Source organism: Gavia stellata, unplaced genomic scaffold, assembly GCF_030936135.1.
Source record: "Gavia stellata isolate bGavSte3 unplaced genomic scaffold, bGavSte3.hap2 HAP2_SCAFFOLD_83, whole genome shotgun sequence".
Taxonomy (NCBI): domain Eukaryota; kingdom Metazoa; phylum Chordata; class Aves; order Gaviiformes; family Gaviidae; genus Gavia; species Gavia stellata.
Genome location: NW_026777314.1, coordinates 214,133 through 358,311, shown reverse-complemented (window position 1 = coordinate 358,311; position 144,179 = coordinate 214,133). Strand labels below are relative to the sequence as shown.

The 144,179-nt window shown below is 45.9% G+C and overlaps 2 protein-coding genes and 1 pseudogene across 2 annotated transcripts; all 3 read right to left on the bottom strand.

The window, feature by feature from the left end:
- Nucleotides 1–9,988, bottom strand: part of LOC132321901 (ATPase family AAA domain-containing protein 2-like) — a 25,914-nt pseudogene extending 15,926 nt beyond the window's left edge.
- Nucleotides 9,989–60,669: 50,681 nt separating this feature from the next.
- LOC132321900 (syntabulin-like) lies at nt 60,670–131,071 on the bottom strand. The gene is given in 7 exon segments (XM_059835278.1): nt 60,670–61,185; nt 117,404–118,520; nt 120,468–120,643; nt 121,588–121,795; nt 123,688–123,790; nt 128,044–128,328; nt 131,032–131,071. Coding segments are annotated over 7 exon segments (2,445 nt in total).
- Nucleotides 131,072–140,613: 9,542 nt separating this feature from the next.
- Nucleotides 140,614–142,229, bottom strand: LOC132321899 (proline-rich protein 22-like). Its single transcript, XM_059835277.1, has 2 exons — nt 142,071–142,229; nt 140,614–141,255 (listed from the first exon to the last, which is right to left on the bottom strand). The coding sequence occupies exons 1-2, from the start codon at nt 142,227–142,229 to the stop codon at nt 140,614–140,616; spliced, it is 801 nt and encodes a 266-aa protein (XP_059691260.1).
- Nucleotides 142,230–144,179: the final 1,950 nt, after the last annotated feature.

The following is a 144,179-nucleotide window of genomic DNA, read 5'->3' as shown; positions in this document are numbered from 1 at the left end:
TAACTTACGATGCAGCTAGAAGGTTTTTGCTTTTATAACAATGGCAAGTGAATGCAGAAAACCTTACAAATGAGCTTAAACTTCCTAAATAGTTAAATACGTGTTCAAATTGTTTTATATTTAATGTCTGTGAGTAAATAAAGGAAAAAGGTCACTGGAGGCATTAAACTGGGTTTACTTTAACAACTCTTAGCAGTTACGAATAGCCACACCAGTCAACACAGCACATACATGAATGCAAGCTTCGAACAAGTTATTCCCTATGTGGAGACCGTGAACTGACCTCGATTTGTGTGATGAAAGAACCCCCCAAAACACAGTGACATCTTTCAAAGATTTTTTGCTTCTACATTCAAAAAGTTACAGCCCAAGGGGATACTTATTTCAGTGCGGATTAACATTATAAAGGCTGCCCACCACTGCTGGTCCTTCCCAAGGACTTTGGGATGCGTGTGTCAGAAGACACACATGTCTGAAAGACACTGGGCTGAAAACCTGTTTCTTAGATTGTTATCAAAATAGTTTTTCTAGACCAATTGTTAAGTAATAAGAGCACCGTCATTTCCTCTATTTATAACATTTTCTGTTACGATGGTTTTCTTTCGGAATGAACTACTGTAAAGCACAGGAGCAGTAGTTTTACATTTAAAAATTACATAAAAGTGTTCCTCCCCCCATTCCCACCTAGAAATCAAATTGCTTATTAAAAATCAATTCTAAAAATCCAATTTTAGAGAGTCCAGTTACAGTCGTCAGTACCAAGAGATACGATTAAATATTGCCACAATTTAGAAACTATACAAGATGAAGAGGATAACAGTTCACGGTTAGACAGGTGCAAACTCCTCCCAAGTAGATTTCTCCCTCCCCTACGCTCCAATTTCATTAACCTTTTTGAATCTCTGTTACAGCTGCACTTCCTACGCCTCTCCAAATGCTCTTCGTCATCAGATGAGGAAGAGGATGTGGAATCCCTGTTGTGGACTGTGTGTCTCCGTCTGCAAACATTTAAACAAACAAGCGAAAAGAATTGAAGTACAGACTAAGTGATATCAAAATTTAAATGAATTGTATCTCAGAATTTACTTTGAGATCTATTAAGTTTCCAGATCAGTGTACTCCTTATGAATCTGATTTCAAAGTACACTACATGATTTTCCTTATGACAGCAAAATTCAATTTTTTTTAGGAAGGGAAAATGTTTAACTAATTTGCAAATAAATTTCATGAACAAATGACGCATTTTGTCCAATCTCTCTCTCTCACACACAAATAGAGTTTCACTTAGCATTATGTACCCACTCCGTGAAACATAAACCTTTTTAACTGATTTAAAAATCTGGCTTCAGAAACCCTTCCTTCCATAACTGTCTGCTTTCAGGGATGCTAAACAAAGTTCTCATATCTAGCAAGAGACAGCGTTCTCCATGCTTCAGCTGCTTACAGGACCCAAACCCCCTTTGTCATTACTCTTGCCATTTATCATCTATAATTTCATTTAGTATTTTTCTTGTTTAATGATAGTTTCATACAGAAACATTAACTGATTGCAAAGAGAAACCAGAATCAGTATTTGAGTGATTAAAAAAAATTCCACTAGAACTTCCATACAGGCTCTCCCTCTAACTAAATTATCTTCAGTTTTAAGAAAATAATTGGTCTCCTTCAAGACTGAAGAGTCTAAAATTTTCAGAGTGAGATTCTGGCTTCAATTCCAGAACAAAAGAATTTCAGTTATACAATCTCAGCCATGACCTCCATAATCACCTCATCAGTGACCACAAATACTGCATTTAAAAAAAAAATCTAATGGCTAATAAAACGTATAGTCTCCCCCCCAAGATTTGTTTTCTTTATACCCTCAGAATACCACAGCAATAATCATACTACTAATCTGTAACTACCACCAATTCAAAACCCTTGCCCCTTGAAAGCATTATTCAGTAAGGGGCCTGACAGCATTCTTGATAAATAAGAACTATCACTAACCATACACCAACCTGTTAGTTCTTTTGCAGCAAGAGCCTTGTGACTGAGCACTTCTAAATGAGTATCTCTGTCTGACAGGTGAAGACCGGCCCGAAAGATAGTTCTTACGTTGCCTTGGTTCTGTTGAAAGCAAAGAATTTAGAATAATGTTACAAACAAGTTTAAGAGAAAGCAGGATAGTGAAAGAGGCAGAAAATGTGATGTGTTTCACTGATCTCTCATTTCAGGGGAAGTTTCAAGTGATTGGGGGCGGGGTGTGTGTATTTATTTTTTTTAAATCAGCGCACAGTAGAAGTGAAAAAACACGCACCTACTTTTTAAGGAGAACTGAAAACCACAAGAGTAAGGTTATCAATTCTGTTTAATTACCATTCTCTCAAGGATACATAGGTCATTTTTTACTGAAAAACAACAGGAAGCATGCCAAATGGCAAAGAAATACAATGTGCACAGGATACATACATTTAATAAAATCTAACTGCAGAATGAAGGTAATAAATTTAAATAGGAGTTGAGTGTGTGTATACATTTTCATTAAAAGAGTAGCTCGCTTATATGCAAGAAATTAGCTCTTAAGAGAAACTGTGCATATAACCTACTTTCCAGTGGAGCTTGATAGCGCTCAACAGTTTTCCTCTGTCGAAAGTCATAACGCTTTCGAGTGTCTTCGCTTTCTTCTGATGAAACTACTGTAAATCGACATAACGTTAAACTGTTTAAGTACTGTTGTAAATGATACTAAATTCAAAATGCACTGCACAGATGCCTATAGGTTTTACTATTACCTTCATGTTAATGACACAATAGATCTGAAAACCTGCAAAACCTTAAGACCAATTTATGCAAGACACATTCCAGAAATTACAATACACAGAGGAACATACATATAGATATTGTTCTGTCCTCACTGAAACTGCTGGGTGACGTCTCATCAGTCTTAGTAACAACAATACTGTCATCTTGCTTAGCTAAGATGCAGCTCCTGTGAAAACCACTATTTCAGAAAGTAATTCCTTGTTATTTTGAGAAAGTGTTTCACAGAAATGTTTTTAATACTCTACAGTGCTAAGACTAAGCATGGTAATCTAGCTCCCAAACCCTAGCTCAGCCACATGAGCAATAATGGGCAAGCCACAGGTGTGAACCTCCCCAGTCAGAAAACAATGTCAAATGCATACAGTTTATGCCACTAGCTTCTGTAAAGTAACTTGAAGTTTCTTCATGAAAGACAATATGAATGCAAAAGACAGCGTATAATTGTCTAGCAGGTTCTTAATAATACCCTCTCACATTAATAGCTGGACACCAGGTGAGGAATGTACATGCTCTGTTCGCCTACCTGCTCACTAAAATTAAGTAAAATTTTATTCCTTGGAAAGCACTACCCATTTTTTTCTTCCCCCCAAAAGGTCTCACTGCTTTCTGAATGCAAGATAAATTACACAAGATATATAGACAGCACATGGAAAACTGAAAAATTATTTTGGCACCACTACCATCCCAAGTCCTTGGTACTCCAACGCTCCTGTCACAAAGGCATGAATTTCTCTGCTTTTCTGCTCCTCTAGTCCTTCCCCTTGCTCCACTCATCTTCTTTACACCAACACTGACACGCTTTCCTTTCCCCACTCCTTCCTGGCATGATTTTAATTATAGAAGTATATTTTAGTTTTTTCCTAATTTGAAATTCCAGAGTTTTCACTTTGATCACAAATGAATTGCCCCATACTCTTTCTTTCTCATTCAACATACGATTTGTAATTACTTTCTACAAGTCTCTCCTGCCCAGCACCCCTACATCCACACACTTGAACCAAGCCATATAGAGGAGGTCTGATCACCAAGGTGCACACCTGGGAGCCACGGGTTCAATCATGAACAGGCCACGGACTGTTCTCTGAACAAGATCACCCCAGTGCTCATTAACACCTGGACATCTAGCTTGAACCTTTTTGTAGGTCTCCATTGCCAGTGGTCAAGTCTTACACAGGCTGTGTAACATGTCCAAGATACTGCCCTCACTGCGTATTGCATAAATCATCTCTTATTCAAGCTCTGATGGTCTGATGGTCAGACAGGTGATCAGGCGCAGGGCACAGTCAGACAAGCGTACTGACCAGCCAACTATTTACACGTGACTGGCCCTTTTTATACCCTTGCCCCTCTACTTGCCCACTCTTGTTCCTCCCAGAATCACCTAAACCCCACCCTTGTCCCGCCTTTGGTTCCTGCCCTAAAGATCCCATAAGTCCTGGGTGAACTGCTTTTCCCCTGCATCCCACAGTATGTCCCACCCCTAGGCAGTAACCCCTTAGTCGGAAAGGTGATCTGGAGAGCTGCCCCCGATGACTCATCCAGATGGGTTTCACCCCTGGACGCTGGGGCGGATGGGGCGGATGGCTCCGCTGAGACAGCCCTGGGAGGGGCCCAGACAAGGTGGCTCTTCCTCCTTGACTGGAGTCCTTGGTTTGGGTCCCTGCCTGCCGTCGTGCACCCCTGTGCTCCTCTGGGCTTGTGCAGATAGGACTTTGATGGGCTGATGGCTACTCCTGGGAGTAGCCCGGCGGAGTATTATTTGGGCTCCCCCTCCTGCCACTGTCTCTCTGAGCTCCTTTGTGGGTGTGCAGAGGAGGTCTACCGCAAAACCTAACACCCATCGGCTCAACTACCGCCACATCCTTTTCTGTCCTTGAGTACAGTCTCGACCCATTCTGTTCCATCCAGAAAGCTCCTACAAGGATCGTTGGACTGACTGCCTTAATCACAACTGTCATTCTCCTTAAAACCTTAAAGTTTTTCCCCCTCACTTCAAACATAAAGTTAATATGGCCTTTTACCATTTAACCTGATTCCTCGTGTTATTTCCCGCTGAGTACCGGGATGACAGCTCCTAATTACAGGACCAGACAGCAGCTTTCACTGACTACCTGCTGAACACAAAAATGAACAACACTATCTTCTCCCCTGCTGATCTTCATCCTCCGGAGGAGCTTTCCATACACACCGGGCAGCGTCCCTTACTTCCTGAAAACTCTTGCCGTGCTGCTTAAAACCGTGAAAACTGTCCTGCTGCTGCTGTTGCATGATCACTCTTTCTCATTCTGAGTAATAACGTCCATTTCTTGTATTCCCACCTGTTTTTTTCTCTGAATATCTGTTCTGAGCTCTCTGCAGTACTGCCCTGAAGTCCGTGACTTGTAGTGTCAACAGCAATATAGATTTTTTAATAGATGAAAAATACCGAGTAGTTCAGCTCATCTCAGTTGTTTAAGACAAGGCTTTTGGCTACAGCGTAGTAAAGAAAATTTAAAACAGAACTAATCTACAGTGCCACCTTGATTATCAGCTATTTCTTCAGCAGCTCTTTGGATTTCTTTCTCTCCTTGGGAGTACATATCGAGGTTTTCCTAATTAAAAGAAACGAGAAAGATCAGTGACAAATATGCAGAAAACCCGACATAGGCATATTGCCTGCCTACAGAGTAATATTATCAAGGCACTCCAGAGACAGAAAAGATTAAATTAAGGTATGGGAAGAGAGAACTGGAACATCATTCTGGCATCCAGAATTAGTAACAAGAATTTCTTCTCTAAAATAGGGTTTAGTACATGTGATAGTTAAATACTGATCCAGATACAAAACTGAGGGTATCAGTTAATTACAGGTTAATAATCCAAGAGTGTGGCAGAGCCCAGGAAAAAGCAATCCCTAGCAAACAACATAAAATTTGTGCGGGCATTTGAGAGATGATATACAAAGTACTATGGACAATTCCGGTTTCATTAAAAAAAAGGATTTCAGATCTAAACAAAAAAACCTCTGAAAGCCGGCTATGAAGATGTTTAAAAAATGAAGTGCTTGTCATTCAACAAGACAGGAGAAGAACTTAATTTAATAGAGCAAAACTAAGACAGAGGAAATATGATTGCTGTATATAATTTTAACGTAAGTTCCTCTAAGGACAGAGGACTATTTAAGCTCACAGGCAAGGCTGGCACAAGAACACACATAGATAAAGCAGGCATCAATGAATTCAGCTTTCAGTAAGATCTGAAGTGAAAACCCAAGCCCTGAAACAGCTGTTTGTAAACAGTGTCCATTCAAAAATCATACGGCAATTCAGAAAGCATAGTATAAGACATGTATTTCAGCATATCACTGCTCTTTCATGTCTTCTGAAGAAGGTATTTTCTTCACCCTTAGAGCGTATCTGTAGCATGATCATACCAGTAAGATGTTAAATTATAATTAGAGAGCAAAAACAAATGTTATTTTAGACTACGCTATTCTTTGGAAGAACTTATTTCAGCTCAATTAAAATTACAACTACGTAATTCCCCTACGTGAAATACACTACTTATACAAAAATAGTAAAATAAATTTGTATCTACTTCTTCTGCATCGTGGAACACCCCAAGGTCTTCCATCATTCGCCGCCTACGCATTTTCTCCATGTCATCCATTTTTTGCAAGACTGCTTCTGCAGTACTAAGATAAAAAGTTAACATGTAAGAGCAAAGACAGGCAAGAACAAAAACACCCATTTAAAACAGTACACATAATCAATATGATATTTTAATACAGTATTCATAAAGCAAGAATCATTGACAGACAAGTTTTTAAACACTACTTAAAAATTAGATCAAATGTTCAAGGTTTTTATAGATTTAAGAACAAGTGTTTGAGATTTGCAAAAATACACTGTTTTCAGGTTTGTTTTCCCTCTCGGTGAGCACAGTAAAAAAAATCCATTTAAGCAAGAGAAAAATAAGAATTCTAAAGATCATAGTAAGACAACAGAAAGAAATTATGGCAGTTTTTAATAGCACTTAAGTTGTTCTGCATGATAGCATTAAGTAATTTTCAGCTCACAGCCTTCCTCAGACAACAGGCTGCTTGTTCTTCTCTTAACTGTAATCTAAGTTTTGTGCTGGTTTTCCATGACTAGACATGCTGGAAAAAACATCCCACTGCTGTTACACTTGGCAAACCTTTCCGAAAACAATGTCCATTTGGGCTTCACAAAGAGAATTAAGCCATGGACAGACAGGCAGAAACACTGGGACTACTTCACTTTGGCTTTATCCAACTTTCCTCAGTATCTTAACTCAACCAAGCATTATAAGAACATTCATAAGCATGGAAGAAAAGTTAATTAAAAATGAAGGCAGTTCTGATGCTAAGAAAATTCATTTAGAGGGCAAGTTAAATCTACTGAAAGTCACAACGTAAAGTGATCTTCTTGGTTCACAAGACAACACATAAACCCACCGAGCCCATACATAAAAGATGCTCTCGTATGAAGACCTCTCTGCAACTGGCAATCCCAAAACAGAGACACCAGTGGCAAATTTCAACATTGGCTGTGCCCAAATTCTTTACACATGAAACACCTTCCAAATACATCCTCCCGCACATGCTCTCAGACCTGGAAGTCTTAAGCAGCCACAAGCACCTATTTCCAAAAAACAGGTTAAGCAGTTTTGCTGCCAAGTACAAAGGCCCACACCTTACACAAATCAATGTATTAACAATAATTACAGGACATACCAGTGCAGGCAGAGGAAGAGGAGGAGACCCTACCTGATCAACGACCACGGAATGTTAGCGGAGGTTGCCAGTAACAACCCAGAAGTTCCAAGCTGCACCACCCTGGTGGAACTCTACTATGGAAGGCACCTGCAGCCCAGCAGTTGTCACACGGATGTACCGTATACGTAAGAGCACGTAGGGAAGTCTCAGCCTGAGCACTGAATACATTTAGCTCTTGCTGCCAGGAATAACAATACCTTTTTCTGTTGTCAAAAGAAGGAGAAAGTCCCTAGCCAATATGATGCCATAGCAGAAAGGCTTGCTAGTAAGGCTCATTTTAGTAGCTTTGTAAGATCATGAAAAAAACCCACTTACTTTGTTATAAGTTTGTCGAACAAAACAGATTGATTTGTAATGGTGTAACGACTTTGTTGACGTCTGCAGCTTCAGCGGACCTCCAAATCCCCGTTTTCTTCATGGACTTGTTGTGCAGCTTTTGCATCAGCTCTGGTCTTCAGTGTTCTGGTGACTACAATGCATTAATGTATAAAATATTTTGAGACAGAAAATACGTTAGTCCCTTTATTTCACCGTTGCTCTAGTAAAATGTAAAAAAATCTGCAGTGGCTTGATTTTTTCTTTAAATACTGAATTGGAAGTTATTGTCATCACCACAGCATTCAACTTAAATTAATTATGTTTACCTACCTAAAAGCATGACTTGTATAGCAATTTTTTAATAGACTGGGAAGCCAATCTGATGAAAACAAACACGCAACTTTTGTTCCATGCAGGAAGCAAGTTCATTCCAGTTACTTCTTTCTGGAAAAGTGAAAACAACAAATACCTCTCTCTAAGGTGTTTTTACTCCATCCATGTCAAATTGTATCGAATAGTTTTTTTAAAAAATTATTTATGTGGGAAGTCTCTTCTTAAGATGCGTGGTTTTAGTCCATTGTTTAAGCATGCATCACTCATTTTCTGCATCCTGACACAAAAGCTCTAGAAGATAAGAAACGTCTCAAGATAAACTCCCAAATAGCAAAGAACTCAAAGGCTTGCCTGCTTTAAAAACTATCTGCCCAGTATTTACCACACAGCATCCTTTGCCACGGGTCTGTTACTTGTACTATCATTAAAACAGTTAAGAGAGGTCAGTGAGGAAGTAGTGCACAATTAGAACTTGAATTACTACACACAAAGCGCATTTCAGGCCCCTTCCTGCGTTCAGCCCATCCATGGCTGGCAGGACGCTGCCTGGAAATAACGCATTTTCCCAGCTGCCAGCAAGCAGCCTCACAGCACCAAGCCTGCTTGTGTACTCAGCACAGTGATTCAGTTCCAAGGTGAATCACTGAACTTCAGTGACACCTTCCCCACATCAGCGGGTTTGTGCGCCTCATGACTGAATTACTTTTTAACTCAAATATTACCTCCTATTTGCAAGAACGATTTTCAATTAATTTGTGTCCTGCAGACTCCAGAAAATCCGTGTCACAAAGAAACCTGAGCTAAGGAACAGATTCTCAGGCACTAGTGCCTAAGAGCAGGCTGGAATTCACGCTGTGTTCTCCCCAAGCCTGACAGGAATTAATAGCATATCCTCCTATTCTCACCTACCTCTTTTCGTAAAACTCATAGGAAATTCACTATCTTTTCACTATCTATTTTCACAACTTCAGCTGCTTTGGGTTGATGCGTTCAGCAGTTTTTGTGGCCAAGTTAAATAGATGGTGTGACCAAACGCAATCCTTCTCAGAAACCAGAGTAAAAAGGAATCCTAGGGAGTTACCACTACTTACCTTCTTTATATTCTTCCTTTTTTTTGGTCTGACTTTGGCTTTGCCAACCGCCTACATTAAGAAAGAGAACAGAGGAGAGAAAGAAGAAAAGAATGATTGTATTAGAATATTGTATAGAAGTCTTGTATTGTACTGTTCCCCATCAAGACTAGGGAACCTGACCAAGTTTGTAATCCAGTGCTCCACATCATGCAAAGAAAAGCCTGTGGACCACACTGAGGATTCAGATCCCAAGTCTGCTGCGTACCATATGCAGACAGTTCGGTAAGGACGCAACTTTCCTAACCGGCTAATCTTGAAGTCTCAATAGTGCAAATAACATCTCAGTAACCAAAGCGGAGGAGAGATCTCAAAGGAGTTGGGAAAAGATGCACGTTTTTTATACAAGCAGAAGACTTTTACTAAGAAGAGTGATTCTGGTTCTAAGACACTGACACTGACATTAACATAATCATACTCCCCCGCAGATTTTTAGCTGTAGATTTATCATGATGTGACTCATTGTGCATGCTTTCACTTTTCCTTTTAATTCTATGAATTGAACAGAGATTGGACATCTAGAAATACAATACCTCGTAAAGCGTCTTCGATTGACATTTTCACTTAATATTTCCTTGCTTTTGTCAAAGCTAGAGTCTGAACAGGGCAGCATGTTTTTTCTCATTGATTTCAAACAGTGTCCACTGAAGCATTCAATTTTGCCAGAGGAAAATTCCTAGGGGAAGAAGGAAATAAGAACATATTAACCTGAACCATGTATGTTGAGCTAAGAAGGGAATTCTCCCTCCTTTAGGCAAGTTTATTCTGTAAGTCTTATGACTTGATAGTGGTGCAACTCATGGCAGGTAAGCCTTGAACCACTTCGGCACCAAGAAGTAGCCCTCAGAAAAAAACCCAACCAACCAGCTTTCAAAGCTAAAGCTCCTCTCCGCCACACTTTTCTTATGGACAACTTGAGCTTAATAGCCTTTGAAAAAATTATTGCGGCAAAACCTTTCAGATAAACTTAGTGTTTCATGAAAAAAACCCCACCTTTTATTTCAACATTGGTTCAGAGAAGCAGCCAAGCTTGACCTTGCATGTCCTGGGATTAAAATCTAGTTAGGAGAGTTTTTCTCCTCTCTCCGTTCCATTTGTGACTGCATTTGGAGGGATATTAAAAGATTTCCTTCAGGAGGATGGCATTTATCCACAGGAAGCCAAAGGGAATTCAAGATACACTTCTTTTATTACTGTTGATCTTGTTCACATTGGTATTTCTGCAAGGAGGATGAGTACTATCACTTCTACTATGTGAGGAAAGCTGTGATGACCATGAGAGGTGGCTTGTTCAATTTACAACCCAAGGTTTCATTAGGAATACCCCAAACTACATCTCACGCTGAAAAAGGCAGAAAAACGACCAGATTCTTCTACTTCTTGACACTAACTTTACCAAGAGGTACTTCCATTAGTAGTTGATGGAGATGGTGACAGAGGCGTGAAGAATGTCACTACAGGAGGGCAGTGATGCATGCGTAAGGCCCATGCAGGGCCATGCAATGAGAGCTGTGGCCACCTGCTGCTGAGGGCTCAGCCCTGAGCCACAGAGCTGGGCAATCCTGTAACTGTCTGACGGTCTTCTCCTCAGTCAACCTTGAACAAGTCATCCCCACCGTTCACCTGACAACTTCTCATGATAAGACAGACCTTTTGCACGAGGAGGATTTCCACCACCTTTCCTTCATGGCTCGTTTTAAGGAGCACCTCCCTTCCAGCAGTCCTCTGGGCTGGTGGAGCAAGGCCTCATGAGACGCCTCCCGTAACTGGCTTTTGAATTGGGGCATCTGAGATGAAACCCCTGAAGACATTTTCTGCTTCTCAGATCCAGCACAGATGGATGTAACAAGACCTAAAGCTTAACAAGAGGCAGTCGGATATGTCAGAGTCACCCTTAACATTTTTCCTCTCAAAGGTTTAAGAAAGAAATCATAACAGAAAGCCTTTCAACTATTTTTCAATTTGACAGAGCCCTAGGTTTATTTGAAGAAGGCAGGGCTTTGTGCACACTCACACACAGGAGCATATAAAGACTTAAACCAATACGTTCAGCGTTCATCACTGACACAACTAGAAAAAAAAAGCCTAGACCAAGAAATAACGATGTTCTCTTACCTGCAAACACACTCAATAGTATTCCTACAGCTGGTATGACTATGGCTTATCTATCATCCTATAAAATCTGTAGGCACGCCTGGGAACTACCTAGAATGTTAGGTGACGTGATTAAAGGCTAATCTGCACAAACAAAAAGCAGCGAAGCACTGGCGGGCAGAGGCACCCCGGTAACTCAGCGCGGGGGGAACAGCCGGGCCCCACTCCTCACAAGGCCATCGGTCAGCCCAAGGCCTGGCTCCAGGGTGAGGGACCCCCCAGGGGCGTGGGCAGGAGAGGCCTCAGGGGTCACCTCACCTTGTAACAGGTTCTGGGTGTTCACTTCCAGCAAAAGCTGGAAGTTATAGTCATTTCTGCCCTGTTTTCATGAGAACTCTATTTCAGGAATATGACAATTGACAAGTAAAGGAAGAGGTCATGTGTCAGTGGGGATGAATTTTTGCGGAGACTTTAATCTGTGTTAGTTGTGGTGTAAGTTGTGAAAAATCACGACCACTAAATACTACAACTGTATTTTGACATAGAATGTTTATTTTCCATAAAAATATGAAATTGAGCATCATATAAAATATTGCAATTAAATATTACATAATATAATTAACAGACATTGAACTGAAGTCTACATGCAGTGCTTGCGCAGTATTTTGCTTCTGTTTCTGACTGCCCATTTTATATTTTATTATTGCCTATGACATTATTCATCTACTCATTTATGCGTTCTAAAAGCAGAATCAGTATGATGATCTAAAGGAGTGAAATATTCAGCTAAGGTAAGATACTGGTGGCTTAGGCAAAAATAATTTGAATCGGTGAGAAGTGTAAAATAAAAATTTGCATGTGTGAGCACTGGAAGTAATATGAGCAGATGCAGCGCAGCTTACACAATGCACGTAACTATTGTGGCTCTGTCTTATGAAGAGGTAAATTCTATCACATTAAGACTAATTTGATTATCTTGTGTTTTTAGAACAAATTATCTTGTGTTTTTAGAACAAATAGTACATCCTGGCTTTTGTTGAAATGATTGCAGGAGTATACTTGACATTTACTTTCTGTATTGTAGTTTTATTTGTATGCTTTATAAACGTATTTCACCGGAAACCCCATTCTTGTATAGCTCTCTTGTCCAAGGAATATCGGAATGTGCAGGCTGATGCATGAAGTACAGAGGTTCAGCTATAATTTCTGGATTAAATCCTTCATTCACCAGATGCATTTTCTGATGCTTGGAAGTTGCAGTGATTTGCATAACATCCTAACAAAGAAGTAATTCAAGTAAAATGCAATGTTCCATTTCAGCCTGTGTCAGTGAAAATTGGATGCAATTACTGACTAAAATGAATCATACCATTTTACTATGGAATGTCTTCAGTTAGACAGAATGATCTGATTCACAGGTACAGTGAAATCTCAGTCTAAATGCAGCATTTATTTCTTACTCATTTCTCTATCAAAGCCACATGCGAGCTTGGAAGTTTCTGTTTCAAAATAAGAATTTTCTTTAACTTTCATTGGTGCAGCTGATCACAAAATCTCTAGTTCATGGGACACTTGGCAATGCTCTGCAGAGAGCTGGCTGATTTTATGGTACTGGCTCTCCTCTCATTTCCAGCTGTTAAACTTCATTTAAGACATTAAATACAAATACGCTAAACGCCTTCCTGTGTTATTTTTCTGTGTAAGCATTTGCTGTACAGCAATGACTCAAATGCCAATTCATGAACAAGTTGGTCTACACACGATAGTCAGTGTACGAGAGCAGAAGTGGTATATAAAATAATCTCATTTGAAAGGTGGCTTACATTAAGGGAAAAGCTCAAAACACACTGTTCTCAAGCACTGTTATTACTTGTACGGTGTTTTCAATGTAGCCAACATTTTCTTTCACTTCTCTTGCTGAAACAGGCCACTTTTCAGTTCTTGTTTTTCCGTCTTGATCTGTAACGTGATCTGTAACATGCCTGATTTCCTCTTCACACTGCTACTCCATTTCCACAGCTCCCAGATCATTTAGTCTTTGGCTTCTGAGCTGAGACTGCTAATAAGTTTGCCAGCTCCTTCTCTCTTTTGGCAGCACTTAGGACAGGATCCACGCTTAGACCACCAAGTCATTTCACACAGGCACCGAATAGCTGCCAGATGGTAATAATGTTCAGTCATTACCAGGTGGGATTGCTCCAAACTGAATAGCTAGCATGAATTTGTCTTGGTAATTATTTAAAAAGTTGTAATGATAAGATTAAAAGTTCAATAAACACAGGTACTAAATATTTTAAATGTGTATTATGAATACAGATTGCTGAGATTTTCTGTTTAAATGATCCCTTGATGGTATTTTAATAAAGTCAGATTTTTCTACATGGAAAGACGAGTTTTGGAAAAAAAAAAAACCCAAAACCAAAAAAACCCTAAAAACCTCAAACCAAACCAGAGCACAAATAATGCAAAACTGAAATCACTCCCTGCATGCTCTTAGAAACCTCTTCCTAATATCCTTCTGCAAACAAGAAATAAAGCTAGCAAAAGTCAAGTGAAAAACCTACTATCTCAGAGCCTCGGAGTACACTGGTTCTATGCATCATTGTCCCTGGGCCCCTGCTCTTCTTCTAGAGTCAAGTCAGGGAGGTTGAGAAGAACAACTCTCAGCCTGTCTGGTTTTCACAAAATCAGTCAACTATGGTTGCAAGTTATATTAGAAAGAGCCCACATATGGACTGCTGAAAAATTTTCAAGATTGATTTGATCTTAAATCCAATTTTGCATGAGAATTTCATATTTTTGTTTGTCACTCTTGATTAGGATGAACTCTTTCTCAAGACACATCTGTTTTTTTCAGAAGGGACTGAATTATCTGTCCACTCAGAAAATTGTGAGTTCAGCATTCATCCTATTATCCTCCCCTAAGATGTTTTTTAAAGTAACAATATGTTTTTTGTAATTTTGAGGGTTTTTTCTAAGATTGTTTTTATCTGCTTTAATAAGAATTTACACATGTGTAGATGTTCATCAGTTAGTACTGATAGTATCTTTGGTAGTAAGCTAGCTAAAAAAAGCTTTAGTCAGAGAACACATAAATGCAAACAGGTTTAGTCGGTTCCAGATATATAGACCCTAGAGCTCCATATAGATTTTCTCCATCTAATGGAACCATAAAGACAAGTCTGTTCCAAAGGTTTTTCCGAGAAGAGGGCACTGCTGTCCTGAGGCACCGTAGATAACCTATGCTAACTGCATTTGAAGATACATTTACTTAGTACAGTAACCTATTAGTGAAAAAATAGCTTTCCTCAATTCTTTAAACTCTCTAAAAATTACACTTCTCTCTAAATGTATACTCTCTCTGTGTGCTTTCTCCGTTAGGTTCCCATCTTGTTCGCAGTCAAATTTGTGCCTTTCAGGCAATTTGTCAGTATTTAGGGAGAGGCAAAACTGCCGAATGCCTCTCGGCATCCCCTAACAGCACAAAACGGTCTGCTCAAACTTTCAGAAGATGTAATGTGGGGCCCTTTCCTGCTCTTTGCAGATGATGCTCTCCTGTCCTGTTGCAGAAGGTCGTCCTGTGGGGAGTACACGAGGGGTGTATTCCTTGCACTTTTAAGGTGCCTTTTCCCATCCCTTTTGTGTTTTGGTTCGGCAGCAGCAGTCTTGGGATCAGTTGCTGTAGCCCAGCATGCCTGCCCATGCTGTTCCCTAAGAAACAAAGCACTGAAATGGCTTTTAAAACAGTCCAGGTGTATACTTAGCATACCAAAAACCAGCATCTGGGCAAGACTCTAAGGACAGGACAGGAGGACATACCTGAAAAAACACCTGGTTGCTAGCTCTCTACAAATAACCCCCCTTATCAGAATCAAAAGGGGAGGCTCCGTCGTTCTTCCTTTCCTTCCCTTTAATATAAAGAATCCAATTCTGTAGGTGTTGCTCAAATATGTGACTCAAAAAGCTCCAACACAGATTTAGTTGACCTTCTTCTGAAGGTTAGTTAAAGCTTCCACAATGCATTTGTACCTTCTGACACTAAAAATCAAGCCTGACTGCCGAGATGCCTATGTGAATGCCCTTTTAGACTTTTGGTACAGGATACAAATATGATTCTAAGTTAAACCTGCAGAACATACGCAGTGGTATGAGCAATACGCAGACCTCAAGTCATGTTATGGTGGATCTGTGTAACGATTGGCATCTGTTCTAAGCTTCAAAAACTAGGCATGTATCTTAGATATTGTTTGCAGACCGTAGAAGGTGATAAAAATGAGAAAATGACACAAGTCTATTGGTAGACATAATATTTGAGTTACTCACCAAACGGAGATACTTGCCAAACAACAGAATGTTACAGCATTCTCAAGTTAATGAAAATTCACTAGAAGGCAAAGATTGCCTAATTCAGTGCATCCACTGATGCCGAGAAGCATTCATGTGGTACAAGGGAAGAGTGAGCTTCAGAATATGCTGAGAAACTGCACCACACTGAGTAAATGCTAAGCAGGCAGATAGAGCTCTTAGATGAGTGATGATAGCGGCTTTTGGGAAACCTGTCAATGGGAGAAAAGCAAATAATTATAAATGTACTGCTTGCATTAATAATTTTGCTGCAAACAGAATTATGTTTGGAAGGTAGAGGGAGAATTGTCTTTTCTTCTGAGTCTTTGTCTGTCCTGTCCTTTAGTCTTTACCTCATGAGTACATCTCCTTAGTCTCTCAGCTTCTTTAGTCTTTCTGCCTGTAAGGCTATTAAATCCTCTCATCTGCTGTGTCTGTGGGAGAAAGTCCATACCCTTCACAGGCGAGTGCAGACCGACCGCGCACACAGTGTTCCCTCGCCACAAAGCGAGAATGGGAAAGCTTCTGAAGAGCCACTGTGCTGCTCGGCTGCTATTTGCAATAGGAAAAACTTTTACAAAGTTGATTGGCTTGACAAGAGGAAGGATTCCCCTTTGCTTCCCAGGGAAGTAAGGTGAAGCTTCATTATTCAGGTCAGTCTCAGAGGAACACTTTTCTCCCAAGGCCCAAGCACTTGTACTGCCCATATTTCTTTTTAGTATAGACCTGTGAAATTCTGTCACTATGGAATCTGAGCAGCTGTTAGAGACTGACTTTATTGGCCTTATGTTTAAGAAATAAAGTTCAGCCATGGAATAGCTATGTGAAAGGTCACTAACTGGAATTACGCCCTTGTTATGCCAAGACAAAAATGGTTTAAAGTGTACTATGCTTTTAACTAAATGAATTTCTCCCTATCTTGGCTTAAAAATTCAAGTTCTGTCTTTTTGTGCGCCTGTTTTGTTGCTAAATTTATACCAGCTAAATTTTCAGAGAGCTGCAGTTGTACTTTGTTAGTACACATCCTCACCTGTACTTCCCGATGTGAAGATACACGAAGCAGTGTTTCTTGTGTTACTGAAAACTTTACGGTGAGATGGAACGGGGTGATGTGGCACCTTGTCTAATTTGTCTGGCGTAGTGTGAAGATGCTGGAAAGGAGAGCTAGTGCTCATCAGCCAGACAGCAACATTATTTTCCAAGAGATGAAAAAGAAAGTCTTTCTCTGTTGATCCCAAACAATCTGCCAAGTTAAAGAATTTATATGCTTATTATTAAAATAAGAACAACTACAGACCCGATAAGCTGCATTGGAATGATAGACACTACTGCTGCGTACAGTGAACCTGCGTACAGCAGAACTAACCCATCTATTCGACAGTGGGGAAAAAAAAATCATGGTTTAATCTCCCTCTATTTATCTTGTGGATTTAATTGTAGTAAGTAAAACTCCCTGTTCTAAAACAGACAAAAGACTAAAGCAGGCTACATGAAAGAGTTTTGGTCTTCAGAGTTGTTTCAGGATTAATTTAGGTTGGCCCTTTTCACACTTGAATGTGCACAGGAAGGCCCACCAATTCCTTGTTTCAGAATTGTTTGAGCGAGGTACTGTCTATGGGGCAGAAACATTAAATACAAGCTAAACAGAGGAGATGAAAGGAAAAACGTAGAATATATAGATGGAGAAGAAAAGGAGGGAATATTAGGAAAGAGTGACTCCTAAGAAAGAGTATGCGTCTCTCTGAGTGAGACTACAGGCATACAGTCAGCTGCAGTCCAGAAGCCATACTGCCATGACCTCCCCTATGCCTGGAATGACAAGCTTGATACCTGCTTTTGGCTCCAGTATCCTGGCGGTACCACCTCGCTTGCTTCTGATTACTGGACTTCAGGATTCTCCAAAACATTCACAAAGGCTACGTGCCCAGGAATTTATAACACACTCCATAAGAAGGAGCTGCTCAGGACAGTGAAGCATTTTCTTAAATCTAGACAAACTCAAGGCACGCTGGAGAAAATAATTATTCATATACTGATGAATAACTTGGGATTTAGCTGTAAATGCATACAACTCCATTGTTCCCCATCTTACCCAGTGCATGCTTAATTGGCAGTCTCAGCAAAGCCTTTGTATTCTTCTTACAGTATCGACTAACGGTCCAGTTTTGGCATGGTTTGGTTTAGGGTTTTTTTGCCAAGGCCCTCTGTCAAAGTAAGAGGTAACTGCTTGCAATGTGACTGTGTTACTTCTCCTTTGCGTTCTTTTCACCAGGTTTCACAAAGGGGCATTTTGCTGCACGTGTATCCAGATTTGTATCTCTGCGTGGTCAGAAATAAACTTACTTGTTCCAATGAGTCGGTAGACTCTGGTGTACTTTCCCTGAAGGCAGGGAGGCAGGGGAAGTCCTGGAGAGAGAAAGAACACATGAAGCATTCAGTCAGTTAAAGAGCAGGTAAGATTCTCCAGAAATGTTCTGCAGTCCCAGGGAAATGTAAACAGCCCTGTGTGTGTTGGCCCCGACGTCAAGTTCATGTCCTACTTCTCTGAGGTACCTGAGATGTCCCTGAGATACCTGAGGTACATAGCCTTTAGGTAATTGCCCATGTAGTTAGTATTACAACGAGCCTAGAAGTGCGTACAAGACCAAGGATCTCTCATGCAGACTTTGAATAGTGATCCATCAGGCTGCCCAAATGTCCACTGTGGGAAAAAAAAATTTTCAGGATAGAGCTAGCCTTTTAATAACCTTTTAATAGCCTTAGTGTTTTGAACAGGTGCTACATAACCTCTGCTCTGAAATTTGGAAAATTTGCAAATTGCAAGTTGCAAAATTTTCAAAATTGCAATTGAATTCAAGAAAATTGGTCACCAAATTCCCTGGCTTTGGTTTGTCAGGGTTTTTTGGTGCTATAGAGTCAGAAAGTGGGGAAACCCAGAGTTTTGTTTACTTACTCTCTCTGCTTTGCTCCTCTTTGTTTCTTTTCAGCTTTTCCTCTGCAGTCACAAGGATCAAAAACATTTCCTCGTAATGAAAACTGAGATTCTTAAGCATCTCTGGGTGTTCAGAGCCTGAGCTTGAAGTAAAACACAAAATACTAAGACAGTAGTCAACGGCATCGAAATGCACAATTAACTATCTTCCAGTATTTAGGCAACCACAGGACTAATGACAAACAGGAAGGCTTTCCAAACACAGTGAGCCCAAACATTCACTAAGAATTCAAGTGGAGATTCTGTTTTCCAAGTCATCTGCCAGCTTTTTCAGTTACACAACATGCTACCCTTGCTAAAAGCAATCTAATCAGCAGGCAGCAAAAGTTCCCTTTTGGAGCTCAACCTACTGTTTCGTTAATAGGAATAGGTTAAGAAGTTTATCTGATTGAGGCAGAGAGGCACAGAAGACAGCTTCAGAGAAGTGTAAGGCAAGCAAAGAAAGGAATGAATCTAATCTGACTTCAGCTACATACAGTGGACGTTGTTCTGTGTAAGTACTGAGAAATTACCTATAAAAGACATGAGAACATTATAATTTAGCTAAGTGTATAACCAGCGCTTTTTCCAGCATCTGAATGATAAGTAAACAGATATTTTCTTACCAACTTTTTGATTTTGTATTTTGATTAGTGTCCTGTATTCGGTTAGATCCTTTCTGCCCCTGTGCATCACTCATAGGAAGGTTGCGTGGGTAATCTGAACATACTCATTTTATCCAAGCAGATGCTCTCCTGAAGCTCCACACCCGTAGTGTTTCACTGGTGACTGCATGCCCACACATACAGCTGAAGCCTCCTTTCTGTCTCCTGGATGTCCCAGGTCTCCTGTTCTGTAGTTCCTCAGCTTTGCAGCTATCTTCAAGCATCTGACTGAAAGGGAATCGGACGTTGCACCTTAGAACGCAGTGTGTTTGCTGGCTGTATGGAGAGTGAATTGTTAAAAGCGAAAGCAGTCAATTACGCTCTGTTAGTTTATATGCTTAAGAGGACCATAAGCAGCAAGGCAGGGCGTTGTACCAAAGGAAAGGACTACTCTGTTGAAACGACTGTTTCAGTGTAATGGAAGAAGTGTAGTGATGTTGCTGTGTACTCCTAACTACAATACATTCAGTATACAGCAAATGTTTCCATAGCATTTCTCTCACATTGTCGTATGTTCTCTGCAGTAGGTACAAAGGCCTCATTAGGTGGAAGAGTATTTTCTGACAAACACATTTTTTAAGCTTAGTCATACAAACCTCGGAGGACAGTCTTGTTACAGACTGTAAGTGCTGAAAAAGGACACTATACTATATGCCTCTGGCTGCCTAATGGGTTGAAGAAGTAGGCAATACTACATGAATACAGGAAGGCATATACACTGTTGGCTAACAACTTAAATCACACGGACTAAGCCTTTCATTTCTAAAAGTCAAAATCACAAGCTGAACAGCTTTTGAAAAAGGTTGCTAAATACACATGGCTGTGCTGCATTCCTGTTTGTGTACTATTTAATTTTTCATAAGAAGTATCTTCTATCACTGTATGAATGTTCTCTGAGGCATAATGATGGTGTTTGGATTTTAGAAAATCTGTAGGCCATTACTTTTTTCCCTACAATTCATTTTACTGAATAATTAACAGATTACATTATGTCACCTGATTAGAATATATTAATTAAGCTTAGAGACTTTGTTCCGTTCACATACTAAATATTTCATTTCATTTGCTGTGTTTGGAGGACATAATTCTGGGCCGGTCGTATGGTACATTGGCACATCATGGAAGGACTGGACTCTCACCCTGACTGGAGGAAAAGATTAAAGAAGCTGTAAAGGAGACCACATGACTATGGAGTAGGTTGTCTGAAACCATGAATGGCCTGTCAGAGAGCAAGAAAAACAGGAAGCTAATGGCTAGGAGGGAGGGTCAGGCAGAGGAACGGTTTGGTTTATTTCTAATAACGGAAGTAGAGATGTGTGATTTTGCTGTTGCTGTTCCCTTGTGAAGAATGTATTTTAAAGGTGGGTTTTTCTGTCCTTGAAGGCGAGGACAACACTGGGAAGTACGCACAAAGTGAGGTCAAGAAGACTGAACAGTCTCAGCTGAAATAAAAACAACAGGATCGGCAGAAGAGAGAGAAAACATTTATCCTAGCGCGTAATATGGTTACGGGTCTTTCCTAGCAGTCCTAGATTTCAGTCCATTTCCTTAGTAGCAGAAACTGCACCTGTGTCATACTTCCTGAATGTGTCTTTGTGTGTGAAAGCTCTCCAATGGGCTTTTCTTTTGGGGGCTTGGATTCCTTGGTTTTGAACGTTTCAAAAGGTTAGTATGCACAAAACTGAGCAGCAAGAAGTTCCATTGCTTAATTACACCAAGAACCACCGCCTGCTTACTGTCAGGCATCCATCTGCTGCTTGCATTTCATGGCACCTTTCTTTTCATTACGCTATTATCCTAAAATACACCGGTACATGGCGTGTTGCTCTTATTCAGGCTACCCATATCTCTCGCTTTGATGGGGGTCACTGTATTTGCCACTCAGAAATTATGAAGGTTCCCCAATGAACAACCGCTGTAGAAGGTTCACCCAGTTGCCAAGCCGCATCTTTTGTCCCTTTATTCTTTCTTCAGATCTCTTTTCTTTCCTTGCAAGTGCAGCTACCTCTAGACCAAATTTAATCCGAAGAGGGCAGTATTTCATCGATTTTGACAAATAGTTTCCCAACTTCTAGTACTCTGAAAAGTGCGTGGTACAGCTTGTGGGGCCCTCAGAACATTCTCTGATGAGGGTTTACTTTTCAGCTCTGCATACTGCCTAGCTTCCAGAGCATGTTTTACAAGTAATGAACACATTCCTGCTTAAGCTAATTAAAAATAAGAACTCCAACCACAATACCTCACATTCAAAAAGATAGTATCCTGGAGGATTTTTACTAGATCCTGGGGGAACTTTACAATGTTACAGGGCATCGTGAGAAACAAGGGCTAAAAGTAAGAAAGAAAAGTGCAGAGAAGATACTTTGTAACAACTGCACCCCGTACTTAGACATATTAGAGATAAAGACTGTCTGCACTGACTCTCTGCTGATAAAGAGTGTCTTCACTGACTCTCTGCTAACTAGCAATAATGATTAGCGCAAGGACGAATCGTAGAAATATAGAAAAGACTGCCAAAATAGTGCCCTACAGTTAACTTGTCTCATTATAATCTCATTTTCATAGTAAAAAACACACCTCCCAGCTAGAGAAGCCCCAACCCAATTTAGCCCCCTACTCCCTGAGCGTGCGTGGTGAAATAAAAGAGAACTGCAACTTTCAGATGAAGTAAGAAAAGGATTAACCAATAGTTAATTAAGGAGTTGTATTATTAACCAATAGTTAATTACCAGGAGGCGTAACTAACTTCGTTAACTGTTTTAAATACCTGTCATGGTTTTAACCCGGTGTGCATGTTAGGAGGAGAAATCCCCTTGCACCCGGCGCCGCAATAAACCAATGTCAGCTTTATAACTCTGTGTGAGTTGTGAAGTTTGTTTCCACGTGTCACCTACCAGGACAGACTGGGCGCTGTCCCAGTCGGAACGGGATGCCCTGGCCACTCCCCCGGGACAGACTGGGATCATTCCCAGTCGAAACTGGAGCCCCTGGCCCCCTCCCAGCACAGACTGCGATAATTCCCAGTCCAAACTGGATCCCCTGGCCCCCTCCCATTACAGAGTGGGCCTTGTCCCAGTCCAAATTGGATCCCCTGGCCCCCTCCCAGTCCAGACCGGGATCATTCCCAGAACAAAGTGCATAGCCTGGCTTCATCCCAGGACAGACTGGGCCCTGTCCCAATCCAAACTGGATCCCCTGGCCCCTCCCAGTACAGAATGCACCCTGTCCCAGACCAAACTGGATCCTATGGCCCCTCCCAGGACAGACTGGGATCATTCCCAGTCCGAACTGGATCCCCTGGTCCCCTCCCAGGACAGACTGGGACCATTCCCAGTCCAAACTGGATCCCCTGGCCCCTCACCCATTCCAGACTGGGCCCTGTCCCAGTCCAAAATGGATCCCCTGGCCCCCTCCCAGGACAGACTGGGACCTGTCCAAGTCAAAACTGGATCCCCTGGCCCCCTCCCAGGACAGACTGCGATCATTCCCAGTCCAAACTGGATACCCTGGCCCCTCCCAGAACAGACTGGGCCCTGTCCCAGTCCAAACAGGATCCGCTGGCCCCCTCCCAGGACAGACTGCAATCATTCCCAGTCCGAACTGGATTCCCTGCCCACTCCCAGGACAGACTGAGATCATTCCCAGTCCAAACTGGATGCCCTGGCCCCATCCCAGTACACACTGGGATCGTTCCCAGTCCAAACTGGATCCCCTGGCCCCCTCCCAGGACAGACTGGGATTATTCCCAGTCCAAATTGGATCCCCTGACCCGCTCCAAGGACAGACTGGGCCCTCTCCCAGTCCAAATTGGATCCCCTGGCCACCTCCCAGGACAGACTGGGCCCTGTCCCAGTCCAAATTGGATCCCCTGGCCCCCTCCCAGTCCAGACCGGGATCATTCCCAGTCCAAACTGCATCCCCTGGCCCCCTCCCCGTACAGACTTGGCCCTGTCCCAGTCCAAACTGGATCCTCTGGCCCCCTCCCAGTACAGACTGGGACCTGTCCCAGTCCAAACTGGAGCCCCTGGCAATCTCCCAGTACAGACTGCAATCATTCCCATTTCCAACTGGACCCCGTGGCCCCCTCCCACGACAGACTGGGCCGTGTCATAATCCAAACTGGATCCCCTGGCCCCTCCCAGTACAGAGTGGGCCCTGTCCCAGTCCAAACTGGATCCCCTGGCCCCTCCCAGTACAGAATGCACCCTGTCCCAGACCAAACTGGATCCTATGGCCCCTTCCAGGACAGACTGGGATCATTCCCAGTCCAAATTGGATCCCCTGGACCCCTCCCAGTACAGGCTGGGATCATTCCCAGTCCAAACTGGATCCCCTGGACACTTCCCATTACAGACTGCAATCATTCCCAGTTCCAACTGGAGCCCCTGGCCGCTCCCAGTACAGAATGGGCCCTGTCCCAGTCCAAGCTGGATCCCCTGGCCCCCTCCCAGTACAGAGTGGGATTATTCCCAGTCTAAACTGGATCCCCTGGCCCCTCTCCCATTGCAGACTGGGATCATTCCCAGTCCAAAATGGATCACCTGGCCCCTTCCCAGTCTAGAACGGGATCATTTCCCGTTCCAAACTGGATCCCCTGGCCCCCTCCCAGGACAGACTGGTCCCGGTCCCAGTCCAAACTGGATCCCCTGGCCCTCTCCCAGGACAGACTGGGCCCTGTCCCAGTCCAAACTGGATCCCTTGGCCCCTGCCAGTACAGAGTGGGCCCTGTCCCAGTCCAAATTGGATCCCCTGGCCCCATCCCAGGACAGACAGGGATCATTCCCAGTCCAAACTGGATGCCCTGGCCCCCTCCTAGGACAGACTGGGCTCTATCCCACTCCAAACTGTATCCCATGGCCGCCTCCAAAGACCGACTGGGATCATTCCCACTTCAAACTGAATCCCCTCGCCCCCTCCCAGGACAGACTGGGCCCTGTCCCAGTCCAAACTGGATCCCCTGGCCCCCTCCCAGAACAGACTGGGATAATTCCCGGTCCAAACTGGATCTCCTGGCCCACTCCCAGGACAGACTGGGCCCTGTCCCAGTCCAAATTGGATCCCGTGGCACCCTCCCAGGACAGACTGGGATCATTCCCAGTCCAAACTGGATCCAATAGCCCCCTCACAATCCAGACCGGGATCATTCCCAGTCCAAAGTGCATACCCTGGCTTCCTCCCAGTATGGACTAGAATCATTCCCAGTCCAAAATGGATCCCCTGGCCCCCTCACAGGACAGACTGGGCCCTGTCCCAGTCCAAACTTAAACCCCTGGCCCCCTCCCAGGACAGACTGGGCCCTGACCCAGTCCAAACTGGATCCCCTGGCAACCTCCCAGGACAGACTGGGATCATTCCCAATCCAAACTCGATCCAATGGCCACCTCTCAGTCCAGACTGGGATCATTCCCATTCCAAACTGGATCCGGTGGCCTCCTCCCAGTATGGACTGGAATCATTCCCAGTCCAAACTAGATCCTCTAGCCCCCTCCCAGGACAGACCGGGATCCTTCGCTGTCCAAACTGGACCCCCTTGCCGCCTCCCACGACAGACTGGGCCCTCTCCCAGTCCAAACTGGTGCCCCTGGTCCCCTCCCAGTACAGACTGCAATCATCCCCACTTCCAACTGGAGCCCCTGGCCCACTCCCAGGACAGACTGGGCCCTGTCCCAGTCCAAACTGGTGCCCCTGGTCCCCTCCCAGTACAGACTGCAATCATTCCCAGTTCCAACTGGATCCCCTGGCCCACTCCCAGGACAGACTGGGCCCTGTCCCAGTACAAACTGGATCCCCTGGCCCCCTCCCAGGACAGACTGGGATAATTCCCAGTCCAAACTGGATCCCCTGGCCCCCTCCCAGGACACACTGCGACCATTCCCAGTCCAAACATGATTCCCTGGCGCCCTCCCAGGACACACTGGGCACTGTCCCAGTCCAAATTGGATCCCCTGGACCCCTCCCAGTACAGGCTGGGATCATTCCCAGTCCAAACTGGATCCCCTGGCCACTTCCCATTACAGACTGCAATCATTCCCAGTTCCAACTGGAGCCCCTGGCCACTCCCAGTACAGAATGGGCCCTGTCCCAGTCCAAGCTGGATCCCCTGGCCCCCTCCCAGGACAGACTGGGATCATTCCCAGTCCAAACTGGATCCCCTGCCCCCCTCCCAGGACAGACTGGGATCATTCCCAGTCCAAACTGGATCTCCTGGCCCACTCCCAGGACAGAGTGGGATTATTCCCAGTCTAAACTGGATCCCCTGGCCCCTCTCCCATTCCAGACTGGGATCATTCCCAGTCCAAACTGGATCCCCTGCCCCCCTCCCAGGACAGACTGGGATCATTCCCAGTCCAAACTGGATCTCCTGGCCCACTCCCAGGACAGAGTGGGATTATTCCCAGTCTAAACTGGATCCCCTGGCCCCTCTCCCATTCCAGACTGGGATCATTCCCAGTCCAAACTGGATCCCCTGGCCCCCTCCCCGTACAGTCTTGGCCCTGTCCCAGTCCAAACTGGATCCCCTGGCACAGTCCCAGGACAGACTGGGACCTGTCCCAGTCCAAACTGGATGTCCTGGCCCTCTCCTAGGACAGACTGGGATCATTCCCAGTCCCAACTGGATACACTGGCCCCCTCCCTGGACAGAGTGGGCCCTGTCCCAGTCCAAACTGGATCCCCTGGCCCCCTCCCAGGACAGACTGGGCCCTGTCCCAGTGCAAACTGGATCCCTTGGCCCCCTCCCAGGACAGACTGGGCCCTGTCCCAGTCCAAACTGGATCCCCTGGCCCCTGCCAGTACAGAGTGGGCCCTGTCCCAGTCCAAACTAGATCACCTGGCCCCATCCCAGGACAGACAGGGATCATTCCCAGTCCAAACTGGATGCCCTGGCCCCCTCTTAGGACACACTGGGCTCTATCCCACTCCAAACTGTATCCCATGGCCGCCTCCAAAGACCGACTGGGATCATTCCCACTTCAAACTGAATCCCCTCGCCCCCTCCCAGGACAGACTGGGCCCTGTCCCAGTCCAAACTGGATACCAAGGCACCCTGCCAGTACAGACTGGGATCATTCCCAGTCCAGACTGGATCCAATAGCCCCCTCCCAATCCAGACCGGGATCATTCCCAGTCCAAAGTGCATACCCTGGCTTCCTCCCAGTATGGACTAGAATCATTCCCAGTGCAAAATGGATCCCCTGGCCCCCTCCCAGGACAGACTGGGCCCTGTCCCAGTCCAAACTTAATCCCCTGGCCCCCTCCCAGGACAGACTGGGATCATTCCCAGTCCAAACTGGATGCCCTGGGCCTCTCCCTGGACAGAGTGGGCCCTGTCCCAGTCGAAATTGGATCCCCTGGCCCCCTCCCAGGACAGACTGGGATCATTCCCAGACCAAGTTGTATCCCCTGGCCCCCTCCCAGGATAGACTGGGATCATTCCCAGTCCAAAATGGATGCCCTGGCCCCTCCCAGTACAGAGTGGGCTCTGTCCCAGTCCAAACTGGATCCGCTGGCCCTCTCCCAGGACAGACTGGGATCATTCCCAGTCCAAACTGGATCCCATGGCCCCCTCCCAGGACAGACTGGGATCATTCCCAGTCCAAACTGGTTACACTGCCCCCCCCCCCGTACAGACTGGAATCACTCCCAGTCCGAACTGGATACACTGGCCCCCTCCCAGAACAGACTGGGATCATTCCCAGTCCAAAATGGATCCCCTGGCCCCCTCCCAGGACAGACTGGGATCAATCCCAGTCCAAACTGGATTCCCTGGCCCCCTCCCAGGACAGACTGGGATCATTCCCAGTCTAAACTGGATCCCCTGGCCTCCTCCCAGAACAGACTGGGATCATTCCCAGTCCATACTGGATCCCCTGGCCCCCTCCCAGGACAGGCCAGGATCATTCCCAGTCCAAACTGGATCCCCTGCCCCCCTCCCAGGACAGACTGGGCCCTGTCCCACTCCAAACTGGATCCCCTGGCCCCCTCCCAGGACAGGCTGGGATCATTCCCAGTCCAAACTGGATCCCATGGCCCCCTCCCAGGACAGACTGGGATCATTCCCAGTCAAACTGGATCTGCTGGCCACTTCCCACAACAGAGTGGGATCATTCCCAGTCCAAACTGGATGCCCTGGCCCCCTCACAGGACAGTCTGGGATCATTCCCAGTCCAAAACTGGATCCCCTGGCCCCCTCCCTGGACACGCTGGAATCATTCCCAGTCCAAACTGGATCCCCTGGCCCCCTCCCTGGACACGCTGGAATCATTCCCAGTCCAAACTGGATCCCCTGGCCCCCTCCCAGGACAGATTGGGATCATTCCCAGTCCAAACTGGATTCCCTGGCCCCCTCCCAGGACAGAGTTGTTGTAAATATTCTGGGTTTTAATCAAAATATGATATATAGAAAAGGTTAAATTTAATTAATAAATAAATAAGTTAGGATTGTTATGTTAGAAACAATAACCATAGGAACCTCACCAGGGAGTTGCCGTTCCATACTAAGGAACTAACAGTAACGAGATGGAACGATGAAGCATTGAACAGAAAAGTGTTGTTTGAGTCCTGTGACAGTGTGACCTGATAGGCACCAGTGATGCTGCTTGAAAATCCCCTTACCCTCCCATCTTTATATGAATATCAAGAATGCCAATCGATAGATATTAATAGAAATAAACATTGATTATTCATAGGCATGGAAATTGACAGAAAATTATAAGCTAGAAAGTGATTATTAAAAGATCTAAAGTTATATATATATATATATATTCTGTATAAGGGTAACTAGGTATGAGCTACCCCGATTTAATCATAAACTAGCTATGAACAATGTAGCACTGTGAATAGGTAGGATTTGCTTGTCAAGAGAAGGATAAGTTGTAGGCCTGGTCAGTAAACCGAGGAAAACTTAAGAAGATTCCAAGAATGGAATTGTGCAACCAACCTGAGCATGCGCAAAGATGGGGTTCAACTAAAGGACACCATGAGGAAGACTATGGACGACCACCAGAGGACGTCAGATGACCACCTCTGTACCTGAAGGTGCATGCCTCACGAGCATTTACTTATATTAACGATTTCTCGGAAATCGTATGAATATGTTAATTGTTTCTTGGAAATATGATGAATATGTATACTTTGATTGTATATAACTTTTGTAGCAGAGAAACTAAGCACGCACACTAGGTGGAGCGATCCCCTGTGCGTCCAGCACTGCAATAAAGAAGTGCCTGCTCACCTACATACACAGAAGGTAAGACTTTTTTTTTTTTTTTTTTAAAGACCAGCATACCTCTGCTGCTCCTGAGGCAAAGGAGATGATTGTCAGAAAACAGCTGCCAAAACACAGCGCAATGACCGGAATGGGAACAGGAGGAACTCGAAATGACAGGAAGCAGAATGTGCAAGACAATCTCAAACGGCGGAAGGTACTCAAGTTAGTAAGTTCCTCAGAAACTCGTTGTCTAGGTGCAGAAAAAGTAAAAAAGATCTATCCTGAAAAAGAGAAGAGCCCTGTACGTACAGCACAATATTCTGTTATTCTGTCTTTAGATACGAATCAAAGGGGTATATTTGTAGAAGATCAAAGAGGAGTACTATCTTGTTCTTGTCTGTTTGCCATTTGCATGAACGGCTACTGGGGTTTGGACACGGAATTTTCCCTGCAAACAAGACCTTTACTGAATTTCTCCATCCTTCTGGCAGATCCAGGTAGCTGTTTCAGGAACACAGCTGCAGAGGGAGGGGGAAGAGGAAAAGGAGAAGAATGCTTTTTAAGGGTAACCACATCGTAGCTGTCAAGTTTTTAAAAGGTAATGTGCATGGTGACTGCATAAGCTGTGCCAAATGCAAGGTGATAGGAAAAAATACCCTCACTCACTCCCCAGATTTGCTCCCAGCCTCGACTGTATACCTTTTATGACTCATGATGCCCCAAATATGTCTCAATTTCTGATGATTTTTTTGGCGCAGGATCTTAGAGACATGGAGCTCTGCAAAAGAGTTGTTGCTCATAAGGCATTTTATAAAGCCAGTAAAACAGCATGGGAAAGACCCCAACAATAGTAGGTGATATATTATGCTTCTTTTCCTCTTGATGACGTTTGAAAAATCCACATATCACTTTTCTCACTGAACATAGCTGAAGCCAATACTGTCAGTGCAGGAGCGGGGAGTGGGGGAAGGACAGAGACAGAAAGTCTGATCAGTGTGTGCTGGTCCACAACAGAAGAAGGAACCAACTACTAAATAGATCTCCTAATTTCCAGAAGGATTAGGTCTTACTGGAAAAAACCTCACAAATGGGTGAAGCATTGCCACCAAACCAGAATTCTCCTCTTTGATTCACAATGAGCACAGGAGGTTGTGAAGAAAGCAGTGAAACACAGAAAGTGCTGTCGATTGACTTTAAAAACCCTCCCACGAATGGGACAACAACAGTACTTTACAAGCTTTATCATAGTAATAATTTTTGAAGAGGGTACTGAACGGCATGGGGCAAAAGAAGGATGGGAAAGGACAGTCCAGTTAGGAGACATGTTCTCAGCTGTCTCTCAGACCCCCAGATACGAGGCTAGCAAGACATGCGACAAACACTGAAAGTAACCTGAAAAAGGCAGATTTTAAAAAGCATTAAACTGAAAAGATGAAAACAAAAGAAAACCAAACCGAAAAACCAAAACCACACTCCCCAAACCAGAGCAATTGCACACGATGGAGGTGCTCCAACCGCGTACAGAGAAATCTAAGCTACTGATCTCAACGCAATTTATGAAACATTTTCATAATCAAGCAATACAGGAAAATCCTTCCACGAACGGGTAAGACAGTCTAAGCTCTCAGTAACTATGGTATTGGCAGATTCACGTCACACCAAGCCAACTCATGCCAAAACAAACAAACAAATCTGTTGTAAATACTCTGATTTTTTAAAATAATCCAATATAATCATACAGAAAGGTTAAATATGATTAATAAATAAAATAATAAAATACAAATGCATGTTAGGATTTTTCAGTTAGAAGCATTAACCATAGGAACCTCACCAGGGAGTTGCCGTTCCATACTGAGGAACTAACAGTAACGAGATGGAACGATGAAGAATTGAATAGAAAAGTTTCGTTTGAGTCCTGTGACAATGTGACCTGATAGGCACCAGTGATGCTGCTTGGAAAATTCCTTACCTTTCCCATCTTGATTTGAATATCAAGAATGCCAATCAATAGATATTAATAGAAATAACCATTGATTATTTTAAGGATGGATATTGATAGAATAGTATAATCCAGAGAGCGATTAATAAAAAATAAATTATATATATTCTGTATGAAGGTAACTAGGCATGATTTATCTGTGATTTAGTCATAAACTAACTGTTGAACAATGTAGCATTGTGAATCGATAGGGTTTGCTTGTCAAGAGAATGGTAAGTTATAGGCCTGGTCAGTAAACCGAGGAAAACTTAAGATGATTCCAAGAATGGAATTTTGCAACCAACCTGAGCATGCGCAAAGATGGGGTTCAACTAAAGGACACCATGAGGAAGACTATGGACGACCACCAGAGGACGTCAGACGACCACCTCTGTACCTGAAGGCGCATGCGTCACGAGCATTTACATATATTAATGAGTTCTCAGAAATTGTATGAATATGTTAATTGTTTCTTGGAAATATGATGAATATGTATACTTTGATTGTATATAACTTCTAGCGGTGAAACTAAGCACCCACACAGGTGGAGCGATCCCCTGTGCGTCCAGCGCTGCAATAAAGAAGTGTCTGCTCACCTACGTACATTGTGTAGGTGAGTTTTTATAGTACAGATTTGTAACATGTTTAACAGTCAGGTAACCCAAATGCATGTTAAATATACAAGTTTTGCCCTTGTTCCGGATCTGTCTGGGAGATAATTCTCAGGAGGTCATAAACGGTATGTTCTGCTGTGCTTTAAAATAACCTGTGGCCAGAAATGTCTTCCTTAGTGCCTGCACAGAGCAAGAACCTCCAGTAGCGAGGGCATGCTGACCCTCGGGCAGCTTCAAAGCAACAAATACTTGTAAATAGGTTAAAAATACAGTTCCCTGGTAGCAACGTGCTTGTCTAAGTCCACCTGACTCCACATTACTCAGCACTCAGTCAGAAGTTTTTGTGGGTAGGGGTGGATGAAATCAATATACTCTAGAGGCAGGTGCTAAAACTGGCCAGGCAGTTTATCTAAATAAATCAAAATTTACCTTTGAAAGGAGTGGCATGCCTTTAGATGTGGGGGGGTGTATCGCTTTTTCCTTCTTTGGTCTGAGCACAGCGCAGTGAGAGGTGTTTCCACCTGGGGGAGGGAAGCTCATCCAACAGCCATCATCAGCCTCAGGGCTTGTGGTCCTTGATGGAGGCCTAAGTGCTTGGGATAGCTTTAGTTGTGTGATGCTTCTCATTCTGCTCCCAGCTTTTCCCATTAACGTTTGCTCTTTGGTGAATTTGTCTGTGCAGTGTTTAGTAAACAGTCTCCATTCACAGCTCTGAGTGCCCTTTTTTTTTTTTAAAGGCAGGTAAACTACCTGTGCCTTTCTTTGAAACCCCATGAATAGCTCTGGAGTTTACCTTGGGGGCAGAGAAAACAGGGACCCTTTAGAGTAGAGAAGAGAATTTAACAGGGGAAGCACTTCAATGATATGCTGCTTGTGAGGAGGAAAGTACCTGCTTCAACTTCTTTTGGTAGCTTCCGCATTGTTTAGCAGTAACTACTTAAAAGACTGATTACTTCAGGGAAAGAAGAAGAAATCACTTCTGATTTCTGTGTCTGACTGAAAGAACTAACCTGAACATACAGAAAACTGATGTGAAGAGCCATTTTTGGTCATTATTGGGTAAGGGCCTGTGGGTGCTCTGCTGCATGCAGGTGTAAAGGGTGTTCAGGATTTTTGGCACCTGAATGGAAGAAGAGGAGAAAGAAGGGCTCGGTGCATCCTTTACCCCCTCCTGCGGGGCCCAGACACAGTCATTCAGCATATGAGCAGTGCCTGCTCCCGTGACACAGAGTCCAGACCTAGCTCGAAACCTCACCCCTTCCACCCTGCCTGATCCTGGCTCACGTCTGGAGCCGAGCGTGCTCTTAGCAATTGTGCGCGCACACGCACACACAGACATGCGTGCACTCACACGGGCAGACTCAGTCATGGCATGTCCCTGGGCACCGTATGAGCAGCTGCGTGCCATTGTGCACACAGAGAACACGGACACATTTCACACCCAACGCTTGACTAACTCTCCCCACGTGTCTGTAGCGATGCAAGAGCAAAACCAAACACGCTCTTTGAGACCCTGAAGATGCCTTGCAGGGCCTCTGCAAGGGCTCGTGACTCCTTCCAGAGGAACCCAGTTCTCCGGGGACACTTCTCCTTGCCTCTACCCTCCTTTCCCAAAGCGCCAACCCCTTCCCCACACAGAGGACCTTCCCCTGAAGGAAGGAGTGTTTGCTTGAGCCTTTCACAGCTAGAAGCCGTGGCCATGATAAGGACAAATAGGCAGCCAGGTCCCTCATCCGTGGAAGATCCCAGCTTCTCCCACAGCTGCCTACCTCTGGCCCGTGGTGCAGACAGAACCTGCTCTGCGCCTGGGGAAGCAGCAAGGGGTGACCCCACAGCCCACGGATGCGGCACTCCCGCTGCCCAGAGCGGCCGCGGGCTCTGCAGGGACGGCGCAGGGACGGCACAGGGACACCCTGCCCTGGCTGTAATGGCAGTGGCTTAACGGCTGGGTGAGCTTTAGCTCAGCTGGGCGCGATCCTGTGGGCTGCTACCCGTGGCTGCTGTCACTGCGACCGGCCTTTGTCAGCGGTGGACAGCCACGGAGTTAGTCTGGGCTGAGCGAGCTGCTGCTGGCCCTGGAGCCCAAATGGAGCGCAGGAGAGCAGGAACGGAGGAGGAGAACAGGAGCCTTGAAAGGGCAGGCACAGCACGAGGCCAGAGGCTCCCAGGCTACAAACAGGCAGCAACTGGTGGCTAAAGGAAGGGCACCTCGCAGGCTGGGAAACACCACAGTCGGGGAAAGCAATGAGAGCAATGAACAAGTATGCAACCTATGGAAAACCTGGTGTGCCCAGCAAAGCTCAGGATAGGGGGAATTGGGGAGAAGTGAGGAAAGAGCAAAGTGAAGCAGGTCCCAGGGCAGGGAGGACTGACAGTGACCCCGGAGGAAGGGGAGGAACGGCAAGGTCGGTGCCTCCCAGTGCGTCACTCGTGGGAAGGACCTGGACAATGGAAGACTTTGGACAAGACGGGCCCACATCCCTGTCACCAGCTGGAGCAGACCCCAGCAGCAGTTGCCAATGCACGACTCAGAGCATCGGCAGCCCCTCGGCTCGGCACACAGGCAGTGTTTCTTGAGCCCATGCCAACTGCACAGGGTGTCGTGCAACAGCCAACAGGAGAAAAGACAAAGTCAAATGGGAAAAAGGTCTCCTTTGCCTCCTGGACTATTTCCTTCCTGCATTCCACCAGGAAGATGGAACACCCACTTCCATACTGCCTTCACACACGCAGATCTGACATGCAGCAAGCTGTCCAGGACAGCACTCAGAAAGTCTGTAGCCTGTGCTGGAAGGATGCATTTGCAAACAGCCTGGAGAGAAGTCAGGAACAGGAGAGACCACGTCACAGCTCTGCTCCAGCAATTCGGCAAGGAAAGGAAACTTGACGGGACTGTTAGTCAGGCAATCGTAGAGGGGGCAATCACTTTTTCCTCCTGCTGTGCATACAGTGCTGTTTACATCTGACACAGCTAACCGATTTGGAAGTGTCTCCCCCCACGTCGTTGGCTCATATACCAAATTTGTATTCTGACAAGAGCACTCACACATGTGCGAACGCACATACACACATCATGGTATCTACTCCAGTGTGTCTAAAGGACAGTCTTGTCTCAAAGCCTCCTGCTACTTGCTAACAACAGTCATCCTGGACAGCTTGCTCTGGAGACAGCGAGAGACTCTGGAGGGGAGCAGGGAGACATGCAGGAGCCCAGGAGCTGGGCCCCCACCCCGGTCTTTTGGGGCCAGTTACCTTTGCTATTTTGGTACAGGTCTCCACCACAGTCTCCGTGTCTGGGCTGTTCAGCTCCTCACCAAAGCACCTGATCTCATCTGCCTGAGGCACCACCTCCATGGTCCTGGCTGGAGCAAACACCAGGAAAAAAGACGAGTCACGTCTACAGAAACCCAACCGCTGACCCCAGATACTGCAAAGGAGAACCCAAGGGATGGCAGTGAAGGCCACAGGGAAACCCAGGGCCCTCCTGAACTCGGTGCAGCAGGAATTCCCTGCTGAGAAATCCTGGGCTGGAAAGAGCCCTCCTCCTCCTGGAACCATTTGCTGGGGCTTCAGGGTTTCAGCAGCCTCTGCTCCTAGCAGCTCCATCCCCCAGGAGCCCCCAAACCCAGCACCCAGTTGGGCAGGGCTCCCTTCTGGGGGACACAGATGGTGGGAAGGGGGCACCAGGGCATGCAGGGGGGCTTTACTCACCATAAGCTCACGTTGCTCCTTGCAAGCTCCCAGCACATGGACGCAAACCTGCAGGGCTCTCTCCCGCTCCCATTCTTTGGCTGAGGTGAGCCAGCCCTTCAGGACCTGAGGCAGGGTGCATCTCTCTCGCAACAGGCATCTTTCTCTCCCTGAGGTCCCCCTCCAACTCCCTCCTTCTCTGGCCCCTTCCCAGCACGGCCCCCAGCCCCACTAAGCACTGGCACTGCAGCCTCCACCACCTCGCTCTCTCCAGCCACCTCTGCCCTGAGCCCACTGTTGCTTCCCTGCCGGCACCTCCCCAACTCCAGCCTTCCCCCAGGCTGCTCTCACCCAGCTCAGGGCTGGCTCTTGGCTTTGCCTAAATCAGGGCCCACTTCCCTGCCTGGCCTGCGCTCCCGTCCCCCAGCTCAGCCCCTTGCTCCAGCCAGACGCACAGCCTCAGAGCGAGGAGCCAAAGCCCCACTTTCCCGTAGGAAAGGTATCCACCTCCTAACACCCTCTAATGCCTCCACTCTCTGTCCCCACGACACTTTCCCTGTTGCACCATGGCCACTCACATGGACCACGTCATCAAAGCAGGCAGAGGTCTCCTCTGCCTCCAGAAGAGTTTCTAGGAGATGGCCCAGATCTTCCATGCATCTCATGTGCAGAAGCTGAAAGCAGGAAAGCAGAGCTGGGGGGCTGCCGGGGCGCACTGAGGTGGGACCCTGACCCAGGGGTGGGCAGGCACTGGCTGGTGGGTACCTGCGTGTTCACAGCTGCCCTCACTGTCTTCCTGACCTTGTTCATCCAGGCCTCGGAAGGACAGGACAAGACAGTCTGGCAGCACACTGACAGCAGCTTGCGATTTTCCTCCCTGCTCAGAAGTGGCCTCAGCTTGCTGGCCAGAGGAAAAAAGAAAACAGAAAGAGGATTTACTAGCCCTCTCCAGAGTGGCTTAGACCACAGCTGGGTTCCTCCTAATCGAGGGCCCCAAATCCAACACCCCCAGCCCATGCCAGCGAGCACTGCCTTCAGCACCAGCAATTCCTGCCTCCTCCCAGGCAGCAGGCAAACCCCCGCCCCCAGGTTAAGGAACCCTGGGGGCTCCCTTCCTGGGGGAGACACCCGACATGGGGGACACCCTCCCACTCCACAGCCCCAGCAGCTCCCGGCTCCATGCTCAAGGCCACTGGGGCTGCCCCAGACAGCTGGGATGGGGCACACTAGAAGTCCCCAGAGCCTGGGGAACAGACCTCACCTCAACTCCTCCAGGGCCTGGAACACTCCATACACCAGGGAGTCCCAGGGCTCCCCCTTGATCCAGTCCTGCAAGTCCCAGAGAGAGAAGCACAGAGTTGGCCGGGGCATGGGACAGCCCTCCCGCCTCCCCTGGGGACAGGCTCTGCTGCCAGGTCTGGGCAGACACTGCCCCATCACCCCCACGCATCCCCAAAGGCACCGCAGGAGGGACCCTGCTCCCCAGCCACAGCCACCCAGCACCAGCACTCAAGGGCCCCACCAGCTCCGGACACAGCTCCAGAGCTCGCACGAAGCCCAGAGACCATCGTGCCTCTGGGGAAACCAGTCTGATGGTGCAGCCCAAAACTCCCCCGTGCGACTGCCCCACCTACGGGTACTCACCAGCAAGGTCCACATCGCCTTCCGCTTTAAGGAGAGCTCAAAGCTGCCACAGTCGCCCACAGCCTGGATGGCACAGCTGACCTCGGTGATGCTCTGCACCAGGGCGAGCTTGAGCTGCATGTCCTGAGGCCAAAGAGAGAAAAGCACCCCTTCAACTCTTTGAAGGGCTGAGAGGTGGAAGAGGAGCATGGGCAGGGGAAACCCATGGGGGGCTGAATCTGGACGTTGAGGACAAACCCTTCCTTGGGAGGTCTTTAGAAAGAGACCGTCCACCTCGGTGCACCCCAGCCCCAAGGGGATGAAGCTGGGACACCCAGGCATTCCTGCCCTGTGTGCCCCATGCTCCTACCCTCTGTTTAGCTCTGGAGAGCCGCAGGATGTTGCCCAGGTCTGGATCCAGCCGCACCTAGCCTCCTCTCTCAGAAGAAGTTTAGAAAGCAAGGGGGTCCTCTCTGAACCTCATGAAATGAAATATGATGTATATGTATACTTTAGTTGAATATAACTTTTGTAGCAGAGAAACTAGGCATGCACACTAGGTGGAGTGATCCCCTGTGCGCCCAGCGCTGCAATAAAGAAGTGCCTGCTCACCTATGTACATCGTGTAGATGAGTTTTTATATTACAGATTTGTAACAAATCCAAAACAAAAAACACCACATGAAAAACACCACATGAAAAACAAACCAAGACATTCCCAAGCAGCCCAGTCTTCCATGTTCCCCTCACTGCACTTCTATGAAACATCTCACGAATCAAAGAAAGTTAGCAGAATAATGCTCTTCATCTAGTACAGAACGTTTCTTTAACTTTTTTAACAGTATATGAAGATGTCCAAGATTTCAAAGCATTACTTTTTGAACTACACAGTGCCTAAAGAGCACAGAAATAAGAAAACTCTCTTTCTAGAGTAATTTCTACACTGTAATGAGTAATTTCTACACTGCAATGCTAGTAACTAGTACTGCACTGCAGTAAAAGAAAATACCAAAAACGTATGAGACTGTAAACGATGCCAAATGCCATTGAAAACACTTATGACCCCACTTTCTGTTATTGTTATTCAGTGTATATTCATTCTGTCACATAATTACCATCTGGAGAATTCAGACACTTACATTTATGTAATTTTATAGTCTTTCATGGGACTATTTAAAGGAACTACCAGACAAAAATACAAAGAGACTATCTCTTCTATTTTTAACCACCCTCCAAAAAACTAACAAGTTATGCTTTGCAAGGCAGTTAAATAAAGAAATTAGAATGAGTGCCTAATACTGAGCCCCTTCTATACAAATGTTTCAACTAAACATGAATACGGGTGAAATACTTTCAGTACTGCACATACTAAGAATTCCTTCCCACATTACAGAAACACACATCTAGACTCATCCTTATACTGACTGAATGGCTTTTACACAGATGAAAACACCAGTACAACAACAGGGCACAACATGAGCTTTGAAAAAGGAAAACAAAGACAGAACCAACACTGACAAAGAAAGGTATAAGATGAAAAATACCAGGTTAGATCTTGCAGTGTAGTATTTTTCTTCTGAATCGTCCAAAAATCACTACTGCCAGGCTGTTTGTTAGACAGAGATCAAGACACTCAAATTATTTACATTGTGACTGAAAGCCAGGTATACACAAAGGGAAAGTTTCTTGCTAAAAAAAAAGTTGTTAGTTGAAACTCAAACCATGTTAAGCCAGTTCTGGGGATGGAGGTAAAACACAGCGAAGGGTACGGTCACATTACCAGACACTACCGAGTCACACCAAAAGAATGGATTATTGTTCACCACCTGAGCTGTGACAATGAGCGACAAACTGCCTCAGTTAGAGGCAAGTATGTGCCAGTTCCACATCTCCGTGCACCACCACCAGTAACTCCTCATGCTGCAGCGGTCCAGTCCTTTGCCTTATAAACATCAAATTTAAGCATGCTTTAGTGAGACAGAAGCAAAAGGGTCAGAAGAACTGCTGTAAGGAAAAGGGATCCACACTGTTAGTGCTGGAGGAACAGACAGGCACCTCTTGCTCCCGCTTGCATTTAAAAGAGCATGTAGGTTGTTACAAACTTCTCCCTCAGCCTGCTTTGTGCTAAGGCTCTTTGCTGGAACAGCCATTCTGTGAACAGAGCTCTAGTTTGCATTTGACATGCCACTTTAAATTGTCCATCGGTTCTATATCTAACGACAAAATACAGATTTTCTTTGGTCTCCAGACCCAACATCATCATTTTCAAAATCATAGCTCTGTTTTATCTGGAAAGGACAGATCAGGACTGCATGCTTCATTCTGATAGGAGCAGTGGACCAGTTAATTGCCCTCTTCAGAAAGATCCAAACAAGCAATCAGGGATCTTCCCTACAGGCAGGGAGATGAGGCAAGTTCTTTGGACAGGTTTCAAATACCCAAACTCCAACAGGAGCAGACAATACTAAGAGATTTCCTTATCAGCAGAATTAATCTGCATCATTCAAGTCCCTTCTTGAAGCAGCAAGGGCTTCTGCCATTCCAAAGTGCAAAGGCCCTGATTGCTAACCCACAAGGTAGGAAAAGGCTCTGTTCCTCCCTCCCAACAACACCTGCCAAAGAAGTGCTCTCCAAAGTTGTGCTTTAGTCCCTGCAGAAAATCCCTCTCCCCGGTTTAGCAACTCAGGTTCCTCAGGTGCAAGGAAAACACGTCTCTGCCCCATGAAGTTGTCCGCTAACTGGTTTGGTTTGGTCAGTAACTGATAAAGTAAGAAAGAAATGGAAAAAGTATTTTTAAAACTTCAGCTTCTCCCTTAACATCTCTTTGCAATTATGATTCTGTGTCTGTAGAAATAAATGAAATTCTTAAGGAGCCAAGCATTATAATTTGAACTATACGATGCTACCAATTGTATTTTCTTTATAATCCAGACAATGCAACAGGGGAGCAAAGCCGGGATAACTTGGAATCAGTTCAAAAATCTTTTGGAGTTTACGGTGATGAGTTTACAGTGAAACACTGACTTTATTACCATGTTTAACAAACACTTGTATAACCAGGGCTCCGAAATGATGTTGTCATGCAGTCATGTCAAGGTCTAAATAACATATCTGAAACAACTGCCTAAGTCCTACGTGAGATGTGGTAAGCTATTCTCCTCTGTCTCCAACGGGCACTAGAACCTGCAGACTACCTGTCCAGCCATTGCTGAGGAAGAGCAAGATCACGTACAAACTCATACACCCAGAGCCAGCTGACCCACTACCAAAGGACAAGGCACCGGGAAGGAGATTCTAGTACAACGACAGAGCAGTACAAGGAAACCTACGCCAGAAATCCCACTCACGTGTAGTTTGTAGCCTTCAGAAGAGGAATTACATTCCCAGCTACACACCCTTCCCAAAACCAACTCAGAGCAAAGCCAATGTCCCTCCCACCTATGCACTAAGCCAACTTTTTCACCTCAACACCTGCCTTAGAAAAACAAAGAGAACACAGAAGTCTGCAGTAAGGAAGCAAAGGAGTGTCTTTTTTATCCAGGAATGTGAAGAAACTGCCCAAGAGCACAAGTGTGGAAAGCAACAGTCTCCATAGAAGAGAGGAAGCTGCTGCAATCGTGTGCGTGAGGCAGCACAGACACCTTTTCCCTCACTGCTTGAGTTCTCACACCCCTTGCACTGACAGGTCCGTAGGATGAAAACATTGGCAACACACCTTCACAGAATACATCATCTGCCAGACTCGGCGTGGCTCAAGTGTCAATACAAGCACAAGGGAGAGAAACATTCGAATATGCACTGTAATTCTACAATTAAAAAAATAACTCTATAAATAAAGGGAATTATATACTTGGCAATGAGGTATAAAGCATAGGGGAAACCCACAAGACCAAGGGCTGTTGCTTAGCACGTACATCACACCTGGCAGAGCCCACAAAGAAGGGGTCTTGCTGCATATAGTGCAATGGCACCAAAAGATCCAGGACCAGTATGCTACTTGTCAGAAAAATTCACTACCAACTTCAGTAGCGCTAAGGAGGTATGCTACACATCTTGGATTTCTCCTCCTCCACAGACATTTGCAGGGAATAATGTGCAGAGCATAGTCCACGCTGCTTGTAACTCACAAACTCACGATGTGGCTCCGTCTCTTCCCTCAACGGTAGACCAAATTTTACTTGACCAACTACAGAGGAGAAATGAAAACAAGAATCTAAGTTGGACTGTAATTAGACCAAATTCAGCTTCAAAGGCTAACCAAAAAGGCAAATCCAGTTTAATGAGTGCATCACAGCCCCACTGATGGAAACTTCTGACACAGGCACACCCCCAACTTGTGCCTGCTGGAAACTATGGGGCACAGAAAGTACTCTTCTGTCACAAAGGCAGCACAATCGCCACTTGCCCCACCTACTTACTCATTAGAAGGATGAGGAAAACCATTCAGCAAACAAGGCCGTGAAGTGCCCTCTTTAGAGCAACAATACAGATGTAATTTAGAGAAAACACGTTCTTTGGGGTGATTCAATAGCACTAAAGAGCCGTGAATGAAGTTTGGAGAGAGCTTATCGCATCTTCTAGGAAAGCTCTTTGGCAGACGCTCTTTAACACTCCTTCCCACAATTTTAGCTTCAGAAAAGACAACTAAAGCTCCAAGGATTGCTCTGATTTAATTCAAGCAAAAGAATGACCTCAGTTTGGGGGATGGAGTCTGCTTTTAATGGCCAGGGATCAGCCACCTCCTTTCCTGATTTCTACAGGACTGTTTCAGTTCAAAAGCAAAAACCACAACAAGAGACTAAATTAAGGCAGAAAAATCTTCCTCTGCCATTCTGCTACCTAGCACAATCTGGCATCACTCCGAATATCCCTGCTGCAGTGGCGTATGAAGCGATACCAACCAGCTCTCAGAAGAGCTCAGGTTGTGTCCTGTTCAGTTAAGGTGAAGCAATAGTGAGATTTGCTGAAGTGCTGACAAAAGGGGTATTCAAATGTTTTACACTAATGTTTCTTTTGCATAGTCATCTAGAAACTATATCCGTAAGTGAAACAGCGTAGTTTTTCTTTTCCTGAATATCACTAAAACTGTTTCTATATACGTCAGCTATGCAGAATACGAGTTGAAATAAGTGAATATCAATGATTATTTTAAGAATATTTAATGTTGTCATATGCTTACAGTTTATTTCAGAGCATGTCTTTTCTTCTCTCCCATTTCTACTTCTCAAATGAATCCTATGAGGCACTACCAGAGGCTAGAAGTGAACAATAAAATACTTCAATACCAAAATATATTCACTTTAAAGCCAGTATTGTGTACCTGGTTTTTAGCAGGTTTCTTTAGCATAATAGCAACAAAGACAGACAGAAATCAAGCGGAAGCTAAAAATAAAGACTGCATGTACGTTTTTGTACATGAAAGTTAGAATTATTTGGAGACATTTTATCTGTAGAGTGTCTTTAACTTCAAGACAAGGGTTTTTAAAACACTGGATTTGAGCAAGTAAAGACAATGCTGGCCAGCATTTATCTTTGCTAAGATTGTTACCGAAAATCGTAACCAAGAAAACTCTCCAAACCAAATGATAGTTTAGAAAGCCGACATTGGTTTATTGCAGCGCTGGGTGCATGGGGGATCCTTCCTCCTAGCATGCACACCGGCTTGAAATCATGAAAGGTATTTAAACAGTTAACAAAGTTAGTTACGCCTTCTGGTCCCACCCCGTAGCTAACTATTGGTTAGGATCTTTCTTACTGCATCTTAAAGATACAGTTCTCTTTTAATTCACTACGCATGCCCAGAGAGTAGGGGGCTTATTTGGGTTGGGGGCTTTTCTAGCTAGAAGGTGTGGTTTTTAACAGTATAATGAGGTAGGTCAGCCTTAGGGCACCCATTTGGGGCATTTCACTGACTTGGTTGTTTGGCCAAGTCTCAAGTTTGCATATCGGCCATTATCAGGAGACCCAGAGGCTATATCAGGTGCTAGGTCTACTTTTGTCTCCAGGTAGACAACATTAACATAACCCAATAGAGCTAATCGCCACAGCCAGCCTGTTTCCGGGAAAACTAATGCATATTTCAGTTTGTGCAAGGCAGTATCATCTTAACTCATCTGTACAAAGTTTGCACAAAGGGATCTGGGTTTTTTGTATGCTAACTAATTTGTTTAAGTCTTTGGTATCAAGATAACATTTCCTTTTTGCCCTTTCCATTTAACGGTATTGATAGTTGGAAAGTCTTCACTAACATACAGTTAAGTATGAAGACAGGATGCAGTAACAGAATATCTGTTTTCTCTTGTTTATGAAACACTTCAGTCCTGCACCGCTTATCATCTTACATAAGCGTGCTGTTTCTTCCCAGCTGTTAAAGCAGAAAGTCAGAAACTTTGTCTTTGACAAAACCGTAGGTGAAATGGAGTTTCAGACTCTTCCAAGAGAGAAAATAGAATCTGCAAGAAACACATACCAAACCGCTTGACAAAAACAACTACAGGTTCGTTCTCTCCTTCTCATAAGAAAGCAAATGAGGAACAAAAGAACAAGTTCTACAGAGGTAGAACACGATTTTTATGAATGCTTGTTTTGCAGATGAATGGAAACATAATTCCACAAAGAAACCGAAAGCAGAATGCACGACTGAACTCGGGACTGGAGAAGCAGTCCACACATACTGCTGCAAAATTGTTGAAGGACAACCACAAACAAAATTTTAAAGTGTTGTCATCTCTCTCTCTCTTTGAGCGTCTCTCTCCCAAATATAATGAGTTTTGCTAAGGGCCTGTACGTGTGACAGAGCAGCACAACCAAAAGTAAAAGCAACCCTTGAGCCTGTTCCCAGGCCACAAAACGTTCTGTGGCTCAAGAAATCATAAGCATTTAGTTTTGTCGGCAAATGAAAACTTAATCTGATTCATTCCTACCTCAGGATCATCGTCATCAAAATCACGGTAAGTGGAATGCTCAGGATTATTCATTTTATCCAAAAGTTCAATAGCAAGACTTGGATTTAATGGCTGGGTAACAAAAAGGATGCTGAAAGACAGAAGGAAAAACAGATTAAAATTCCAACCACTCATATTAAGCACATTTTAATTTTAGAACTTTAAAAAAATCCCATGCATAAATTTATACCTGTAGTAACTTTTCAGCTGTCGGTCTTTTTTTAGCATTTTTTCCTAAGTACCGTTTTCACAGAATGATGGAAACTATTGGACCTGCAAAAGGAAGTGGTAAACATGAGAATCAATTGCCCAGTAAAATACATGATCATTATCTACTGAAACAGAAAAGTACTTGCCATTTCATTTTGTCCTTTAATTCAGGAGGCTGGCAGTTCCTTTTCATCATTAGCAAAAGCGCTCTAAAAAAACCAACAGTATTTCTGTGGTTTACATGGCAGTACATACCTGACATGAATTTTGAATACATTGTTTAGTTGGCAGGAAGAAGTCCATCCGTTTAAGAGATGCTACCAGGACAACATGGTGCATTTATGCACCAAAAGGAGTTGTCACAATTTCTATCACGGACATCCAGAACACTTACAACCCAATACCCTTGCAGTACCCCCAAACACCACAAGCACACATGTAGCCACTACTCCAGATGGATGATTTGGGGAGCTGTACTTACACACCGCGCTTTAACCCCTTGCTATCCTCACTGGATGTAGGTCAAACATTGGATGGAGGCTGAAGCTCAGGAAGCTCTATAGCAGTTATTCCAGCTGCCCACAGATCACAGAGGTGCTTATAGCCACCTTTTCTTCCTACTGCAGTAACTTCTGGCGCCATCCTAAAGGGTGAAAGACATTTTTAGATAAAATTCTCGCCACAAATCAAACATTCTTCTGTACGCAGCAGTTTACTACTCTTTTTCCTAAACCTCTCAACCTGTAAGCTCACAGCATATACACTTACACAGGTGGATATATACACATGCGTGCACGTGTGCGCGCACGTGTAAAAAGTTACGTAATGTACACATGAAGTTCTCCTCAATCACCTTCTAGTAACTAACAGGCAGTTTCCAAAACAGCTATTTAGCAGGAAGTGGATGAAACCAATCTGCCTCAGGCTGTTCTGCAGGCACACAACAAACTACCCCTCCACAACCAAAGAGCCTAAGGGGTAATTATTCAGCTACAGTAAAACCCAAATAATATCCAAATTCACACACTGCCCCGGAAAGTGATCAACTGACTTTGAAGAGAACAATTCTAACCACAAAAGAAGTCACAAAATGTCAGCTATCTTGTATCCTGAAGGCACGAGACCTGCAGACTCATTGTCACCTCCGCACAGAGCACTCCTTGTTCGTAAAGTCTGCCTCACTGTCATGGCAGAAGACCTCATTTAATTTAACAAAGTACCTTCACATCCTCAGGTGGCAAAAATTAACAGACATAACTGACACGTAATTAGGAATACCTACAGAAAACGATTCACTAGGCATTGTCACATGTTTTCAACGGCCAATATGACCACTACAGCTTTTCCATGCTGGCCCTTCTGCTATTTATTTCAGTGCTCTGGAAGGCACTACGCACACGGTAGCTACCGAAAAGCTTTGCTCAGAGTTACCAGATGGTTTCTGGTTAAACTCAGCAGCAGAAAGACAAACAGGGGAGAGGCCACGGTCCTGAGTGCAAAGGGAGCAGAGAACAAACCAAAAGCTATCGGGGGCAATCCTGGGAGCAGCGACAGCCGTCTGGCAGACAAACACTGCGACCTCTGCATCGGGGTCCCGCAGATCAGCCCGCCACCCAAACCGCTTCATGAGCGCTATGCCAACGGCTCTTCCCATCGCCTGCACGGGGGAAGAACAGTCACAGGCAGTAAAAAGAGCAGAATTAACAAAACTACAGATCACAGCCTTGACTGCACAGTCCTTATAAATACCTGGGGAGAGAAAGAGTCTCTCTTTATCCCGAGGAGAACCATTCTTACAAAGACTAGAAGAGGTACAACAGGGCACAGCGAGTGAGCAAGGGGCAGAGCAAAGGAGACATCACAGGCACAGCCAAGCTCTCAGCACCCACGCACCCACCCACCCCACCAGCAGAGACCCAGGCACCCCTCTCATTACCAGCTCTGCAGAACCAAGATTGAATCGTGCAGGGGCTGAATTCTGCACAAGAATGCAGCAGCTCTAGAAAACCGGACCACCCCCGAGAGTCATTCCCAGGGACGGAGGACCAGCCCACCATGCCATCCTCCCCAGAAAGCACTTGGTCCAGAATTGGAGCTGTGGGACACCTGCCAGGCTTGAAAGACAGACATGAACATGACTCACTTTAATTCAGCTCAGAATAAAAGCCACAAGTTTACAAAGGAAACATCTCCTTGCTATTCATCAACCTGCCCTCAATCCTGCAAAGTCTCCGACACACGCCTGAACTTACAGCCGTGGGTAGTCCTCTTGACCCAGCGACAGCATGAGAGGGATGAGAAATACAGAGGCCAATTCACTGAAAAACCTTGAAGCTGGTCAAGGCGGGGGGGGGGGGGGGGCAAGGTATTTCTACTTCTCGTTTAGAATCATGGTTAAATTTGATCCTCAAAGCTGAAGGCCGTCTGTGATCTCCCAAATACAATCCCAGCAGCACACAGATGTCAATCTGTCTTACCTGAAATTCTTATTCCGACACCGACAGAGGATGTGACCTGAGCAGCTGAGGTTTACAAGAAGTCTGTGCGCTCAACAGTGAAGTGACACAGGATATATGCCTGGATCCACGTCGCCTGAAAGAAAATGACTCGCCGCTAAAAGACACACAGGAGGTCCAGAACTGGACTTCAGTTTCAGGGGGGAGTGGGGTTTTTTGGGGGGTGGTGGTGTTACACAAAGACGTACATGTCCATGGACAGCAGAACACAAGCTGTGGAGATCTGTTTCAAACGTTTTTGAAGCCGTTTTCAGCACTAAACAAGCATTGCAAACACACGTCGGTGAAGGATCCACAGCCGTCAGCAACTAAATGAAGTAAATCAGACATGAATTTCATACCTGGGACGTGAACTGGGGCTCCTCGCCGCACCCACCCCGCGAGCAAACCCGAGGGGTGGCCCGAGGGAAGGAGGCAGGGCCCCCCTTCTCTCCAGCACCTCCAGCCGGGGCTTCTTCCGCAGCCGCTCCCCAGCCCCGCGTCTGCTCCGCCCGCCCGCCCGCCCCGCTCCGTGCCGGAGAAGACCTTTCCCAGGCGCCGTCCACCCGGGGAAGAAGCGGAGCCGAACCCCCGCGGGAAGGCGTTCCGGGCGAGCGCTGCCCGCAGCCCCGCAGCCCCTCAGGCCCGCTCGCCCCGGGCAGGGCGGAGGGCAGCGCAGCCCTCGGCTCAGCTCCCCGCGGGGGGCGAGGGGACGCGGCCCGGCCGAGCGGCAGATGTCCCTGCCCGCGGCAGGGGCGGCCCGGACGGCCCTGAGGGGTCCCTTCCGACCCAGGCCCGGGCCCGGGCCAGGCCCGTGGGGCCCCGCGCGGGCGGCGGCACAGCCCACGCCGCGGCCGCGCCGGGGAGCGAAGCGAACGAGGCCGCGTTCCCCGCCGCTCCGCTCCGCGCCGCGCCGGGCCGGGCCGGGCCGGAGAAGACCTTTCCCAGACGCCGTCCACCCGGGGAAGAAGTGGAGCCGAACCCCGGCGGGAAGGCGCCGGCCCCCCCCTCACCTCCGCGGCGCCGAGCCGCGCCCGCCCCTCCCGCGCCAGGGAGGGCTCCGGCAGCGCCCCGCCGCCCTCAGCGCGGGCCGGGGGGCCCGGCGGGACCGGCCCTCCGCGGCGGGGCCCCTCCTCGGGGGCGGCTCTCCCGCGGCGAGCCCGCCCCGGGAGCGGGCCGGCGGGGCAGGGCGCCGGCCCCCGCCGCCGCCTCGTCGGGGCCGGCGGGAGTCGCTCGGGAGCGCCCGGCCTGCGGGAGGGCAGTCTGCGGACCCCCCCCGCGAGGGGTTCCGCGGCCCGGGGGGAAGCGCCGGGAGGGCAGCCGGCAGCCGGCAGCTCCCCCCCGCCGCCCCCCCGGGTCTGCAGCGCCGGGGGCCGAGCGCGGAGCGCAGACGGGGCGAGCGGGCGCCCGCGCTGCCGCCTCCCGCGGGGCCCTGCCGGGGTTTCCCCGGGGACGACCGGCGGCTCGAGAGGCGAAGGAGCAGCCGCCCGTACAGCGGGAGGGAAAGCACCGTCCCTGGGGCCAGACCCAGCCCTGCCGCGGCGGCAGAGCTTGGCGAGGGGCGAATCCGGTCCCTTGGCCGGGAGGGGAGTGGGGCGGGAAGGTGCGTGCTGGGTCACCCCTCCTCCGCTGTCTTTAATGCACAGCTTTAGCTCCCTTCCCCGTACCCAGCTCCGCCGGAGCTTCACCAGAGGTTTCTTCTTTGCAGGAAGAACCCGCAGCACAAGCTAGAACACAAGCGCCGTGCACCTCCAGGTAAGCCAAGTTGTTTCATACAGCTCGGGGGGGGAGGGGGAGGGGAAACCAACCCCAACCCAGCAATGGATCGAAAAAAAAGGGAATGAAATGCTTTCAGCTACTGTAAGTGAAGAGCACTGTATTTGCAGCTTGCTGCGTATTACGCTGCGCTCTCGCGAATTAAAGATGGTATAGTGTGGTATTACCGGATCTCTGTATTCTGCTTCCCCCCCTTCAGAGCTGGAGTCTCACAGTGAAAACAGGGAATATATTCAGGAGTTACTGAAGTGTTTCTCAGCATTTCCAATGGACACTTTGCCTTTTTTGGTGCTTTTTCTTGATGATTGGAGTTGGAGACTTTTTCCGCTTGAAATCCCAATGCAATAAACAATTGAGAGCGGAGCAGAGCCGTCATGGCAATTTAATGATAATGTGTTTTACTGCAAACAATCGGGATTATGACATTTTTAAGGAGAAATTGCACCCTGGCTGTTACTGAAATTCGTAACCAAGAAAACTCTCCAAACCAAATGATAGTTTAGAAAGCCGACACTGGTTTATTGCAGCGCCGGGTGCATGGGGGATTTCTCCCACACCGGATTAAAATCATGACAGGTATTTAAAACAGTTGACAAAGTTAGTTATGCTTACTGGCTCTACCCCTTAATTAACTCTTGGTTAATACCTTTCTTACTTCATCTTATAGTTCTCTTTTAATTCACCACGCATGCTCAGAGAGTAGGGGTCTTAACTGGGTTGGGGGCTTTTCTAGCCAGGAGGTGTGTTCTTTAGCATTATCATGAGGTTATAGCGAGACAGGTTAACTCTAGGGCACTATTTTGGCATTCCATTCTATTTTTCTAAGATTCGTCCTTGCGTTAATCATTATTGCTAGTTAGTAGAGAGTTAGTGAAGACATTCTTTAATATGTCTAAGAGCCAGGTGCATTTGTTATGAAGTATCTTCTTTACGTTCTTCTAACTCTTCTTACTTGTTCTTAACACTTGTTTTTGACCTTGTTTTTCAAGATGTTCTGTAACATTTCCCCCCTTTGAAACGTACGGATATACTTTATAATGTCCAGAAGTCTGAATCCTTCTTACTTGGATTTCAGCAACTAAACAGAAGGTGATTAACCTTGTCACACATTCTCAAATCTATCCCGTCCTCTTACAACCTGGAAAAAGAAATAGAATATAAAATATTTCAACTCTAACCTGATTATGCACGCAATAATACTATTAATATCATAATACTATCAATATTATTAATAATAATTTCTAAGAGCCTTACTGAAGCAATTGTGTGGAAAAATCAGTTATCTTATGCATAGTCGATACCAAATCTTCTCAGTGGTTTAGATAGTAGTTCAGTCTGAAGTTCTGGTATTATCATTATATCAGTTCAGCGATGCAGTTAGGGTCATTAATTGCTCGTATGTGATCACGGTTTAGGCTTGGCAACTTTGGTTTTTTTCTTAATTCTTTGGTATCAGTTCCCCCTTTTGAAGTATTTAGATTTTTACTACTTCCATATGTTTCTTTCAGTGGTTCTTTTAGTACAGCCTATGCAGATTCCTAGAATAATCACAATCACAACCACATGAATTACTGCCTCCAACAATGTAGCTAACCATCCTTTTAGAGACCGCCCACCTAATTCTTGGAGATTTTTGATAAACCAATTATTTTCCGCTGCCTCTTTTATCACTCTATTGTCTTTTCCTACTTTTCTCATTTTGTCTAATTGTTCTTGCAGGTTTTCAGTGATATTTGGGATGTGGATACAGCAGTGCTCTTTGTCTAACTTAGGATAGCCACACACTCCTTGTTCTTTGACTAATAGCGAGTCTAAGGCCAGCCTATTTTGTAATGTCATTTTAGTGTTAGCTTGGATTTGTTTGTTGATCATTTGGAATCCTTTCTGAGTGGTTCTTGCTAAGGCTTCCACCTGCCAAGTCAGATTTTCTATTAACATTCGATTTTCTAAAGCCCTGGTAATGGGAAACTTTGGAGTGCCCACTCAAATTGTACTGCTGCAGAAGGCTCCGTCCAAGTATCAGGGTCCTTTTCTGTCTCGGTATCTCTTTTAATTCGTCCCCAATATTGAGCTTTGATTGGATTCTTTTTCAGTATAGGACATAAGGTCAGTAATCCTAAAATTACTTGTCTAGTTATTGTACTAAGTCGTAGTCAGGTAGTCCAATATCCATCTGATGTGACCCAGGTCGTGTAGCCTGGGGTTGGAACGTCTTGTTTACAATCATTAGTTGAAAAATTTTGTTTTTTACAATGTTCTATCATTGTCAAGGTAGAATTTAGGATTGATATTTCACTATAATTTAGAACATCGGGGCACATCCAATTGGTTGGGCTAACATAAGTAGCCTTCGTTCCCCAATTAAAGCCCCAGTCCACATTCCCTTTATGTTTCCAATGTCCTTCCAAAGGTCTAGTCCAAATTTTGAGTTCTGTTCTAAGGTTAGTACATTCTGGAGCGGTGGTTACGTTAGGTACTGTATTATTAGTGACACAGAGTTTCAGTAATCCTGCGGCCTGTCCGCCGGAGGCTGCCAATGCTATTTGCAGAAAATGGCCATCTAAGGGGTGTGATCCCTTGGGACGTTGTTTTTCCGAGCCTCTCCCAAATACTGTTCTGTTGTCCCCTCATCTCCAAAAAGTAGCATCTTGTAATACATCGCTTCCTCTCTGTCTACATTTCTTGTCTTTGTCTAAATAATAAGAGACACTGGCCTGCTTAAAGGCTCCTGTGATGTTGTCGTGTTCCTCTAGTAAAGATAAATTTACCTGTATAGTGCCCCATGGGATGGGCTGACTGGCCAAGTGAGGGATTGGGATGCATGCTGTAACACTGGTAAGATTATGCATTTTGCCAAACCCTTGTATCAAAGTTAGAATTAGGTTTTCATCCAAATCTGTATTGACCTCTCCATCTGTATTGACTTCCGCACTTCCTGACATGGCTGCAAGAGCTATAATCCAGAACTTCATGATTCCTGTGTTAATTGTAAACGTAAAGGTCTCTCTTGTTTGACAGACTACTATGGTGACACGACTGGCTTAATCCTGCTGTGCTGTGTCCACGGAGCAACTCCCTCAAGCTTGACAGCAGTATGGGTGGTGAGTAAAACTTGAAGAGGTCCTTTCCACTTCTCTTTCAACGGCTCGTCTGACCATGTCCTCAGATGCACCCCGTCCCCTGGTTGGTAGTGATGCACAGGCACGTCCAAAGATAGTGGCGCGCTCACAGTGATGCACCTGTGGAGAGAGGACAGAACCTTTCCCAGAGAGATAACATATTCTTTTAGGTAATGTCTTCCTGCAATTTCAGGATTAACTCCTGTTTCAGTCATCTGATAAGGTTTACCGTATGTGATCTCAAAAGGACTAACCTTTTCTTTGGTTCTAGGCTGGATGTGTATCCGTAGCAAAGCTAAGGGGAAAGCATCCAGCCATTTCATCTGCGCCTCCTGGCAAATATTACTTCTCTGTCTTTTTAGGCTTTGATTCATTCTTTCTACTTTTCCACTTGCTTGAGGTCTCCATGGGGTATGGAGAGCCCATTTTACCACTAATGCTTTAGTCAAACTTTGAACAGCTTCTGCTATGAAGTGTGGGCCCCTATCTGAAGATAGTCCAATGGGTACCCGAAATCTTGGTATTATTTCCTTCAGTAGCACTTTTGCTACTTCTTTTGCCTTGTTGGTGCAACAAGGGAAAGCTTCTGGCCAACCTGAGAAAGTGTCTAACATTACTAAAAGATACTGGTGCCCATTTTGCCGCGGTAATTCGGAAAAATCTGTTTGCCAATAGTCTCCTGGACTGTTTCCTTGCTTTGTCACCCTTGGTAAAGGTCTTCAGGGTAGGTGAGGATTATTCTTCAGGCATAACTCACATTTCTTCACTATGCTCTTAATTATTGCAGTCATTCGAACACTTAGCACTTGTGGTTTTAGTGCTTCCACCATGGTTTCTATTCCCCAGTGAGTTTCTTGGTGTTGTCTATTGGCTATTTCACGCACGATTTCTTGTGTAACTATTACTTGGTGCGAAGGGTTCACCCACCATCCTTCTTGATTTTTGTTTGCTTTCAGTAGGTTAGCCAATTGATTGTCTTCTGGTGTATATTGCGGACTCTTAGGTCCCAACCTCTGAACCTTTTCTGGCCAAACTAGCAATATTTGACCTTCAGCTGCTTCTCTCGCAGCTCTGTCTGCCTTGCGGTCCCCTACATGCGTTGGGCTATTTCCAGTTTGATGTGCCTTGCAATGCATAATTGCCACTAATCGGGGTAGATGAATTGCTTGTAATAGTTGTTGGATCCTTGGCCTGTATTTGACTGGGGATCCCTGCGATGTTAGAAGTCCCCTTTCTTTCCAAATGGCTCCGTGAGCGTGGACCGCTCCGAAGGCAAATTTTGAATCTGTCCATATATTAACAGTTTTACCTTTTGACAGTTCTAATGCTCTCAGTAAGGCTATGAGTTCTGCTTTCTGGGCTGAAGTGTTAGATGGCAGAGCTTTGGCCTCAATGACTTCCTTACCACTTATTACTGCATAACCTGATTTTCGTGTTCCATTCCGCATAAAGCTGCTACCATCTACGAACGGGTCCCAGTCCGCATTTTCTATTTGGTAGGTCTTTCAGGTCTGGTCTGCTGGAGTACGTCTGTTCTACTGTTTGCAGACAGTCGTGTGCTAATTCTTCTCCAGCAGGATCAGTAGTTAGGAAGGTCGCTGGATTCAGGATCGTGGTTACTTTCAGCTCCACATCGTCTTGTTCCAGAAGAACGGCTTGATATTTCAGCATCCAGCTTGGTGACAACCAGTGTCCTCCTTTTTGTTCCAGCACTGCTGTAACTGCGTGGGGTACAAATACAGTTAATTTTTGCCCGAGCGTCAATTTTCAGGCCTCTTGGATCAGTAATACTGTAGCCGCCACTGCTCGGAGACATGCTGGCCATCCTTTGCTAACATTGTCTAGTTGTTTTGAAAAATCTCCCACGGGTCTTTTCCAGGATCCCAGCTTCTGGGCCAATACCCCTGAGGCAATATGCAGTCTTTCATGCACAGATAATTCAAATGGTTTTTCCAAATTCGGAGGGCCTAGGGCTGGAGCATTCATTAAGGCCTGTTTCAATTTTGTGAATGCTTCTCTGCACTCCTGAGTCCAGACAAGGAGATTTCCTCCCCTAGTACAGCTTCCTATAGGGGTTTGGGAGTGAGTCCAAAATTTATTATCCACAGGCGACACCATGCGTCCATTCCGGGAAATGCTCTGAGCTCTTGTTTCGATGTGGGTTCGGGAATCTGGCAAACGGCCTCTTTTCTTTCAATTCCAAGACTACGCTGGCCCTGGGAAATTGTGTACCCCAAATATATTACCTGCTGTTGGGCGTTCTGTGCCTTTTTCCGGGATACTTTGTACCCTGCCAACCGTAAAAAGTTTAGGAGACCTATGGTAATTTGTATGGAATCTTCCTTGTTACTTGCTGCTAGCAGTGTGTCATCTCCATATTGCAGTAAGGTGATCTTTTTATGCATCTTTTGCCAGTCTTCTAATTCTTTGGCTAATTGATTTCCAAGGATCATAGGACTATTCTTAAATCCTTGTGGTAATACTGTCCAGCACAAGTGAGTTTTTCTACCAGTCTTAGGGCTTTCCTACTCAAAAGCGAACGGTTCCTGACTCTCAGATGCTAACGGAAGGGGTGTTGTATTCTGACTGACATTCTGTTAGTAATCCAAAATTTACAAATTGTTCTATTAATGGTTCTAAGCCTTTTCTTGCTTCTAATTTAACTGGATACTGTTTTTGTCTTACCGGTCTGGCGCCTGGTTTCAACTGAACGATTACTGGTTCTGCCGCTCGGGATCGTCCTGGTGTTCCTGAAGGCCATACTAGAGGGGTTACAGCATTTTCAACTTCTTCTGGTATTTCGTGTAACTCGGCTTCGTTCTGTAACATAAAAAGTTGAGGGTCCAAAGCTTTATTTTCAGGAATACGGATTTGGATTTTTCCTTTTGAAAAAGTAATTTGTGCATTCAATTTACTTCATATGTCTCGTCCTAATAGCGGCACAGGGCAATTAGGAATATAAAGAAATTGATGGGTTAACACCCTTTTGCCAATTCCAAACTTCAAAGGCTGGAAAAACGGCCTATTTTCTTTCCGCCCTGTGGCACCAATAATTGATGTGCTTTGATTACTCAAATTAGCCTTGCCTGTATTCAATACTGAGTAAGTGGCCCCCATATCTACTAAAAATTGTACTTCTTCATTCCTCAACTTTACTATAACCAGGGGTTCTGTTGGGGAGGGTTTCTGAATCTTCCCCCGGTCTCCCTCAGTCTGACTCTAATGTCATCATGTTAACAGCCTGACTTGGCATTTCCTCCAGGCCTTGTCCTCTTAACTGTGGACGCTCCCTTTTCCAGTGTCCTTTCTGCTTACAGAAAGCACACTGATCTTTCTCCAAGGATATTCCGGCCCTTTGTGCTTTACAGGGAAATCTTCTCCCCTTCTTAAATCTGTTATCACGTATTTAAGAATTATTATTGAAATCCACATTCATCACACAATCTTTACAAACTTCACTCACAGCAACAAAAAGCAATTCCCCACACCAAAATCAAACCCACAATTACAACAACAGAAATCCGCATTCATCCCACTCTCTAACATTGTCCAGTCCATGCTTTGCCCATTACCTCTCCCAATTACTATCCTTATCTCAAATTCCTCCTCCTGTTGCTCTTCTTCCCATTTCTCTTTATACTTCTTGCATCGCCTGCCGATACTACATGCTGAACAACAACGCTTAGGTGTTTTCTTATTTTCTGCCTCTAGCGCCAATACAGCACTTTCACCTTCCATCAAGCCACGCTCCCTACGTATATCATAATTATCCCGCAACGCAAAGAACAAATTCACATATGGTATCTCATGCCATTTTCCTTCGCATCTACAGAACAGCATTAATGGCAACACAGTATTGTAGCTTATACTTCCATTCTTAGGCCATTTCTCCTGATCATCCAGAGTATACAAGGGCCACCAATGACTGCAATATTCTACCAGCTTTTTCCGAGCAAGGGATCACCCCCCAACTTGCTCCAGTGGTTTAGTATACACCCTAGAGGAGAGCGCTTAAGAATTCCCCCTTCAGTAGACTGTCCATCTCCCACTGTATAAAATTACCACGTACGTGTGCCCAAGCCAAACAAAATCCAGACTCCAGGCGTCCCCGTAGTAGTGTAGGGATTACACAGTCGTGCACTGCCAATACCAATAGCTCAACAACGCGTACTTAATTCAGATATGACTTCCTTGCAGGCGCCAATATCAATACCAATCCAATATCAATACCAATCCCAATACTAATGCCAATACCAATGATGTCGTTAGTCTCCCAGAGAGCTGTCGCAGAAACTCACCTGACCAGGGAATCGGAGGGCCTCCCCGAAAATACTCCGGTGCGTGCTGGAAAATCGTAGCGAAGAAAACTCTCCAAACCAAATGATAGTTTAGAAAGCCGACCTTGGTTTATTGCAGTGCCTAACATGCACACCGACTTAAAACCATGGCAGGTATTTAAAACAGTTAACAAAGTTAGTTACGCCTACTGGTGCTACCCCTAAATTAACTATTGGTTAGTACCTTTCTTACTTCATCTTAAAGATACAGTTCTCTTTTAATTCAATACGCATGCTGAGAGTAGGGGGCTTATTTGGGTTGGGGGTGTTTTCTAGCTAGGAGGTGTGGTTTTCACATTACAATGAGATTATAATGAGGCAGGTTAACTGTAGGGCACTATTTTGGCAGTCCATTCTATTTTTCTAAGATTCGTCCTTGCATTAATCGTTATTGCTAGTTAGTGGAGAGTTAGTGGAGACAGTTTTTATCTTTAATATGTCTAAGTGCCAGGTGCATTTGTTATGAAGTATCTTCTTTCCATTCTTTCCATTCTTTCCATTCTTTTTCACTTGTTTGTGACCTTGTGTTTTGAGATGTTCTGTAACACTGTGGCAGTACCTTGCTGCCTGAACTTCATCCAGAGCCTGCCCATCTTCTTGTGCATTGTCTCCAGGCAATCCCAGCCTCAGTTACTGCCCTGCTAACCTCTATGTCAGACATTCCCCTTGAAATGGGATTACCTTCTTGAGGCTTGTAAATTTTCTTCTGCATTTACAGAAAGAGAGCTGCCTGGATTAAATGGTTTCATAGTATTAAGGAAAAGGAAAACCTAGGAAGCATTACACTTGTTGGGGCCAAGGACTTTGTTTTAAAAAGCAGTGGGGAAAAAACCATTTACTCTTTTCAGGTATCATGGCTGTACAGCTAATGTCAGGGTCTCCAAAATGTAGGCATTTGAAATCTTGTCTTGATTCAGAGCAGGAGTAGAGAAACAGTTCAGGGTTTGGAAGTGAGATGTAAACTAAGCAAAAAGTGAGGAAACAAAACAGATTCCCAGCATGGGAATAAAAAGGGAGAAAGGAAACCCAGGGCTGTGCCTTGAGGTCTGTGCTAGCAGAAGGATCAATGTTCTCCCCTGCAATGGGGGATTGCATTGCTCAGAGGAAGTCAGGGGGAAACATGGCTGAAAGGGGCCAACTTTATTGTCCTTCTTTTTTCAGAAGAAGACAAGTATGAACGCTGCTTGGACAAAGAGGATTATGGGCTGCCTGTTTGGGACTTCATGATTGGCACTTCATGAGGTTGCAGTTAGGTAAGTGATCTCACTGCAGTTATTCAGGAGGAAAAGTTTTGATAGCATCTAAAATGAATGAGTGTTGCAGTCATATTCCTTTCTTTAACGGAGTACTGGAGTTTTTCCTTTATGGGTTGAAGTGGGGGTAGTGGATGCTCCCATCTGCATCCCTGTGATGGTGTAAGCTGTCTGCACCAGCACTTTCCTGCTCTCCCTGGATCCTCATTGCAGCTCTGGTCGTTGCCTTTGCTGTGGCTCTGTCCTCTGCAAGACGCCAGACATGTCCAGTTATTCTGTGGGTTTGGTCTGGTGAGCGCAGCACTGGTGACAGGAAAGCTATGTTTCTGATGTGCCTGTTTCAACCCCCCGCCCAGGGGCTCTGTTGTTGGTGTTCGGAAGCTAGACAGTGCCTGTGCTGTCAGGTCTCATCTCAGAGCCTGCAGCAGGGCTTTTGGGGATGCTGGCTGATAGTGCTCTGTGTCCCTCTAGCACTGCAGCAAAGGAGAGGTTACTAATGCAACATGGCTGCCTGTTGCCCTTGGCTGTATGCTCATTTGTTTCTGCAGGAGGGTAAGAGCTATGTAAACACCACTTCTCAGGGGATGGGGGGAAGGATTTGGAGCCCTGTAGAGCAGCTCCCTGCATGGATTAACTGTTACCTGTGCCTCTAAGGAGACCAGGGCCAAGAGCCTGCTTTGGTCAGACCCTGCTAGGGTGGAGAAGGGTGGCTTGTCTGAAGTGCTGAGGTGGGTGGCTTGCTTCTGCGCTGGGCTGTGTGCAAGTGTGATCCTCCCCTCTCTGTTTCCTTGGGACTAGCTGCAGTCTGTGCTGCTTGAAACGTGTCCTTTGAGCCAGAAACACAGGCAGCCAACTGAGAGCCACGTGTGAATCGGGAATGGTGGCTCCAAGGTGAACCTAATGGTGAGAGTTGGATATTGTGAAGGAAAACAGAGGTGAGCTCATGGGGCAGAGAGGGTGTTGGCAAGGGAAGAGGGCCTTGTTGGTCCCTGTGGGGTTGTATGTACAGCCCCAGGAATGGAGAAGGAGCAGCGATGTAAACCCTGTAGCTCCTCTGAGTTCATGGTCCTGAGCTACCGTGGTGGTGTGAATTTCAGCTTCTGGGCTCTCTTTTTGAAAGTGTGGGTCTCCCCTGGGGAAGATGGCTGATGCTTCATTTTGTGGCTAGCTTGCAAGTGTTCTTGGAACTGATAAGCCCTGTCCTGAGGAAGAAGCCTGGAAGAGACGTGGTCTTCCCTGTCTCAGCTACACCTGTGCATCTGGCAGCAAGCTCTGTGAGAGGGATGGTCTGTCTTATGACTTTCCACCTGCAAGCATGGTGAAGCCCAGGACTGGGTCAGAAAGCGGTGGCTGCAGTCTTCTACATCCTGCAGGGCATCCTGAACCATGTGTGTAGGTTTGCAAAGTACGTACACCCATGTTGATTTTAATTTCAGGTCTGTTGCTGTTCAAAAATGGCAGCTGGGCAGGGCTGCCTGGTGTCTGTATCCATCAAGAGCCATGGTTATGGTGAAGAAGCTACTGGACAAGCTGGCTGTGGCCTCCCCCTGCTCAGCTGCCAGCACTCTGGCTGGTAGCGTACACCTGCAGCGACACCTCCCCACTGTGCTCTCTGGGAATGCAGTGTATTCCTACCCCTCAAAGTCCCCGTTAGCTCAAAAAAGTAATAATCTGCAGTGTTCACCTTCTGTGCCATCAGAAATGAAGCAGCTTTGGCAGACCATGTGTGTTTTGCAAAACGCCGGAGTCCACTGAGGGCTTTGTGTGCAAAAGTCGAGAGAATCCAAGAAAGCTGCTTTTTGCAGAGAGCAGCGGTCCCCTTCAGCTTGCTCACCAGGGTCTCCGTGGCTCCCCTTTCATGGGGCTGCATCAGCTATTCTGTGCTGCCTGCCAGGATTTTGTCTGGGTGTTTAAGGCCCTGGCAAAGGGAGTTGACCTCCCTCGGGGCTGGGAGCAGGTTTTGCAAGGGTTACCCAGGCTCTCCCTCTAGTGATGGGTGCTGCAGGGAGGCTGAAGAGCCTGGCTGAGCGCAGGGATAGAGCTGGGGCCCTCTGGGTGCTGCGCTTCTGTAGCCTGGGTGGCTGAAATTAGCTCCTGCAGAGTGTCTTGGTGTGGTCTTCCCAAGTGGTGACCTCTTCAGGGCTGTCATTTGGAATTTCCACAGTGATAAACCGTGTTGCTGTGTGTGCTGGTGTAGTTGCCCTCCAGGTGATGGGCTTGGGTCTGTCCAGCCCAGGGTCTGGCAAGAGCGGATGGAGATTTGCTGGGAGTTGAAATAAGGGAGTTAATGTATGAGAGTTGGGATGTGGGAAGAGGAGCCAAGGAGAAAAAGGCTTTGGAGTCAAGGCATGCGCATAAAAAAATGTCAGCATATGTTTCTCCCTGTCCGGCATGTTTGAGCTCCCCCGTCCCAGGCTTCTCTTGTACTGTGAGTTCTGCTTTACTTTGGATTGAACCTGTCTAGAAAAAAAACCCGCCTAAACTTTGTGCAACATCTGTAAGATCTCGATGGTCTTCATCTAGATGAGAAAGTACAATGAAATAGCCAGGCTACGGGATCCATATCCCAATGTCCACCTGGTAGAGTGGGGGTGAATGAGCTGGCCTCTGCTGCTCTGAGGCGGATGGAAGGAAAGCAGTGGCTGGGAAGAACTGCAGGTCACATCTTGCCCCGGTTACCTGACCTCGGAGCCCTGCGTTTCCCTCTGTCAGTTAATGACCGGCTCGTCTCTGTGGCAGTGTAGGGAACATAAGGCAAAAATGAGTTGACGCATGGTGGGAGGAGGATGAGCCCAGGTTGTGCTCATGCTGAAGGCACCGGAGGGTGATGTGCTGCATACCAGGGGTGACACTTTATTGCGTGCATTTGTATTTTGTCGCTCAGTCCTTGGAAGAGACTGTACACTGAGAAGCAGACGTTGCGCTACATGCCTGTCCTGTGGCACTGGGTGAGCCCTGCCTGAAGGCTTGCTGTTCCCCAGGAGCAGAATGCACGTGCCCCCAGGTGAAGTGCGTTAACGGCTGTGGGTCTTCTCAGGTCTAGTTACTTAGGCAGGAGCCTTTTTGTTGGAGAGGAAGTGTGGGGAAGAGGAACAGGTGACCTGTTCTTTTAGATAATGATTTCACACTTTGCAGTCCTGTGGCATTTGCCCAAGGCTCAGAGTTTGAAGTGTCCTGGATGGCTTCTTAATGAAATACCAGTGATGCTGACTGTGAAGCAGGAATTAACCTCCAGATATCTGCTTTGGAAGTGCTCTTGTTTGGCATCGTAGGCAACTTGAGTTTTCCACCATGATGGAAACAGCCGGTTCTGTTTTCCTAGTCGCAGAAGCATCTCTGGCCTTGAAATGGGCATGAGGGATTTGAGGAGAACTCTGCAAGCCCTGAGCTCCCTTTAGCCCTGTGTCAGACCCTGCACAAGAGTGCTGGGCAGAGGCACTGGGGTGAAATGCATCGGTTTGAGTGGACCAGCAGTGTGCCCCGTGATGGAGCTCAGAGCCCATCTGGAGCTCCTCAGTGAGGGAGTGAGGGGGAGCCTGGCTGCAGGGAAGAGTGTAGAGCTGTGTCTGTTGGGCTGTGCTTGTCGGGGTGTACCTATTACAGCGCTTCCCTGAGAAATGACAAGGTTGGCTGTGCCGGTTTGTGCATCGGTGTCAGGCTGTGCCGAGCGCCCCGCCACAGGCAGACTGGGAGGTGCGAGGTGGCAGCCGAGCAGGTGAGCCGGTTGGACTGGGGTGCGAGTTATCACCCAGAGAGCAGGAGAAGAGCAGATAGTCCCTTTTGAGGGCAGAGCTGGTACCTCCGTGGGGCGTGTGTGAGTTGATTTTTAGGCTCTGTTGGCACACGGGCTGTGTCCAGGTGGCGTGTGGCTCTTTTCGTGATCAGTGCTGCGTGCTCGCTTGCTTGATGTTAGAGCTGGCAGAGGGGATAGCCCTGGGAGAAACCCTTTGGACTCTGCCATGAGTGTCTCCAATGGCTGCTCTGTTTCAGGGTGACCCCCGCAGGGATGTGGCCGTGCTGGAGCTGGGAGGAGGGTGCGTTGGAGGCAATTCCCGCGCGTGCTTGCCGTGGCCATTGCAGGCTGTCCCTGCGCGGCTGTTCCTGCTCTGGGATAAGGCCCTGCTAGCCGGGCCTCTGCAGTGTCCGTGCCCCCAGAGATGAGGGAAGCGCAGCTGGTCTCTGTGGTGCTGGGGCAGAGGCTCCCTGCCGAAGCCGTGTGAGCTCGTGAAGCCTTTGGCAGGCCTGGGCTCTCTCCGTGCTCTCTGGCTGTCCCCTCCAGCCAGCCGGCAGACGCAGGGGGACCGCAGGCGGCCACGGCTCCTCAGCGGGGCCGTCCGGGCGCTGAGCGCCCCGGGCCCCTCCGCCTCCGCCTCCGTGTCCGCCCTCCTGTCCCGAAGGCGGCGCCTCCCTCCCCTGCCGGCGCCCGGCCCTTGGCCGTTGCCATGGCGGTGTTGGGGCCGGGCGGAGTCCCGGTTGCCTTCGGCAGGAGGGCAACAGCCCGTCTGGCAGCGGGGATCGGGGGTGTGAGTGTGCCCCCGTGTCCCCCGCGGGGTGGGAGAGGTGGGGGGACGCTGGTGACCCCCCCGTGCTGGGGTGGTGGTGGCTGTGTCCCCTCCCCGGAGGAAAGCGGGAGGGCGGTGCCGGCGCGCCCAGGGTGCTTTTTTGGGGAGGCTTTTAGGGGTGAGGTTGCCTGTGGAGCAGAGTGGGGCTCTGGTGCTGGGTGAGGTGCCCCCGGAGGCTGCAGCACTTTCTCTGTGTGGGGACGGGGAGTTGGGGCCCCTTCTTCCCCCCAGAGCTGGACGGGGAGCGAGCTTTGCTTCCTGAAGGAGAAACTTCCCAAACGTCTTCCTTTCTTCCCCGTGGGATGCAGATGTGACTGCACCCGGGCTGTGGGTTAAATGTGGAGGGGGATGGAGGCTGCCTGCCTCGCCGCTGCTGGTCTTGCCCCCCTCGTCTCGCACGTGGGCTTTCGGATGTTTTGGCCTTAAATCTTTGTGTGGCCCAGTCTGTAAATGAGGGACGAGACGATTTATTCTCGCTCTGTCTATAAAATGCCGTGAAGGCTTGTGATGCAAAATGCAACAAATGTCCTAGCTTGTCGCGACTGCACAGGCAACTCACCCTAACTATCCTTTCCTTGCCTTCTAAATCCATAGGTGATTTCCTGAGAAGCAATTCCTGCCTACGTCAAGAGAATACCGAAAAGCTAGACTACTCCAGGAGGGTGCAGCTTGCTCCTGACAGGTTGTCCAGCCTTGCCCCCTGACCGAAGGGTGGGAAATAACTCGGTGAAGCCAAAGTCTGCTCTGTAGCACCTCGGGGTTACAGCCAGTGCTGTAGTGTTACAGGAGTAATCCAGTCAATATTTGGGATATTTGCTATTCTGGTGGCCAGTAATGTATGTGTGCTGGACCATTGGGTACGAGGCTGGAGCCTGCCAAAGTGAGGCCGTGGGGCGGTAGTCCTGCCTCTGCTTACCTGTCTGCTGTTTAGCACCTTTGAATTCAATTAATGTTGATGTTTTTCCAGAGCTTGAAACTCCTTTGAGATCTGGGCATGAATACGCATAAATATTTCACTCGGAAGGTTTTGAAAATTGAGATTAAAAGAGCTTGGCTTGGCTTGAGGTTCACAGGAGCTTGTCAGAGAACTCGGCTGATGCCTGACCTCTCAGGGTCCTGGCTGGTGAAGGCAGCTGGTCAGGATGTGAACATCATCAGCTCTGACCCTGCCTATGGCCGCTTGCTCCTGACCTGCAGACCGATTCGTAGTCCTTTGGTTTCTGCTTTTCCACTCCAAAGTTGCTGCCTGCATGGAAGCTGCGATGCATTGCGAACCAGAATGAAATGTGGTCGAGCTGCCAGGAAAAGAGTAAATAAAAAGGGAGAGCTGATGCAAGTAGCAAAGCCAGGATAGCAGAGATCAGGTGCTGGGAGAGGCAGTTGGGAAAGGGAAAACAGTACTGTAAATACTTAAGGCAGGAGCCACAGTTGTGAATTATAGCATGTGGAGCTGTGGAATCTCCAGCAGACCCTTGGAAGGGAGCTTGGTCCACCTCACTGACAGCTGAGGGTTGAAAGTTTATTAAAAGAAAGAACAGGAAGGTATAACACTAGGCTCCTATTAACTATCTCAGCTGTGGTAGAACTTTTGTAATAAATTGCAGGATGACAGTACCGAAGTGATAAAATACACAGGGAGTGGACTATAAAGGTGATGGGTGAGGCTTCCTGGGTAGCAAGACTGGATTTAGAAAGCACTCAGCCACTTAGCAGTGGGCTGGAGGGACAAGAGCTTAGTCCTGGAAATTGTGCTTCTCCTTTCCTGGCTTCCTTGAGATGCTGTTTCTATGGTAATGATAGCTAAGCAGGTGATTTCTAGTCCCGAAATGTGATCTTGCTACTTAAGCCTGAACAGGGCAAGAAGATTTAGCTGAACAAAATTGTTCAATAGCATCCTGATTCTCACTTTGAACAGATCTCCTGTCTGACTCTTCCAGCAAAGTGTAATAGGAAGGCAAACTAACCAATTAGTCCAGAGAGAGTTGGTTTATCTTTGCAGAAGGAAGAAGAAAGAGGATTTATTGTGTATACGGAAGCAAGACTGAGCCACTAGTCTCTGCTGCTACAAGAAAAGCTGGGTATGGCGTGTTGTAGTGCAGAGTATCTGCAGAGTATCCCCAGCCTTTAAGTTTGGAGGGCGATGGGTTGGTGTCGGACCAGCTCAGAGGTTGGTGCTGCTGCGTCAGCACAAGTGATGTGGGGTCCCTTGAAGTAAGAGCACTGGCACGTGGCATAGTGCCAGCCACAGGATCTGTATAGACATGAAGCTGTGCCTTTAGGTGAAACTTCCTGGTTTTTTTCTTAACATCCATCAAGAAATTGGCTGTTTATTCTTAATTTCCTGTCTTTTTCAGCACAGCGTCATCAGAGAGCAGTTTAGTTTTATTGTGATGAGGGAAGCTGTTGGACACATGCACAAAAGGATCTGGATGCTTAAGGGCCATAGCAAAGTGCTCACCTTAACTTTTTCCTGAGCGCAGCTTTTGCCAAGCTCACGGGCCCTGAAGGGCCCCGCTGTGCCTGTATTTGTGCTGCTGAGCCTTCTGAATTTTCCAGGTCCTGGCATGACTGTGTGACATCTCCACACACGTGTTGGTTGTGAGCGTTGTGCAAGGATGGAGTTCGGGGATTTCTGATAACTCCTCCCCACTCTCTTCAAAGGCTCAATCTGGCTCAATCCAGCAAAACTAAAGAGAAAACAAATGCCCAAAGAGAAGTAATCCCCAAAACATGTCACATCGAATCATGAAGGAGAAGCTAATGGGGCAGAGCCACTTGGTTAGAGCGTGTGTATTCCGCTCTATATCATTAATTTCCTGGTGTTAAATATTTCAGCAGAAACTTGGGGACTTCCAGGACTATCCAGGTGGCTGTGATCACAAATTATTCATCCGTGGCACTTGACCAAGAAAAGCCTTTCAGAAGAAAGGCATTTGTGTAGCTCTTGCTGGTGTTTTGCATTTCAGCTGACTCCCTCGGCCTTCCTGAAGGAGATGTCTCTCACCACGGAGCAGAGGCTGGCCTGGATTATCCAGCTTCTAGAGAGGAGTGAAAGCTCCCATCGAAAGGTAGCCTTTTCCTTGCTGTTTGATGTGGCATTTGAAGAGGGTGCGTGCTTGTGACAGGCTCGCCTCCAGCTTATCTGAATGCCTCAGTGACTAGGTCCTGTTGTCCTTTCAAACTGCTGGTGGTGGTGGAGTTCCTTCTGCCTTCTGCTGGGGGAAAGGTAAAACATTTTTCCCCGGTGAGACATTGAAGTCCTGATATGCTTAGTAGCCAACACAAATAACCTCTGGTGAACTTGGTGGGTTTTGCTGGAATTTAGCTACCAGTGCTAAAGCCCGATACTGGGGGAAGGCTGGGGCAGGACACCAGGGTGCGAGCTTGCCATTTTCCATCCTCCTGCTGAAATAGCCACATCTCGCTTTGGTGTAGCCTCCGTCAAATGCTTACTAGTAAGACTTCAAGTACACACAGAGAGAGATGATAACGCCAAGAGAGGTTAAATCATATCCATATGTTGTTGGCTTTTGGGAATGTCCTAGAGAAAAGCAACATTGTGCTGTGTCTCACCAGTTTCCCAGATTCCTCTGAATCACACTGACTTATACTGCATGGTAGCCTGAGGTTGTCTGCTCCATCAAAATCCAGCTGACAGCAAAGTATATTCCAAAGAGAGGCTCTGTAATCATTCAAATACAGAAGCGCTTCGCCATACACTTACTGCTCTTACTTGTGTTTTGTAAAATTGCTTTTCTGTCTTCAGGCTGCTCCTCGCCACCCTCACATCTTCTGGGTGGCTTTTGCTGAAGGTCTTGGCCATGTGCACTCCTCTCCCAAGGGACTTGGTGACCAAAATGTTTGTCTGCAGTGTGAAATTATCTCTGGGAACTCCCTGCCCCAGGGGATTGCTGGGAGCAAAGGGCGTTTGGAGAGTTCAGGACTGCCTCGGCCGTGGGTTATCAGGCTCGGGTGGGTGGTGCAGAATGAATATCCACTTTTGCCAAGCCTCGTGTGGGTTCGTTGTTTCTCAGTGAAGCTGCCTGTCAGTCAAAATCACCTGTTTTAGACTTTCTGAGATGACATTTGGTGCTCAGGGGTTGATACCCGTGTGCTAGAAAATGCCTGTGTGCTGTCTCTGTGCTTGTGGCATCCCAGAGGGCAGAAACTTGCAGCAGGGTGCCTGCAGGGACTCCCGGGTGTGGGGAGGAATGCCCAGAGATCTGCCTTGCCTGCACTGGGAGCTGCCTGGCTACAATCAGCAGGCAGTGAGAGCCTCCGGAGAGCTGAGATTGGCTTTTAGTAATGAAACCACAGTGTGAGTCAGTGCTGGTCATGTATCTCAGGGCAGAAAATGCCTTTGAAGCCCATAATTGATAGGCATAGGCTGGGGGGTCGTCTGGCTTGCCATTAATTGGGTAAGTTGACTGCTCTGATCTTCTGCATCAACCTTTCCTTGTAGAGTATTGTGCTTGTTCCTTGCTTCTCTACAGCCCCCTTTAAATTCTCTTAGCCATCTCCTTGTTTGTGGGGTTGTCCCTTTGTTTTCCTATGTTCCTCCTTTTGCTCCTCAGCTTGCTTTTATTCCCAGTAAGGCCACAATGTCTGTGGTCTCCTTCTCTTGTTGGTCTGCCTGCACAACTCTGTAGCACTGCAGCTTGACTGCTCCGCTCAAACCCGGTATGTTAGAAGTGAATTTCTTCCTTGCCCCAGTATAACACATCCTGTTTTGCCTTCAGATAATACATTCCCCCTCTAGAGGCGTGACGGCATGGATGTGCACAGGCAGAAGCAAGCAGGTTCTATGGGCTTGTTGAATATGCGGATGACTTGATTCGGGTATCATATCGCCATGCTGCTGGTGTCTTATCTGCTTGGCACTTCCTTCACAGCAGGGCATTGCCCTACTGCCTCTGGCCTGGAGCTAATTTCCCCGGCCGAAGGGATTCAGGTCCACCCTTGTGTATTATGTGTATGTACCTCGAGAGGTAAAAGTGCTTTGGAAAGGTGGTTGAGGAAGGATGTCACCAGGGCATGGCTAGGTCTCTTCTCCTCGTGTTTCCACAACTGGCAAAGTCATAGTTTCATGTCTTTCCTGCAGGTTCCTCAGCTGGTGAAGGTCGTCTTGGAGAGCTCACCTTATTTCAAGTTGATCAGCCCCAAGGATTTGTGCCATAAGGTAGCACTTTCCGCATCCTTTTCACCCCCTGAGGAGAACAAGGTGAGACTGGAGGTGCCAAGAGGTTGGTGCCTTCAGGGGAAGCTGCACCTGCAGGGCTGGATTCAGACCAGGGCATGTGGTGTGGGTTTTGAGGACCCATCCTGGTTTTGGTGGGGTTGCACTGGATCTGGAACTGGGGGAAACTCTTTCCCCATGGTGAAGATTATGCTCTCATAGGCTGGAGGCTCTTGTGTGTTTCAGGCTGTTTTTATCCTTCAGCGCTGGCATATTTGACGTAATGTCTATTGGCTTCAGGGATAAGAGAGTCTACTGTCTGTGGTGGGGCAGCCTCTCAAGGTGTCGGTTTCTAGTATCTGTCCGTTGCTGCATAATTATGGGTTTGCTCCACTAATTATAGATACAAAGGTCTGTTTAAAAGTGACCTGTTATTTGGAGGACCCGAAGTGAGCCTGATCAGAGTGAGGACCACCACCTTTGAAAACTGCTGTCACCTTAATGTATATCATGTTGGACACAGTAGTGACACAGCTGAACGTTGTGTCTAAAGTAATCACTATTTTTGCACGTTGGTTCTAGTCCACCCCCTGCTGTGAGGTCTGCTCCAGGCTATGGTCAGGCAGTCTGCAGCTGGTCACATCTTGGCATTGCATGGTGCTGCTAGGCACTGCAGCAGGGACTCACAGGCTGTGCTTTCCCTCCCTGCGCTTTCTTGAGTGTTCCTGAGGGAAGGTGCAGGTGGAAGAGTAGGAGAGCGTCAGGGAGGGGTGTTGATAAGATGTTTAGCCATCTCAGTGGTAGGAGTTTAATTCTTATGGAAAATCCTAGAGGCATGAGTAGATCCAGAGAGCTTTTCTCTTTCCCACCTGGCAGCCACTTCCCTGCCTGGCTCTGGACTGGAGCAAAGATGATGCTTTTTCATCCCCTGTGTTTCCAAGCCTTGCAGCCGTGCTGTCCCTGAGGATACTTGCCTGCCTGCGATCCAGCTGCGAGTCTAGGGGAGAGGGAGTGCTGTGCCCATGGCAGAGAGCCAGGCTGGTGCAGAGCCACTGACCTCTAGATGTCCTTAACTGAGCGGGAGGGTGGTGTGCTGCAGATGACAGTGAGACATCTGCCTGACAGAGCATGTCTAGGAATAAAGGGGCAGATACAGTCTGCAGGCAGACACCTTACTCCAGAGCCTGTAGTACTGGCAGTGGTACTGGGCAGTAATACTGGTGTGGCTGTGTCTTCATGCATGTTACTGTGGTTGCTCTGTCCACTGGCACCTATTCCGTGCCACACATGCATTTGCTTGGCGGTTTGAACATCAGTGCCGTGGCCCTGGCAAGTCTGATTCTCAGTGCAGTGATGTGAAGGGTCAGTGCTGTTACTGGGAGGCTTGTTAATACAGAGGATTTAGTCCATGGCACGGAAGGGAGGAAGCATAGCAGGCAGACAAAGGCAGGCAGGCTGACTCCTTCCATCAGCATTCTGCCACCTCTGAGCACTGTTTTTCGCATTACTTGGTTGGAAAGGCCAGGTTAGGGCATAGCTCTGAGCCAGCTGGTGTTTCTGCACCAGGCCAGAGGTGCAAGATCTCTTTGGGCATAGCTGTTTTCTCATGTTCCGTTTGCAGCTTAGATTTAGTTTAACACTTTGTCCTGTCCTCAAACAGTATGGATATAGAAAACTAAAGAGGAAATGCCCTGTGGTGCCTGGCTCCCCATGCTTGTGAAATAATCTGTTCCTTTGGAGGGACTGAGAAATTACTTCACATGAACCTTATTTAGGGTAAAAATTAGGTTGGCCTAGGGCAGATTTCTATGCTACCCAAGTGACACAAGAGCTTAATGTCACTGAGGTAGGCTTTGCAAAGTACACTGGTGCCTTAAAATGTGATTTATTAGTATAAATTAGTGTTCATTTTTGGGGTGGAAGAGGTAAACGGGCACCCATGAAGGGCGGCAAAGTGCTGCTCTTCAAGTTTCAAGAGGCAGCAGAGCAACACATGAACATCACCACAAGTAGAAGTAGGGTGAGATAACCCCCAAGAGCACTGATGTCCAATACTTTGTCCCTTGTCTTGCCCTTGAACTGGCGAGCATCTGGAGTAGGGAGCTCTGCCAGCGAGAGGTCCTCCGCACAGCTTCAGCAACACTCTGGCAGGTTTCTGCTGAACTGGGTTTTGTGCCCCTTGCAGGGGTTGTGCAGGGCATTGGGAGAGGGGTGCATGCGGCTCGGTGAGGAGCACGTGGGGGTTTATACAGCCGAATCAGAATTTTGTACAAATGGAACGTTTTGTCTCGTCCTTGGTGGAGCGTGAGTCAGCGAAGTACCCGAGCGCTGTAGCTCAGCTAGAAATGCATGAGTAGCGCGGTCAGGAGGTGCATAGCACCTTGAAAACCCCTTAGCGAAGAGGCAGGCTCTGGGAAATGGTTCTGTAAAGTCACCTGCATTGGGCTTGCAGTTGCTTGCATGCAGAATATCTGTGGTTTAGCTGTGGAAGGCTTATGAGTGTTCCCTTTGAACAACATCTGCCTCTCTGCTGCTCCATGATCCACTGGGATTGTGGACAACCCAGTGAATCGGGATGCAGGTACAAACCCCTCTGTCAAGGTTGGTGAGTCTTCCTGGTGTGGAGTTGGTTTCTATAATTCTCTTGCTTTGAATCTGTTTTTCCCCAGGGTACGTCTGACTTCAGTGAAGTCAGTCATGCTTCAAGGGAGTAAAATTGCGGCTAAGCCCTAAATAAAAAGACCATGTGAGTTGTTAGTGGCTGAAGGCCGAAGGACCCTAGGAACAGCAAGAATGGAGGCCACCTGCCAAACTCCTCGACCACAGACGGCTAAAGAACTCCGTACGTTTTTAGGGATGATGGAATGGTGTCATCCATGGATCTATAACTACGGACTCTTAGTAAGGCCACTCTATAAACTGTTGAAATGTAATCCAAAAGACCTCACCTGGAATGGGGAAGCAGTAAGAGCATTCCAGCAACTGAAAAGGAAATTAATGGAAGCCCCTGCTTTGGGGTTACCAGATATTACTAAGACATTCTGGTTGTTCTCCCATGAGAAACAGGGAATAGCCCTGGGAATCCTAGCCCAAAACTTGGGACCATATAGAAGAGCAGTGGCGTATTTCTCCAGACAACTTGATGAAGTAAGGAAAGGTTGGCCTAGCTGCTTCAGGGCGGTAGCAGCATTGGTGCTAAATATTCAGGAAGCACGTAAATTTACATTAGGCCAAAAGATTACAGTGCTGACATCTCATACTGTATCCACAGTATTAGAGGTAAAAGGGAGGCATTGGCTCTCACCACAGAGATTCTGTTGTGGTGGAACAGGATGATGTGGAAATAATTGTTACTAACATTGTCAATCCAGCAACTTTCCTCGGTGGAACCATGGGAGAACCGGTATCACATGACTGCCTGGAAACGATTGAAGCGGTCTATTCCAGCTGACCAGATCTAAAGGAGGAGCCACTGGAAGACGCTGAGGATTCCTGGTACACAGATGGAAGTAGCTTTCTTCGACAAGGCATCCGCAGAGCAGGGCATGCAATAACCACCGTGAATCAGGTAATAGAATCCGCAGCCCTTGCCCCAAATACTTCGGCACAAAAAGCAGAAATAACCGCTTTAACCCGAGCATTGGAACTAACCAAAGACGAAAAGATTAATATCTGGACAGACTCCAAATACACTTTTGGGGTAGTCCATGCCTATGGAGACATATGGAAAGAAAGGGGACTCCTATCCACCCAGGGGAAACATATAAAACACACTGAAGAAATTCTTAGGCTCCTGGAAGCAGTACAGCAACCTGAAAAAGCGGCTATCATGCATTGCAAGGCTCATCAGAAAGGATATACCTCTCAAGAATTGGGCAATGCTATGGCAGACCGAGAAGCCAAAAGAGCAGCTGAGAAAGGTGAATTAGAGGTGCAGTCATTGGTCCCAGACGGTAAAATACAAATTGATTGTGAACCCAGGTATTCCAAAGAAGATCAGAAACTAGTTGTAGACGTAGGTTGAGAAATAGAGAACGGTAAGTGGGAGATAGAGAAACTTGTCTTAGGAACCAGAGCCCGAGGTCTTGATGGGCTGGTGCATAATGTTAAGCCTGGTGATTATGTGTATGTGAAGTCCTTTACAGATTCACCTCTGAAACTGAAATGGGAAGGCCCCTTCCAGGTGCTGCTGACATCCCATACAGCGATCAAGACTAAAGAGCAGACCTCGTGGGTGCATCACACCAGAGTGAAGAAAGGCCCTAAGCCACGATGGGAATCAACACCTATGGGACCATTGAAGCTTCGCATTTTAAAGCGATGATATGGATTCTTATGACTCTGCTGAACTGTAACCACTGTTGGGAGTGGTGTCGGACAGATACATATTTTGGGTATATGGGAAGCTCAGGAAAGGATTTAAACGGGTTGAATTTGGCAACTGTGGTAATATATAATAATAACATGACACTGCGACCAACTGAATGGGAAAGAATAGATTCGGTCTGTACCTGGATGTTTGAGAAAGGAAAGGAGGTCCAGGTAGGTTGTAGACTCCTTAATGTAAGTAACCCGCCTCCTCTCCAGACCCAAATTACTGCCAAGAACGGTGCTGTCTGGGACTCTGCCAATAGAACAGGCAGCACGATATGTGAAAGCAAGGAGGTTTGTTGGTATCCCTTCAGTATAACTCAAACGGTGACCATAGTATGTCTGGGGGCAAATCAAGAGGGGGCCCAAGCTCTAACTTTTAGATTTCGGTTGCAGACACCAGAGGAAACCACCACTCCCCCTGCCTACACCACCCTGACTCAGGCTACTAAATCAAGTCCCACAGAGCCTGAGCAAATGGGACCATAAGTGTATCCGACAGGACCATACGCAATTCAATATGTCGGTCAGCAACAGGTAATGTCTAATCCAATATGGTCTCTTAAACGAGTGGAATTATTAACACAGAACGATATTTCCACTGTTCAACCAGCTTGTTCGTCATTTATAAGATCCTTACATACGGGGTGGACGTCATGGTTACATAAGAGGACCCTTCCTTCCCGAATGAGGAAAAGGAGACATGCGATTGGTGCAGTAGGAACAGGACTGGGAGTTTTAAATAGTATAGATACTGCGATAATAAGGAACAAACTCGCAATGGTGACCAGTGATCTGAACAAAATACAGAACCCTTTAAGATCTTCCCTCCTATCTTTAGGAACCGGCCAATGGCTTACAGCAAATGTGTTACCACAGTGGGAAAAGCTTAATGAAAAGGACAATGAACTGATTATAAATGCATTAGACGTGGCTCAGACTAATGTTTCTACAGCACTCAGTTGTATCCAAGCTCAGTTATGGTTACAGACAATAGCAGCTGCAATCATTAGGGAAGGTGACGACGGAATCCCACCAAAAGAAATCCGAAAGGTGATTTGGAATAACGCAACGGAATTTGAAAGGAGATTCCCATCGTGGTGGCATTTGGTTAATTTTACCTTTGACCCTACTAACAACACAGCTACAGCTTTTGTACTAACAATATATAAAGCTTTAGTGTATAACATATACCCGATTGTTGCGCTAGGATTAAATTACCATGGAACTGTACTTTATCGCCCAGAATATAGGGTATGGGCTATGAAAACCAGGAATAAGTGGCAAACTACTGATGTCGAGGCCTGTGTCGTACGAGACCAGCAAGGATTTATTTGTGAAGGAAACACCATCAAAGGGCAAGATATTTGTCTTGACACTGAACATAATGTTTGTCACTTTGAGGTGCATCCCAACGAGACCCTAAGAACCTTTATAATTTACAGGGGTATGGGATGTGTTTGTCTGAGAAGTCAGTGTGATTTTGTAGAAGTAGATGATCAAATGGTGGACACGAGCAACCATTCAAATATTTGCATTTGCAACTTTGTTAGTCTTACAGGATGTGATTTTACCTACACGGCTCCTGTTACTACTTATCAGTTGCTACAGTTTAATTATACGTTGATTCAGGATATACAGCCCACCCCTATTGGAATGAATCTCACTCTAATGAGAAAACTATTACATCATGAAAATTTAAAAAGGTTGTTAAAACAAGTTGAAGAAAGTGGAAGAAAGACTTTAATTACTGTCCATCATGATGCAGATGGGATGTGTTTAGGGGTTATTCCCCGTCAGCTACCAAAATCTTAAACATAATGACCCACCCGATATTGGTGTTACTGATAGCTACGACAACATTAACAATAGTAAATCTTATCCTTTGGTGTAAACTCAAGGAACTTATTGGACAAATGTGGACACTAAAAATAATGATGAAACATAACAGACCACTTTTAAAAGCCAAAGAATTTGCTTAGGGGACAGAAAAGGGGAGAATGTTACAGGACTTCTTGAAAAATAAGTGTTAAAAGCAAGTAAGAAGAATTAGAAGAATGTAAAGAAGATACTTCATAACAACTCCACCTGGCACTTAGACCTATTAGAGATAAAGACTGTCTTCACTGACTCTCTGCTAACTAGCAATAACGATTAGCACAAGGATGTATCTTAGAAAAATAGAATGGACTGCCAAAATAGTGCCCTAGAGTTAACCTGTCTCATTATAATCTCGTTCTAATGCTAAGGAACACACCTCCTAGCTAGAAAAGCCCCAACCCAGTTAAGGCCCCTACTCTCTGAGCATGCGTGCTGAATTAAAAGAGAACTGTAACTTTAAGATGAAGAAAACTATTAACCAATAGTTAATTAAGGGGTAGCACCAGTAGGCGTAACTAACTTTGTTAACTGTTTTAAATACCTGTCATGATTTTAACCCGGTGTGCAAGTTTTGAGGAGAAATCCCCCATGCACCCAGCGCTTCTTTATTTTTTATTATTTTTCTCCCTTCTGTATTTTGCTCCTTTTTGAAGAAAAAAGGGTTAAGAAGAAAGTCAGCATTTTTATTTACTTTCTTTCCCCATGCTCCTCTTCTTGTTTGCCTCTTATGTTGGCAGACACAGGACTCATTCCTAACTGAAAATGGGTAATCTGTTTCTCTTAAGCCGGGAGGGGATTTGGGAGATGGTATATGTCTCAGAGGGTTGAACGTTTAGCTTTTCTTCTAAGGTTTATACAATTTGCCACTTGTTTGTGAACTACTTTGCCCTGTACCTTCCTCCTCATTGGTTTTGAGCCATGTGGCCAATTTCAGACCAATTTGATGCAGCGGGCAGCAGAGATCGGAAAAAAATGAATGCTCAGGAAAACAAACTTCATTAGTTTTCGCAGCTCATGGAATCAGCTTGTTTAAACTCCTCATCTAATGATGATAGGAGAAGCAGAGGGAAATTCCGCCTTTATCCTGAATTTTGCAAGCACCTTAAGTCTGCAGATGTAAGCTTTCAACGTGAGCGGAATTCACCTGGACAGTGGAACACTCTGGGAAGGAGTTTCTAAACATGGTAAAGCCAGAATAACTACCCCGTGCTCAGCCGTACTCTCTCTTAATTTTTGTTCTATCCTTACGAAGTCTAACAATATTTTTTCTTATTTTAGTGAGAAATTTTGACTATAAATATCTCTCCCCAGGTAATGGACTTGCTGTCTAAAACCAGGAACCTGGTGGGCGCAAGATTAGAGAAGACCAGCAGCAAGGTTATTATGTGGACAGTTTGAAGGTGGTGCCTTGTAATTACGCGCAGATCGAGAGGAACAAGGGAGTAAGGTGAGAACGACGGCTACGACTGCCATGAATGCCACCAGCAGTCGGTCTCACGTGGTCGTCACCATGCGATTCAAACAGGTGTAGTGTGCGGGCACTGTTTCCTCTGTTCGGTGTAGCTGTTTAGCACTCTTAATGAATTTAGTCCTGTTAGATGCACCATAAAATGAACTCGTGGAAGTTTATGCAGACACAGAAGCCAGGATGGCTCTGTTTTACCTAGACCCACCATTGTTTATTGCCACCTCCAGGACAGCGAGCAGATGAGAGCATGTTGGGTTTCCTCACCCTGGGCTGCAGGGTCAGCCTCGCCAGCCCACCTTTTTGGCGCTCGCACCCTGTCCACCACTGCTGCTCTCGGAGTGAGGATCACCAAAGGCAGAGACGTCCTAAACCACTGCCTGTTTGCAGATGGACTCCGTCTTTAAGATCCTCTATGTCCCAAACATGACAAGTGGTCTTGGAAAATCTCTCACTGGTGTCCCGAAATAACCTACGGTCACTGTTTATCTGTGGTAGCTGCTGCTTGCCCGTTAGCGAAACGCAGAACTCCTGGCCTCAGTACAACAAGCGGCCCTATAGCGAGCAAGGTCATACAGCGCGGCACAAGTGTGGGGCAGTCTGTGGCACCTCCCCGAGCCCGCCTAAGGGAACGCCGCAGTGGGGCAGCTGCAAAGACATGACCCCAGAGGGTCACAAGGCCCGAATCGTGCTGTCCTCGCTGTGTGTGCCCGGGGCCAGGCGGAGGGCTGCTGGGTGACCGTGGTGCTGCTGCTGACGCATGGCCGAACCATCTCAGAGCAGCCGTGTCGGGGGAGACGACTGCTCGCGGCTCCGCTCTGGAAAAGGGGCCTTGCTCCTGCCATCGCTCCCCCAGTTTTTCCCCTTGGTAGACAGATACCAGAACTACAGGCTTTGTTGAAGTCCTCTGTCGACAGAGGCAGAGAGGTGTCTGCAGGGCAGCTTACACAGGACAACCCTGGGCTGGGGCCGGCTGAGGAGGAGGGGGGTCCGGCTGGCCCGGACGTGCACGACCCATCTCGGCAGCACGAGCGAGCTCAGCACCCCACGGCTGCTCGCGCAGGCAGCTCCAAAAGCTGCTCAGCCCTGGCAGGCAGGGCCAGTCCTGGGCTCATCTGGAAGGAGAAGAGGAGGGAGACGTCTTCTTTGCAGCCAGGGGAGGTTGGGAGCCAGGGGTGTTTCCATACTCCCTTTCTGCGGGTGCAGGGGATGAGCGGTATTGCCTGTTGCTTAATCCCGAGAGACGGGAGGTCATTTCTTTTCAGGCACACCTTTGCAGTTCTCATATTTAAAGCAATTCTGCACATAGAAGGTGTTCCAATACCGGTAACTATCCCAAGATATTTCCTCTGAGTTTCTGCAGAGTATCGTTTTCTGTATCTTACTTAATAATGTCTGAGCAATTGATTTGGTAATTGTTCCTGCTGTGTTGATACCATATTTTAACAGATTTTTCTCGACTGAAGCAATCACCAAACAGTCAGTTATAAATCTGGTGGGCTTGGCAGGAAGCAAAAGGCAAAAATCCTCAGGACTGGGAAGAGACAGATTGAAGGCAGGAACACGTGTAAATCTAAGTCTAACCACATTAAGAACTGTCATCAGGTTTTTTGGGTTTTTTTTTTTTTAATCCTTTCCTGTGAAGTAAAAAAGAAATTTCTAGATATGAAAAAAATCTTCCCTCCATTCAGGATTCTTTGCTGCATGGTTAATCAATGAATAAAGCCTGAGATGTACATAAGCACAAATATAGTGAAGCATGTACGTAAGCACAAATATAGTGAAGCATGTACATAAGCATGAATATACTGAAGTTTCTAATCTGGTAGCTTTCCCCCTCCGTGCCCCCCTCCCACACCCCCCCCACCCCCCAATTTGATTTTGATAGTTAACGCTTCTATCGTTCACATCTTTTCACTTTATTTTCCCTTAGCGCTCTGGCCGAGGTTGCTACGGAAAAGAAGGTGCTGCATATCCCATGCAGGGACTCGGTCCTGAGGAAACAGCAGGGCCCATCATGGTAAACTGATTCTTGAATTTATCACCCAGTTTACCTGTTGAAATAGAATTGCATGGCTCGAACGTTGGTGAAAGTGGGTGTAGCTTCAAACTTAACTGTTTGCTTTCTATGCAACATAAAGGTGAGAACCCTTCTGCTGGTCAAAAGTTTCTTGCCACTATTAAAGGCACTCCTGAAATGGAGAGCACTTCTGTTTTCAGAGCAGAAATGTGGCTGGCACAAAATATCTCTCTCTCTCCCCCTCTCTCTCTCTCTCTCTCCATTAGAGATACAAACCCTATTTCTTCTGAAAGAGTTTTTGGCATATTTGTAAAAATGTATCTAAATGCAGATAAATCTAGCTAGATAACTCATAAGCACGTGTTTTATAGAAAAGCCATGTTCTTTACATAAAACTAGGCAGTATTACAAAACAGCTACTTTGTTTCCTGAATGCTGAGATTATTGTTTGTGCTGCGCACCAGATACTGCATTCCTAAATAAGATGCAGCTCCCATAGGTTCTTCTTTGTCTCAGGTGAATTAACTGTATACTCCAGCATCTTTGAAGAGGTATTTTTGTTAAAGAAAGTACTATAAAGTGAAAGATGGAAGGATACAAATAGAAAATGTGCCCATGTGAAAACGTTGCCTGTAAATGCTGGTAGTCCTAAAACAGTTTACTTGAGCTTCTTCAAATGCTAACTCCCGTAATTCACCGAAGATGTTTTGAACAAATTTAAGGACAGATTCTTCAACTGTTACTTGTACAAATACCATCAAAGTGGTTTTGCGAGGTTGGTTTTTTGCGTTGATGCTAGCGTAAGCCAGAGTTACCAGGATTCAAGTGCCTCCAGTATTAATTTTTGCAAAAGCCACCTGTATCCTCTCATCTTTCGGTCTGTCGGTCTGTCGGTCTGTCTGTCTCATTTCTTGTGAAAGTGTTAAAAAGAGTTAAGTTATAGCCAGATTGCGAAGATGCTAGGGTTCTCCTTTTATGTTTAAGGACCTTAATGGTTGATTTTTCCATGTTAATGCTTATCTGATTTTTGGTAGTGTTGACAGCTCTTTCAAAACGCCTCCTTCAAAATGTAATGTCAGTTCATACTTTTCATATGCTTACAGATTGCGGACGTGAGTCCAGCAGACGTCTGTTACGAAGAAACTCTGTCAACTTTACGATATGCTGAAAGGTACACTTCCGTAATTTTTCCCTCTCTGGTCTTGGTGCAAATTGCAGCCAGGTGCTGGGCAAAACGACAAAAGATACCAGTTCAAAGTGATTGACAGCTCAGGATGAAGAAAGAGTGAATCTGTCAGTAAGCAAGGGCAGCATATGAAGAGCTTACTCTGTATTCTTATTAACGAACGGCATATATTTTCACAACTACGTTGTATGACAGCGGTAACTCTTTTTCCTGAGAATTCTGGGTCTCTCTCACAGGTGTGACTTAATTCAGCATCTTTCCTTCCCTTTCTCTCCCAGCACCTCTAAAACTAAGCTGTAGTTTGGGGTCCCACAGACCAAACATGGCTGAAACATAGAACATACAGATGATCCCTGCTGCCAGGCGTTTGTCGTCTCTGTTTCCCAATCCCAGATCCCAGCGATAGTGCCACGCAGAGCTATTCCTTCCTGCCCAGGAGCCGCTTGCTCCCCGGCCACTTTCCCAGTCCGTCGGCTCCTTCTGGAGGAGAGGGTTCCCTCTCTCCTCCCCTTTGCTCTGCTCCTGCCCTTTCTGGGGCTCAGCACTGAAAACCGCTCTCTTTGCAGTCCTTTCAGTCAGGCTTTCTCTGGGACTCCAGCACTAATTCCTTCTTATTCCAGCTCCCATAAAAAGAGGTCAGGCACTTACACGTCTCTTATCCCAAAGTGGATGGATCATGGCTCTGCAAGCTCGTAGCCGCAGCAGCCTGGCTGTTAGGAGATATCAGGAGCAGAAGATTTAATGTTTCCAGCACCAGTTCAGTGCTGCAAAGAGCTGAATTGCTTTCACGTGCCGATGAACGCAGACCAACAAACTCCCCACGCCTGAGCCAGCTCCATGCCGGGGCAGGTGGACTTGTCTCTGCAGGGGATTTGTCTGCCTACCTGGCGTACCCACAGTTACAGTGGATGAGGGCTGGTTTTCAGGTGTCCCATCCCACATTGCCCCGCATACTGGCGGCACAGCAGCTATGGCTACGTTGCTGCCGGTTAGGGTTAGCTGGAGAAGAGAAGGTTTTTCCTGGGCTGGCAGGGGCAAAACCAAACCAGGCTGTGATTGCTGGTAACAGTACAGGAGGGGGCATCAGATGCTTCCACCCGAGGAGCAAAGTGGCCGTGAGACCTTTTCGCTTGTGAAGTTCCAGAGCTGCATGGGATATTTCTGAACAGGGAAAAGAACAAAAGAAGGGGGGGGGGAGGGGAAGAAGAGTAATTTTTGACAGGAAATCTTGCTGTTTGCTGGGATTATCTGGGTACCGGCTTCTGTTTTGTCTTTTATGGATTTTCATATTACCACAAAGCAGTGGTAAATGCAAGTCCCGGTGAGAAGCTTATAAGAGACCTGAAGGCTGAAAATAAGAAAGTGTTGTCCAGTCTGGCTGGGCTCGGGAGCACAGGGCCACCAACAGCCGACGAAACACGTACGTATTTCAGCATAAATAGCAAGTAGATTTTGACTTCCCCAAACATTAACAGGAGGCATCTTTGGTAATCTGTAAGATCGAGGAAGTGTGGTGGGAATGCAGCTGAGGTAGGTCCACCGGTGGATTTCTTACAAAGTGGGTGGCAGAGAACATTTGGAACAACTGTGAACACGCTGCGTGGCTGCCACGGTGCTGGTCCTCGTCCCTCACGGGGTTTGCTATCTTACACGTAGATACCCTGGTTAAAGCTGTTCAGAAGAGGTGCATTTTTTGCTGGCTGAGCATGAGCGGCAGATCCGGAGCACACGGGCAACGAGGGAGTCCCGGCGGGAGCACCAGTATGCCGCCGTGGCTCAGGCGAGTTTCCCAGTAACAGGCATCGCGGCCAGATACCTTAACCTGTGGTCTGATGTTTTCCCCTTCTTGTCATCTTTAAGATTTGTTACTCACACACCTCTCTGCCAGCAATGCCCCGACAAGACCTTCCAGGGGCTTTTAAGCCTGGGTAAACTGGCAATAACGTAGCCCTTGGTTAGGGGTCCACAATGTAATATCAAATCTCTCATGAGTTCAGCTGACAGAATATGCTGTCTACTTCTAACTACATTATAGTTTCTTGTCTTCATTTTGTAGTTATAAGAAATTATTACGGAAATAAGAGATGCCAGTGAATGCACCGAGCCATGTCGAAGCAGCTCAGGCTTGTGTCGTTTCAAAGTCCTTGACAGGGAGAACCAAAGATATTCCCTGTAAAACCAGCCATGAGATAAACACCCTAGAATGTGGGGCAGACGCGTTCTTTGTTCTTTTTCTTAAAAAAGGTTAATACTGCTTTTAATTTGGGGCATGTTTCTGAAAGCAACCGATCTCAACGTGACTTATTTAGCCAGACAGAAGCATTTCAGTAGGAGGCTGTGGCGTGTAAGAGCCAAGGAGTGCGTGACAGGCTGCTCTGGGAAAGACGGGGTCTGATGGTGACTTGCTTAATAAATTGTTCAAGGCACACCTTCATTGAAAGGCCGTACGCTGCTCCCCTCCCAGTTGCTCTTCGCGAACCGTTTCTTTGCTTCAACATGGGTAACTGCCAAAGGGAGGCGTCAGGAAATTCGCTATCTGCGTAGAGCGGCGATCGCGGCAAGAGGGCTGGGTTTAATGGGGAGAGCACAGCTTTACAGGAATCCAGCGCGTTTTGTGGGGGTCTCTTGATTTTTGCACGAAGCACGCATCACGCAGCAAAGTTGCTGCCTTAAACAAAAGTGCTTGACTTCTTCCTTAATGAGGGAAGGTGACTCCGGGTCTGGAGCTTCTGCCAATGGAAAGAAGCGTGGTGTCAGTCTTTCAGGTCTAATGATTGCTTCCTGATCGTGCTTGGTAAACTTATGGGAAATTTAGGGACTTAATTCTGTGGGGAATGCTGAACCCCACGTGGTGTGTATGGCTAAACGTGGTAGTTCAAGTGCCTTCTTAGTCTGGACGGTTGTATCAGTCTTGGCTGGCAGCTGCCACAGGCGTTTGGGCACACAGGACCATATCCTGTTCTGCTGAGGACAGCTCCTCATTCACTGACTGCATCAACTCGTTTTCCTGCATTGATTTGCCTGGGGTTTGCTTTTTTAGGACAGTGAAATGAACTTAATCAGGCATCTATTAATTTTGTTTCTTCTACCTAGTAAGCTGTCAGGTACGGTTTTAGAGAAATAACGGTGACAAGGCTTTGCTGGTGTGGTAGTGTTTTCCTTATGTGGTGGAGAGAATGCTTAAATTGGTAGGAGAGAGTCACCAAAAACCAGGGCCTGTTGCACGTGTTGCAAATGCTTTTGCAGTTCAGCTTGTCAGGTTGCTGCTGGTAAAAGTACGTTTCAGAATGAGCTATTCAAAAGCCGTGTGGGCACGGTGCTGGGCAGCCTGCTCTAGGTGACCCTGCTTGAGCGGGGGGGTTGGGCCACGTGGGTTCCAGGGATTGGAATCCTCTTTGTTGTGATTCCGGAACTTGTGCTGAGAGGGGCGAGCGGTGTGGTACACTGGAAATGCCTTGTTAACTACTGTCTCCCTGTGCTGGAAGGCTGCGCGTGTGTTCTGTACTGAGACACTCGGCACCTCCATCCGTCTGTCCAGGTAGAACAAGCAATGTAAAAAAGAGCGCAATTTCAGAACTGGCTTTAGGAACTTTTGCTAGCTTAGCCACGTTAGGCAGGGACTGCAACTCTTGAATGGCAGTATAGTTGTGTTAGAGAATAACCATAGGAGGTAGCTGGGTAAACTGGCTCTAGTGTCAAATTCCGATCTGTGTTGGTTTTGTTTGTTTTCTCATTTAAAGGGAAATCAAGGCTATGGTCTGCATCAGGTACAGGATCTTAGCTGTTGGGGGCTGTTGGGCTAGAGAGCTAAAATTCTTTCTTCTTCTCACCTTCTGCTGTAGATCTGTGCTTCTTGGAGAGCTTGCGGAGCATCCGCACAACCTGTGCAAGACAATGTGTAGGCTGCACTTGTGTGAAGTAAGCCTGACTCCAGAATTCTGATACAGACAGTCTCTGTTGTGCTAGTGGCTTTTAAGACTAAAACTTTGGGTTTGGATTAAATGTAGGGGTTTTGCCTAAAACATTTGGGGGAGGTTTTCTGCCTAAGTGGGAAAGAAATGACCCAGTGATACTCACTAAATCACCGGCTAACTCACTCACAAAATCCTCTTTCTGCAGGAGTAAAATATGGCAAACTTCTGTCAAGCTCAAAACTATTTATGGCTGACATGAGTCTATTTTTGCATTGTTTTCTTTATTTAGAGTGAAGAATGGGAGAGCTAACGGCTCGGGCAACGAGCAGTCTGCTGCAGTTTCCAGAGGTGACTCTTCAGGCACTTGGGGAAGATGGCATACCCCTAGATTCTGTGCTGTGCGGGAAGCTTTCTAGAGGTGAGCATTTTCCCTTAAATTTGGTGGTGGTATAAAGCTGTTACGGCCTGGAGGTTACCTGAAGCATAGGGTCATAGTATCAACTGTGTCAGGTTGGCGCTGTTAAGATGCATCAAGTTTGGAGAGAACAAAAAGGATGTTGTAACGATTGAAAATGCTAATATTAAAACACTAGTATAGTTAAACTTTGAAATTACAACCACGTGCACTGATCTTGTGCTATTAGAATAATTTACTTAAACCTGCTGAGTCAGTGAGCTCTCCTCAATTTCTGCTTAAATACAAGGCAGTTTTGCAAAAAGCAATAGTGTGGTTTGGGCCGTATTTATTTGCACCAGCTCAAGCTCTATGACCGTCATAACATCACACGCAGAAATAGTTCTCCCACACTGTTACAGTGGCAAAAGCCCCTGCTTTTTCTTTTCTAGTCTGAATAAAAACAGAAGGAAGAGGGCAGCACTGTTAAGCGCTGCAGCTCTATTTCCAAAGTATTTAATAGGATGCAGATGAGTAGGCAGCGAGAGCTGCTGGAAGTGGCTAAGCAGATTAGGTAGTTGACTTTCCAGGTGATCTGAAAGCAGAGCTGGGTGCCGAGCTGGATGTCGAGGCTTCTGTCAAGACCAGGTAGAATCTATCTGCCTAACTGTCAATGCAGTAATGGAGTTAATACTTCCTTCGAGTTTGAAGCAGTTCAGTGGAGCAAATGTCTTAAATTCTTTCTGTGATCGGCACGTGTAAAAGTTTAAATTTACTAACGCAGTGCCCGTTTTAAGACAATTTCTTGCTGAAGTCCAAATCCCTGCCCAAAGTAGGCACGCGTCAAGTGAAATTTATAAACTAAAAATGAATTGGCTTAGATTTGTTATATTTGAAGTATGCTTTAAGACTTGTATTCCCGCCTGTATTTAGATGATTTCTAGCAAAACCAAGCCGACTATGGTATAAAGACTATAGATCAATATATTGTAATCTTTATCCCAAACAATCAAAATTCTTCAGTGCAGGAATGACAAGTACAAATGCAAAATAAAAAGGTGGTTGATGTTAAGATGTGTTGCTTGAGGATTTCTATGGGTGATTTTAGAGAACCGACCAGAATTAGGGGAGTCGGTCTTCCTCCGTTAGGGCCTTTTATTGAAGGAAAGGGGCAGTGACTGTGACTTTTTTCAGATGTTTTGAGTCTTGTGTTGGAAATTTGCTTTAGTCAGCTTTCTTTTCTCTTACAGGGAGAAATGGCCTAGCATGGTTGGCGTGTGGTCCTCAACTGGAGGTGGTGAACTCTGTGACAGGAGAGCGGCGCTCTGCATATCGTTTCAGTGGAGTAAATAAACGGCGTCCCACTGTTCGTGTGGTAAAGGAGTTTTCCTGGCAGAGGAGAACTGGACTACTGGTTGGGTTGGAAGAAGCAGCAGGAAGTGTTCTCTGTCTGTACGACCTTGGAATATCGAGAGTGGTTAAAGCAGTTGTTCTTCCAGGAAGGGTACGTACTTTTTAAGCGGCGAAAGGAAGCTTTTCTGTTGTTAGGTGCTGCATAATCCTGCTTCAGGAAAAGCTTTGGAGCGCCTCTTTGTAGGAGGTGTTTTGTTCTGAATTGCATTAACGTACTGTCACTTCAGAGAATCCAGTCAAGAGAGCCTTGATGTAAAATCTTTGGCATAATGGTACCATTATCTTCTGAGTCTACTGAGAGTAAACCAAATTTCCTGGTTTTATTGTAGAGCACATAGTTACCTAATTCTCCGCTTCCACAAAAAGGCATTGCAAAATACCTTTTCCTGGCCAGAGTGAGAAAGGAAAAAACCCCACTCTTTCAAGCGTCCGTAGCATGCGTTTCCTAAACGGTTAATTTCTGTTAGAAATAATGTCTTTAAAATACCTCAAACTTCCACAGCTGTGCTGTAAATGACTGAGACACATTCCCTTGAATCTCAGGCTAGCAAGCAGGTCTGACTTTAGAGCAGAACACATTTTTGTGTTGACTTAAGTAGGAAAAACGAGCCTTGAGTGAGGTATCTGACAGACTGTTGAAAGATTGACTTTCAGTCTGAAGTCCTTGAATCTCTGCTCATTGAATATTGTGTTTGTGTCGATGGGATGCACTGGTGTGATGTTACTCATTTTTTTCTGTCTTCTGTAACCCAAAAACTCAAGTGTCGTAATGTCCCCTAGTCTCATTGTCTTAATGTAAACAAGAATCAGCATCAGTTAATAGAAAACCCAGATTCCCTGTATTTTTCTCACCTTAGAATCTGCCACAAATAAATACTTTTCTGTTACTCAGCTTTCCATAACATGATTTGGTTTAACTTGCTAGAATACAGCTGGAGGGAGTTTTGTTTGTTTGTAGTGCTACAGCGTGATTACTAGCAGTAAGCATTTGTACTGTGGTAATTTCTAAAGATATGAGTTGGGTTGGTGCTCCGCTGTGTTAGTTTGCCTATCATCTTGATAAATTTTAGAGTTTGAGGTGGAAGGACAAGCTGTGTGCTGACATCAGCATATAATCAGCAAGTAAACTATGTTTGTGAAAAAGGTCATAGCTTTGTTAAGTTTTATTTCTTTGATCTACGTAAGCAGGGAATAGGAAAAGGAAAGGTTAAGAAGGATCACGTCACATACCGAATCTGTGTCTAGCAAAGTGATTTGAAATAGAATGTAGTTAGACCTGCCCGTTGTATTGGGGAGTTCTTCTATACCGCAAGACAATGGTTCAGGAGAAAATATGAAGAAGCCTCGGGGGGAAAAGTTGGCTGTTGTGTGATAAAGGTTATGGATTTTGGAATAAAGCCAAAGCTTACCTGAAGTTCTGCTCTTATGCTCTCAACACTCTTGATGACAAGCATGTTTGGCCTGTTGCTTTCATTTTGCTTCCTATCTTTTTGCTATTAGCTTAGTTAGATCAGCATAGCCAGGCCACAGGTATTGCTAGTCGGACTGTTAACTTCTAAGTTGTGAGTGGGAGTAAGGGTTAGCAAAAACAAGTAGATAAAACTTGCCCTTGGCCACTGTCCCTATGCTTTGAATTTATTCTGTAACTCATACTTCCAAATTATACATTACGTAACATGCGTTTTTAATCTGCCTGAACGTTTCTCTGATTTCCGTAATGATTATTTTTAAAACTAAACTGCAGACCTAGTCTTAACATCACGTTCTGCAGTTTTTGTTGTTACTGTTTTAAGGCTTTGATGAGCACCTTAATTTCTGGACTGTTTTCCATGTGGGTATATCTTCAGTGGACAACTAAGTTCTACAGGTTAACCCTAACTTTGAGCAACTCTGGTCCAAGGTGTCAAGCCATTAGTGTATTAATACAGGGTATTTATAGTGACTATATGACTGCCTTTTAGTGTAAGAGTAGATGTGTAGTCATTCAGAGAGCAAAGAAGGAGTTAAAAAACCCAAACTCACAAGCTGAGAAAGAATTTAGGCATAATTTTTTTTTTTCTTTTTTTTTCCTTTTTTTTTTTCTTGGTCTCTTCTCCCATGTATCTAGCAATAGAACGAGAGGAAACGGCCTCAAGTTGCACCAGGGGAGGTTTAGACTGGATATTAGGAAAAATTTTGTTACGGAGAGAGTGGTCAAACATTGGAAGAGGCTATGCAGGGAGGTGGTGGAGTGACCATCACTGGAGGTGTTCAAAAAACGTGTAGACGTGGCACTTTGGGACATGGTTTAGTGGGCATGGTGGTGTTGGGTTGATGGTTGGACTTGATGATCTCACGGGTCTTTTCCAGCCTTAATGGTTCTGTGATTCTGTGCTCTCTAACTGCCCTCTGGATATACAGGTGAAATGCCGCAGACAACTGAAAGAGTTAATGGAGTATTATTTGAATTGGATTCTAGTAAAAGCAAATCTGAATTTAAAACATTCATTATATTGAATTGGTTTCTAATGGTTGTATGTTTCAGAACTATGGGAGGGTTCAAATTTTGCTGGTTTGTATGAGGCAGAAGGGTAGCATTCAGATTCAGTGAGGTGAGAAAAGCGTCCTTTCTTCATTCCCAGAATGAGTTGGCAGTAGTCTGGGAGAATATGAAAAGCCAGTGCATAGCGCAGTGAAAAAATATGCAGTTTCAGGAGCTTTTACATGGAAAACTGAAGTGTTAAAACCAGGCAACATTTTTGGAAGACCGTATGCAAAAATGGAAGAGATTCCTTTGGGGCCAGTTGTACAACGAAAGAAATCTTAAAAGAAAAAGAAGTTAGAAGGAACACTTGACCTTTGGCTAATTCTGCAGCAAGATATGTACAGTATTTTGAAGATTGGAAATTTCATTAGCTTTCCTATAAATCTGACAGAAACGCAAGTTGTCCAAATTACTGTAGGTACTTCTAAGATTAGAATTCTCGTGACCAAGATGAAAGGTAAATTCTGTGGTAGATTTCCAGGCAGTGTAGTCCCTGCAAGTGCTTGATATGGGAGAGGAGAAAGCTTTGGGGCTTAGGGGTTTGGTTATTTTTCCCCACCTCTTGGGGGGTGGGGGGTGGGGCGGGGGAAATGTATTAAAAAATGGACTGCCTTGTGATGCTCACTTCTTTGTTTTACTTTCCTGTCAAACTGTGCTGTTGATGTAAAGGTTCCTGGTTTTGTTGTAAGAAGGCTAAACCATAGCCTCTGTTCTTTTGTTGTATAGCTTTAGTGCCGGAGTCTTTGTGCGCTTGTATCTCTGCTAGAGCAGTCCGTATAGTCCTGGGACGTGTTGCAGGTGCTGAAAGGTCTGTCTTCCCCTTGTAATAAAGCTGCGTGCAGACTGCTCCACATGTTCAAGAGCAGCGTGCGCTTCTTCCTTAGCTGGAGTTAGCTCTTTCTCTAACAAGCTGCTGTTCTTTTTGCCGTTGTTTTCGGCTGGCTTTTAAAATTTCTGTTAACATTCCTAAAAGTGCTGGTGTGCATTTACACCTTTTCTGACTTTATCTGGTGGATATTTTTATTCTAAATGAGGACTCGTGTAAATTTTGCTAAGCTACTATCTCCCTTCAACACTTTCCACAAATGTTTCATTCCCATGGAAAATGGTGTGTCTACCATGCAGCTTGACCGCTGCCTCATCTGACTTACAGCCATGATCTCTCCGAATACCTGTTTGGCAAAGAAGGCGTAGACTGTATCGCAGTGCTGATGGGCTGTGAGCAGTGGGAGAACTAGGTGTAGCTTTGTCTTTCTAACTGAAGTCCCTTAAATAGGATGAAGTTTCTTGCATATAACTGGTTTTCTGTGTTTAATTCTTAGAGTTAATTATGTCTAAGTAGCGAGTGGCAACTGGTAAGCTGTAATAATAGAATGGACCTTTTCAGCTGAAGTTAATTCAGTTAAATATTAACTTGTCGCTTTCCTGCAGGTAACTGCCATAGAACCTGTAACTAATCACGGAGGACCCAGTACGAGCACTCGGCACCTACATCAGAGTCTGCGATGGTTCTTCGGAGTGGCAGCCGTGGCTACAGATGTTGGTCATCTACTTCTGGTTGACCTTTGTTTGGATGATTGTTCTTGCACTCAGAATGAAAGAGAAGCATCGGGTAAGCTTGCCGTTTTTAAGCTTGAATTTAAAAGTCAGAAATCTTGTGTCTTTTAAAGAAACTATATGCATCCCGCTTTGAAGATACTCGTGTGCAGACATTCATGGCTACTGGTTACAGGCGACGGTTTGACATCATGTAGTGCTGAAGTGATTAAAAATGGGAGTGGCTTAATACGCCTTCTAATGTTATAAATGCCCCCCTCCCACCAAGATCCCCATGTCACTATGATTCTTGCCAGTGAGGTGTAGGAATTTTCCCATCTGAGTCAGTGCAGCTGCCTGATAGGAAGTTGTGTCAGAGGTGCCCTGTTTCTTGGGAATGTTCTTCTGCTTCTGTTAATTGACTTGGGGCAAATTTTAGGCTTGTTTTTTAAAATCAACCCGACTTATCAAAAGTCATGCATTTGGATGAACGAAATCTCTGATTTGTGTATTCAGATTGCATAGACTGTTTTGGCTATTACAACAGTGGCTTCAGGAGCTGATGTCACTTCAAATAGCTTCGTCATGAGGCCCAAACTCCTGATTTACAGAGTCCAAGAAGAATTTGTCTATGAAGGCTACACTTTTACCTGGTTTTGAACGACGAGTGAGAACAACTTTCCGATCAGAGAGTTGTTGCATTCTTTGAAAACGTACAAAATGGAAATGGCAAAACCAGTGTTGCATAAAGGGGTATTTTGCCTGGGACGGTAGAATTAGGTTATACACCTTGTCACGTCAGTGTTTAAAATGCAACCTCAGTGGCATAACGCATTCATTTATTGCGTGGTGTTGGGTGTCTAGGTCTGGAAGCTGTCACTGGAATTCCTGCTGAAGTTGCACAAAGAAGAGAAACTGTGGCCGGAGAAGGGAGACATCTCTGTTTGCAATTACAAAATCCTTCAGGAACAGCAGTATCAACCCTGTGCTACATAAGCAGAAGCAATCAGCTCACTGTGGGTTTTTCAGACGGCTACCTGTCACTATGGAATATGAAAACTTTGCAGAGGGAGTAAGTAGGCCTTTACACTTGACCATGCCTGGAGGTGCAGGGCTCTTAATTTTTTGCTTAAGGAAGTATGTTAATTTAAAGAGAACTTTTTCGGGGACTGAAATTCTGAGTATAGTCTTGGAAGGTTTAGCAATCCTCTTCTGAAATAATTGTTAAGTCATACATGGACTAAATGGGACCGCCTTCTCCCCAATGGACTAGGATTGTTTTCCGTATTGTGCCTGTGGATTGAGGAATTGTGGAAAGCACGCTTCTTTGGGTTATGCCAAGCAGTTAGGATGTGATAGAGCTGGTTTCCATACGACGGTTTGTTCTATCAGTAGTATTCAGTGAAAGCAGGAAATGTGTGTATTTTGACGAAACAGATTTTAAAAATTATTTTTCAGAAGAAGTTCCTGCAATTAGGGCATATGTTGAAAGGCTTAAGTATGTTAATAATGTGATTTAACCTGTAGGCACCACTCTCAGCTTGAAGGAAGAAGGATTCCTGTCTATGCTGTTACTTTTCAAGAGCCTGAGAATGATCCTCGCAATTGTTGCTACTTGTGGGCTGTTCAGTCTACACAAGAAAGGTGAAGAAAAACTTACTATTAGCTACTGAATTAATTTTTTTTTTATATACATATATTTGTTCACATACAGTTAATACCTGTATATTTGTTTTGTTTGTTTAGCTGTGCGGGAGATTCTCTCAGGTAGGGAAGCTGTTAAGCTTACAATGCAATTTTGACAGGATTCAACGGACGTGAAGGAGGGACCTAGGAGTTCCTCTCTTCTGAAAGAAGGCAAAGCAACAGTGGCTGTATTTTAGTGCTTGCGTTCTTAAGTGTTTTCCTTTGTTGCTTGATGACTGCTTCATGCTTTGTCTGATATTCACACCATGGTATTAACACAGTAGTTGAGGCTGCAGACCTAGAACACTAACCGTGCCGACATAACAGCCTGCTGCCCCTAAAGGAGGGAGGTGACGGTATTGCCCATTACCTTGTGCCAACTTTAGCAGTCTCTGGAGCCTTCATGAGCCAGTTCAGCTCACCTGGCAGAGAACAACCACTGTTCAGCAGAAAAGTCAATGGCTTTCTGCTGGGCTAATGGATGAAATCGATATGTGGAAGGGTGCAGCATATGCAAGAGAGGGACTGGAACTCTGGTGGTGAGGGAAGGAGAGAAAGGTATCTCTCTCTCTCTCTCTCAGCATCAGCAAGCTATTTAATCAGCTCAGCTGTTCATAGGGTGGTAATCTTTTTAAGTTTGACTTTAAAGCAGTTTTGATTGAGAACTCTTCCCTGTGAAGAACTATTTCCGACAATTTTTAGCCCATACAACACAGTAAAGCTTTCAAAGGGTATGGTTAGCATTTGCCCCTGAAGCGGTTAGTGTCAAAATTTCCTCCTTTCTGATTCAGCGGCCAAATGTGACCAATTATCATGTCTTGGGAAGTGCTGTTTGTCTCTTCAGCAAGAGAGCGCTATTAAGAAAACTTCAGTCTAGATCTAATAAAATGATAATGAGGACTATAAAGCAGCTTTGTAATCAAATTTCATAATGTACACCTTTTTCAGTGAAGGTGATGTTGTGAGTTTACGTCTGTTGCAGTTAGCATTTGGTGACCGAAAACGCTTGGCATCAGGACAGGTCATGTATGAGGTAAGACGTGCACGTATGTGAAAGGATGAAAATCGTAGTTTTCTCTAAGTGAGGATCAGTTAAGTTGGCAGGGGTAATATTTACCATCAAAATTCAGAGGTGACTAAAAAACCGTAATCTTTGACTGCGTCTTCTTGGGCATGGCCTTTGTCCATACTTTTTGACAACAACTCACGCCATTTCATACTGCGGCGTCGTGTGTTCCAACTAGATTCATCTGCAGAGAGCCCGTATAAATTCAGTTGCTGAGGAGGAAGCAGCTTTTACAAATAAAATTATTCTTCATTTAAACACCAGATTAATGGCATGTCAGAAGAGAAGATAGGGCTTTGAATAGCTTTGTTTAACCAAACTGCAAGCTTCTGTCTGTCTCCCTTTCTTAAAGTAAGGTCATGCAGCTTTATTCTTTTCTGATCTTTGGGTTTATATATTCTTGTTTCTCTTTTGAGCTCTGTCAGCAGGACTTCAAATGAACTGTGTCTACAGTGTCTCTCTTAAGTGTTGGTCCTGAAATGTAGGAGCTCTAAAGATATCTCCTTCTACTTTTTGGCTGGGTTACCTATGAAATCTACTCTTAAAGCCAGCAAAATACGTCAATACAGGAACCGGTGGTATGATTTGGTCAAAAGAGTAGACGTAAATTGTTAGAACTGGCTCCAATGATGATGATGTGTTTAAAATAGAGGTGAGGTATCATTATATCTCAGAGATGTAACAGATAGCAGACGCATCTGTATAATGTATAATTCTCTTCGGTAGTATATTTGAAACTCTTCCAAAATCTTTTTGAGGGGGAAGCGATCTTAATTCCGAGCAATTCTTTCCTCCTCTTTTGATACTTTCTCTTCATGTTCTCAATAGGTATGCAATGAAATAGGGGTGATTCTTGCATCGTGGTACTCCGTTTCAATAGGGACGGGGCGTTTTGATTTTTTTGAATAAGTTTAAATGTTGACCTTTTTCCTTATATATGGGAAAGCTCCTTCCTCATCTGTAAATGTTGCTGTTGAATAGATGAAGGTTAGGCGTTTGGAAAAGGTGGTGTTTCTTTAAAATGCATTACCTATCCTGGTGACAAGGTATAAATATCTTCAAGTCATTCAGCGTGGTCTAAATATGGATGTCATCTCCTTATCTTTATGTGCATTTTTTATGACACAAATGTACGATGCTCTAGAGGAACAGAGCACCCTGATTGGTTTTTTTCCTAATTTTAAATTAAAATTTAATTTGGTGGGGTTTTGTTGTTGTTGGTTTTTTGTTTGGTGGTTTGTTTGGGTTTTTTCTTAATTGTAGAGCGGCTATTTGTCCACAATACGCACATTCATGTGTTGCATTGTAGACAGTTTGAAGGAATGCTGTATTTGGAGAGGCAGTATTTCAGTTAATGCTTGCTTAGAAAATGGTGGTATCAGAGGTTCAACACAATCCTGCTGGAGTTTCTGAATATCCCAACGTAGTTTGCTGACTCCGTAGGAATTTGTGATCCTAAACGCATTGCCCATGTGCATCCCACGTCCTCTCTGTTTTTCCCTTTTGCTGTTGGGTGTGCTCGGTGAAGGAACTGAGGGATATTTCACCCATTAGTCTCTGACCAGATTAGAGGAGGAGCTGGTAAGAGCTTACGTGGTTTGAAAGGAGATTGCTAAGCAGTAAGAAGTTCTTATAGCTACTAGAGAGAGAGATGCGCTTTCACTCTAGTGGTGAGCTTATAGAGAACACCTCTCAAAAGAGCTTTAGCTGCTGTAATGCCATGACTTCTCTACCTACCTCAGTTCTGTTCTCAAGACATGGAGCAAAGAGCTTTGCATGCATATGACGTGTTGCATTATTTCAGATATCTCTTTGTAGATATATATTTAGGTTTGTAAAGAAACCTTGATGTTGCAAGGCATTCTGCAGAACATGTTTAGAAATGAATAATGTTAGGGAAATGCTAACTTTTGAAAGCGTGCAAAGCCTTTGCAGCCAAACTTACCCGTTACGATTTGGCACTTAATTCTCTTGCATGTCAGCTGTAGTTTCTATTTGCCATCAGAAATAAGCGCGTGGGAAATCTACACTAGAATATGCATATTATATTAGAGATATACGTTCTTTCGTATTTAGGTATAATGTATGTTTTTATCTCCAAATGACCATTTTTTCCCCAGGGTTTGGAATACTGTGACGAAAGGTAGAGTTTAGATCTCACGGATGGAGCCATTCCCCTGAGAGGGGAGGCCAGCAATACCAAATTACTCAGCTGTCAGACTGTAGAAAAATTTCCCAACCATGCTGACGGAGAGGATAGCATTAACAAAGGTTTGTTCTGATGTCCACGTTTGGCTATTCTAAAATAAATGGGTTCGGAATCTAAGCGATGAATGCTGCTCTGTACCCACAGTCTGCAAGTTTTAAGTATCTGTATAGACTAGCTTGTTGGGCTTATTTAAAAAGAAAAATTGGGTGCTTAAGTTATGTGGGACTCCTTTAAAGGAAAAAACAGCCTTTATTTTATGCTTGCTGACATGCCATAGCGATGTATGGTGGGGTCATGTCAGTGTTCTATTCCTCCAGCTGTTGTCTTGGAACAGTAAGATCATTCTCTCCCTTGCTTAGGAATGTTACCTTTCTGTCTCCTTTTTATGAAGTTTGAGGCATGGAGAAATACCTGTAATTTTTCTGATGGTTTCTAATGAGCTTTTTTCCAGAATCTGTTCAAGTTAAGTTCTAGGCACACATGAGCTTCTGCTGGATGTGGGTTGAGGCTAGCAATGAAGCTGTCTTCTGAATGATGAAAATAATTGTTATCTTCAAAGGCAGTTTCAGGGGCTAACAAAACTGAAACGGCACAGAAGTTCACAATGCAACATAGTAAAGTGTGCGAGGATCCCTAAACGGTAATGATGAATTCAAGAGAGAATCATTTTGCCAAACAAAGTGTCGTCTTGTTCCTTGCCCCATTAGGGTGAACGATATACCACATACTTTGCTTCTTACATCTGGAGAATGCATTCTCCCCAGAGAAGAAAGACCATTCCACTTACTGAGAGAACTGGAGTGCAGCATTTTTTTTGTTTTTTGTTACAGTCTTTATTCCACTTTCCTGTTTGTTGGGTTTGGGTTCTTTTTGTATTTATTTTTGTGTGTTAGTTGTGTTCTTTCATTCTGAATATGCTGGAGAGGAGCTATTCTTAAAACTTGTAATTGACTCAGATCTGGAAATTAATAATGCCAGCTGAGCAATACAAGTGTATACAATACGTATTTGTCTGCTTTCTAAAAGTAGCAATGTATGTGTTGCTAGCACATCTTTTTTTGCTAAACTGTTCATCTAGCTAAATGTCTTGGTCAGCTCTTCATGTATGGAAAACCAAATTAGCTAATAAGTGTGTATTTGATTTGGCTTAGAACTGATACAGTTTGAATGAGAAAAAGGGGCAGTATGACAGAAACCTACCACAGGGATGTTTGCTACTCCGTGCATCATTTTTTTTATTATTCTTAGCAAGTGGTGTCTTTCAGGAGTGATAGAACAGAATTAAGCCAAAGTAGAAAGTGGTGTTTTAAAAATATCAGCTGTATCATATTTTCTACAAATAAGAAACAATGTCTTGTCTTTTCCAGTAATATCCCCTGACATCAGCGTATCAATCTTCAGTTGGCAAGTGACTACATGTGGTCAGAGAAAACCATCTACTTATTTGGGTGTGTTTGACATTAATCGCTGGTATCATGCTCAAATGCCAGATTCACTAAGGTAGATTTTCCTTAAGTTGTTCTCAACGTCCCTGCAAATAATGCATTTGAAAGTCGGCGTTCAGCTTATGCACTTGTTTTCTTTAAGGCCAGAAGAGTTCCTTCATGATTGCCCCTATTTTGCACTGTGGTCACTGGATACTGCAATAAGTATGACTTCGCCAAACCTCATTTTGGATATTCTGGTCCATGAGCGGAGTCTAAGTCGGGGACTTCCTCCTTCTTATCCACCACCGGAGCAGTTTTTTCATCCAATCAACTATAATTTTGGTACGTATTTCACCGCTTTTAACAGTGAGAAGCGTAAATTGAGGTCCAACGCCATTTACTGGTTCTCTTGTTCATTGTTTTTCACTCAACAACCAAACCAAACCAAAAAACCCCAACCCCCCACAAACCCAGCTCTGATTACATTGTACCAGCAAGGTATGTAATGTTGTGAAATGCATCTGACATTCTGCTGAGTTTTAGGGTTTGGTGCTTTTGTCACGTAGCCGGTGAAGTGGTGATGGTTGCAAAATGAAACGACTTTGAACTGAAGCTCAAAGCACAGCACCTCGATAGCACTAGAGATGAAATTTCTACACGCAGTAATAATTTTTTAAAAAAGGTTTGCCTGCGATCTGACAAAGAAGATGGGTTATATCAGTTATAGCTTTCCAGATATTGCTGTTTAAAAAAAGTAAAGTGGTCCTAACATAACTGTGAGAGCATGGAATGTTGTCAAACGTTCTTTGTTTCTGCAGATGGTTCGTGCTTGCTGAACTCCGGAGTCGTTCATATGACTTGCACCGGCTTGCAGAAGGAGGTGATCTTTTACTGTATCTTTATTGAGACTGTCAAGAGATGTAGCTTTTCAGAGTTTTCTATTGCACTGCTTTCAGTGTCAGAGACCATTCTATGCTCATCCTGCCCATCCACACGCAGAATCGCAATTGTACCCTGCCACTTTTATGCCAATGGTAACGTTTTCGGTCCACTCTTGGGACTGTAGAACTACCATTGTCTCCTGTTGAAGCACGATCAGGGGTTGAGTGTCTAGAACGGAATACAACGTTGCTGTAGGAGCAAGAACAAAAATGTCGTGGAAGGCGGCGAAAGCTGTTACTTCTATATTACCCATCAGTCGAACTGCCTGCTTAGGCTTGAGTTAGGGTCTGGATCCCTGATTAACCTGAAAAAGGAGGACGGAATGGAGAAAATGAAAAATTATTTGACTGCTTAAGAAGCAATGAATTCTTTGTTCTCCCAAACTTGGCCAAATCATAACTTCTGAGCCACGGCACAGATTGTAACAAATAATTTTGAATTAAGTTTGAGCTCACTAAACATTTCCAACGTCAACCAGCTTCTGCGCAAACAAGCATAGCAAGGGTCTTCCACAGTGTGATTTAAAGTTGTGTGTCAGTTTTGGCTTCGATAGAAAGCATTTTGCGTCAGTGTTCGGGGAAAAAGAAAGGCCTGTGTATTGACAGAGAAGCTAGAAAATACTTAATTAAGCATTGCAAGGGCTGATATTTTGTTTTACAGGACTTTTTTTATAAACTGTAACTGTTAGTTTGGCTGCCGTCTTTAAGACTCTACATAGTAATGCTTACTGAGATGGCTAATCTAAAGGGTATTACTGACGCAAGCTTTCTGACAGTTTCAGTGAACATTTACGTTATTTCTCGTAGTGCTTATCCAGAACCTTAGTGACTGAATAATAATGCTGTCTTAATCTGTAGTTTTTGATTGATGTTTCAGACCTTGAAATTTTTGAAGAAATCTGGTCCTTTGACAAGTGAGGCCATTCACGATAGCTACAATAGGCGTCTTGCAGCTGGCTTGCTGTCTCCAAGAGTAGTCGATGTCCAGCCATCCAGTTTGAGTCAGGTGAGCGCATATCAGGGAATCAAGGGGGAAACACACCCATCTTGTCTGACGGGGCTCCAGAGGCTACAAGACACGATAATCTGATTTTCCTATTATGTGCAAGTTGCACTGAAATGCAGGTGGTGACTTTAGTGAGCAGAAGTAATAGCAGTCCTAGATCCAAGCTAGTGAGTTTGACTGGGCACAGCCCTAACAGATCTGTCTTTAGAGACCCATCTATTAATTCTGTGCCACAGCTACGCACCAGGAAGCATCTTTCCCTCAGAACAACCTTTATCCCTGTCAGTTTCTCAAAGCATTAGGTTCAGTGCAGTAGCTGACGATGGGGGTGTCTCGCTAGGATGTGAGCTGTTGCAAACATCAGCTTGCTGCACTATACCCGATCATTTGCTTCCAAGGAAGTGGGCTGTGGTAAACGATTCCTGTTGTCAGCTCTACCTGACAATTTCCTCACCGCTTCCCTTCATTTTCCCATCATCACTCGGCTTTTCTGCGGCCTCTCAAAGCAGATCTTCACCTCTGTAGCCTTTGCCTTGCACTCCAGTAGCCCCATTTCCCCCTCTTAGACAGCCCTCTTGTTGCTGCAACACCTTAGCCGCCTATATCTCATGACGCCCTCTCCCTTCGATCCTCTTTATCCCACCATGGTGACTTCAGGCCCCTCTTTCCCAGGTTTTCCATTTGCAGCGCACCACCCCTGCTCTCTCATCTGAAGAGTTTCATGAGAGATGGAGCCTTTGTGATGAACAGCCCATCCTCACCCAGGCAGCATCTAAGCGAAATGATCAGCTGGCTAGTCATCATGCAGTGGAGCAATTAGTAGGAAGGGGAGAGCGGTCTTCCCACTGCCCTCATCTTCCTGTCTACCGGATTCTTTGCCAGAGTTGTGGAAGTGTTTTAGGGCAAATAACACTTCTGTGCAATGTGGTAGCTAAAATAAATTTCTTGGCCAGCTGACCTAGCCCAGAGACTGCTTATTTTGCAAGCCTGATGTAGACTCTTACATTCAAATTAGATGTTCTGCTGTCAGCTCCAGTTTGGGAATAACTTGGGAAATCAAGGCATTTTTTAATAACCTTTGCTGCATTGTGACTGTATCGTTCAGAGACTTGTTAGGCATTTGAGCAGGGATTTCTTTTGAATGTTAGTAAGGCAAATTTCAGAATTAGGGTCAGGGAGCCTGGTTTGGAGTTTTGTTTGCCACCCTACGTAGTATTTGGTGTGTTTCCTTGTCTGAAAGCAGCTTTCAGAAACAGAAGGAAGTATCACATGTGTATTCTAATGTGTAGAAATCGCTTTGAATGCAATGATTTTACCCAGAAGGGAAAGAGACTTTTGAATTACGTTTCAAACAAAGAAACAAACAAAACCCGACCAAACAAAACAGTGAAATTTTATGAAGGATCATTTCAGCTGAAAGCAGTATCAGAACACCAGCTGAAATAAACTACTCCTTAATATCGCATGCCTGTGCGTACCTGTGCATTATCCTTCTGAAGGATTATCAGCACGTTAGAATACAGTATTTGAACAGCCTAAAATTTAAACCTATTAGAATTTAAATGATTCACTTCTTTTCTGTCATTTGAGAAAAGTATAACTTCATGTTTTGGTGTCAGAACTGCTTCATGTCTTCGTAGTCTAGAAAGCTGCTTGACCTGAGCTTCACTGTTCCCACGCAGAGAGGGTATTTGTTCTGTCCCCTTCATGCATTCCTGATGGCGAGCTCATGCGCACAAAATGCGTAATGGGTATTAGCAGAGGATGTTACCGAAAGTAGTTAACTGGAACTCAGGAAATTGAGACTATAATGCAGAGGCGTGCAAATAAAGATTAGAATTAGCCTTCGGTAAGTTGAAATGTCAGAGGAAAAGTTTAATGTGTTCCTCAGACCAAGCAGCAGTCCAGCCTGTGGCTAGAATTCAGAAGAAGAATGTGGAATTAGTTGCAGGTGTACTACTTGACTTTGTGCTGTCTGCATGAGTATACCGGTAGAAACAACCATTTGCTGTTGATGGTTCAGCTATTGAAAGTATGTAAGATTCTCATTTTACTTTGTCTGTTATGTTTAGAAGGAGCAGTTAGAAGCGGTATTGTCAGCTGCTGTCCAGACAGGTTCTTTAGAACTTCTGACTGGGTGCATTAAACAGTGGGCATCTGAAGGTAATACTTCTTTACATTGTTTTTATGTTATATATTGGTTAGTTTGAAGTTGTTGATTTGTTTCTTTTTTGTTGTCTCTTTTTAAAGAGCAGCCAAGTTCTGCTGCTAATTTACGGCTTGTTCTTGAGTGGACATGGAACAAAGTGATCTCTACAAAAGAAGAATTGGACCAAATATGTGAGTACTAGTGTAGTCATTCCACAAACATAAAATCATTCCTTCTAATTGAGCTTATCCAGTAATCTGCTGGTATATGGCATTGCACGCGGTTCTTTAAGTGTGCTTTGAAACTCTGAAATTGCTCTGTAGGCTAATGCTTTAATGTTTGTTCTTGAAAAGGTGTTCCGCTCTTTGATGGCTCTTGCAACTTCATTGACCCACAGACGTTACAGTCTCTTCAGCACTGCCAGTTGCTTTTGAGCAACCTTAGGACAGTCTTAAACTGTTCTCTAACAGAAGCACAAGAGCTGACTGAAAAAGGTTTGTCATAGTATTATTAAATCTTTGGTATGCTTTCTTAAGGTTTGGAATTATGTTTGGGTTGTAATTGTGGGAACGTGAGCTTTTGTTGGGTTTGGTGATTGGAAGACGGTTAAATTTAGCTGGGCGAAGGGGCTTAAATCTGAGAAGCTGGGACGACCACTCAATATGCGTTGAGTTCAGGGAAACAGTTTCTTGTGGAGTTCATGCAAGCGGCTAGGGGAGACTACGCTCAGCAAGAAGCTATGTAAGCAACTGGGTTGAAATTGCAGCACCTGAATGTGGTAATGCTCAACATCATTCTTTTTAATTCTTAGCCAGCAATTTATAATTGCATGCAAATATTGAATTGCAAATTACTAAAAAAGATAAAGGAAGCGCAAATGAGTGACTTGTAAAGTAAGTTACTTGAGTTTCTATAGCTTTTTAGATCATAAGTTGTTCTTGGCATATTGAGAAAAAGAAAGACTGTCCCTTTGCTCTAGTAAAAATCTCTGCTACTTGAAAACCAGGTGTCGTCTTCATGCATGTATTTAATAGTTCAGGCTTAATTTTGTTTTATGTTAACCTTTGGCGAATCTGGTTCTTTGGAGGGGTTGCTTTCTCTTTTGGTGGTGATTGTGGGTTTTTTCTTCAAATAAGAAAGCGATACAGAGTAGAAAATGCAAAGACGAGAGATTTCTACCGGGTCATTTTTGTATTTTCTATGTAGTATGATGAAGGGAGTTTTGTAAAAAGGAAAGGAATTGCATAACAAAAATCATCCTATGCCTTTTTTCAGGTTTTGCAGACTTGACAAACAAGAAGGTGGTAACTAGCCTCATTTCTTTGTATGCACAAGTGGTCATCTGGTTCTGTCGAGCCAGTCTCCTTCCGGAGGGTTTAGGTAAGCATAAACCATAAGACATTTGTACCAAGGAGACTGTCCAGTAAGTGATTCCTAGGAACACATGCTTAGCCACGCTTTTGTAAATGTTTCATCAGCAGCAACTCCTGTTGGTTCAGTGACAACGTATGCCGAGAAGCTCTGGTGGTGAAATTGAGATTCTACAGGTTTTTCAAATACATAGCGTAGAATAATGCAAGCAGTTTCTTTCCTGGATGTTTTTTTAGAAATAGCAATAAGGCTCTGATTCAAGGAGCTGCTTGTGTCCACAGCCTGAAATACTTGGGATTTTAGACAAATTCCTATTAGGCAACAAACGCCTGTTGGAATGCTTGTTTGGACAGTAAAAGCACTACCTGCATGTTTTGAACTTTTTATGTATTGCTTGAGGAAACAATACGCCTTGGAAATGCTTCTTTATTTGCATGGATTATAAGTTCTATTGTCAGCCCTAATTGTCTTTACAAATGCTCACATGACATGTTTAAAAAGCCATTCCCTTTGAGAACTGGTGTTTTTTATAGTGAACTTCAGCTAACGCTACATGTTCTGAATGCTACATCAACTGCAAGCTTGAAATGGCGCTTGAGACAAGAAGGAATTGAGTTTTGTCTCTTACATCTCTTCTGGCAAAGGCAGAAATGGGCTTGGCTTCTTTCAGAGTTGGAGGCTTCTTGATGCTTACCTTGTGTCTGTCTTTTTAGTCAAAAATTTTAGTCGAAAAACGTGCTATTGTTTCTTTAACTTGCTTTTACGTTATTGCCTGTAGATGATGATATGCATTTGTCTCGACCTTTCTACAACTATCCTCTGATTCAGAGCTACTATGCTGGTCAGCGACAGAAACTTGAGCGTTTGTCAAGGTAAGACTTACTGGAAAACTCTGGAACACTTCCACTGCAAATTTAGAAGTGGAAGGGAACGGCTTTTATCTCAGCCATTGTATTTGCTGTGCTTAATGCATTTGCCGGCCATACTCGTGACTTCAGTGATGCATGTGTTCTCTTGAGCCCAGGGGTTACTTGCCCATGGTAAAATGCTTATATATCCCTCGGCTTAGTACCACTTGTTGGTATCATCGTTTTTTGTAGGGTACTTAATTCATTGGCTCATCTGTATAATTTGTCACTACTGGAAAAGATCACGTGACCAGGCTAGGATCAGTCGTGTCTGGTTCAGGAAAGCACAGCGTTCACAGAACAATTGTTTTGGACACAGAAGAAAGCATGTTTAAAAAGAAAACAAATCATCTCTTTTATGGGCTAGTAATAGATGGTAATAATTGTATTGGCCTAAAGCTCCTACTCGCAAGTACCTTTGTGTAATTTCGTAAGACAGTCAGAGTTACGTGTAGTTGGCACACCTAGCACTCTATCGGCTAGTGCATAGAAGTCCCTTCCTAACGTAAACTCTCTTTCCTGGACTAGCTTGCTAGCATATAGGTGATAGGCCTTGGATTAGACGATAATAGATTTTTCTTTGGAAATGGTACTGGAAACTAAGGAAAGACCTAAACAAGCTTAGGCTATGGCACTGTGAAGAAGAGGCTGCAAGATGAGTTAAGGTGGAAGCTGCAGCGTATTAGGTATTGACTGTAAAGTTCATCTTTCTGAGCTTAATTCTCAAGTAACTTGCACACAGGCTCATGTGATCCTTAGAAGCACACAAGCTCTGGTGTGCTTTTGGCACTTGCTATCGTCGGGAAATTAAAGGGTAGCGTCGCAGTCAGCAGAAGGCTGTGATGGACTTGTGACGAATGTAATTGTTAAAAGTTCAGCCATGCGTAATTGTAATTCTATTTTGACCTCCGTTAATAACTGAACATGATCTAACGAACATCTTTCACCTGACTCAGAAATTTCTTTCACGTGCATTTCAAGTCCTAATCGTGCCTTTGTATGTCTGTTACTTTCTTTGACTCCTGGGAGCTTTTTTGTTTGCTTTTGACTGGAGGAAATCTGTTACACTGCGAGGCTGGAACTCGTGGTTTACTCTGTCTGAATCCTTGCTACCTTCTGTTCCAGAGGAAAATGGGATTCTGACTGCTTGATGATTGATGGAATGGTTTCCCAGTTAGGAGACCAAGTTGAGAAGTTGTGGCGGAGAGATGAAGGAGGAACTGGGAAATAACATGCTAGTTTACATGTGAGTGTTATGTTCACAGAAAACAAGAATGACAACAGCAACAACAACAAACCCTCACCGCCCCCCCCAAAAAAAACCCCACCCAAAAGGCAGTGATTTATGAAAGACAGGAGTTTTTTAAAAAACTTTCAATTTTTCATTTCAGGCACTGCTGGATCTCTATTTACTAGAAAGCCTTGAAGAAAGTTACAAGCATGCAATTGTATCCTTTCTAGTTATTTTTATTACACCTTCAGTATATGCACGTAAATGTTCTTAAATGCTTGTCACCTACGTGTTTCATAACATTTTTTAATTTATCCTTCAAACACAATGCAAGTGAAAACATTTCGTTTAGAATTAAGTCCTAGACAGAAGCATTGTTTTAGTTCTTTGTACTGTGCATTTCTTTTTTCTTTTTTTTTTTAATGTTTTGTTGCAAAGCTTTTGTTCTGTTAAAAGTGCACGCCCACAGAATAGTAAACAGAGGGAAAAGTCATTGGGCAGAAACTTAATTTCTAAGCTGCGGAAATATCCAGAATTGCTTTTGTTGTTTGTTGCCTAAGCCGAGAGGAGAGCCTAGAGAGCAAGGGGTTTAAAAACTGTTGTACCCCAGAGCTGTCTTATTAGAGTACTTCCCTAAAAACAGATGTCAGAAAGCGAAGATGACACTGCCAGTGAGTGATCCACATACTGGTGTAAATCCCAATTTAATCATTCCGAGCTGAGTTCTGTTGTAAGGACACCATAATTTACATTGGTTCATATACTCTGGAAATGAGGGAAAAAACCAACTGTAGAATTTGTTTGCTTTAATAACTAAGCGTGGGATGTTCAAATGTTTTGAATGTCCAACTGGTAGCTCCACTGACTAAAGAGGGAGGCTGAGTTTCTAACTGAAGTAGTTAAATACCCGAAGTTAACCTTTTTGAGTGCCTTACAGAAACCAAAGAGCCTTTCTTTCTGGTTATTTATTCAGAATGCAGTTTTGTGGTTAGGACCCGAGTGTCGTCAGGTTAGAATAGCTTAAAACGGCAAGACTAAGCCATTAGTATTTTCTGCTTCCTACCACTTGCATATCCTTACTTCCTGATGTTTTTCTAAATGTTACGTGATAAATTTTGGTCTTACAAATTTATTAGCCTTAATTAGATACGTGATACCAGGCAATTTACTTGCTGCTAGATGTCATGCATTCCTTTCCGAACAAAACAGAAACTTTAATCGACTCCTTCCCAACTGCCTTTGCTATCCCTTGGGGTCTTGTTAAGCTTGTTCAAGGTTTCTGGCTTCTAGATCACAATGATTATGAAGTAAGTATGTAACAGTTTAGCAAGACATACATTGCAGTACAAAGCGATAATCTAGAAAGCAATTTTAATAAATTGGTGCTTAGCTAGTAACAGGTGATAAAACTTCAGAAGCTTTTTTGTAATACTGCCACGACATCTTCAGCAATAAATTATGCTTTGAAATGTTTGTTTCAATGACTTTGACAGGCAGTTGGTGAAAAGGAAGACAAAGTCCACTTTAATAATGCTTGATATTTGACTTTTCAAAGCCATCCGTTTAGGCTGTTTTCGGCAGACCAGTTGAGCACTTTCTCCAAAACAGTGGTTTAGGTACTTTAAGTACTAAAGCTAAGATCATAGCAGCCAGAGTTGAGACAGAAGACTGCAAAAGTGACTTTTCGACCTAATCCATGTTCTTTCTGATGCTGAAGGTTGTTCTTTGCCTGTCACAGCGTTGATGGAATCGGTTTGTCTGGGAGAAGAACTTATTATTTAGTAGTGTATTTATAAAAAGCCATGTTTGTATACAGAGATATGATGAACCTAGAAAAGTGTGACCTACTCCTTTTAAAACACTCACTTTGTTCTGTATGGCTAACTGAATGCTCTAATGCTTTTTCCTGCAAATACTTGTTATTTACATGTCCCGTATCAGATATTTCATTGGTTAGTCACCTAAGTTTATTTAACACCCGTTCACCCTTCCTTAAGAAACTTTTGAATATTTTTGTTGCCTGCATGTATGTATGTATCTTAGTAAACGTGATCTCTGACTTCTACAGAATTCACTGGCCCTGCTCTTTCATCCAGCTACAATCAAAACTGTGTCATGGCAACATATGAGAATTCTTCAGTCCCTCATGTGCCAAGGAGAGCATAGGCGAGCCCTCAGATACGTACAGATGATGAAGCCCTCAATGTCAAGCAGTAGTGAAGCACGGCTTTTCCTCACTGTGTTGTTGTCCAATAGGTAAAGAAATATATCCCCCCGTTTTGGCACTCAAATATTGTGACAGGTGGAGAACAAATAATACAAATCATGACGCCCTAAATTTCCTTTAAACTTTGAATACCACAACTTTGGGGCATCTTTTTGGTTATACTATTAATATTCCTTTACGTCCCAAAAAAATTAATTGCAGGTGCATGGTGGAGGCTTGGGGTCTGTTGCAGCAACATACCACTAATTTAAACCTAGAAGAGCTGTTAAAACACATGTTTGAAGTCTGTCAGGAGGTGGGACTAATGGAAGACTTACTGAACCTACCTTTCACAGGCCCTGAACGAGTAAGTGTGGACAAGAAAATAAAAATCTTAATCGTCTCTTTGAACAGAGAAGAGGCAGATTCATAATCGATTTTTGAAATGTGTTATTTCTCATAGGAGTGTTTGGAGAAGTTTTTACAGACCACTGCTGGTGTTCAGAATCGCAAACTTCTTTTAGTCCAGCATCTGCAGCGTACCAACTATATCCCAGCACTACAGTTGAATCAGACAATGAAGGTTAATCGCATGGTAAGCGTTAAGTGTGCAAGGTTCTCTTAGGTGTTACTAACCGTTTTTGATAGTACTCAACAATGCTTGGGGTTTTATACCGTTCTTTGAAATACTAGGAATAAGCTTCTACACCTTAAGTTACAGCCGAACCTAAAAGTTGAACAAAATATTCCACTACTCCAAAGCGTGTGCTGATGGGTAGCACTTGCTGCTGTTCTGTGCGGTGGATGCATTTTACTATATCTGCAGAGGACGTTTATTCACTCATTAGAAATAGCACAGGCAGTTCTGTGCAACGAACTTCTTGTAATTCGTCAGCGTTCTGCTTTACGCTTTTCATTCATCAGAATGATCATGATCCTCGCTTGAGAGAGAGAGCGCTTGCCAGAAATTCTGTATTAGACCAATATGGCAAGATCCTTCCTAGAGAAAGGAAGCTGGATGTAGAGAGAGCCAAGCCTTACCATTTGCCTTCATCGGTCTTAAGAGAAGGTAATTTTTCGGGGGGGAAATACAATGGACAGCTAACCATCGCTTTGATTCCACGAGGCTGAGAGTTTTTCCCTCTCGCTTTACAGTCGTAAGACCAAAGCCATTATCAACAGTAACAAAACAAGCTAATGCAGGAAATGTGCACCCAAGAGCAACTTTCATCAGTAATGTATTGTCCAAAATTGGAGAAGGATGGGGAGCAAACAAGCAGAAAACCAGTTTCTCACAGCATGATAGGTAAGCAGCCTTTTAACAAACTTTAGTCTTGAGCTACATGTTTGGAGAGAGAGAGAAAAATCCATTTGAATTGCGTTAGCGTTTTGGAGGGAAGGTGCGCCTGAATAGAGCTTTGTCTGGCTTTTTTGCGCGTACAATATGTAGCATTTAAGAATCAATACATCGTAAGTAATATTTGGAGAGTGAGTTTTTCTGCTATGATAATAGAGCGGAAAAGAGGCTAGTAGTTGTCAGATGATTTTCCTGCAGGTGGTATGGTCAAATAAACTTGGATTCTGGTATGTTTGGACTTCAGGGGAATGAAAGTCATTTACATTTTCCTTTTAATTCTAGTCCTGGAGTGACAGAACCACCAGTCATAACACATCCTCTCCCTGATGCAGAGTCGCGCAATGCATCTGTTGGGGCACGAGTTAGAAAATTTTCAGGAAAATGTTCCAGGTATAGTAGATCTACAGAATGAATATTTCAAAAAGGTGTTGCTTCTCATATATATATATTTGTGTATGTGTGTGGGTGTGTACACTTCCCGTGCTTGCAAAGCGTTCTGTTTGCATTTAGTTTTGTGTCTGTTAAAGAAAAGGCCAACTTAGGGACACAACTAAATGGAGAATTTGAAGTGGTCCCAGCATTGAAATGTGGATGCATTTTCTTCTGACACGAGAATGACATCACTTGTGCAACTTAACATTGGATTACTCTTGCCTCAGAGGCAGTGATTTAGGAAATTAAGTACGAAATGTAACGAAATAATTGAAAAGAAGAAAATGCCTCTGACTTGTTGGTGGGCCTGAGACATCACCCCAACAGCGAGGGTTCACCTGTATTTCTTGTTCATGGAATGTTTTTGAAACGTACCATCTCAGATTTCTTGAACGCAGCATGATTCTTTCCATTGATTTATTTCTTTTCGTATTTTAAATTGTGTACCATAACAGATTGCTGGATTTGGTGGTTCGTCCTGTTCCTTCACGCTCTGCAGCACGGGGTGGTAGCTCACATTCGCCATGCAGAGCTTCTACTTCATTCATGCCATCCAGCCCACTGAAACCAAATACGCATGGTTCCGTCTCACAAAAGAAGTTTTCAGGAGCATCAGAGCTGAATTTACTAGAGACTCCTCTTGTGGTTAAGGTTCGTACTGTAAAAAAACGGTAACAACCAACCAAACAAAAAGCCTGTAAACTTTGTTTAAAATGAAACCACCAGAAAAGTCTTTAGAAACAAACACTGATTGGTCTCGAGGAATGGAAAAAGGTTTTCGGTGTCCCAGACTTCAGATGAAGTTAAATAGGCTGTCAGTTAGTTAGCTCATCTCGGCTTTGGGAACAGAAATCTCAGAAATGGAGCATGTGATTGCGTACACTGAATACTCTGTTCTCTGTCCCTTAACCGCATAAACTTTTCTTTGTAGGAGAGAGTACATTGTATGTTTCTAACTTTACATTCAGTGGTGATGTGAAAGGAAACGCAGTATTTCACTGTCCTCAGTTTTGTCTCACTCAGTTGGAAGTTAGTCTGTTTGGTAATTAATAATGCATTAACAGACTTTTTTTAACTCTAGGTCATTGAAGATAGTGCGGGTAAGGCACAAACCTCAGAAGCAGCACCTGAAGCATCACCATCTAGTGAACTACATCCGTCAGGCAATCTTCAATACAGCTATAATACCACAGAGCAACAGTTTCCATGGGATTTGCCTGCTAACCAAGATGGTGAATGTGATGCAGCTGAGGGAGATGGAGAGCAGAGTAATTTTCCTTTAGTCTTGGAAGGAGAAGGTGGTGAAGCAGAGATGGGAGACCCTACACTGTTAAATGCTTCTAAACCGTCTGGCACAACAACAGGGGAAAAACCTGTGAACAGTTTAGGAAATACTGAAAACCAAGAACATGTGACAAATTCAGTGTCCCCTGTAACTAGTGATCAGGAATCTCAAAATATTGCAGAGTCACTCCCATATGTGCCTGAACCCCTTAAGGTAGCTTTTGAGAACATATTGTATGTAATCAAAAGCACAAGAATTAAAGAATTGACATCTGGAGTTGTAGAACAATCTATTCATGAAACCACAGGCAGAAAGGAAACTAGATCCCAGAAGGCAAAAGCTCCCTTACCAACTGTGCCAGAAGAAGTGGAAGATGAAACCAGCACACGTCAAGTAGAGCATGCCGTCACTCCTAGAAGACGCGCAAGGGGACAACTGACTACCAGTCAAAGTATTCCATCGGCAGGCCATCAGCAACTACTGAAGACAGCCAAACCCGTTTTGTTAGGGCTGTCTCCTAGGAGAAGTACCAGGCAAACAAAAGAAGCATCTGAGTCTTCTAGCCTTCAAACAGAAGAAAATGCTCAAGTTGATGAGCACATACCTGTGATTCCTGTTACTCCTAGGAGAGGTAGGAAGCCTAAACGGGCCAATTCAGAAAAAGTAGAAAGCAGCCATTCTGGAGGGATTCTCCAGATCCGCGTGTTTTGAGTAAGACAGGTCAAAACATTTGCCTGTCCTGTTTTAGACGTCTTGTAGTTGGAGAAGAAATCCAGGGTGCTTTTCCTTAGAAATAATGCTAAGGTCCTAATCATTAAAGAATAACCGTATAAAGAAACTTTGTCGTTGCTGGACTGTGGTACAAAGAGTTCTGTACAATTTCCGTAGTCTGGAAGCATTAGAGGGCAGTCAGTATAGCTCTTGTTTGGCCTGAGCTAGCAAAATTATCCCAGTCCTGCATGCTGTCTGCAAAGGTAATTGCTGGATCTGGAGGAAGCAGACAGTAGAAACAAAGAAGAGGAGGAGGATGTTTCTAGAACGGAACCTGTTGAGATAAAAACAGGTTAGCAAGCAGTTGGGTTTCAACGCCACCAGTCAATCTCTAGAGAAAAGAACAAGCAAGGACCTTAGCTGCATTCTTGTAGAAGAGGGGAAATGGAGTCAAGAAAGGAAAGGAGCGTTGCTGGAATGAGACAGGTATCCAAAGAGAAATGAGAAAACTTGCTACCGGATTTTAAGAAGGAGGGGTGTTTTCTGAAGTTTTTATGTGTTAGGTCCGTAACATACCAAGTTTAGTTTGTAAACAGAATATCAATGGCCATTTTGTTTTCTTGACTGAAATTACGCATCAGACTTCTTGTTTTACTGGAAAGAAGACTTCAGACCTCCTGTGCATTTGAAGTCTTGGTAGCATTATTTTGTTAGATCACTATCGTAGGTGAAATGTGTAAAGGCTCACTGTAAAATCATATGATCATTTTAAAAGAAGTGATGTTAAGTGCAACAGGGAAGTCATCCTTCTGTCTGTTTTTGTAGGATTTGTGGAAGAATCAAATGCTGACTGTCTTACCCTTCCTGAGGATGGTAAATTGGTGTTTAAAGCTGCTGAGGCTGCTCCTTTGGGGACTGCACGTGAAGGGTAAGTTTATAAAACAGATACACCGTTGGGTTCACACAACATGTAACTGCTGGCTTTCCTGTGTTTGAAAACTATGATTGCGAGCCGGTATTGCTTCTTTCCTGTGTTCTGATATACAACGGCTTTTCGATTCCTTTCTGGCTGTGAACAGAACTAATTTGGCGTGAACAGAAGTCAAATTGACTAGCTGTCCATTTGAACCTTTTTTCTGAAATCATTGCAGACCCCCAAGTACAGTGATAAAGATTTCATTCAACAGGCTATATGAACCTTTGAACGGTTTGAGGGTTACTAAGCCGATACTGTGAACAGAAGCCCTGCTTTTGTCTGAAAATGGTGTAGCTAAAAATTACACCTGAGATTTCTGTAACGTTAGTGAGTTTATCTGGGGGCTTTGGATACTTTCTGGCAGTATTTTAGACACTTAATTTCTATTTTCTGTGTGTGCTCCATTAGCATCTCCTTGCTTATGGAAAGGGAAGCAGTTTTCTCACCAGATACTTTAAAAGCTGCAAGTGCTTAGCGAGAAAGACAAACTGTTAGCAATGAAACAACCCTTGATTTCAAGTGGTAACATACCCTGGTACAAACTTTTGTTCGGTTTGTTCTAAACCTCCAATAGAGCCGTTGCACTCTTTCTACAGAAGACAAATGGTATCTCGTTCTTTAATATCGCTCTGTTGTTATGTTATTATCTAGTGTTAGATAGCCGGGAAGAATGCTAAGGACTTGATTCATTGCATAAGAATGAGTCACAAATTGAATGCAGATATGTTGCTAAAGGAATTTCTGATTTTTCTTAATTTTTTCTGTTTTGAAACATGAAGATTTTACAGTGAGAAAGCAACTTGTAAAGCTCTTCAGGGTTTGTTTTGAAGCTTACTGACGACTGTCTCTCTCTCTGTTCATGAAGTGAAACACACCACCAGGAGTCCAAAATGTCCTCTGCATCAGAAGAAAAAGCCATACCAGTTGCAACAAACCCACAGCTTTTCTGGATCCCATCACAAGGTGATAGCTCACATTCGCCATGCAGAGCTTCTACTTCATTCATGCCATCCAGCGCACTGAAACCAAATACGCATGGTTCCGTCTCACAAAATGAAAAAATTCATGAAACCACAGGTAGAAAGGAAACTAGATCCCAGAAGGCAAAAGCTCCCTTACCAACTGTGCCAGAAGAAGTGGAAGGTGAAACCAGCACACGTCAAGTAGAGCATGCCGTCACTCCTAGAAGACGCGCAAGGGAACAACTGACTAGCAGTCAAAGTATTCCATCGGCAGGCCATCAGCAACTACTGAAGACAGCCAAACCTGTTTTGTTAGGGCTGTCTCCTAGGAGAAGTACCAGGCAAACAAAAGAAGCATCTGAGACTTCTAGCCTTCAAACAGAAGAAAATGCTCAAGATGATGAGCGCATACCTGTGATCCCTGTTACTCCTAGGAGAGGTAGGATGCCTAAACGGGCCAATTCAGAAGAAGTAGAAAGCAGCCATTTTGATGGGCAAACATCGCCCGTCAGTACGCAGTCCGTAGCTGTTACTCCAAGAAGTGGATTAAAAAGAGCAAAGGAAGCCGCATCTGAGCTCATGGAAGTGGCTAATGAGGAAACTTCTCTTGCTGGAGGTAGCATTATTGCTTCTGCTGCTTCCAAAATGACTAGAGGAGGAAAACGTTCAGCAGGAGATCAGGGAACTGGCCAGAATGACACTGATCATGAGACAAAAATGGCAGTCCGTCCCAGCAGAAGAGCAAGAAAACGGGAAATCATTCTTTTACAGTTTACTGAAAATATTGTCAAGGATCAAGAGGTGCAGCCTAGTGACCATCTCCTTTTTCCTGTGCCAACTAAGAGAGGCGGAAGAATAAAGAGGAGTTCATTGGAAGCTTCAGAAAATTCTGACCTTGATCTCTGTAAACCATTGCTGCCTCAAACAGAATTTCAACTTCCTGTCACTCCTAGAAAAAGTGCTCTGAAGAGGGCACACAATCTCTTGGCAGGCACAGAATCTGTCTTTACTCAGGAAGACATACGTTCAGGAGGGAGAGCGGAAATCTGTGATACTCCTAAGAGAAGAACAATAAGCGTTCCACATGCTAAACCAGAAAAAATGGCTACTCATGAGCAAACACCCGCCCGGACGGCTGGGGACTCAAGCACACCCAGGAGTACAGGAGGGACAGGGCGGTGCGGCAGAAAGAGACGCGCAGTATTGGAGGAGAGCACAGGGGAGGAGGCCTTCCCCCAAGGACCTGGTGGCAATCCTTTGCTGCCTAAATCCACCAGGATGTGCTGAAATACTTAGAATTTTAGCAGATCGTATGGCAAGAATATGCCCAGTGTGCAAACAAGGCCGCAGATAGCTAAGTAGTTTAATTCCCCTGTCAGAAGTTCCTTTTGTTAGGAATTGTTCCATTGTTAGGCAATGCTTGTAACCTGTTAGCCTAGGCCAAAGGGAAAATACTACGAAAAAAATAGAATTTCAAGTAATAAGCTAGCATTTGTTTCTTATTTGGTTTGTACTTTTGTCTTCTATGCAAAACTTGCAGGTTTCCATTCCAGAAATGCTTTTTTCACCAAAGTAGTCAAGGTACTGAGTCTCTTTGATAGGCTTGGCAAGAACTGTACCATGGTTCCTTTTGAATTAAAGCTGTTCCTAAAAGAAAACGCATGTTCCAGTGCACTGTGCTATGCGGCTGACCGGTATGTGAGGTAGAGGGAAGAAAGCATGTGATGGTTACTGATGCGTCCCTTCGTTCAGGTCACTTCCTCCTTGGCTCTGTTATCACCTCGCATGGTTCCAGAGCAGGCTTCTCCCACAGCAGTCATGGATGCCCTGGCCCCCTCCCAGAACAGACTGGGATCATTCCCAGTCCAAACTGGATCCGCTTGCCCCCTCCCAGGACAGACTGGGATCATTCCCAGTCCAAACTGGAGCCCCTGGCCCCCTCCCAGGACAGATTGGGATCATTCCCAGTCCTAACTGGATCCCCTGGCCCGCTCCCAGGACAGACTGGGATCATTCCCAGTGCAAACTGGATCCCCTGGCCCGCTCCCAGGATAGACTGGGATCATTCCCAGTCCCAGCTGGACCCCCTGGCCCCCTCCCAGTACAGAGTGGGCCTTGACCCAGTCCAAACTGGATCCGGTGGCCTCCTCCCAGGGCAGACTGGGATCGTTCCCAGTCCAAACTGGATCCCCTGGCCCCCTCCCAGGACAGACTGGGATCATTCCCAGTCCAAACTGGATCCCCTGGCCCCCTCCCAGGACAGACTGGGATCATTCCCAGTCCAAAATGCATCCCCTGGCCCCCTCCCAGGACAGACTGGGATCATTCCCAGTCCAAACTGAATCCCCTGGCCCTTTCCCAGGACAGACTGGGATCAATCCCAATGCAAACTGGATCCCCTGGCCCCCTCCCAGGACAGACAGGGATCAATCCCAGTTCAAACTGGATCCGGTGGCCTCCTTCCAGTACAGACTGGGATAATTCCCAGTCCAAATCAGGTCCCCTGACCCACCTCAGGACACAATGGGCCATGTCCCAGTCCAAATTGGATCCCCTGGCCCACTCCCAGGACAGACTGGGATCATTCCCACTCTAAACTGAATCCCCTGGCCCCCTCCCAGGACAGACTGGGATCAATCCCAGTCCAAACTGGATCCCCTGGGCCCCTCCCAGTATGGACTGGAATCATTCCCAGTCCAAAGTACATCCCCTGGCCCCCTCCCAGGACAGACTGGGAGCATTCCCAGTCCAAACTGGATCCCCAGGCCCCTTTCCAGGACAGAATGGGCCCTGTCCCAGTCCAAACTGGATCCCCTGGCCCCCTCCCAGGACAGACTGGGATCATTCCCAGTCCAAACTGGATCCCCTGGCCCCCTCCCAGGAGAGATTGGGATCAATCCCAGTCCAAACTGGATCCCCTGGCCCCCTCCCAGGACAGACTGGGATCATTCCCAGTCCAAATCAGATCCCCTGACCCACCTCAGGACACAATGGGCCATGTCCCAGTCCAAATTGGATCCCCTGGCCCACTCCCAGGACAGACTGGGATCATTCCCACTCCAAACTGGATCCCCTGGCCCCCTCCCAGGACAGACTGGGATCAATCCCAGTCCAAACTGGATCCCCTGGGCCCCTCCCAGTATGGACTGGAATCATTCCCAGTCCAAAGTACATCCCCTGGCCCCCTCCCAGGACAGACTGGGAGCATTCCCAGTCCAAACTGGATCCCCAGGCCCCTTTCCAGGACAGAATGGGCCCTGTCCCAGTCCAAACTGGATCCCCTGGCCCCTCCCAGGACAGACTGGGATCATTCCCAGTCCAAACTGGATCCCCTGGCCCCCTCCCAGGATAGACTGGTGTCGTGGTTTGAGCCCAGCTGGCAACTAAGCACCACACAGCCGCTCGCTCACTCCCCCCCTGCCCCAGTGGGATGGGGGAGAGAATAGGAAAAGTAAAAGCGAGAAAACTCGTGGGTTGAGATAAAAACAGTTTAATAAATGAAATGAAGTAAAATAATAATAATAATAATGATAATAAAAATTGTAATGAAAACAACAACAAACAAGAAAGGCAAGTGATGCAAATGAAAACAATTGCTCACCACCCTCCGACCGATGCCCAGCCCAAGCAGCGGTCCCCCGGCCAGCCTTCCCCCTAGTTTATATACTGAGCATGACATCATATGGTATGGAATATCCCTTTGGTCAGTTGTGGTCAGCTGTCCCGGCTGTGTCCCCTCCCAACTTCTTGTGCACCCCCAGCCTACTTGCTGGCGGGGCGGTGTGAGAAGCAGAAAAGGCCTTGACTCTGTGTAAGCACTGCTCAGCAGTAACTAAAACATCCCTGTGTATCAATACTGTTTTTAGTACAAATCCAAAACACAGCCCTATACTAGCTACTATGAAGAAAATTAACTCTATCCCAGCCAAAACCAGCACAACTGGGATCAATCCCAGTCCAAACTGGATCCCCTGGCCCCCTCCCAGGACAGACTGGGATCATTCCCAGTCCAAACTGGATCCCATGGCCACCTCCCAATACAGACTGGGCCCTGTCCCAGTCCAAACTGCATCCCCTGGCCCCCTCACAGGACAGACTGGGATCATTCCCAGTCCAAACTGGAGCCCCTGGCCAGGGGGCACACGTTTGAAACGGAGGTCTCGCCAGCTTGTGTTCTGCTGGCACTGGCACTGGACAGGTACGTCTTTGTGTAACACCACCACCCCCAAAAAAAACCCCACTCCCCCCTGAAACTGAAGTCCAGTTCTGGACCCCTTGTGTGTCTTTTAGCGGCGAGTCATTTTCTTTCAGGCGACGTGGATCCAGACGTATATCCTGTGTCACTTCACTGTTGAGCGCACAGACTTCTTGTAAACCTCAGCTGCTCAGGTCACATCCTCTGTCGGTGTTGGAATAAGAATTTCAGGTAAGACAGATTGACATCTGTGTGCTGCTGGGATTGTATTTGGGAGATCACAGACGGCCTTCAGCTTTGAGGATCAAATGTAACCATGATTCTAAACGAGAAGTAGAAATACCTTGTATATATTTGTACTGAACAATAGACTACAACACAGATCCTGAACACATGAAAGGGAATGTTAGAAGTTATCATCTCATCTGACCATGAGGAAAATGTTTGTAGTACTTGCGTTACAAAGAGAAGAGCTGCTGATGCCTCTGCTGAGGGAAAGCGGGGGGAACACAACTCGATGTTCTAGACAAGTCAAATGTTTTGGTCTGAATGCGACAATACGGATAATCGTGGTACTCAAAGCATTCGACAGATTTTTCTAAATAGGCTCAAGGCCTTGTAACTGTCCTGTGCTCTCACTGACTCACTTACTCTGAATCTTTGAGAACTGAGTGGCTTTAGGTTGCACAGTATTTGAACAAATATTACTGCCTAAGACTAGATTAGTCTGAGAAGCTGTGCTTACCTGAAACATGTCATTAAAGAGTTTAAAAACCCCTTTGCTTCCTGCCTGATGAAGAATGTCTGCTTTTGCTTTTTTATCAAAGTTTTTCTAAATACTTCACCGTTTCCCATGGGAGATCATAGTGACCGCTGCAGGAGAAAATGACTTGTTATGGCTGACCTGCAACTCTAAATGTACTCCTGGTAGAGGCCACTATGGTAGAGCACAAGTTAGAGCTGAACACTAAAGTGGATTTCTTGTCACTTTGTCACTTGCAGCTTCCTGCGCTACCATGGCCATTTACCACACTGCAGTGGTTACCAGCGGGGGCATCACCACAGAACAGTGGTGCACACCGCTCCTTTCTGAGGAAGGTTGATGTTGTGAACATAGGGGAGCGATTTAACCACTTACTTCCATTGGTAAATTCGTATTTCTAGCAGAAATTCTTTTATTTCCTACAGTTAGGGAAAAAAATCCTCCCACCTTATACTCGTTACATAGGTAGTATAACTGAAAAAAATTTGCATCCTCCTGTTCATAAAGCTACTGTGAAAACTCAGTTCAGTTAACAGCACTTCTCAAATGCAATTTTTGTACACTTACTATATGTATTTACAGTGGAATTCCTCTCGGAAAAGTGTGCAAGGTAAATATGCAGTAGAAGGCAACAGTGCTTTAATGAAGAGGAAAAGTTAATGTCTGGGGGAAGGAAAAGTGTGTAGGAAGAGGGGAGTCCCTGTGGTTCTTAGGTGCCGCTCAGAGCTTCGGTGAATACCTTCTCCATCTTCTGCTGTGTGGATGCTATTATCCCTGAATTCATGGGTTGTATGGATTTCCTGTCTTGTGACAGATGAGTGAAGGCAGCAAATTCTGTGCCTGAGCCTTAGTCCCTGTGCATACAGGTGTTGTAAATACTCTGATTTTCTAAAATAATCAAAATATGATCATATAGAAAGGTTAAATTTGATTAATAAATAAAATAATAAAATACAAAGGCATAAGTTAGGATTTTTCAGTTAGAAACAATAACCATAGGAACCTCACCAGGGAGTCGCTGTTCCATACCAGGGAACTAACAGTAACGAGATGCAACGATGAAGAATTGAATAGAAAAGTCTTGTTTGAGTCCTGTGACAATGTGACCTGATATGCACCAGTGATGCTGCTTGGAAAATTCCTTACCTTTCCCACCTTGATTCAAATATCAAGAATGCCAATCAATAAATATTAATAGAAATAACCACTGATTGTTTTAAGGATGGATATTGGTAGAATAGTATAATCCAGAGAGCGATTAATAAAAATTAAATTATATATATTCTGTATGAAGGTAACTAGGTATGAATTATCTGTGATTTAATCATAAACTAACTGTTGAATAATGTAGCATCATGAATAGGTAGAATTTGCTTGTCAAGACAATGATAAGTTGTAGGCCTGATCAGTAAACCGAGGAAAACTTAGGAAGATTCCAAGAATGGGATTTCACAACCAAGCTCAGCATGCACAAAGATGGGGTTCAACTAAAGGACACCATGAGGAAGACTATGGACGACCACCAGAGGACCTTGGATGATCACCTGTGTACCTGAAGGCGCATGCGTCACGAGCATTTACATATATTAATGAGTTCTCGGAAACGGTATGAGTATGTTAATTGTTTATTGGAAATGTGATGAATATGTATACTTTGATTGTAAATAACTTTTGTAGCAGAGAAACTAAGCACGCACACGAGGTGGAGTGATCCCCTGTGCGTCCAGCGCTGCAATAAAGAAGTGTCTGCTCACCTACATACAGTGTGTAGGTGACTTTTTATATTACAGATTTGTAACACAGGGAACAGTGAAGTTGTAAAAGAATGGGAAGGGGTGGGGGGAGCTATTGGCCTAGATCATCTCTGCCTAGAAAAACAGAAATTTTAACTAAGTCATAAGTAGGTTCTGACACAAGTTTTGTTTAAAAGAGAAGTAACTGAGCAAGCAAGACAGTAAGAATTACCTTCTTTGTAAGGTGTTGATGAAAGGTTGGGTGGAGCCAGACAAACTCCACTATTTCATCTGTTGGATAGCATTGCCCTCATCTGACCTAGGCACAGATCTCAATATGGGACACGGAGAATTCGTGGTTTGATGGTCACAGTGACATCTCATTGGGCACACGGAGACTGCATGCCTCTCGGCCGGGTTAAACGAGGCCTTCTGGATGTCTGTTAAATGCCAGGAAGACTGATACTCTCCTGGCAGTGCAGAAATGAGAAGTTGCAAGCTTCTGGAAGATTGCATTGGGTTAAAGATGAGGTCACTTGCATCTTTAATGCAGCGTGGATGCGGCAGAGCGGCTGGCCTGCGTGTCCACAGACCGGCTGGAGCCTTTTTCTCTGACTGAGTGCTTATGCTCGGAGCTGAAATGAGGTGTTCTCCGGGTCCTGATGGTTCCTTATGCCCTGACACAGTGCCCCTCCAGCTCTGCCTGTGCCTGATAGCTCAGCTGAGATGGGCCATTTTGTATAGCTTTGCTACAAGAAAACACTCACACATGTTTAATATTTTTAACGTGCTTTACTGAACTTGTGATTATAAAGGCAATTTACAATAAAGCAATTAAATAAACAATAAGTTAAAACACCATACATTTATACAAAGTATTTCAAAGGGCTCAAATGACTATCAGGTTCCAACTCATTAAGACTTTAAAACAACATCAATCTTCAAAGTGTATCCACACCTATACTTAGCATTGTAACATGTTTGAAGACTCCCATCAACGATTAAGAGCACTGCATGAGACAGGCATGAATGATGTGCTTGAAGCTTCCTGGGAAATACGGGTTTTACCTCTAAATTGAATTGACTCTTTGGACAACAAATTGTAAACACTAGCAGCCTTTCTGGAGTACATGAGTGATACCCTTAGTGGGAACCAGTCTCCACGTCCCTCACTTAACACTGTAGTTTCACAAATGTTTCAGGTTAGTGCTGCCTAAAGACATGCCCCACCTTTCTCTGGCCATCTGTTCCCATGCGCATCTCGTGCTACCCTTGAGCCAGCGCAAAGCACTTGTACGTTTGCTCAGTGAACCGGCCAGGGAAACTGATTGAGCTTCAAGCTAATTCAGCAAACAAACATGGCAGAGCGCTAGCTGTAATTCTGCTTGATTTCCCTGGTCATGTTCACTGTGCAGATGTGCTGGCACCAGAAAGACATCAGCACAGGGGAGAGACACAGTGCCTGGGAGCAGGAAGACTATTTCTGTAGGCAGCAGTACTGTTAAAAACACCAGTTAAAACCATCTTGTGGAACTACAGGGTTCAGCTTTTTCATTTTGAAACAAGAAATGTGTTTTCGAAACAATTTATAGCGCCGATCAAATAGTCAGGAGCAAAATAGTGGACTATCAGAATAGACAATAACTTTTTATGATCTCTCTCACCCCTCTTTCTCTCTGCCTCAGCCAGCCGGTGCCCGGGGATGGAGTGGACTTCAGGTTTTCATCTCGAAGGGTGTATGGTGTAGAGTGCAGGGCCACCAGGCCGCAAACACGAAGCAATGCTCCAATACTGTAAACGGGATCTGTTCCTCCTCTCCGAGTATGGAAAGCCCACAGGATAGTTGGTACAACAGGGGCTGCTACAGTATCTCTTCTTTATTCCTGTCTTGCATACCCAAAGGCTTCATCATCATGAGGTTCTGTAAAATCACGTTCCTTCACGAAATGGTTTTCATTAACTCCGTGCTCCACCTTCCTGCATGGAGACTCCATAGGTGACAAAAGGATGGCAGCGTTTAGATGACTTGGAGTTAAGTCCACTACGATACCAGAGTCACTGAACCTTCCAGGAGAAAATTCACCCAGTTCCTTCAGTGAAGACGGTGGGCTTAGAGGACAGGCGTCTTGAGCTCTGAAGATGTTTTGAATGAGCTGCTCCACATCTAGGCTAGATGCCACCACGCCAGTCTGGATGGCCTGTTCCACCATCACGTTGCTGACTTTCTCCTCCTCCTGGAAAGAAGTTAGTTTCTCATCCAGAACACTTTCAAGCATCTCTTGATTCACAGCAGAACTGGAGGGAGCTGGATCACTCAACTCAGAGGTTATGGTGGTGAAACTGTCTTCACAGGAATCAGTCCCGTTAGCTGTGCCCTCATTAAAAAGCAGCCCACTATCTGCCACCTCCTTCAGAGCTTGGTCCTCTGTGGTGAGGCTGTCTGGCATTGTGGCACACACCACCAACGGCTTCCCCTCTGAGTCACACCTGTGCTCCAGGCACTGCTCATCTCTCACAGAGCTGCTCTGAGCCATCTCCATGCTCTGCAGCAAAGATTCCAGTTTCTTGTTTTCAATGCTAATGTCTATGAAGTATTGCTGCATTTTTTTGTCTTTCTCAGCCAAGCTGTTTTTCATGCTTTCAATAACCTGCTTGAGTTGTTTAACTTCCCTTCTTGCTTCCAAGGCGGCCAGCTCTGCCTCCACACGATGACACTCTTCCTCAACCCAGTCTTCCTTCATCCGTCCCAGCTGAGCTTTGAGTTCTTCTATTTCCATTTCCCTGTAGCAAAATAAAAAAGTTACAACGCTTCTGCTGACCGGTCAGTTAAAGAGTCAACGTGAGGCTCCACTGCACTGGGATGGCTATGCTGCGGAGATGCTCCAAGAAAGAAGCAAGCTTTTCCATGCAGCACTTGCTGCTGCCTTCGACGGAGCTGGCAGACATGTAAGTCGGCTGCCCAGACACGCCGGCTGATTGCTAACTAGAGTCACCGACCTCGCCACACAGCCAGCAGCCTTGTGGGCTGTGCTCTGATCCTGGACATTCTGAGGTGCAAGTGCTGGCTCTAGGTAAGGTCCAACCAGTGCAGCGCTTAACATCTCACCTACTGCCTCACTCTGGAGGAAATGGAAAGCTGGAGGCTGGAATGCTGCCCGGCAGAAAAGGACCTGGGGCTGTTGATTGACAGCCGGCTGAAGATGAGCCAGCAATGTGCCCAGGTGGCCAAGGCGGCCAACAGCATCCTGGCCTGTATCAGAAATGGTGTGGCCAGCAGGAGTAGGGAGGTGATCATGCCTCTGTACTCGGCGCTGGTGAGGCCGCACCTCGAATGCTGTGTTCGGTTTTGGGCCCCTCACTACAAGAAGGACATTGAGGTGCTGGAGCATGTCCAGAGGAGGAAGGGCAAGGAAGCTGGTGAGGGGTCTGGAGCACAAGTCTGATGAGGAGCGGCTGAGGGAACTGGGGATGTTCAGTCTGGAGAAGAGGAGGCTGTGGGGAGACCTTATCGCTCTCTACAGCTACCTGAAAGGGGGTTGCGGAGAGGTGGGTGTTGGTCTCTTCTCCCAGGTGACTAGTGACAGGACTAGAGGAAATGGCCTCAAGTTGCGCCAGGGGAGGTTCAGGTTGGATATTAGGAAAAACTTCTATACTGAGAAAGTGGTGAAGCATTGGGACAGGCTGCCCAGGGAGGTGGTGGAGTCACCATCGCTGGAGGTGTTCAAGGAATGTGTGGACGTGGCATTGTGGGACACGGTTTAGTGGGCATGGTGGTGTGGGGTTGATGGTTTGACTAGCTGATCTCACAGGTCATTTCCAACCTTAATGATTCTGTGATTCTGTGAAATGAGGAACTGCTGCCTGGATGCGTCCCCTGTGCCTGCCAGCAGCTCATCACGTACAGCCAGAGCCAACACTGGCCTCAGACAGCAGGAGGGCTCGGGGCTGCAGGCATCTGGCTTGCTTTGCACCCACCCAGCCCAGCGTGGAGCCAGAGGCTGCTGCCTTGACTTGCAAGCAAGTGGGGAGAGGGGGCCCTTACTGAGATCCAGCCCTCCCAGATGCAGAGGTCGGGCTATCCCGAGCTGGTCCAAGGGGTCCCTGGGACTCTGCCTTGGGGCTCCACTCAAACACCCCTTTGTGCCCGCTTGGGCTGTGTGTGCTGGAGAGCCAGCTCTCAGAGTGCAGCTTTAGTAAAAGAGATGACAGAGAGGACGTCTGTTGCTGTGGAATGCACATTGTCGCTTTTTTGCTCAGCATCCATACAAAGGGCTCTTGCGAAAAATTCAGTATCTAAGCGACAAAACCACAAGCAGGCACACTGGTTGGTCTAAGAGCTTTTCTTTCATTAGGGGAGAAGGGGGACAGCTGTAGTCATCTTTCACTGAATCAAGTAGAACAGGAGACTAAGGTAATAACATGCTTGCAAGTCGAAACTCTTATGTAGAAAAGGTCTCAATGCTAAATTAGACTGGTAAAAAATGACCCTTTAAAAACATTCTGCTAGGGAAGTTCAGAAAAGGGAAAAGAGGCAGCCATATTCATAACTAAACTGCATGGTACGTATTCACGGAGCATGCTATGAAACCTGAAATACCTGAAACGAACCTGATCAGATTGATCATATTTCAAATTTCTTAATGAAGACTTTATGTGGTCCAGAAGATTCCCACCCCTAAATGCTCCTGAATTAGTCTTTCTAATTCTGATTTCTGAAGTGAAATATACCTTTCTTTAAGTTTGCTCTCAGATTCCTTCAGCTTTGTTTTCCAATGCTGCACTGTAAGTTCCTTCTGCTGCAGAGGAGTCAAGCACTGCTCTGGATTTTCTGGCTTCACACTGTGATTGTCACCACAAGAAATGGTGACAAGAAAGAAAAATCAAACCATCACATAACATCGCTCCTACAGTTCGTAAGTCCTGGCAAAAAGAAAAACATCCCATACACTAATACAAAGCTTGACTCATTTGGGGCTCCTCACCGCCTGCACAAGTGACTCCCTCCGGCAAATCAAAGTACTTGAGGAAATGGCTGATTTGTGGCTATAGTGCAAAATTTGCTATTTGTTATACTTGTCTTCAGTGCAGGGAGACATTTAACTTTAAAACACGCAGCCAACCCCTCACCCTAAACAGGTGGTGTGCCCAAGGGCAGGCAGCCGGGCCACCGGCAAAGGCACCCAGCTGCAGACACGGTCAGGTGAGGTAGTGTAGGGACTGAGTTCAGCTCCACATGTGAGGTAGGAAGCTGAGCACCCTGAAACCTAGATTCATCCTGTCTGGCTTTAGGTGCATATCTGACATGCTTGGCTGTTGAGTTGCCTGAAAGAGAGAGAGAGAGAGAGAGAGGGCAACAGCAGCAGCGTGGTGGCAATTTCTTCTCTGCAATATGTGTTGCATGCTCTGACAGGTATCTGTTTTCTTTCCTGTACGGGAAACTGCACAGAGAGGTGCCTAAGGCTGGGCAGGGTGAATTTTCACCTGAGTGTATCATATTTTCTATACTACCCCATCCAAGACTCTCCAAAGCGAAAGGACCCTTATACAAAAGAACCAGTAAATCCACATGGGAATTGATGCCATGAAACCACATGAAGGAGCCTGCCTTGGAGTGAAAAACAACTATAAGGGGCTTTGACTAAAAGTAACCTTGAATTTTACAGTGCTGAAACAATAAAGCTTTTACAGGGGATGGAGCACCCTGTTGACTGGCGAGCCACCAATATGAGGAGTCACACCTATGCTGAGGAGCAAGTTGACCTGCACGGCAACCCAGACAGCCAATGCCACATTACCGTGCAGAGACGGTAAGTCAGTGCGCTGAACACTGGCATGCTGAAATAAAGACTTGCCTCATCACTGAGCTGCTGTCGCTTCCTTTGCATGAGCCTGGCTTGCTCCTGCTGGCTGAAGAAGCCCCGTAATTCTGGCGGACGTTAGCAGGACACAGCTGGCTTTTGCCCAGTCTTGACAAAGGGTCCTTTTCACGAGAAGCAGGTGGGCTGGCTCTGGACTTGTAGGATAAGGATCCATTATTCCGACCATAAGGGCCACGGCTGCAGGGGAAGCAACACGGTTAAGGCATATTGGATTATCCTCATCACGCAATCCATTATGTGTCTTATTTTACACACAAAGTTGTCTAAACACTAAAACAGACAGGTAACTGTGAGTGGCTGTGAAGAAAGTCAGTCCCAAAGTTATCAGCCACTGCACGTTCTTTCACTGACTGTGGGGCACTCAGTCTGAATTACGTGATCTAGGAAAACCTCAGCCATTTTCACATTTCTCAGTGGATAGCACGATTCCCAGTGACTCCATCAGATCATCCACGTTCCCTGAACCTCTGACTCCATTAAGTAATGAGAGAACTGCAGCCTGGACTAGTGCCAAAAGAACCACGCTTCAGCCTTTCCCAGCCAGGTCTGCATAGAGATGCCTGTCCACGGAGGTCTGCTGTAAGACTGCTTTCAAGCTCCTCAGCAAGCAGCCGGAAGGATCACAGCGTGCAGCGAAAACAGATTTTGGTTGAGCCACTGTTCTTTCCTGCCTTTGGCATACCGGCTGCTTCAGCTGCCATTGTCAGCTATTCACTTGCTTAGATATAGTTCAAAACCCACTGTGAGCAGTCTGAAAGAGTATTAAAAAAGCACAGCCTTTTCTTTCTTCCTTCCAGTTTCCCCTCATACATATCTACCTTTCTTTTCCCACTCTTGACTAAATAATCGGACTGTCAACTGTGTGCTTGACAGCAATTGGTATCGGCATTGCCTGACAGCTGCCAAAGGGCTGGGGTGCTCTGAGGACAGCTTCTCGAGGGGCATTCCTCACTTGCTTTGCCTTCTGCACTACTACGCTGCTAACTTCGTCCTCTCATGCCAGTTTTCTTCTAAACTGTAACGGAAGGGCTGGTTTCAAAAAAATATGGTAAAAGGCAAATCCAGACAGCAAAAGAGAAACCTTAAACATAAAAATTGAAATACCACAGAATTATGAAGCAAGCTCTCTTCTCAAAATCATCTGACTTGGTTTCCTCCCTTCTCCGAAAATGGAACCGTTTATAAGGAACAGGTGATGGAGTGGCTGCTGCAGACCTCCATCGCACTGCTGCCGTTTGGGTCATTTTATAACCATTTTACAATGAAGTGCAGGACTGTGGCTTGTGACAACGTGGAAACGTTTCACAGCGACTTAAGCCAAACAGTTAAAAGAGAACATATTGCAAAGGAGACATCTCTTTCCACTCGGTACAGTACAGCATCAACTCTTGTGTGAGGCAGAATTTGCCCAGACTGTGCGTAACACAGCCATGCATTTGAAGGAGCATTCTTACAGAGGACTTCTGTCCAATTAAGTAGGTCAGTATGCTCTAACGTAAAGTTACATTTAAATGCACAATAATCTATCAAATGACACATCATCTTACTGCAAGTAAGGTGATTTTAGGGCTTCATATTATATCTAGTATTGCTTTTTCCCCCAGCCAGTACTTTGACTTGTTAGATTTAACCTAGAGAGCACTTAAGTAACATTTATTTTTCCAACAGTCTCATGACACAGACAGGAAACTGCTCATTAAGCATCATTCTGCCAACCTCTGTACACTGGGGCAAGCTGCGACCTTGGAGACGTGTGTGCCTTAAGCACAGGGCTATCCCACTGCCAGTCCCAGCCTGCCTGCCAGCTCTTCCACAAAGGGCAGGAAACCAGTCCTGTCAGTTTGAACTCTTTGGTTTTGGTCTCCACACACAGCATTTGTATTTTTTTTTTCTTCTTTCTCATATCACAGGTCTCATCAACATAAGTACTGCCCGAGAGCACAGCATCACCCAAATTGTTTTACAACTCACAATACTGCTATTGTCTGTATTAGCTGCAAGACCTTACAGAGTAGTCTACCTCTGCACTAGTGACACCTGCACTATTCACGAAAGATTGCTTTGCTTACTTGAGAGAAAAAGAAGATCTTTTGCTTCCAGCAGCAGACACGTGGACTTCAGGCGCTGAAATACCACCCATGCTGCTTGAAGAGCTGAAATCGGCTTCACTCCCTGGCAAGGAAAAGGGAAGAGTAAAAACATGATGATAACTCAAAGTCTGTTTTCAAAATAACAATGAATCACAAGCATCCTTCCTTTGTCCATCCTGTGTGCATTTTAGAAGTCGCATGAATTTTCAAACATCCCTGAGGACAAGCGCTGGGCTTGTTCCAGATTTTCAACGTGTCTTCAGAACCGGCACTTCAACAAGAGCAGAAAAAACATTTGAACACAAACCCCTCATGCTACAGAAGCCATTGTAGGACGCGGCCAGGAACATTTGTTGTGACAACCTGTTTGCTTTCTCACAGCCATCAGCACGTGAATGAGGCTGCTCACGTGGCTCCTTCAGAAGCCCAGTGATTCGGAACACACAATTGTGATGTCAAATGAGAACCAAAAATAGAGCGAAGGCATCTAAAACACAACCTCCCCAGGATTTAGATATCTAGGTACATAAATGCAAGTAAAATCCCAGTGTTTAAAGGGGCCAAATGTTCGAAATGCCACCACTATCTCTCTGCAAAGACCTGCTTAGGTCTTTATGGTCGAGCTTCCACTTTTGAGCCCAGTAACCACCACTTACCCCATGCTCTTATACCACAGTGGAATCAAATAAGTGAGATTTGCATGACTAAGATAAAGACATTTGCTTCGCTTTCTATGCCTACACATAAATAGAGATACATAAACAGAAGGAACATATAGACATATGCACTCAATACTGCTCAAAAAGTGTTAAAAGGAATCACTCTGAGGGAAACAAATACTTTTAGGGAAGTAATTTGGCCACCAAAAAACAAAGTTCAGCGAACACTGAAACTGTTTATGATTTGAAGTCAAACATGGCCAGAAAATGGAAAACCAGAATTTTCTGTTTTCTGTCTGAAATAACGCTTTCATTTTGAAAACTGTCAAATTTCTTTCTTCTTTTAAAAAGGGGTGAAAACATTAAAAAATCTCCCCAGTCATTCTAAAGATTTTAGGTTGAGTATCATCTCTGTTCAGTCTGAAACACAGGTTTTCTTTAATGCATTGATTTGGCAGCAAAGCCCCAAATCAGTTATTCCCATAGCTCCACTTTGAACATAACAGGGTGTCAGACAAAAAAAGAAATAGGGGATGTAAAGGAAAAGAGAACAGGGAATAATCTACCAATTCCTGAGTAAACATTGCTCAGAAAACAGTTCCAATCCCAGGATTCTCATTAAAAAGGCGTTAATAACCTGCAGGAATCCCCGAAAAGGTCAACAAAAATGGTAACACAATTACAGGGCACTGTTTAGGAAGGGAGATGATGGGAACTTGTGTGTTCTAAGATAAAAAGAAATACTGGCAACACAGGGAGGAGGAACACAGCTGGAAAACTGTAGAGGAACTGTAGAGAAAACCAGGTAACAGCAACACAGGATTCTGGCTGCGATGCGTGTTATTTCATGAAAAATGACTTGAGATAAAATCTGATGGTTGGTGGGAGTTGTGCATAGTAAAATGTAGCTGGAGTAGGTTCAGAATACTTTAACCAGGGAATCAGAAAGCTATTTTAAACATTGGCATAAATAATAAAGATTGTAATTTAAAAGCAGAGCACAAAAAAAGTATCTCCCAAGGGAAGATTCATAACGGTCTCTTTCATATGCACAGTATTTCTTTCTGTGGAGGTGAAACGAGCTAAAAGTCACAGAAAACAGTCAGAAAGAGCAGAAAATTTGCTGCAGTAAATACCCAAATTGCAAAGCATGTTCTAGCTTGACCTCACGCCTATTTTAAAACAAAGACTTAAGAGTGCGCAGTGTGTGTAGCATTGGCTTCTCTTTTTTGACTCATCTTCCAGACTACTTGAATATACAAAAAGGAATTTTTTTGACTAAAGATCACAGCTATTGCCATCTTCCATACCTGCCTCAACTCTGACCTTGAAACCCCAGGGCCCTTCTTACGCCAGAACTCAGCCATCTTTTCCAGATGCAGGAGCACGTCCCCACAATCCCCACGAGACCTGCATCTCTGCCAAAAGGCATGTGGAGCTAAAAGATGAATTGGCTGGCATGGGTCTCACCCTGTCCAGCAGCCCGGCGGCTCAGGCGCTCCCTGCAAAAGTCCCATCTCTGCATCCCCTACTCACTCAGCTTTGCAGTCAGAGCCGTGGCTTTCTCATGGACCAAGCGCAAGGCTAAGCTCGAGGTGGCAGGCATCCTGAGGCGAGAACCTCCCTTTAACGGTGGGCATCCCACTCTCTGTAAATCTGGAGCGGTATCGAGACAATTAATGGGCCAGAGAGAGAGAGAGAAAGGAGTTATGGTGTGCCTGCTGGGAACTCAGCTTCAAACCCCCAACAAAACAGTTACTAAATTCTACGAAGGGGAACAGCTTCCCTGGGAGCAGACTCCCCGCATCCCCTCAGCCTACCCAGCAGACTGCTATTAGGGTGCCCTTCTTCTCTGTCCTCAAGTCCATCCTACACACACATCTAAATAGAAGTTTCTTTTCCCTTTACTGAACTAAGTAACAGGCATCTCCTTTTTTTTTTTTTTTTTTTTTTTCCCCCTTCTGTGAGGAAGGAGATAAGTACCTAACTGCAGAAGATTTGTGCCCGACACCCTGAATTGCAGGTGGCCTGTGCCACCAGCCCAGGGCTGAGCAGTTCATTATTTAGGACAGATGGGACTCAGGCTTTTGCCTTTTACTTGCCCATTCCTCCTTTGTAACTTGCTGACTTCTTTTTTGCATCCTCCATTTTCGCTGTGACGTCTGGGCGCTTGCTACAGCCTAAGAGTCTTCTGAACAAAAGGAGAGACGTGTCTTGAGAGGCCACAGCCCAACCACTAATTGTCAACATCTCCACTAAGCAACGGCAACCATCATTTTTTAGAAGGGGGCGGCTCATAAAATTTGCGACACAGAATTAAAAGATCACTTTTCTAGGCCACTTGAATTCAACAGAAACTTGTAGATTTGCATTCTAACATACAAAACACTTCAAAGCCAAAACTGTAAGTGCTACTTAGCTTACTCTCCTTTGAAAGAAATGCTTGGCTATTTGAACATCTTTTCCACATCCATTCAACTAAATTTGTTTAAATTCAAACTTTAAATTGAAGAACTATAAAAATCCAAACTAAAGAAAATAGCGCTATGCTAATAATTTTTATCTAACACTTAAAGCATCTTTTGCTCAAAATATTTATATTCCGATTACATTCCAGAATTATCTCTCGGATGTTACGGAGCACCTTTTTCACTTCAGTGCCATTTAGTTAGCTTATGTTCTAAAAATACTTCATGCCTGCTGACTAACAAAATTCATGATGCGAAATGAGATACAGAAATTTCCCTGTGCAATGCTAGGCGCCTTGGGCAGCGGTCCTCAGAAACAGGACAAACAGAGAGTGCCTAAGCTTATCAGGGATGAACAGAAGAGGAAAAGGCATCTAATAAGACCTACTTGAAAGATCCAAGCGTGATCTTCAAACACAAACTTTCTTCTGCAGCTGAATGTCCAAGACTGACTTTCCTTTCTGTTAAACAAAAAAACCCCCAAAACCCTAAACAAACAAAAAAGGAGAGATGAAAGAGACAGTGACTGTACTTGGCTTCCATAAGGGCTAACAGCAGAGCTGTCAGAGACCTGATGAGGACCACAGGAGACTGGGGTGGGATTCATCTGACTAAACACGAATGTCTCTAACGTAGACACCCGCGTCTGAGCCAACCTCGGTCCCATTTTTAGACAACGGAGAGTTACTCAGTAGAACCAGTGAGTTCAAGGCACTGCTTACCTTATCCTAAAGTAAATGCTTACATATTTGGGCAGAAAGACCGCACACTAGAGTCACTGATTTTATTTGTTATATCTCCTTTAAAACAAAATAGGACCTCAGTCCACTTCTGCAGGCGGAGGCAATTACGGCTACATTACAGATACACAGCTGAGGTCAGACAAATGACAGTCCATCTCTGCTCTATCCAATTTGGCTCAAGACCGTGAATGTACATCTCCCTCACCTCCCAAACAGCTCCCGTAACCCCCAGAAGAAGGGAAATGGCAGATTCACCTCTTAAAGCTGTTCCACTTAGGAAGTGGAAAGAGAGCCAGTCCCCACCCACAGCCCACAGCTCCTGAAGGTCATCTAAGGAGACCTGGAGATTCAAATGTCACCTCTTCTAAATCTCCAACACCGAGGGATTCATGCCAGAGAGAGGAGCTCCAGCGGGATCCACTGGCTGTGCCGGGTCCGTTGAGCCACCTGGGAGGGACCACTCACAAACTGCCACCGGAACCCAAACGTTCTGAAGCGTGCGGGGGAGGGCGGGGCTATGCAAATGACGGACCCCCAACAGCCGCATCCACCCCACCACCACCCACCAGACTTCACAGCGCTGGTGCCTTCCAGACCTCACAGCTCCAACTGCTACAGCACACCACACCTTCCCAGGGTGACACCCCTCCACGCCCAACTCCAGGACGCAAGCTTTGAGGATAGCACGGGCTTGAACCCGGACACGGCGTCCTCGCTCCTGGAGGGCGAGATATGCGTGTTCATCTCCCTCTGAAAGAGGAAAAAATAACTTTAGAAACCCTCAACCTGACACGACAAGAGCTTTAACTCATTTAAACCAGACACAGAAGATGTTTCTATGAACTTCTGATCCTAGTATTTAGGAACAAAAATACAGGCTTTAGACAAGTATGATTAATTGAAGGAAATCACGCCAGATAATCTCAATGCCACTTTAAAGAGGATTTCATATTGAAGCAAGCTGGGAGGGGATTTTGTCAGCCAGGAATCCATCAGCAAGCACTTCAATCTTTAAGGGAACTGATTTTGGAACACTGAAGGGATATTTTTAATGATAAAACCATTTACTCCAAGCAGGAGAAGATCATTCACTGTACACTCGCATCAGCTATTCACACACCCCTCCCCGCTCTCCTTTTGTTTTTTAAAAAAAAAACAAGTGCCACTAAGCAGTATTTCCGATGGAAGGCAAATGTGGGTAAGCCTTCCAGAAATACAGGCAGCTCAAAGCAATTGTCCTGTCCCACAGAGAGCATCCCAAAGGAAGACTGAGCTCCCCAACACGCCTTGCACAACTGCAACCCCTCCCCAGGAAGCCCAAAGAGAAACATGATGCTTTTGAAAAATCCCAGTCCTCCGCACTTGATGGTGTCAGAGCAAAAGTCTGGACAAGAACAAGAGCCCCACCTGAGGCTCAACAAAGCTGTATTTGATGCACAGTCTGGGAAAACCAGAGCCAGCAGATGAACTGAGAGCTTTTACAGAAGGCCTCAGACCTCCCAGCGTCAGCGCTGAGAGCAGCTTCCATACACCAAGCACAGGGATGGAGAAACAGCTGGTCACGAGCAATGGGTCCTTCCCAAGGTCTCCAGGCAGCCTGCACCATAGAGGGTTGCTTAAGCAAGCCGTTTGTAAGAGACAAGGTCTAGGAGGAGGCTCTTCCATAAACGGCATTCTCAAGCCGAGATCCTCGAGAACACGACCTTGCTGCTCGCTCTCTTCCCCTACGGAGCCTGAAGGAGCTGCCCAACGGCTCAGGCAATCGCCATTTTCAAGAGAGGCAGAGTCCAGCAGTATGTAAGGCTGCCAGATCCAGAGACATCTCCTGTATGGATCCTTCCCCTGACATACAGGCCCATGCTGGCCAGACTGGTATTTATGACTGGAGCTGAAGTGCTCTGGAAGGTCTGCACACACTGGCCACTGAAAAGCTCTGCTCAGTGCTACCAGATGACTTCTAGTTAAATTCAGCGGCAGAAAGACCAACACGGGAGAGGCCACAGTCCCGCGTGCAAAGGGAGCAGAGAACAAAACAAAAGATACCGGGGGCAATTCTGGAAGCAGCAACTGGCCGTCTGGCAGACGCATTTTTACCCTCACCTGGTTCAGGTTTTGGGGGGAAGATCTCTGAACCAAAGTCTTCTTTAAGCAACTCCAGCGGGTGGAGAGGAAGGCAGTTGGGAATGGGGACGAGGTAGCCGTGTCACAGGGAGAAGAACTGCAGGAATAGAATGACAAGCATTAGAACCACAAACAGCCAGGGAAATCGAACTAGAGCAGTCTTCAGCCTCAGAAAGACAAAAAGAATGGAGAAGAGAAGGCAAGTCAGGAGGCAGGCAGGGAGATTTCCCGTTTTGAGTTGTACGTAGAGGATCTTCAAACAAATCTCTGTTTTCACAAAAAATATGATCTCGAGCAGGTGGGGCGAGGAAGCAAGGACTGAGTTCAGCAGGCTGGATCAAAGGAGTCAGGGAACTTCTTTCAGAATTCAGAAAGAACTCACCCATGAAACTGAAGCCCTCTCTCAGAGCAAGAACTTCTGACATCATCCACCTCTGACTTAGCAGGTTTGTTACTGAGCTACAGAAAACATTTCCCCAAAGAACTGGAGTCAGGCAGCTGCGCAGCTATAGCCTAACGGGTTTGACATCAGTAGTATGCAAGGCTCTGGAGAATTTGAAAAGGAATTAATCAACACCATCAAACTAAGCAGGATAAAAGACACCCCTGGGCAACCAAAACAATGCCAGCATCCCAGCCCCTCTAGCACATCTCTGAAACTCTCCCAGCATCATCTGGGTGCTGGTGATTACTCAAATCGTGTTGTACATGAACGCTCCAAGATGAGAAGAACCCTGCGTCAAACCCCATTTGGGGTGCCCCCATTTGGCTGGGACACCTCATGCACAGGAATAAATAGTTACCCTTGTAGTTCTATACTTTGTGTCCCAGCATCGCTCCTCGGTTGGCATGGGCCACTTGCCAATTTTCTCAACAGCCCTACAGAGGAGAGTTTTGCTTGCCTGAAGTAAACTCTGCAATTGGGTTCACTGTGATCACACAAAAAAGTGCTAACCAGAATTATGTGTTTCTTTTCTTCTTAGCCTTTTATGACTTTCTCTAGCAGTTTCACTTCAAATAAAAGTAAGAAAAGAAAAGCATAGGGGGAAAATGAGGCAATTATTTAAAAATTCAGTCAAGATGAAATGAACACTAAAATCATTGATGCAAGTCAACAACGGTGGCTAGCACGGCTCCACGGGCATCCCACTCATTCTATTAAGTCGCATATTTATAAACTTCTATTAAAATCACTTTTGCCAATACCTTGAACAGCGATTCTTTAAGCAGCCTAAACCACTCATTCGCAACAGTGCCCAGTATTTCTTTTTCTTTAAACCTTCATGCCATTCCTGTCAGTGTTTTCTGGCTTCAGCTGTCTCCTGCACTTACCGCCACGCCTGTCTTGAAAAGGAGCTAAGGGACCGTCCATGTCACATCTGTGGCGTGCTTCAGGTTGTGACAAGGATTTTTGCACGGGCCGTAGCCAACATGCCTTTTTTTGTACCCCAGTGGACGAACAAAGGCAGACAATCTTCGCTTTCGAATGGGAAAATCCCACAACAGGAAGAAAGGCGCAGCTGTGCTGGACTCTGCTGCCTCACGGATTTAACAACAGCCCTACTCTGTTCGGTAACGTACTGGCAAAGGAATTGGAACAGTGGCAAGGTAAATATGACAACGTAAATAACCCTGTTACAATATGTTGATGACATACTAACAGGAGCTGACACCAAAGAAAGCTGCTTGGAAGCCACGGTTAGTTTGCTGAATTATTTGGGATTAGCAGGATACAGAGTTTCCCAGAAAAAGGCTCAAGTTGCAAAGGAAAAGGTTCGATACCCACGCTTCAAAATATCAAGAGACTTGGGAATAGAGAGAAAAGAAGCAAGCTGTAAAACTGCAGAACCAAAATCAAAAAGAAAACAATTGAGAGGGTTTCTGGGGATGGCTGGATTCTGTCGAGCATGGATTCCTAACTTTGGATCGATGGCCAAACCATTATATGAGGCGGTGAAAGGACGAGGAGAATTGCTAGAATGGACTTCTGGATGTCGGAAAAGTTTTGAAATGGTAAAGAAAAGTCTGATGGATGCCCCAGTATTGGGATTGCCAGATAGGACAAAACCTTTTCGCTTGTATGTGCGTGAAAGGCAGCACATGGCCCTGGCAGTGATGACCCAAGTTCTTGGAAGCTGGGAAAGACCCGTTGCTGACTTCTCAAAGCAATTGGATGAAGTAAGCAAAGGGTGGCCAGCATGCTTACGAGCTGTAGCTGCAACCGCCTTCTTGATCCAGGGAGCTCGAAAACTGACCCTGGGACAGCCGCCCACTGCGGAACAAAAACATTTACAGCATGACTGCACAGCCACCATTGAACAAGTTAACAGGAAATTAACCACAAGAAGTAGTCATAATAGAGGACAAGGAGAAATAATGGAAGGAAACAGAAAAGCTGATTTAACAGCAAAGAAAGCTGCCTTATGTGCATGTGTAAGTGGAGCCTTGATACCCAGAAATTGATAGGAAACCTCCTCAATATTCTGAAAAAGACGACCGATCAGCAGAGACGTTAGTGTTCGAAAAATTCAGAAGGATGGCAGGTAATACCAAGTCAACAGTTTCTCACCACAGCCAAAAGGATGGAAGCCCTCCTCAAAAACTTCCACGGGGAAATGCAAATGGGAGCAGATGCTACGATAAGCAGCGTGAAAAGATACGCTCTAGGACCAAAGATGCAAACAAATGCAGATGCAATAGTAAGAAGATACTGAACTTTTTGTGTAAACAATCCCAAAATACAAAGAAAACCTCCTGCGCGTGATGTGAAAAGAGGAATAACCCCCGGGGAACGCTGGCAAATAGATTTCTCTGAGTTACCAAAATGTAGACAGTATCTACTAGTGTTAGTAGATACATTTCCAGGATTGCCAGAAGCTTTCCCTTGCCACACCAATCGGGCTAGAGAGGTTGTTAAAGCATTATATTAAAGGAAATAATCCCTAGATTTGGGATTCCTGAAGGGCTATCTTCTGACAATGGGCCTCATTTCGTTTCAGAGGTGGTCCAGGGAGTGTCAAAATTTCTCCAGTTTAAATGGGATTTACATACCGCATGGAGGCCACAGCCGAGTGGGAAAGTAAAAAACAAAAAAATGAACCAGACTCTTAAGAGGCACATCTCAAAATTATGCCAAGAAACTCGACTTTCGTGGGTGGATGTTTTACCAATTGCTTTAATGAGGAACAGTGTGAAAAGTGGATGGTTAAATAAAATACTTCATGGGATGGGATTCTCCTTAACAGGTTGGTCACAGAGCTTACTTCAAACTCTGATTATGTTTATAATACTGATTGTAGTAGTTTGTATCGTTTTTGGATGTATCGAGAGTATAATTGTTCGGGCTGTAATGTCACGATCCTCACCCCTAATGATAACCACAACTCAGGAAAGACAAAAGCCCCCTCCTCACAGGATATGCGCAGTAAAAAGAGAGGATCCTGTGACTTCAAGTGAAGATGAGGCACCTAAGAGGCAATGGGAACGAGGGCAACTAAGCTCAACTGTAAAAAGTACTTGTAACTGTTGCTCGGAATGTAGAAATGCTTAACCGTGTGTTTACCGAGGGGTGCTAGCTTTGTGGAGTTACCACCTAGCACCCACCTCTGCGTAGACATGAAATAAACAAGGATCTCCACTCTGCGTGTGTATCAGCCTCTTGCACAGTGGGTAAAGAACCCAACTTCTGGGACAACGCTGGGAGCCAGCAGCTTCCCCCCACAGGCGAGCATCTCTGCTGCAGGGCTGGTGGCCCCACAGCCACCCTCGGGCCTGAAGCGCTGGGGGCTGCTTAGTCTGAAGAAAATAAAGGGAAAGTGCGGTGAGAGTCTGCACGCGAGGAAGAGGGTGGCAGGAACAGGATCTCTGCCTCTCTAGTACCACACACCTCTCTCCAGCCTGACATTGCTCGGACACGGTCTCTCTCACTGGTTCTGGTTTCTGCCTGTCGGTTGCAGTATTTGTCTCTTCTTCTGATTTGCTCTTGAGAAGCGATGGGTTTTCTTGAGAGACATTGTCTTTTTTCCCCTCATGCCCATGAAGCTTTCTCCAAATAGAGATAACATCCAGCCAACACTTTGGCTCCTCGAGGACAAGGCTTTTCATCTCATGCAGCATTTTCCCTGGAAGAAAAAGCGGGTTCAGATTAAGTAGTTCAGTCTCAGCATTTAATTTTCCTGCCGACTGAGAACAGCTGTTAACAGAGACTGTGTTCAGATCTCATCCACGTGTGAATCCAGGAACCACAGCAGCAGCAGACATCACAGGCACAGCTGAGCTCTCAACACCCACATACCCCACCAGCAGAGCCCCAGGCATTACTCTGATTACGACGAATACAGAGGCCAATTCACTTAAAAACCTTGCAGCCGGTCAAGGGGAGGAAAATAAAAAAGGTATTTCTATTTCTCATTTAGAATCATGGTTAAATTGGACCCTAAAGCTGAAGGCCATTTGCGATCTCCCAAATAAGAATCCACCAGCATGCAGATATCGGTCCATCTTACTTAAAATTCTTATTCCAGCACTGACAGAGAACGTGACCTGAGTAGCTGAGATTCACAAGAAATCTGTGCACTGAACACTTAAGTGACACAAGATACACGTCTGGATCCACTTCACCTACAAGAAAATGACTCATCCTTCAAATGCACACAACGGGTCCAGAACTGGACTTCAGTTTCAGGTGGGGCTGTTGTAAAATCACTGAATTTAGTTGTAAGTAGAAATAGAATGTTAGAATATTGGTGTGTTTTGAGACTCGTAACCATAGGAACCTCACCAGGGAGTCACTGTTTTGTATTAAGAAACTAATCGCAACGAGATGGAAAAATGAAGAATCGAATAGAGAAGTTTCATTTGAGTCCCGTAACTATGGGGACCTGGTATGCACCAGTGATGCTGCTTGGAAATCCCCTTACCCTTCCCATCTGGATTTGAATATCAAGAACGCCAATCAATAGACATTAAGAGAAATAACCATTGATTATTTTGGGTATGGATATTGATCGAATTGTATAATCAAGAGACTAATCAACGAAAATTAAAAACCATGATATATTTTGTGCTAAATAATTTGTGTAATGGCAACTAGGTATGATTTATCTATGATTTGATTATGAACTAATTGTTAAACAGTGTAGCTTTGTCGATAAGGAGGATATTCCTGTCAAGACAATGGTAAGTTGTAGGCCTGGTTAGTAAACGGAGAAAATCTTCTGGAGGTTCCAAGATTAAAGGGGAACGGAATTTTGCAACTAAGCTGAGCATGCGCAAAGATTGGGTTCAACTAGCGGACACAATGAGGGAGACTATGGATGACCACCAGAGGACTTTGGACAACCACCAGTGTACCTGAAAGCGCATGCGTTATGAACATTTACATATATTAATGAGGTCTCAGAAGTTGTATGGATATGTTAATTGTTTCCTGGAAATATGATGAATATGTATACTTTGATTGTATATAACTTTTGTAGCAGAGTAACTCGGCACAACACTAGGCGGAGTGATCCCCTGTGCGTCCAGCGCTGCAATAAAGAAGTGCCTGCTTTCTAAACTTCAAATTAAGTCTTAGAAAGTTCTTGGTTTTGCTGACTTACGGTAACAGTTTTGGCGACCCAGATGGGACCTTGCGAGTGAGACTGGAAGGGATCGAGTGCTGATCAGACTCCAGCCGGCACCGAGGGATTCTCGGCGAGGACCATCGCCCTCGACCCACACAAGCTCCTCGCAACGTTCCCTGGAAAAGGGTAAGGCACTTCTTGGGAATTTGTTTGGATAGCCTGCCCATAAGGTGCAGTGAAAGCTTCGCAGGGTTGGGGCTTTGTTTGCATTGGAAGCCTAGGCATCTGCCCCTAAGTCATAAGCGAAAGCTATTGCTGGGTTGGACATTTGTGTATTTGAGACAGTCGTCATTTGCATTTGGTAATTTGATATTTGCTAATATAATTATATAAGAAAAATAAACATAATGGCGTTAACAAAATTGTTTAAGAGTAAGAGCACGGGGAATTTAGCTGTTGACGAGAAGATACCAAAGACGTCACCCTTGGGACATTTATTGACACATTGGAATGAGTTGCACGATGATTTGCGTAAAAGTCAAATGATTGAGTATTGTAATAATTGGTGGCCTTTATATGTTTTAGATGATGAAGAGAAATGGCCAACTAATGGGACTTTAAATTATAATACTATCTTGCAATTGATGTTGTCCTGTAGGAGGGATGGCAAATGGAATGAGGTACCTTACGTGGATTTGTTCTTTTACTTGAGACAGCGAACTGACTGGCAAAAGGAGTGTAAATTGATAAGTCGAGGTCATTTAGTGATGGCTTTAACCTCTGAAAACAGGAAATCTAAAAGTTGTTGCTCAGCTTGTGTTATTGGAAAGAGATGCAGAAAATGCACAACTCCAACAGAGGATGAAATGGAGCTAGAATTAAATATAACCCCACCGTCGCGTGAGCGAAATTCTTCCCCGTATCAGGCGCAAGAGGGAGGTATTAGACCAGGAGAAAGGGTGGAACCAGATAGTAGTAGTGGAATGGAAAAGGATGTGGCGGGACCACCTGAAGTAGCGGTTCATACACCGGCGTCACGGAGAATCAGACACCAGACACAATTGTTAGCTCCTTTGCGACAAGGGGTTGGTCAGTACGGACCGCTATATGTGAAAGTTCCGTTTTCTGTTACTGACTTAATGGCGTGGAAACAGGCCGCAGGAACGTATAGAGAAGATCCGGAGAGTGTTACAGAACATCTTGAGAAGAATGAGAAGAATGTAAAGAAGATACTTCATAACAAACGCACCTGGCACTTAGACATATTAAAGATAAAAACTGTCTCCACTAACTCTCTACTAACTAGCAATAATGATTAACACAAGGACGAATCGTAGAAAAATAGAATGGACTGCCAAAATAGTGCGCTAGAGTTAACCTGTCTCATTATAATCTCATTATAATGTTAAAGAACACACCTCCTAGCTAGAAAAGCCCCCAACCCAACTAAGCCCCCTACTCTCTGAGCATGCGTAGTGAATTCAAAGAGAACTGTAGCTTTAAGATGAAGTAAGAAAAGTATTAACCAAGAGTTAATTAAGGGGTAGCACCAGTAGGCATAACTAACTTTGTTAACTGTTTTAAATACCTGTCATGATCTTAACCGGCTGTGCATGTTAGGAGAAATCCCCCATGCCCCCAGCTGCAATAAACCAATGTCGGCTTTCTAAACTATCATTTGGTTTGGAGAGTTTTCTTCGTTACGATTTTTGGTAACAAGAGTAGCTAGAGTTGTGGAAACGATTATTAGGACTCAGGACCCTGCCTGGAATGATTTGCAAGTGGTATTAGACAATTTCTTAGATTGCACGGAAAAACGGATGGTGTTAAAAGTGGCGAAAACACAGGCAGAGGCAGCAGGTGCAAATGGTATACTTACAGGAACTATAGAAAAGAACTTCCCTTCGGGGGACCCCCAGTGGGATCCAAATGTTGTGGACCACAGGCAGAAGCTGACTCGTTACCAAAGATGGGTATGGTATGGAGTTAGACGTGCAATGCCAAAAGCTATCAATTGGTCGAAGTTATATGAGGTGAGACAGGATAAAAATGAATCCCCCTCGGTATTTCTAGAAAGATTAAAAGAGATGGCTAGAAAATATACTGATAGGAAATCGGAAACACAAGCAGAGCAGCAACAGTCAGCTTCGATTTTTATGGGACAAGCAGCACCACATATCAGGAGGAAACTTCAAAAATTAGAAGGAGAGGATTCAAGGAACCTAAGTAAGATGCTTCAAGTAGCACAGAAAGTTTACAATAATCGGGAAAGAGAAGAAGAACAGAAGAAGGAGAAGAAGGAAAAAGTTAGGGAGAATCGCCTGATAGCTGGTTTAATAGGAAATTCTGGAAGGGGAATAGGGAGAGGACAAGCAAGGGGAAGAGGAGCTTTTAGGAATTTTGGAGAAAGAGAATTCAACACGCCACTAGGGATAAATCAGCGTGCGTACTGCAGGGAAGAGGGGCATTGGAAGAAGAATTGCCCTAAACTAAAGGCAAACCAGCAGGAAGCTGTGAGAATGATGATTTTGGATGAATGAAGGGAACCCAGCTGAGCCTCTGGTTACAATCAGGCTGAGAGATTCTAAAGTTGAGTTTTTGGTAGATACCGGGGCAACGTATTCAGTATTAAATACCTGTAAGGGAAGATTGGGAAATAAAACTGCTAATATAATTGGAGCAACCGGGAAGCAGGAAAACAGGATGTTCCTTCAACCCCTAGATCTGGAATTTGGAAACAAAATTATTACACATGAATTTTTGTATATGCCAGAATGTCCAATACCCTTGTTGGGACGGGATTTGTTATCCAAACCGAGTGCACAAATAGTTTTCGAGGAAGGGGATATTCTTTTGAAAATACCTGACTCAAAGGCAGCAGAAGTATTACTGACACAAGAGAAAGTGCAGGCGCAGGGGACAGATACCACAAGAAGTGGATGAGGCTGTGATACCGACGGTCTGGAACACAGAAGTGCCTGTGGGGTGGGGTTTTTTTGGGGCGGGTGGTGGTGCACGTACACATCTATGCACAGTGCCAGCAGAACACCTATTTAAAACAATTTTAAAGCCATTTTCAGCACAAAAAAAAGCACTGAAAACATATCTGGGTGAAGGATACTTCAGAATCTATGACTGCCAATGAGAACCACAGCCGTCAGAAACTAAATAAAATAATCAAACGGTAACTGTATGAACAGGACTTGAACTGGGGCTTCCCGCTCCTGCGCACACCCCCCCGAGCGAACCGGCGGGTGACCCGAGGGAGGCGCAGGGCCGTACCTGGGCCGAGGCACTGCCGGGGAGGGGGGGTTCTTCCGCAGCAGAAACAGCCGCTCCCCGGGCCCGCGTCTGCTCCGCCCGCCCGCCCGCCCCGCTCCGTGCCGGAGAAGACCTTTCCCAGGCGCCGTCCACCCGGGGAAGAAGCGGAGCCGAACCCCCGCGGGAAGGCGTTCCGGGCGAGCGCTGCCCGCAGCCCCGCAGCCCCTCAGGCCCGCTCGCCCCGGGCAGGGCGGAGGGCAGCGCAGCCCTCGGCTCAGCTCCCCGCGGGGGGCGAGGGGACGCGGCCCGGCCGAGCGGCAGATGTCCCTGCCCGCGGCAGGGGCGGCCCGGACGGCCCTGAGGGGTCCCTTCCGACCCAGGCCCGGGCCCGGGCCAGGCCCGTGGGGCCCCGCGCGGGCGGCGGCACAGCCCACGCCGCGGCCGCGCCGGGGAGCGAAGCGAACGAGGCCGCGTTCCCCGCCGCTCCGCTCCGCTCCGGGCCGGGCCGGGCCGGAGAAGACCTTTCCCAGACGCCGTCCACCCGGGGAAGAAGTGGAGCCGAACCCCGGCGGGAAGGCGCCGGCCCCCCCCTCACCTCCGCGGCGCCGAGCCGCGCCCGCCCCTCCCGCGCCAGGGAGGGCTCCGGCAGCGCCCCGCCGCCCTCAGCGCGGGCCGGGGGGCCCGGCGGGACCGGCCCTCCGCGGCGGGGCCCCTCCTCGGGGGCGGCTCTCCCCCCTCGTCGGGGCCGGCGGGAGTCGCTCGGCAGCTCCCGGGCCGTGCGGGAGGGCAGTCTGCGGACCCCCCCGCGAGGGGTTCTGCGGCCCGGGGGGAAGCGCCGGGAGGGCAGCCGGCAGCCGGCATTTTTCCTGCTGTTTTCCTCCTTCCCTGGAGCAGAAGAAGTCTCTGTGGCCCCCAAGAGCTGTGGGCGGTGGTGGTGCAGCTGCTCCAGGGGACAGGAGTTTTGGGGCGAGGAGGATGCTCGGGGCGGGTCAGCATGGGAGGCGAGACGCTGAGCAGCAGCGGCAGCGGGAGCTGCGCCGTGCCATGCTGACGCCAACGGGACTGTGCCTGCCCAGGGTCCCGAGTGGCTCCCACTGCCGCAGCGGGATCACTGGGACTGCCCGAAGGAAGGGGTTTATCCCCCCGACCCCCGGCACTGGGGGGCTGCCCCGATGGGGACCTCACCCTGCACCTTCTGCAAGCTAGAGCCGGAAAGGTGAGGCCGCTTCCCGAAGGCGCCGTTGGCTGCATTGGCCCCAGGTTGTGGAGCTGGGATGGGAAAAGGGGGACAAAGAGAGATGAAGTTTCCAGGCACTTTCTGGCCGGTGCAGTGATTTTCTTTCTTCCTATTTTTTTTGCCACCTTCCTGGTCTTGCGTCTGCCCAAGGTGCAGCCAGACAAGGGGAGGAGGGTCCCTGCCTGGCCTGCAGCTCCCTCCCTCGCCATTCTTGGAGTGATTTGGGGTTATTTTGCTGGGCAGTGAGGCAGAGCCTGGCTCCGGAGCGGAGCGCGGTGGGACCCAAGGAAGGGTGTGATTGTCTTGAGGCTTTGAAGGGCTTTGCACCGAGCCCTGTCCCTGCTGGAGGGGACACTGGTCGTGTTCAGGACGAAGGCGTTGCAGCCCCCGTTGTCATATGTGTCCATCCCCAGCCTGGCCCCCAAGGTCTGTCCTTGTCCCGGGGACTCCATGCTGCTTTCTGTGTGGGGCCGTGTCCGTGTGTCGTGCAGGGACCCGTCTGTCCTGGCTCCCCTGCCGAAGGGCTGCTTCCCCTGGGGAAGGGGACAGGGCAGTCCCCCGGCTGCCGCCATTGTCTGCCCCGCTGCTGGTGACTCAGCCCTGGGGACGGCTCGGTGCCCTTCGGGGCTCGCCGGCTCTGCTGTGGGGCTCTGCGGGGCTTTTGCACCTCTTGGGTGCCCTTTCCCGGTGCCCCCTGCGCTTCCTCCCGCTCCCACACAGGCACGGAGTAGTTCAGGAGAAATGGCTTTTAATGAAGAAAACAAGAGAAGCGGCCTCACCAAATCTACTATACCAACACCACCACCCTCCCCAAATACCCAGCCCTCCTCCCCCACTCCCCCCATCTCCCTCTCACCCCTGCTGTGGGTCCAAACAACCCCCCGCCACCCCCGTGCTGCCGGCGAGAGCCCTGCGCTTGCTGGCTGGCTTTGGCGAGGTGCTCTTGGCGCGCTTCTTCCCCCGCTTCTCTGCCGTGGCAGGCTGGGACGGTGGCAGGTCCCTGCCCTCATCCCCCCACGGCTCCTGGGGCTCCAGCCCCATGACGAACTCGTCCAGGCTGAGGATGGCGTCAGCGGTCTCGGGGACGCTGTAGTCGGGGCTGAGCAGCTCTTCGGGCAGGGAGAGCGAGGCGAAGTCGCAGTGGGGGATGGCTGCGCCGGTGCCACCAGGGTCCCCAGGCCTGGGGCCGCTGCTGGGAGCGTCCTGGCTGACCCCCACCGCGTCCGGGGAGCAACCAAAGAGCCTCAGGGCCTCTTCGAGAAGGACCTCCTCAGCCACGGCGAGGTCGCCTGTGGGGTCCCCCAGGGCTTGCTCGTGGGGGGCAGCAGAGGGGCTGGGGGGGACGTCGCTGCCCGGGGGGATGTTGCTTCCCGGGGGTGCTGCCCTGGGGGTGGCACTGCCGGAGGTCTTGGTCTCTGCGGGCTGTCCCTGGATCTGCTGGTAGCTGGGGATGGACGTCGGCAGCAGCGGGGGGGCTGGGGTCACCGCTCTCCCCTGCTGGGTGTAGGGTGGGAGGTGTTGCGGCTGTCCCTGGGGGCTCCGAGGGGCTGCCCAGGCCGGGGGGGTCCCGCAGCCCCCGGGACCCCACAGGGCAGCACCCGGCAGAGAAGCGGCAGCACGGCCAAGCGTGGCCGTGGCCAGTGGAGGCAGATGGGTGCTCGTCCACGGGATGTGGAAGAGCTGGGGGTGGAAGCAGCAGCCGCATGGAGCCCTCTGCAGACCTGTGTGGGGGAGAGGGAGCCGTGCTGGGCCGGGGGGACCCTCCAAGGGCACCCGCCAAGCCGGCCCTGATGGCTGAGGTCCCCCGGCTCTGCGCTAGGCACGTGGGGAGCTTGTGGCCGGGGCACTCGCCGTGGGGTGAGCTGACGTGCCAGTGGGACCAGGTTGCAAATTGGGGAACGAGACTCACTTCCAGGGGGCTGACACGGGAGAGGTGGCCCCAAGGATTTGGGAAGTTCTGTGGAAATGGGATTTAGTGCGCACCCATCACCCAGGCAAGGGCAGGGGATGGTCGCCCGGGCTTGCTGAAGCCCTGTGCCATATCTGCCGGGGGAGCAGGGGTGGTGGGGATGCTGCGAGTGCTTGGGGGTGGTGGGGGGATCCTGGGCGTGCCCAGGGGTCGGGGGTGCTGAAGGTGCCGAAGGTGGCGGGGTGCCCGAGCAGAGAGTGGTGCCATACCTGCTGGTGGTTCCTGGGGGGCCAGCCCCACTGGGGGTGCCCAGGCTGCGGGGAAGGGCTGCTCCTGCCCGGGCAGTTGGCACAGGTTGGGTGAGCCTGCAAGAGAGACAGGAGTGATGGCCATCGGTCACCTCTGCTCTTGCCCCCAGGAGCGTCCCGGGCTGCAGGGGTCGGGGTGGGTCCCTACCTCGGGGGTAGAAGGTTTTGGGGAGCACAAAAGGCTGAAGGAGCCAGGGCGCCGGGGGGGCCCAGGGCCCACGCGCTGGGAGCCGCAGCGGTGGCCGCGCCATGGTCCGTTGTGGCTGTTGGCTGCTAAGGACTCTCTGGGTCTCCCAGGATGGAATGCGGGGGCTCCCTGTGTTTCGCCCCGCCCCAACAGCCTCCCCAGCTCCTCCTGGGGAGGGAAAGGGTTAAGGGGGGCTGGGCTGCCCCGGGCCCTGCAGGCGGCTGTTGGGGGCTGTGGGTGCAAATGCCCTTGGCTGGAAGCCTTGGTGCCTTCCCAGAGCTGGGATATCCTTGGGATTAGTGGGACTTGGTGGAAGGGGTCCCGCTGGGATGGAGGGTCCAGGCTGTTCAGGAGGGGTGGGCAGGGCAGGCGAGGTGGAGGTGTCGTGCTGTATGTGAGGGAGAGGTTTGATGGTAGAGCCCTTACAGGCGGCGATGATGTACGTGATCGAGAGCCTCTGGGTGAGGATGAGGGGGATGGAAAGCAAAGCAGATGTTGTAGTGGGTGTCTGCTAGCCATCGCCCAGCCAGGATGCCAGCGCTGAGGAGTTATTCTACAGGCAATTAGGAGAAATCTCGGGATGGGCAGCCCGTGTCCGTATGGGGGATTTCAAGTCCCCAGGCCCCAGCGGGGAATACCATACTGCTGTGACGAGCAGGTCTGGGAAGTTCCTGAAGTTTGTGGGACAGAACTTCTTGTTACAAGTACTCAGGGAGCCAACTAGGAAAGATGCCCTCCTAGACTTGCTGGTTGGGAATGGAGGAGGACTCGTGGGAGATGGGATGCTCTTGGCCACAGTGATCATGAAACGGTTGAGTTTAAAATTGTCAGTGTCATGAGAAAGAAGGACAGCAGAGTTGCTATGCTGGATTTTGAGAGAGCAAACGTTCCGTTATTCAGGGAGGTACTTAGCAGAGTCCCCTGGAAGTCTGCTGTTGAGGGCTCAGGAGTCGGCGAGTGCTGGTCAGTCTTTAAGAAGCGCCTTTGAGAAGGTCAGAAGCAGGCAATTCCCCTGTGTCGGAAATCAAGCGAGCGGGGCAGAAGACCACTTGTTGAAGATGGTCGCCTGACTGATAGGGACGGAGAAAAAGCAGAGGCATTCAATGCTTTTTTTTGCCTCAGCCTTTAATAATACTGATAGACCTTGGGCTGCCCGGTCCCCTGACTCGGTGGAGCACGAGTGTGGGAACAGTGACTTTCCATTTGTGGAATAGTGAAGCTGTCAGGGGCCCGCTGTATCAGCTGAATGCTCACAAGTCCATGGGGCCTGATGGGATTCACCGCAGAGTACTGAAGGAGCTGGCAGATGTTATGGCAGGACCCCTCTCCATCATCTGCCAAAGGTCTTGGGACCCAGGAACCTACAGACCTGTGAGTCTAACCTCAGTTCCTGGAAAACTTCTGGAGAAGATGGTACTGGGTTCTCTTGAAAGGCTTTAAAAGAATAATGCAATCACCAGGCACAGTCAACATGGGTTCACAAAGGGAAAGTCCTGTTTCACTCATTAGATACCCTTCTAGGGTAAGGTCACCCAACCAGCGGATGAAGGGACGGCGGTGGTGTCGTGGTTTGAGCCCAGCTGGCAACTAAGCACCACACAGCCGCTCCCTCACTCCCCCCCTGCCCCAGCGGGATGGGGGAGAGAATCGGAAAAGAAAAGTGAGAAAGCTCATGGGTTGAGATAAGAGCAGTTTCGTAAATGGAATTGAACAAAATAAAATAATAATGATAATAATACTAAACATTGTCATGAAAAGGAAAATAAAAACAACAAAAAATAAAAGCCAAGAAAGACAAGCGATGCAAATGGAAACAATTGCTCACCACCCTCAGACCAATGCCCAGCCTGTGCCCAAGCAGCAGTCCCCCGGCCAGCTTTCCCACTAGGTCATATACTGAGCATGACGTCATATGGTATGGAATATCCCCTCGGTCAGTTGGGATCAGCTGTCCAGCTGTCCCAGCTGTCCCAGCTGTCCCAGCTCTAAACAAGTTCAGAGCCCAAGTGTTTGT

Bases quoted from the DNA above. Each gene is read 5' to 3' on its own strand.
- LOC132321899 (XM_059835277.1), bottom strand. From the start codon at position 142,229: ATGGCGCGGCCACCGCTGCGGCTCCCAGCGCGTGGGCCCTGGGCCCCC. The intron at 141,256-142,070 runs GTGACCGATGGC...TACACCCAGCAG, and splicing joins TCCTGGGGGCAAGAGCAGAG to GGGAGAGCGGTGACCCCAGC.